At 41.8% G+C, this 139168-nt stretch overlaps 5 protein-coding genes and 1 long non-coding RNA gene across 9 annotated transcripts; 1 reads left to right on the top strand and 5 right to left on the bottom strand.

Moving 5' to 3' along the window:
- Window positions 1-934: 934 nt before the first annotated feature.
- On the bottom strand, window positions 935-3347 carry LOC308310836. Its single transcript, XR_013963545.1, has 3 exons — window positions 3259-3347; window positions 2049-2138; window positions 935-1066 (listed from the first exon to the last, which is right to left on the bottom strand). It is a non-coding gene; the product is annotated as an uncharacterized lncRNA (long non-coding RNA).
- Window positions 3348-23017: 19670 nt separating this feature from the next.
- LOC308310829 (aldo-keto reductase family 1 member B1-like) lies at window positions 23018-33126 on the top strand (the record flags this gene model as incomplete). Its single annotated transcript, XM_080757274.1, has 10 exons — window positions 23018-23083; window positions 26603-26770; window positions 28849-28965; window positions 29629-29706; window positions 29926-30048; window positions 30174-30280; window positions 30615-30696; window positions 32418-32501; window positions 32716-32798; window positions 33084-33126. The coding sequence occupies 10 exons, from the start codon at window positions 23018-23020 to the stop codon at window positions 33124-33126; spliced, it is 951 nt and encodes a 316-aa protein (XP_080613400.1).
- Window positions 33127-35723: 2597 nt separating this feature from the next.
- LOC308310801 (aldo-keto reductase family 1 member B1-like) lies at window positions 35724-45953 on the bottom strand. Its single transcript, XM_080757235.1, has 8 exons — window positions 45837-45953; window positions 45309-45386; window positions 43588-43710; window positions 40931-41037; window positions 40741-40822; window positions 38181-38264; window positions 36173-36255; window positions 35724-35923 (listed from the first exon to the last, which is right to left on the bottom strand). The coding sequence occupies exons 1-8, from the start codon at window positions 45846-45848 to the stop codon at window positions 35881-35883; spliced, it is 612 nt and encodes a 203-aa protein (XP_080613361.1). The 5' UTR covers window positions 45849-45953; the 3' UTR covers window positions 35724-35880.
- Window positions 45954-46175: 222 nt separating this feature from the next.
- Window positions 46176-50710, bottom strand: LOC308310802 (scavenger receptor cysteine-rich domain-containing group B protein-like). Its single transcript, XM_080757236.1, has 5 exons — window positions 50490-50710; window positions 50014-50046; window positions 49604-49903; window positions 47875-48186; window positions 46176-46258 (listed from the first exon to the last, which is right to left on the bottom strand). The coding sequence occupies exons 3-5, from the start codon at window positions 49845-49847 to the stop codon at window positions 46245-46247; spliced, it is 570 nt and encodes a 189-aa protein (XP_080613362.1). The 5' UTR covers window positions 49848-49903; window positions 50014-50046; window positions 50490-50710; the 3' UTR covers window positions 46176-46244.
- LOC308310583 (cell adhesion molecule CEACAM6-like) lies at window positions 50010-54337 on the bottom strand (the record flags this gene model as incomplete). The annotated part of the gene is made up of 5 exons (XM_080756969.1): window positions 54315-54337; window positions 52377-52628; window positions 51747-52004; window positions 50608-50769; window positions 50010-50089 (listed from the first exon to the last, which is right to left on the bottom strand). The coding sequence occupies exons 1-5, from the start codon at window positions 54331-54333 to the stop codon at window positions 50010-50012; spliced, it is 771 nt and encodes a 256-aa protein (XP_080613095.1). The 5' UTR covers window positions 54334-54337.
- A 5821-nt stretch (window positions 54338-60158) lies between these two features.
- On the bottom strand, window positions 60159-88798 carry LOC308311254 (antigen WC1.1-like). 4 transcript variants are annotated; one of them, XR_013963613.1, is made up of 25 exons: window positions 88215-88798; window positions 87671-87994; window positions 87078-87383; window positions 86585-86887; window positions 84664-84915; window positions 83832-84089; window positions 81347-81682; window positions 80859-80891; window positions 80446-80748; window positions 78695-79006; window positions 76665-76982; window positions 74853-75182; window positions 74337-74369; window positions 73921-74223; window positions 72496-72807; window positions 71792-72109; window positions 70153-70176; window positions 69862-69971; window positions 69646-69768; window positions 68067-68254; window positions 67216-67415; window positions 66900-67109; window positions 65232-65384; window positions 62379-62476; window positions 60159-60189 (listed from the first exon to the last, which is right to left on the bottom strand). XR_013963613.1 is itself a non-coding variant. In XM_080757900.1 (24 exons), exons 1-23 carry the CDS (start codon window positions 88399-88401, stop codon window positions 65248-65250), a joined length of 5220 nt encoding a protein of 1739 aa, XP_080614026.1. In that variant the 5' UTR covers window positions 88402-88798; the 3' UTR covers window positions 62373-62476; window positions 65232-65247. The 4 variants fall into 4 exon arrangements, 3 of the variants coding, with proteins under 3 accessions (XP_080614026.1, XP_080614027.1, XP_080614025.1); XM_080757900.1 differs by lacking the exon at window positions 60159-60189 and having other exon boundaries at window positions 62373-62476; XM_080757901.1 differs by lacking the exons at window positions 60159-60189; window positions 62379-62476 and having other exon boundaries at window positions 63634-65384; window positions 88215-88307; window positions 88548-88798.
- Window positions 88799-139168: the final 50370 nt, after the last annotated feature.

Here is a 139168-nt window from a genome sequence, read left to right on the forward strand (position 1 = left end):
TCATGAAATTAAAATCGATTTAAGAGTATGCAGGTTCCCTTCTCTTTTCCTATGCCACTTTTTGAACCCAGCACCTCCACGAAGTGATGTGCGTATTTTACTATAATTTCTACTCTAGGGACCCCCTAGAGTTCTAGGGGGTCCCTAGCTAAATTAAAGATAGTTATGAACCAAATGGTCTGTAACTCTGAGAGTACAAATGGAACCAAATGGACCCGTTAGTGTACAGGATGTGATGAGGTCAGATCAAGATATGGAATGTCAGAACAGGTCAGCTCCATATATGGAGATCTAAGGGTTGCAGCGGGGCAGTGTATTTAATTTACAGGGTTTGATAAGGGCCCAGGTAGGACCAGGCCTTATTCTTCGGGCCTGTTGAGAACTCTAGTTTTCCCCAGCTGGCAGGCATAACATAACTTTGGGGCAGGCCCATCTAGAGTATGAATGGACAGGGAGACATCGAAAAGGATATATGTCAGAACAGGTTCTGACATCTATCTATATACTAATATTGATGACATCAGGGATCTCCATATATGGGCTTAATTGGGCGACTTGAGTTAGGTGACGTGTCAAAGTGACGGGGATTGTGAGCGAGGTGACACAAAAGCACGGTTTCATAGTTATCTGTGATAATTAACAGTGATTATACAATATAAGTTGGGGTCCCAGAGATAGAGAAATACCATTAAATGGGGGTCCGTAGCCTAATGCATGTCCAACTGGGGGTCCTTGAAATGAAAATGCTAGAGCCGTGAAAATCCTCTCTTATCGGGACCCTGGCGTATCTTTTCAAATGGGGGTCACGGGCATAATAAATGTCGATTTGAGGGTCATGGACATGAACAAGTTTGAGAACCACTGCACTACAAGTTCAAATATGGAGGCCCGACGGCAACGATATTCACGTTTGCAGCGTTACTGACCTAGAAATGTAAAGGTCTTGCCCGAATTGGTGACGCCATATGTGAAGAGGAGGGAGTTGCGTCCAACAATATGTATCCCTGACCAGGTGCTGCACTGTGCCCTGGAGCAGCTGCTCCTGGCTGCACTCTGGTCCAAACACCTGAATACAGTGACAAACAGTGGTGGGAAAAGTACTCGTACTTGTTAAGCAAAAGTCAATACTGCTATATAGGAATACTCTATTACAAGTAAAAGTCTGCAATTCAACATGTACTTATGAGTAAAAGTAGATATTGTGCAGAATGTCCCATTTAAAGATTTCAAATTAATTTTGTTTTGAAAATGGCAAAACAAGCTGCTAATGCACCGCGATTGAGCTTGTAGATGGGCTATTTCCAAACGGCAGAAATCTATCTGAAGTAGTTAAATGTATGTTTTTGTAATAACAACTCAAATCTACAAACGTAAAAAGCTAAAGTATTTGGATCCAAGATGCAGTGCGAAGTAAAAGTATTGGAAATACTCAAGTAAAGTATAAATACATCAAAATTGTACTTAAAGTAGTTAAGTAAATGTACTTAGTTACTTTACACCACTGCACACAACATTAAACACCCGCTTCTGACTGCAGGAGGTAGGATGCAGTTACCCTACCAGCTAGCCTGGGATCAATACTGTTTTCGGTGTTACCGTTCTCAATCTCATCCAGTCTGGAGCGGAAATAACTTCACGTCATCAGGTGGCCGGAACCAGCACCTCCACCAAAATGATTCCGCTAGTTTTAAAATGTGTTTAGTTGGCATAATCATTTTAGTTCCTCTTGGTATTATAATTGTTTGTCATGTCCGGCTTTTATTCTAATCCAACTGACCCAAGAGCATTTATAGCTTGGGGAGTTCAGCACTATAGTAAACACTGACTGGGCCTCGACCAATGAGAATAGAAACACCGTGGTTACCGTTTGGCTTGGCGGTTTCTCTCATTGAGCCAACCAGTCCCAACGTTTTACTGTATGTGAAATGAACAAAACACACCAGAGCCGACACTGGCCACGAACATGGGAAACCTTGTCTTGTCTTGAGTTGGCTAAATCGCTTTTGTTGCATGCGTGTGCTTGTGTGTGTGTGTGTGTATGCGCTTACCTTTGTGAAGGTGAAGCTCTTTTCCACCCGGTTGGTTGGAGGCGGAGCATGGACCGTCACAGTGACAGCGTCCTCCACCGTCGTACCCTGCTGCAGAGGAAACCCAACATCAGCCTGTGTGCGCGCGTGTGTGTGTGTTTGTGCGTGCGTGTAGCACTTTGCGGTTTGCACGCAGGTGTGTGTTATATTAGAGTCATCTAGAACATACATGGGCAACTGGCGGGCGGCCCAGGGGGGCCCAACTTCACTTAATACGGCCCACAGGTTAATATCTGAATACCGATATATTAATGATTTCAACTGTTATAATTGCAAACATGGAAACATAACGCACTTTAATTACTGCAGTGTATTATAGCTTAATGACTATTAAAATTGTATTGTCTTTTTTATGTCCAATATATTTGCATTTAAGTTCATAAAGTTAACATAAGTATAACTAAATGCATTTGAAAGTAAATATTTTTTTTACTTTTCATGATTCCAATTCAAAAATAGCAAAAAACAAAAATCAGGATTTCAATTCAAATAGCGGATCTACAAGCTCAAAACGCGTTGCAGTGCAACACGAGCTTGTAGATCTGCTATTTTTGATACTACGTACAGCGCAATGTGACCCTCTGGACTGGAGTGAGTATGGAACTATAGTGGAACCTCTCCATCTTCAAAGTTGCCCACCCCTGATCTAGAATGTCTTTGATAGGGCTTGGAGATCGATTGAGAATTAATGCTGAAGCTTCATAGTGCGGTGCGTAAAGTTAAAGTACGCAGCATGTTAAAAGTGCAATCTGTCATTATTAGCTCCAAATGGGATTCGAACTCACCCAGGTCTACAATAAACTACAATCAAAATGCTGCTATAATATGCCTGTTTGTCACACTGCCTCACTAGTGTGTGCCGTTTTGTTGAGTGAATCTTTTAGCCTGAGAGTAACGGATGAGAGCTGAGCGCTAGATTTTGAAATGTAAAAATATCTTTGCAAGTTTCTTTTATGAAGTGTGACTGTGTGTGTGTGTGTGTGTGTGTGTGTGTGTGTGTGTGTGTGTGTTGGAATGACCCTTATTCGGTGTACAATATGGATATGTGCGTGTGTGTGTGTGTGTGTGTGTGTGTGTGTGTGTGTGTGTGTGTGTGTGTGTGTTGGAATGACCCTTATTCGGTGTACAATATGGATATGTGCATGTGTGTGTGTGTGTTCAACTGTTTTACCTGCACTCCTTTGACTGTCTCCGAGGAGGTGAAGGGTCTAATTTGCAGGTGCACCTGGAGGTTGTGCTTCTCCACCTCCCCGGAACTCTGCTGAGAAAAACATTGATACCATCCATTGTAACAGAGGGGAGGAGACAACATCAGACTTTTCATCGCCATTCTGACTCAGAGGTGATGAAATCAAAGCAAATCAAATGATTGCAAGTGTCAATGAACACAGCACACCTCTATCTCCTGAAATTCCCTCCATAAATTTATCTTCACCTGCAGGCCGAGGTCTGTCGGTCTCTTCGTTGTCCTGTATGAAAAAACAAATAATGAACCACGAACCACAATAAACTTGAGGGCCTCCACATAAAAAGCATTCACTGTGAAGAATATATTTAACCAAAATATCCTCATATGCCATGCCATGATTTCTTTCATATTTACTTGCCACAAACATAGCCTAAAATCCTCTAAAAACGTTTGGACACAAAAAACCACAACCACCAATATTTACAAGCAATGTTACAGAACAACAAGGCCAACTTGTAATAGAGCGCCGCAGTCCCTCCCCCTTTCAGAAAAACGAGTGGCCCAGGAAATGGAAACTCAATGCATTCTCCCATCGGCACTTCTTATTTAATTTATTTAAAGACGGTTACGCCGCGGACAAAGCCAACTCGGATCGTGACAAATCATGACAATGAACACAATGTTTTGGGCCGATCAAATCATTAGAAAGAAGAAAAGAAAGTCAGGAGACAACACTATTTGTTTTGTTTTTCGTCTTATAAATTATCTTTTATTATAGATAGTGCAGGCAATCTATGGAATGGTCGGTCCTCCGTTCTATGGTCTGCTTGAATGACTGCATGAAGCCATGATACTGCAGAGGGTCACCATCAAACAGCTGGATGTCTCTTTTGGGCAGTGAAGCAATGCATTGCTGATGCACCAACATTGAAGTTATCTAATTTTGTTTGTTCATAATAGACATCATGTTGTTCTGTTCACTGCTGGTGTTCTTAGAAAGAGCCCATGGGAGAGGTTGTATATCTCTATGCAAAGACAATGGAGGCTCTGTAGCCTCTAGGTTTGCTCTGTCTCTGTGTGAGCACTGAGGGCCTCTGGGAAGGTATGGCTCCATCAGGTTGTTTTTCCTTTGGCCGTGCACCTACAACCACAGTGGGTTGTCCTCTTCCATCCTTGTGTGGTATGAATGGCTTTGCATTAATGTTGAGGCTCTTTTCAAAATAGGAGTTCATTCCATCCGATCTCCTAGAAGCTACACTCAGCACCGATTTTCTAGAAGTGGCTCTTCGCACCCCTGACCCAGAGGTTCTTAAGACGTTCAATTTAGCCACTGATGCGGCCATGTCTGAAACAAACTGTAGTTGTTCCTTTTGTTTTAATATATTTTTTATCCCACGATTTTGTAACCCATTTTTCACCCATGTGCCAATCATCTACTGTGATCCTGGGCTCTACACACCCTCCGCCAACCTGGGGAGAGCAACGGACTTAACTCATGCTCCCTTCATGCCTGAGTGTCCAAGTTGCTCCTTTACACCTGACAGGGGGGAGTTTCCCTGGTTGGACGTAGCGCGTGGAAGGAACACGTTATTCCAACCAGTTCCTTTCCCCTCCATCAGGCGCCCCAGCTGGCCAGGGGGAGGCAGTTTAGAGACCAGGATTACTGCATGTTTTTGTGAGGGTATCTACCCTAGGCGACACGGGGAGAACATGCAAACTCCACACAGAAAGGCCTTTTCGCCAACCCCGCCTTCGGGTATGGGCACTGATGACGCGGAGGAGGAAACCCACAGTGCCCCGAGCGGGAATCGAACCCAGGACCTTCTAGCTGTGAGGCGACAGCACTACCAACTGTGCCACCGTGCCCCCGTTCCTTTTGTTTTCTGATGATCGTCAAGAGCATGCTTTTGTTGAAGCAACTTTTTCCGAGCCATTAAAGCAGGTTCCGACACGTTCAGAAGCAGTTGAGGACACTCTTGACCTTATGGATTTTGAACCATGAGTTTTGCTGCTTATATTGGATATGCTGTCACATGGTCTGATATCCTCCTGAGCATCATCAACTTGATGTGACTGAGTCACATTTCCCACACCTCCATTTTCCTCCTCAGCAGCTTCATGCTGCAGGGGGCTTTCATGAGCCTCTAGCTGAGGTCCTCCGATTTGTGAGGATTCTAACCAGGCATTAACATCCTCAATAAGACCATCTGTATGTTTTTTTAATCTTTGAGAACCATTCATTTTGCTTTCTTTGTTCATCGGATGGGACAATTGAGGCATTAAAGAGACATGAAGTTAATTTGAAGTGTGATACAGTTGCATCAAAACATCAAGTTGTCTTTTAACCACTGAAACGTTTTTGTCATCTCTCATGAGCTCTTTGATAGAGGTTGCCAGAGACTTTATTTTGTCTACTTCCCTTTTGCGTTCCTTTTGAATTAATTCAATTTTATTTGCAAGAGCCTTTTCCGTGAGATTTATTTTTTCCTTTTTTCCTTATCCTGTTTCCCAACGTTTGAATCAACTTTCATTCCACTCATTTTTAATGCACAATTAAATGACACGGTCACAATGAGGAATGAGATCCAATGCAAGCCAACCAGCCACATAGAACAGCCACAGCGATCGGCGATCGCAAACAGCAGCGCACGTTAATTGTTTGACAGTTGACACACAATAGCGTTAGCCCGGCGGGCAGCACACACATCCACAGCGTATTCAACACAATGACAGTTTCCACTCGGCGGTGGATCCAGCTCAAACTGTTCCAAACAATCCAATATGAGTCAACAGAAGAACGAAACGGGTCGGGTTGTGTTACGTTACCGCCTGTCAGTTGTGAATGCGCTCGGGTCCTTGGTGTGTGATCATTCCATTGCTTTGCGTGTTGTGGAGTTGTGCATTTTGCTCGTTTGCTCCGCGTCCAAAGTGTGACTTGTCAGGTCCTTCTGTGGCTCCAATCCTTGTGTTTTGTGTCACTCTTTGTTGACAATGTAAGGCGTCTATAGCGTGTGACGCCGAGAGGCTAAAGCGGGGAAATGTTTTGGTTGTTGGACTCCCTGCTTCGGTCGTTGTCATATGAACATCACTGCTCCAGGCCAGGGTACTGCTTTAGTTGTGTTTATTAAAGTTATAAAGTTTACCACAGTGAATGACAGCATTGTAAAAAGCGATTTGCGGTCAACAAAGTTGGACCTTCCCCGTTCACCCCTCTCTCCTTCCATTCATGAAAATGCCGCTTTGCGAACAGCTGACTTTCTATGAGTGACGTAGGCTAGTAGCACACAACACCACGTGACCCATATAGCTGTCACCAACATCTAGTAGCCTATGCAATATGCATAGAATGATAGGCCTACTACATAGTATGCATACTAGATACACCGCAATGTACGTGTTGTGAGCTTTTATATTATGCTATTTTCAGAGTGCAACACCCGAGTGCAATCAAACATAAAATGACTTGTCTTTTAGTTCTGCTGGATCTCTTTATTTCCACTAGTCCCTCCCTAAGATTTTAGTCTAGTTTTTATTTGTTGATGAAATTGTCAATATATTTACCCCTTGTACTGTATATTGTCGCCATGGAGTGGAAATGTAAAAGAGGTTCCTGTTTTATAGTTATTAAAAAGTATACGAGGAACACATTTCAGCGTAATTTCATATAATAAATAAAATAGTATACAAGCTCAAAACAAGACTTTGTTAGCTTGTTAGATCTGCCATTTTGATAACTTTCTTTACAGTGACAAAATACATTTACTCAAGTACTGTAGGCCTACTTAAAATAGACTATTTACAAGCTCACAATGTGTTTCAATGTCACACATTGTGAGATGGTGGATCTCCTATTTTCAAAAGACTTTTGTACACTTGAAAACATGTGAAATTCTAAATGACGAGAGAGTACTTTCTACTTTTGGTACTTTAACTACATTTTTATACCAATACATTTGTACTTTTACTCAAGTACATTTTTAATTACTGACCTTTACTTGTAACAGTTTTCTACATTGCAATTGATACTTTTACTTATGAACTTTACTCAATGAACAGTCTACAATTAAGTTATCTGAGATTACCTTATTTTTGGGTGAGAGAGACTTGACCTGTTCATTGTATTTTTGAGGGCCCTCCAATGCATGGCTTTTGTTATTTGTGTGTACATGACCTACATGCTTTTTCACACCACAGGCCTGAGATATTTACATAGCATGCACCACACAACCTCAAATGTTCACTAAATTAACATCTGTATTTTCCACAAATGAACAGGGATGCTTGGGTTCAAATGACTGGTCCACAGACCCACAGACCCCACACTCCACAGCAATACAATTGCATTTTTGTTTGTACCATATATGCCAGCAGATGGCGCTGACAGCATGTGGTTCAGCAGTTCCCAGCCTTTTCCATTCTAGCCATATGCAGTTTTGTCTGCGACTGAGTAGAAATGTAACATAACTTTGATTGATTGATTGAAATATGTATTAACAGTTTGCAGAATTACAGTACATTTCAAGCACAAACTCACAAACTGGGTGGAGCTCATACATTTGGTGGAATATGCCTGCAGGTGCTAGACCACATTGTGGCCAAGAAGAATCTCATCTTCTCCACTGACTCCTAGTGCAAGATACAGCAACGACCAATGTAGGTAGCCAATCCCAGAGCCGTATACTCTGACTACAGTCACGCCCCAGCTTCTAATTAGCTGTAACGTTTCCACCTGTGACATTACCCACAATGAAAAGCAATAACGCATCGACAATAAAATAAAACAGAAAAACATGAACAACAACTTTCCAAGTTCAGGACCAACGTTCCTTTCTATGTAGAAACCGGTGTTTGCTCGTTGTCGAAACTATGCAAATAAATATTTATATTTTTTGGTAAGGGTTGCACCGTGACAACCAGGGTGAGCACTACAGACACCTATAAATACCCGGGAGGGCCTACTCTCTAATGGATGGGTAAATGATGATGTCTTTGCTCACACAGTCACCTTGCCAGCTGTCCATTGTGTGTTCCTGTTGACCTTGTACGACACTGATAACCCTGTGTCTAACAGGTGTAAGGTGCTCTGCTAGGACCCTGATGGAGCACACGGCTGGTTGTGAAAGTGACTGAGAAATACTAAGCTGATCCCCATCCGCAACATTTTATTTGAACCCGCAATTCAGCCACAATTTTCAAATCGGCCCCATGGTGGCGCTATAAGCCATTTCTCTACTGTAACTGCAGCTTAAAGGAATATTATTGCACTGTTTTATTGATATTATAGTTTTATTTTAAGTGATTGTTATTTTTGTTGGTTTATTTGTCATATATAGCCTATACATGTATTCAGAAAGAACTGTCACATATATATTTTTTCTTAATTATTCAGCAAAGTGCCTTTCAGATGGTGATGGGTTTGATTATATTTTTTATTATATTTGTTATCATCAATGTTTCAAAACTGTTGTTTTCAGGCTGCGGACTCCTCAAAATAATCATATTTGAAATGGTAACCGACCCCCCAACTCTATTTATTTATTAAAAAATAAATAAATCATATTTGAACTGGGGACCTCCCAAAATTGTTATATTTTAACTGTGACCGGTTTAGTAGAGATTGTAGATTCCCTATTTCTTCTACTTTTGTGTCACAACACCATGTACCATGATACCGTATATGACAAAAGTTAAAATATAAAATGTCAAAAAAGTTGAAATATGGATGGTTGCCCCACAGCAACGATCACCATCACTTTATCTACAGGCTAAAAATACATTGATGTGTTTTCTTGGTATGAAAATAGCCTTGTTAAATATTAAATGGTTCTCACAATTCATATCTGGTTTATCTGTGTTTATGATATATGTATACCAGTATGCCAAAACCTCTGCTGCCCCACAGCAGAATATCCCAACATGTTTACAGCATTTCTGTGATCTGTACATCCTCAAGTTCAGTTAATGTTTCCAATAAACAGAAAATCACCCTATATGCAGGGCTGGACTGGGACAGAAATTCGGCTCTGTCATTTTGGCACGAATTTGGCCAAGACGGCCCACCACAACCCGTGCGCAGATAGCAGAAACTCCGCTCCGTCGAGGCACACAACCAAACAAGCCCTATAATACCACCACTTTTACAGAACAACATAAATGATACAAACCAACAGACAACTACACAACCCTTTGTTGCTCTCACAAGAATGCTGGCAAAACGATTCAAGATAGACGAGGGTTTATTTGTCACTTTTTTTTTATCATATAACTTGAGCAGCCCTCTATGGTCGCGGCCCACCGGTATGACCGGTACGTCCTGTGGCCAGTCCACCCCTGCCTATATGGCTGATACATAGTATTCATATATACTAGTCTAGGTGCATACATCTAGTATGCAATATGTATAGGCCTACTACATAGTATGCATACTAGATACACCGCAATGTGTTGTGAGCTTTTAGATATGCTATTTTCAGAGTGCAGCACCCGAGTGCAATCAAACATAAAATGACTTGTCTTTTAGTTCTGCTGGATCTCTTTATTTTCTCTAGTCCCTCCCTAACATTTTAGTTTTTATTTGTTGATGGAATTGTCAATATATTTACCCCTTGTATATTGTCGCCTTGGAGTGGAAATGTAAAAGAGGTCCCTGTTTTATAGTTATTAAAATGTATACGAGGAACAAATGTCAGTGTAAGCTGACAATAAAGTTGTATCGTATATAATAAATAAAATGGTATACACGCTCAAAACAAGACTTTGTTAGCTTGTTATATATCTGCCATTTTCATAAATTTCTTTACAGTGACAAAATACATTTACTCAAGTACTGTACTTCAAATAGACTATTTACAAGCTCACAATGTGTTGCAATGTCACACATTGTGAGATGGTGGATCTCCTATTTTCGAAAGATTTTTGTACACTTGAAAACATGTGAAAATCTAGATGATGAGAGAGTACTTTCTACTTTTGGTACTTTAACTAAATTTTTATACCAATACATTTGTACTTTTACTCAAGTACATTTTGAATTTCTGATACTTGTAACAGTTTTCTACATTGCAATTGATACTTTTACTTACGTCAATGAACAGTCTACATTGAAGTTATCTGAGATTACCTTATTTTTGGGTGAGAGAGACGTGACCTGTTCATTGTATTTTTGAGGGCCCTCCAATGCATGGCTTTTGTTACTTGTGTGTACATGACCTACATGCTTTTTCACACCACACCACAGGCCTAGAGATATTTACATATCAAATCAGTAATTCACCACACAACCTCAAATGTTCACTAAATTAACATCTGTATTTTCCACAAATGAACAGGGATGCTTGGGTTCAAATGACTGGTCCACAGACTCCACACTCCGCGCTGACAGCATGTGGTTCAGCAGTTCACAGCCTTTTCTATTCTAGCCATATGCAGTTTTGTCTGAGACTGAGTAGAAATGTAACATGACTTTGATTGATTGATTGAAATATGTATTAACAGTTTGCACAATTACAGTACATTTCAAGCACAAACTCACAAACTGGGCGGAGCTCATACATTTGGTGGAATATGCCTGCAGATGCTAGACGACATTGTGGCCAAGAAGAATCTCATCTTCTCCACTGACTCCTACCACTACTACTACAATTACTACCTTCCATCAAGGCGCAGGAGAGGCTGAGGCGTGGATGTTCTGATACATTCATAGTGCAAGGTACAGCAACCAAGAACCCCCAGGACTTGTAAGTTATTTCTGGGCAATGAGGATAACAAGCGACAGCTCTGCCAGATGATGCTCAAGGTCTGGGGGAGTAAGGAGGCAGTATCCCGGCTGGCAAAATGTGAAACAGCTGCTCTCATCGTGGAGGGAAAAAGCTTATCAACTTGTGTCATTAGATGGAGAAGTAAGTTGATTGATCTAGATAGGTCTATGTAGATAACTTTTGTTCTTGTGTTAGCATATCTGCCAAGAATATACAGTACGTTTTAATTGGGGTGTTTTGTGCCATTTAGGTTGACTGAAACACAATGCCCTCCGGTCAGATCTGGAGGAGACGGGTTGTGATCTACCTGCATCATGCTTTCAAGCTGGGCTTCAAGTCAGCAGTGGTGAGGACCCCACCCAGATAGACATATTCTGTATTCTCCTGCATCAAGCTGACAACATCAACCTTGCCATCTACCATGACACTGGCACAGGCAGGCACTGCCAGCTGGTAAATGTCTCAGAGCTGGCAACCTCTCTTGGGCAGTCAACTGGGCGATGAGTGGAAGTTGAAGCCAGAAATGCAGGAGCAGCTATGTGTGATGTACAATCAAGCACGTGAGACATCGGTAAACCTGGTGTAATCCCACTATCATCATTAACAGGTCAAAAAGAACAATATCAATCTTTATTGGTACAAATAAGGAATTTCATAAAACTCAGTTTTATTACAAATTAATTTAAATCTGTGGATGAGCAGTAATGACATAAAACATTAACAACAATAATAGATGAACTCACACATTTTAACACAGCACCCTCCAAATGGCATCCAAGCCAACACTGCAACTCAACCTGAAAAAAAAATTAAGACCCTGGCCTGCATGTATTATTAACGTTTTAATGAACTCAGTCAGAAGGAAACACAGGAGTTAGTCTAGTGTAGAGACAGCCATTGATCATTAATTTGAACTAAAGTCAAATATTATCAAAACATTCTGCGGTTACCTCGCATCACCAGGCTTGCAATTCTACGGCACCCACCCCTGGACTTGCGTCATGGCACCTGCACTCCACAGTCCACAATCCTGTGTGGATTTAATTCATTTTCAAAAATGCTATATGAGTAGGCCTAATGCCACGTCACCATGTACAAGGTCTCCTGACCAGCATGGTTTCTATGATATTCTTGAGGGGTGCTTAGCTGAGAATGGAGGCGTAGAGAAAATCCTTATTGGTGAATCATTACCCAACCCACAAGGGTACGTGTGATTCTACTCAAACTATCATTGATCTCATTCTGACCTCGGATGAATCAAAAATCTATGTATGCCGATTGTATGATGATTTATTTATGATATTCTGTACCCGCAAAAAAACAAAAACGACAGGCCAGCTGTCACGAAACTGTCACATCTAGGGACCTCAAAACCTACTCGTGAGCCCTTTAACCATGAACTGGAGAATCTTGGTCCGATGAGCTCAGGAGCTCAGTAATCGAAGAAACATGGCAAGAAATTCCTTGCAGGTGATTCTTTTGTGTTGGAGTTTGGAATTGCTCACTTTAAAGCAACGTTAAAGCAACGTTCTGCTGCCTCTGCATTCAACACAGGTGGTACACAGGGCCGTTGAGTAATATCCAACGAGCACATCCAAACTCCAACACTCCACACAAATAATCACCTGCAAGGAATCTGTTTGTTTGACAGAACTAACAGATAACCAGTGGTGGAAAATGTACTCAAATGTTTGACGTAAGTAAAAGAATCAATGCTGCAATAGAGAACTATAGAACTGAAGTAAAAAAGTACTGGCTTCAAAATGTATTTAAACTACCACAAGTAAAAGTAATCATTATGCAGAATTTCTCATTTCACAAGTTTTCAAAAAATCTTTTGAATATAGCAGGTCACAATGCGTTGTGATGCGACTAAACATGTATAGCGCTGAAGTGGTTACTCAGTATGCTTTGTAATAATAATATAAGTAACTACTAACTTGTACATAAAATACATTTGTACTTCAGTATAAATGTACTATAAGTTGCTTTCCACCACTGCTCATAACATGGTGGATTTTTATGAAACAAACACTTTGCAGATAGAAAGAGGATAATTCAAGCTTTTCGTACCGCTGCAATGTTGGTGTGTTTGACGTTGTTTAACTTCATTGCCATTAACTTAATGCATAAGGTCAATTTACCGCAATGAAGAGAGTGTCTGTACATTGATCCATTTAACTGCGAAAAGAAAGACATTAGTTTTATATTATTTATTTTATATTATCCTAGGGCCCTATAGGCCAATGATATGCCACCCACATTTTAACATGGATTAGCCTATACATTGATGGTCTTCATTGTTTCTCATCTGGCTTTTTTTTATTATTTGCACTGGAATTAGATAAATAGTAAAATTGGATAGTTTGTCCATAACGTAATACAAATTAACAGAGTGCACAGAATTGTGTGTGTGTGTGTGTGTGTGTGTGTGTGTGACTGTGTGTGTGTGTGTGTGTGTGTGTGTGTGTGTGTGTGTGTGTGTGTGTGTGTGTGTGTGTGTGTGCATGCGTAATATATAGGCCTATGTGGATATATAGGTTTTTCAGCAATATTATTATTAATAGACGTCAACTGCCAAATGTTCAATCTTGCTCTAATCATGTATACTACCGGTAATTACTTAAACTAGACCGGTGCCCAGCTGTAGAGCACCGAGTCGGTAACGATGGAAGTTGGAGATCCATATGCCTCACCTGGCTATATGCAATACCCGTTGTACCCGTGTCCAGTGTCCCTTTTATGCCCATATATGGAGATTTCTGTACCTGTCTTTCAGTTATTTAATTTTTATCTTAATTATTCAGCAAAGTGCCTTTCAGATGGTGATGGGTTTCATTATATTTTTTATTATATTTGTTATCATCAATGTTTCAAAACTGTTGTTTTCAGGCTGCGAACTCCTCAAAATAATCATATTTGAAATGGTAACCGACCCCCCAACTCTATTTATTTATTAAAAAATAAATAAATCATATTTGGTGGAATATGCCTGCAGGTGCTAGACCACATTGTGGCCAAGAAGAATCTCATCTTCTCCACTGACTCCTAGTGCAAGGTACAGGCACAGCAACGACCAATGTAGGTAGCCAATCCCAGAGCCGTATACTCTGACTACAGTCACGCCCCTGCTTCTAATTAGCTGTAACGTTTCCACCTGTGACATTACCCACAATGAAAAGCAATAACGCATCGACAATAAAATAAAACAAAAAAACATGAACAACAACTTTCCAAGTTCAGGACCAACGTTCCTTTCTATGTAGAAACCGGTGTTTGCTCGTTGTCGAAACTATGCAAAAAAATATTTTTATTATAAGGGTTGCACCGTGACAACCAGGGTGAGCACTACAGACACCTATAAATACCCGGGTGGGCCTACTCACTAATGGATGGTTAAATGATGATTGGTTTCTTGACCAGTCACCTAGCCAGCTCAATGCATGGGTGTGTTCCTGTTGACCTTGCACGACACTGATAACCCTGTGTCTAACAGGTGTAAGGTGCTCTGCTAGGACCCTGATGGAGCACACAGGCTGGTTGTGAAAGTGACTGAGAAAAACTAAGCTGATCCCCATCCACAACATTTTATTTGAACCCGCAATTCAGCCACAATTTTCAAATCGGCCCCATGGTGGCGCTATAAGCCATTTCTCTACTGTAACTGTGTCACTGCAGCATAAAGGAATTTTATTGCACTGTTTTATTGATATTATAGTTTTATTTTAAGTGATTGTTACTTTTGTTGGTTTATTTGTCATATATATATACATGTATTCAGAAAGAACTGTCACATATATATTTTTTCTTAATTATTCAGCAAAGTGCCTTTCAGATGGTGATGGGTTTGATTATATTTTTTATTATATTTGTTATCAATGTTTCAAAACTGTTGTTTTCAGGCTGCGGACTCCTCAAAATAATCATATTTGAAATGGTAACCGACCCCCCAACTCTATTTATTTATTAAAAAATAAATAAATCATATTTGAACTGGGGACCTCCCAAAATTGTTATATTTTAACTGTGACCGGTTTAGTAGAGATTGTAGATTCCCTATTTCTTCTACTTTTGTGTCACAACACCATGATACCGTATATGACAAAAGTTAAAATATAAAATGTCAAAAAAGTTTAAATATGGATGGTTGCCCCACAGCAACGATCAGTAGCGCTGGAAGGGGGGTGCGGAGGGTGCGCCAGCACCCCTTGCTGGTGGGGAGGAGAATTTTTGGGATTTTTGGGATCTTTTTAATTTTTTGTAAAAAAAAATATATTATATATTATATATTATATATAAGTATATACACACATATATATAGTAAAACAATAATGTATTTAACTTTTGGGAATAAAATTGTTGTTGAAAGAAGTGTTTTTGTTTCACCTGTGACCTGGCTGTAGCCTGGTGACCCGGTCGTCATTAGTTAGAACGGAAGTTTATTGTTGAGAGAGAGGGAGAATGCCGGTCTCGTCTGTGCTGTGCTGTCAAACAGTGGAACTTGAGGAAAGGATCAATAGGCCTACATTTGATTTGATACATTTTATTATTTTTGGTATATGAATATTTCAGCCTGTGGCACAATTTATTTTATTTTATTGAAATAAATCCCTGTTCCTTCACCAACGTCTGGTTGTGTAACTTGTAAGTGTAATGCACGGCCTGCCGGGCCTGGTTAATAATAATGCTTGTCTGCAGCGCATAGTTTTGCGGCACCAAAATACTGTTTTTGCGCGCGGACCCGACCCGCGCAGGCCCGATTTTTCGCGTGGCCGCGCTTCGCGCGGCCGCGGTGTCGTTGCCAGACAGTACTCTATGGACAGCTCCCCTGAGCTCTGATGACTTCCAGCGCGCCTGGCAACGATCACCATCACTTTATCTACAGGCTAAAAATACATTGGTGTGTTTTCTTGGTATGAAAATAGCCTTGTTAAATATTAAATGGTTCTCACAATTCATATCTGGTTTATCTGTGTTTATGATATATGTATACCAGTATGCCAAACCCTCTGCTGCCCCACAGCAGAATATCCCAACAAATGTTTACAGCATTTCTGTGATCTGTACATCCTCAAGTTCAGTTAATGTTTCCAATAAACTGATAATCAGTCACCCTATATGCAGGGCTGGACCGGGACAGAAATTCGGCTCGGTCATTTTCGCACGAATTTGGCCCAGACGGCCCACCACAACCCGTGCGCAGATAGCAGAAACTCCGCTCCGTCGAGGCACACAACCAAACAAGCCCTATAATACCACCACTTTTACAGAACAACATAAATGATACAAACCAACAGACAACTACACAACCCTTTGTTGCTCTCACAAGAATGCTGGCAAAACGATTCAAGAATAAGATAGACGAGGGTTTATTTGTCACTTTTTTTTATCATATAACTTGAGCAGCCCCCTATGGTCGCGGCCCACCGGTATGACCGGTACGTCCTGTGGCCAGTCCACCCCTGCCTATATGGTTGATACATAGTATTCATAGATACTAGTCTAGGTGCATACATCTAGTATGCAATATGTATAGAGTATGCATACTAGATATACCGCAATGTGTTGTGAGCTTTTAGATATGCTATTTTCAGAGTGCAACACCCGAGTGCAATCAAACATAAAATGACTTGTCTTTTAGTTCTGCTGGATCTCTTTATTTTCTCTAGTCCCTCCCTAACATTTTAGTTTTTATTTGTTGATGAAATTGTCAATATATTTACCCCTTGTATATTGTCGCCGTGGAGTGGAAATGTAAAAGAGGTTCCTGTTTTATAGTTATTAAAATGTATACGAGGAACAAATGTCAGTGTAAGCTGACAATAATGTTGTATCGTATATAATAAATAAAATGGTATACACGCTCAAAACAAGACTTTGTTAGCTTGTTAGATCTGCCATTTTCATAACTTTCTTTGCAGTGACAAAATACATTTACTCAAGTACTGTACTTCAAATAGACTATTTACAAGCTCACAATGTGTTGCATTGTCACACATTGTGAGATGGTGGATCTCCTATTTTCGAAAGATTTTTGTACACTTGAAAACATGTGAAATTCTAGATGATGAGAGAGTACTTTCTACTTTTGGTACTTTAACTACATTTTTATACCAATACATTTGTACTTTTACTCAAGTACATTTTGAATTACTGACCTTTACTTGTAACAGTTTTCTACATTGCAATTGATACTTTTACTTACGTCAATCTGAGATTACCTTATTTTTGGGTGAGAGAGACTTGACCTGTTCATTGTATTTTTGAGGGCCCTCCAATGCATGGCTTTTGTTATTTGTGTGTACATGACCTACATGCTTTTTCACACCACAGGCCTGAGATATTTACATAGCATGCACCACACAACCTCAAATGTTCACTAAATTAACATCTGTATTTTCCACAAATGAACAGGGATGCTTGGGTTCAAATGACTGGTCCACAGACTCCACACTCCACACACCATATATGCCAGCAGATGGCGCTGACAGCATGTGGTTCAGCAGTTCACAGCCTTTTCCATTCTAGCCATATGCAGTTTTGTCTGCGACTGAGTAGAAATGTAACATGACTTTGATTGATTGAAATATTTAGTTTGCAGAATTACAGTACATTTCAAGCACAAACTCACAAACTGGGCGGAGCTCATACATTTGGTGGAATATGCCTGCAGGTGCTAGACCACATTGTGGCCAAGAAGAATCTCATCTTCTCCACTGACTCCTAGTGCAAGGTACAGCAACAACCAATGTAGGTAGCCAATCCCAGAGCCGTATACTCCGACTACAGTCACGCCCCTGCTTCTAATTAGCTATAAGGTTTCCACCTGTGACATTACCCACAATGAAAAGCAATAACGCATCGACAATAAAATAAAACAAAAACACATGAACAACAACTTTCCAAGTTCAGGACCAACGTTCCTTTCTATGTAGAAACCGGTGTTTGCTCGTTGTCGAAACTATGCAAAAAAAATAATATTTTTTTGTAAGGGTTGCACCGTGAAAACCAGGGTGAGCACTACAGACACCTATAAATACCCGGGTAGGCCTACTCACTAATGGATGGGTGAAATGATGATTCTGTGCGCGGTGTGGTTGTGAAAGTGACCGAGAAATACTAAGCTGATCCCCATCCACAACATTTTATTTGAACCCGCAATTCAGCCACAATTTTCAAATCGGCCCCATGGTGGCGCTATAAGCCATTTCTCTACTGTAACTGTGTCACTGCAGCATAAAGGAATATTATTGCACCGTTTTATTGATATAGTTTTATTTTAAGTGATTGTTATTTTTGTTGGTTTATTTGTCATATATATATACATGTATTCAGAAACTGTCACATATATATTTTTTCTTAATTATTCAGCAAAGTGCCTTTCAGATGGTGATGGGTTTGATTATATTTTTTATTATATACTTTTACTTACGTCAATGAACAGTCTACATTGAAGTTATCTGAGATTACCTTATTTTTGGGTGAGAGAGACGTGACCTGTTCATTGTATTTTTGAGGGCCCTCCAATGCATGGCTTTTGTTACTTGTGTGTACATGACCTACACCTACATGCTTTTTCACACCACACCACAGGCCTAGAGATATTTACATATCAAATCAGTAATGCACCACACAACCTCAAATGTTCACTAAATTAACATCTGTATTTTCCACAAATGAACAGGGATGCTTGGGTTCAAATGACTGGTCCACAGACTCCACACTCCCCGCTGACAGCATGTGGTTCAGCAGTTCACAGCCTTTTCCATTCTAGCCATATGCAGTTTTGTCTGAGACAGAGTAGAAATGTAACATGACTTTGATTGAAATATGTATTAACAGTTTGCAGAATTACAGTACATTTCAAGCACAAACTCACAAACTGGGCGGAGCTCATACATTTGGTGGAATATGCCTGCAGATGCTAGACCACATTGTGGCCAAGAAGAATCTCACCTTCTCCACTGACTCCTACCACTACTACTACAATTACTACCTTCCATCAAGGCGCAGGAGAGGCTGAGGCGTGGATGTTCTGATACGATTGTAACCAAGTGTACCAAAGGATTTACTTTTGTATGACTACGCCACCTTGAGATAGTTCTCTAAGGACTATAAGACCAGTAAACTGGGTTCCCCACAAAATGCAAGTTTGTTTAAGGACTTGAGACGGTGTTCTACAAACAGGACATTTATTAACCATTTAAGGAGATGAATACAAAACATTTACTATCACATCAGAATATAAGCGAACAATCTTTTAAAACCAGGTATAGCAAAGTCAATAAAAAGGTCCAACACTATTGATAAAAAGGGGCAACGACGTCACATTTGGAGCCAGTGGGGCCAATAGGTAAAATAGTTAAAACAGCTAAGGGGGAGCTAAGCAGCTAGAAAAACACAATAACCGATGGCAGACTAAGGAACTAATAAATTAACTAACCACACGCACAGCACAGCACAACACACAGCATGCAGGAAAAACAAGGACGACACCGTGAAAAGAGGTGCAGTCAACCAAACCTTAGTCGTGGGCTAAACGTGAGATCCTACTGGTAGCAACCCATACGGCCAGTCAGCTAATTCACCAATTTGGCTCTCCTCGGCATCCAGATATAACACTCGCCACCATGTGGGGGGGGAAACAACAAGTCAACAAATGGACCAGCTCAAAGAAAACAGAAAACAGAAATGGCTCAAATAAACTTAAAACTAAACCAAAACAAACTAAAACAAAACAGCAGTGGCTATATCTAAAGGAGTGGGAACAACATACATTTAGTACACAATATAAATAGACAAAATAAATAATTGTAACAAATTATTTGATTGTATACCTTTAAATGTGCCCTCACCTTCTCTCCTGCCACATGAAAGAGGTCAGCACAGCTAGGGCACATGAATCATCAACCTGAATGATGACAGATATGTTTGGATTCATAATGAACATATACAGTACCTGAATGGTAACAGCTACATTTAGATACAGAATGAAACATGATTAAAACAGTCTTGAGACATGTTACTCACCCTGTCACTAGTACAGATAAAACCCCATGCAGAACCAGGTCTCGAGACCCTCGGCAGCATTCACCAAACATCTGATGTTGGCTAGATGACAGGGCCTTTAAATAGTCACTTGATTGTCAATGAGGAAGTAGACTGTCCCTATGGTGGCTCCTGAGGCTCAACTCCACCTGGCCACACATTCATAGTGCAAGGTACAGCAACCAGGAACCCCCAGGACTTGTAAGTTATTTCTGGGCAATGAGGATAACAAGCGACAGCTCTGCCAGATGATGCTCAAGGTCTGGGTGAGTAAGGAGGCAGTATCCCGGCTGGCAAAATGTGAAACAGCTGCTCTCATCGTGGAGGGAAAAAGCTTATCAACTTGTGTCATTAGATGGAGAAGTAAGTTGATTGATCTAGATAGGTCTATGTAGATAACTTTTGTTCTTGTGTTAGCATATCTGCCAAGAATATACGTTTTAATTGGGGTGTTTTGTGCCATTTAGGTTGACTGAAACACAATGCCCTCCGGTCAGATCAGGAGACGGGTTGTGATCTACCTGAATCATGCTTTCAAGCTGGGCTTCAAGTCAGCAGTGGTGAGGACCCCACCCAGATAGACATAGTCTGTATTCTCCTGCATCAAGCTGACAACATCAACCTTGCCATCTACCATGACACTGGCAGCTGGCAACCTCTCCTGGGCAGTCAACTGGGCGATGAGTGGAAGTTGAAGCCAGAAATGCAGGAGCAGCTATGTGTGATGTACAATCAAGCACGTGAGACATCAGTACAGTAAACCTGGTGTAATCCCACTATCATCATTAACAGGTCAAATATAACAATATAAATCTTTATTTGTACAAATAAGGAATTTCATAAAACTTTTATTACAAATTCATTGTATGCAGTAATGACATAAAACATTAACAACAATAATAGATGAACTCAAACATTTTAACACAGCACCCTCCAAATGGCATCCAAGCCAACACTGCAACTCAACCTGAAAGAAATGTAAGACCCTGGCCTGCATGTATTATTAACGTTTTAAATACATAGCAGATGTACAAGCTCACAACGCGTCTCATCCACGCCCAGCTGTGAGCTTGTGGATCTGCAATTTTAGGCGTGCGACACCGTTTTGCTGCAGAATATAAATAAGGCTTCTATCCCAGAGAGCAGCAGGGGAAAGCTGGACAGTGGAAAGTTGTGGAACGGTTGTAAACGACTTTAAACGCAAGCAGTACACCCAGCTATGGCGGCGTTGTTGTTGTTGTACACGTGTGTGCAGACTGCAGAAGCTTTCTTTAATTACAAATTGATTGATTGGAGAATCAGCGAGAACAGCTGTGGAGTGTGGATCATTACGCAGCGCTACAGTGAAAAGTCAACTGATCGACGGACAAATTCGGACAGCTATTTTATAAAGCGGTGGTGCTTCTCGTTTAATGCGTGGGGCTCACTTCTGTTAGTCGCGGGTGCTCTTTGTCTTTATAGTCTGTTGTCTCACAATCTCAACGTGTCTACTCTTCACCGTCGTAGGCCTACGGTAGGCTACCTTCTGTTCACTGACTTGTGTGTGCGCTGCGAGGGACCTTTTTTTTCTTTCCTTTTCTGATGGTACGTTCAATGCGCCTATATTATTATTTTAATCGGTGTCATGCAATAAAATAAAAGTAACGAGCCTATTTTGAAAATTACTCAGTAGAAAGTACTATTACTTGTGTTAAAATGTAACGGATAAAAGTAAAAAGTAGTCAGAAAAATAAGTAGTCAGTAAAGTACAGATACTCGAAAAAAGTACTTACAGTAACGAAGTACTTGTACTTCGTTACTTCCCATTTCTGATAATAATAATAATAATAAATGTAATAATAATAATAATAATAATACTAGTACTACTATACTACTACTAATAATAATAATAATAATAATAATAATAATGATAATACATTTTATTTATAACACACTTTACATTTGAAACAAATCTCAGAGTGCTACAAAGCATATATTCAAAAGGAGAATAAAAATGAAAACATGCATGTTCTCCACGTGTCCCCTAGGGTATACCCTCACAAAAAACATGCAGTAATCCTGGTATCTAAACTACCTCCCCCTGGCCAGCCGGGGCGCCTGATGGAGGGGAAAGGAACTGGCCGGGTAAGCTCCCCCCTGCCAGATGAAAAGAAGCAGCTTGGACTCCTCATGCATAAAAGGAAGCAGGAGGTCACTCCGCTGCCCCCCCCAGGTTGGCAGAGGAAGTGTAGCGCCCAGGATTACATTCGATAATTGACACTGGGTGAAAAAATGGGTTGCAAAATCGTGGGATAAAAATTATATTAAAAAAATAAATGAAACGTGGAACCATTTGACGTGTAGTTGTTCACATTGTCCGACTATTAGGCCTACTAAGGGCCGATTCATACTCCTATTTTACCGCTGTTTCGGCGCTGTAGTGCCGAAATGATTTCGGCTCGTCAGAAATTTTCAGTAGCACCGAAGAGCCGACTTTAGGACGGTACCCGCCCCCCCGAACCTCAAATGACGTCAAATTGTAGGCTCTACAGAGCCGAACCGACTTTTATTCGGCTCTAAAATAGGAGTATGAATCGGCCCTAACTCTAGCCCACATATACTTATACTGTACTTAAGTACAGTTTTGAGGTATTTGTACTTTACTTGAGTACAAAATGTGAGTTTTCTAAAAAGTGCTGAGTCATGTTCCTACAGGGAGGCTCTAGGGCAGGAGCCTGAAATCGCACATAGACCCGTCCCACTCTTCTGTTTACCAATAGAATGACTACATAATGTGGGTTGCAATCCACCCCCCTCTCTCTCTCTCTCTCTCTCTCTCTGCTGTTCAGGCGCCTTTAAATCCCAGCTTTTACACACAGACTCGCAGAGGTGTCCATGAGAGGCTGGTAGATTATACTGGTAGGCCTAGTTCTACAGCAGCAAATCAAACCGACATCATGATACCGTCTGTCACACTCAACACCGGAGCAAAGATGCCTGTGGTGGGCCTAGGAACGTGGAGGGTAAGGCAAGGCAAGACATTCAGTCATTTTACGTGTATTCATTCAGACTTTGTCTGTTCAAGCTTGGAGCCTCAGGTTTCAATGGTGCCTGTTGGTTTATTGTACATACTATACTGTATGTCAATAGGTTACTGCAGACATACGCTGCTTCATATTTAAAGTATGGTCTTTAACACTAAGCCGTGGTCATATACACAGCCATGCACTTGTAGAAATTCATAAAAGCCAAAGGGGACTTTTGTTTTCTAGCTGTAATATGGGCATTTAGTTTTAATTGACCAGAAAAAACTAAAAAACATTAGAATGCAGATTGCACACAGTAGTCAAAAGGATGACCCCAAAAAGTCAGTGAACTTATTTCCATTGTGTAAATACCGAAGATGTAAATCTGTGACCTAGAAGAGAGGATCCGGGTGCCCCCCCTCCCAAATTTCCACGGCAGTTGAATGTGGAAATACTGTTTAGATTGACCTTTTGAGAAAAAATCTGAGAGCCATAGCATACTCTCTCCAACTTATTGTCTGATATGCAATCTAAAGTGGGAGGCGGTCTTTTTTCCGACACCCTTTTAGCCGGCAGGACAATGGTCCGACAATTTCGGACTATTGTCTGAAATACCGTCTTTTTACTCCAACAGTTCGACACGACATTAGACAGACAGAAGTTCCGGCAATAGTCCGACAAACCGTAGGTTAGACAGGTAGCCCTTAGGTTAGACACCCCTTAGGTTAGACGGGACAATAGTCCGACACGGGAGGGGAGGGGAGGAGTGGGTGCGTGCGAGCGTGCGTGCGTGCGTGCGTATACAGTGTGTGTGCGTGTGTGCGTGCGTGCGCATACAGTGTGGGTGCGTGCGTGTGTGTATGCGTGCGTGCGTACGTGCGTGCGTATACAGTGTGTGTGTGTGTGTGTGTGTGTGCGTGCGTGCATGCGTATACAGTGTGTGTGTGTGTGTGTGTGCGTGCGTGCGTATACAGTGTGTGTGTGTGTGTGTGTGTGTGTGTGTGTGTGCGCGTGCGTGCATGCTTCATCATATTTATTATTATTATTATTATTAATATTTATACTTCATTGTATTTAATATTATTATTATTATTATTATTATTATTATTTATACTTCATCATATGTATTATTAATATTATTATTATTATTAATAATAATTCATCGTATTTATTATTATTATTTATATTTATACTTAATTGTATTTATTATTATTATTATTATTATTTATATTATTATTTATATTTATATTTATACTTTATCATATTTATTATTATTATTATTTATATTTATACTTCATCATATTTATTATTATTATTATTTAGGTACATTAGTACAGTAGGACCCAGTAGGACCCAGTAGGAGTATAAATAATAATAATAATAATAATAATAATAATAAATACGATGAAGTATAAATATAAATATAAATAATAATAATAATAATAATAATAAATACGATGAAGTATAAATATAAATAATAATAATAATATAAATAATAATAATAATAAATACGATGAAGTATAAATATAAATAATAATATAAATAATAATAATAAATATGATGAATTATAAATATAAATAATAATAATAATAATAATAATAAATATGATGAAGTATAAATATAAATAATAATAATAATAATAATAAATACGATGAAGTATAAATATAAATAATAATAATAATAATAATAATAAATATGATGAAGTATAAATATAAATAATAATAATAATAATAATAAATACGATGAAGTATAAATATAAATAATAATAATAATAATAATAATAATAAATACGATAAAGTATGCACACACACACACACACATTGTATACGCACGCACGCACACAAACACACACACTGTATACGCACGCACGCACGCACACACACACACACACACACACACACACACACACACACACACACACGCTGTATACGCACGCACGTACGCACGCACGCATACACGCACGCACGCACGCACCCCACTCCTCCCCTCCCCTCCCGTGTCGGACTATTGTCCCGTCTAACCTAAGGGCCGATTCATACTCCTATTTTAGAGCCGAATAAAAGTCGGTTCGGCGCTGTAGAGCCTACAATGTGACGTCATTTGAGGTTCGGGGGGGCGGGTACCGTCCTAAAGTCGGCTCTTCGGTGCTACTGAAAATTTCTGACGAGCCGAAATCATTTCGGCACTACAGCGCCGAAATGGGAGTATGTATCGGCCCTAAGGGGTGTCTAACCTAAGGGCTACCTGTCTAACCTACGGTTTGTCGGACTATTGCCGGAACTTCTGTCTGTCTAATGACGTGTCGAACTGTTGGAGTAAAAAGACGGTATTTCAGACAATAGTCCGAAACTGTCGGACCATTGTCCTGTCGGCTAAAAGGGTGTCGGAAAAAAGACATACCCATCTAAAGTGAGTGACGTCTCCCTTGACTGCAACACCATCTACCACTCTGAAACAAGGGGACCTATTTAATTTCCCTTCCCCCCCCCCCCCCCCCCCAAGATGTAGCGATTGTCAGTGCAGTGGCGGTACATCAATCAAACTGATTTTTTCCTTCTGAATTTACTATAACTGTTGTAGCGACTACTTCTTCCCATCAATTCAAATTAGAAGTAGTGCTATGAGGCTGAGCTGTCGGCAGGAACTGTATGACGCGTTTCTTTCAATCAAATCCAGAAAGGTTCTTATTGTAGTTAAGGTGATTTATTGACAAATAAACAAGGTCCAAAAATGTACTGAAAATGTTGATAAATGAAAACGTACTCTGTTGGTATAAACGATCAAAGGATAAACGATTAAACGATTAAACGGTCAACAGAAAATATTGAGCCTAGAGCTCACCCCCATTCTCTCACTGAATGCCACTGCCCAGACACACAGCTGACATAAGTAAAATGATTAGCAGACACACAGCAGGAGCTCATCAATCAGGTGAGGGCTGTGGCACATCGAAAACCCAAGCGTGGGAAAAAAATAAACAAATAGAATAAACAACAAACAAAATGTATATTTTGGCTCCTACAATAACATTTGCACACATTCAGAACAAAAAATATAATTTCAAACTGATAACTGCCAAACACTGGATATGATGATTGATAGTGGCCACCACTGCCTCACAAAATAAAACAAGATTACACAAATCAAAGAACCGCAGACTTAGAGACGACAAATACGCTACTGCTACTCAGTCAAATCCTCACAGTTAAACAGTGTTTTACCCTGTACGATCTAGTTGTGCCTTTTGAATAAAATTTCATTTAGCCTAGTTTTAGTCACATTTTAGTCATCCGAAAAGTTGTAGTTTTAGTCTAATTTTAGTCGACTAAATAATATAAGATTTTATTTGACTAAATCTGATTTTGGTGGGCCTTGAGTCATAATGGCTTATTTTACATTTGGTTGAACACACACACACACACACACACACACACACACACAGTTTTAATCGACTAAATTAACACTGGTACGATCTACGCACAAGCTGATAGAAATCTTGTATTCTGATGATTCCAGGCAGTGCCGGGAAATGTCCAAAAGGCCGTCACGGAGGCCATCTCTGCTGGCTATAGGCACATAGATTGTGCATACGTCTATGAGAATGAAGGGGAAGTGGGTGCTGGAATCCACGCCGTGATGGACCAAGGCCTGGTCAAACGAGAGGAGCTGTTCATTGTAAGTAAGGTGAGTTGTGCAGAACGCAGTAATCGCAGTATGTACATGTTCATGTGGGAGTGCACCAAAGATGTGCACGGATGAATCCGACACGTTTCTTCAAGTAGGTCTTGGAATAGTTTGTTTGGTATATCCATATTTTTGAGTGGTGCAACCACTCCCTTATGGAGCTATGTGTGTGGCTGGATTGCTGGCTGGCTGGGTATGAGCACGAAAATAGCATGGTTGTTTTTCACCACCTGTGTGCAACCTAACACGCGCACAAACACACACACACTAACTGTATATATGATGATTTCGGGTGGGCCAGTACAGTACAGTAGCGCAGACGTAGAATACGCACATCGACAGGCTGGGTGCTGGGCTAAAAGAAACTTCATGTAGATAGGATGGAGCCCGCACACCACAGGTAAAGGTAAGACGTTCTTTATTTAAATGCTGACAACGTTTCGATCTGTGTTGATCTTCCAGTACAGTACAGTGACAATACAATACAGTGTACTAGACCAGTGTTTCCCAACCTGTGTGTCGCGGAGCTTTGGTGCTCCGCTTGATGTGTAAAAGTGCTCCGCGTAATTTACATGGTAATTAACTCACCGGAATCGGTCCGGCCCCCTGGGCACGTTCCTGGGGGTCTGGATGTTCCGGGGACTCCCCAGTGACCCCCCACATGGTAACTCTGTCATTTCTCTACCGTTTCGGATGTGGGGTGGCTTGCCGGAACCGGGCCGGCATCCTGGCCATGGTCCTGTGGGTCTTGAACTTCCGGGGACCCCCACACGGAGTTGTACCACTCACTTCACACGGGTGTGATTTTTTATTCCAACTCGTAGCGACTGGCGAGACTAAACACAAACAGGGTGGGACCAAAACAAAGGGTAACAGGTACGGTCGCCCCGTAGGATGGATGGGATCAACATATATGGATGTCAGAACAGGTCAGCTCCGTTTGGAGGTCAGATGTAGAGTTGCCGGCCAGTATTGGTGACATCAGGAATCTCCATATAAGGGCTTAAAATTGCTGGCCAATATTGATGACATCAAGGATCTCCATCCCTGATGATGTCATGTGATGTCACATGCCCGACCAACACACTGACATGACAGGAAATGCACGATTCCATAGTTAACTGTGACCTTCGGTGGAACAAACGAGATAATATAGAATTGAATGACAATGACAAAATCGTATACCAATATAGTGTTAGGGCTATCCGCTAATACTTTGCCATAGAAAGGCACAGTAACTTATCATAATTAGCAACGTTTCCACATGCATTAAATTCTGTTCATTCAAATATGCAAAGTGAAGCTTCAAAATGGGTTATACATAAAGTCATGGTGCCAGAAGGGTTCTCACCCAGGCCCGCCAGGTTTGTGTCAAAGTGTCCCTGAGAAAGAGGGTATGCACGTGGCATCATCATACCCGGAAGTTATGCGGGAACACCTACCGAGTGGAAAAGAGTTACTTTCTGGCCTTGACAGCCCTTACAACCAAACAAACTATCTGATTGCATTAAACATTGAACTCACTATGACACCATCAGCTGGGTGAAACGGAAACAATAAAGGTCTACCTCATTAATAGTTAACTATTAATAATAGTTGACTATTAATAACTATTGCACTGTATTATTGTTACACTGCCAGGTTTGATCTCATTTCACTACTACTAGTACTGTATTACATACTGTGAGTCTGTGATTATACCAACAATCCAGAGAATTTGAGGCTTACTCTAATTCGGACTAAATCCAGGCTAAAACATTTAGCCTGGCAGTTTTATTTCTCCACTGCCTTTAATTACAAAGCATGCGTTTTATACTACCTTATTATGAGGACATACCTAAACCATATTTATTCTTTCTAAGTTCCATGATTTTTATATTTCACTAAGGGAGAATTGCTTTGCAGCTGATCTGATTGCATAGAGCCATAAGCCATATTGTTTATAAAGAGTCAGGAGACAAGATGTCAAATTATCTCCCGTGGAGTGACAAGCTTTGACTGCGAGGAAAGCATGCAACATGTCCTCCCTCCATATGCAACTTTGAAACTATTATAAACTTATATGTTTTCTCTTATAGTTATGGTGCACCTTCCACATTCCTTCCCTGGTGAGGGGTGTGTGTGAGAAGACTATGAAGGCTCTCCAACTGGACTACCTGGACCTCTATTTGGTCCATTTTCCTATGGGCTTCCAGGTACAGACAGTAGGAATCAAAAAATGAAAAGGGTCAGGTATTTCTTTTCAACAGTGACACCATGTGGCGATGCAAGGTATCCCAGAACATCTGCTCTTATATCAAAATGCTAACACAGATGCAAGGTCTAGCAGAAATCTGTGGGTTTTTATGACATTGAGAAGTGGATGTCTGTGGATCAGATAAAGCTACACAAAATGGCAACATCATCATCACCACCACCACTACTACTACTACGACGAGCACTTATCCAAGCAAAGTTACAACAAAAACTGAAAAAAACTATTCCATGCTACTGGCACAACATAATACACATACATATTCAATTAGTTATGTCCAAAGGAAAGATGATTGTTCAGTTGTTGTGCCGGTGAGGTGAGAAACACTAGAGGGGCTTATTTGAGAACCTCACCACTTACACTACATACAATTAGAACATATTAATCTGTACTTTCATCAGTGCCCTCGTTTTCAAAATGATGGCATGTGGTGTGGTGGCCTAGGAGTGAGTCCTGTGAGTCATTTTAATGTCCCTGGCATATTATATCTTAGGCCAATCGGGAAAAATGCAATTTAGTTTTTATTAGATTTTATTTTCTCAACATCCTGGGTTAATCTCTTGCTCTGACCTCCTGTTTGTGTTTATTATTTCTACATGTGCAGCCAGGAGACTCCCTATTTCCTTTTGATGAGGACGGCAAGGTCATTCCTGATGGCAGCAACTTATTGGACACCTGGGAGGTAAACAGTAAAGACTATAAAGGCAACTAAGGAGTGAGCGAATGAGTGAGTTTGGGAGGAAGTGTGGGGAAGCAACGGTATTAGTGAGGGAGCAAGTGAATGAGTGCACTGCCTTCACGCATGTGGAAGCATCACTGCACGATGGGAATGAGAAAGATACCACTCCACTACATTTTAACTGAAGATGAAAATAATAATTCCAGCATTCCATTTGTCCAGGCAATGGAGCAGCTGGTGGATGCTGGCTTGGTCAGAGCCATCGGTATCTCCAACTTCAACAAGGCACAGACTGAAGCCATTCTAAACAAGCCAGACCTCAAGTACAAGCCGGCCACGAACCAGGTGAGCATCAAGTCATCAACACCCTTTATAACAGGCCAAAATAGAAGTCATTTTGACTCATTCGGTCAAGGATGAAAGATCATGCCACGTGACGTTGATAAAATTGAGTGTGTGTGTCCCTCTAGATTGAGTGCCACCCGTATCTGACACAGGACAAGTTGATCAACTACTGCCACTCACAGGATATCTCAGTCACAGCCTACAGCCCCCTGGGGTCCCCTAACAGACCTTGGTGAGAGATGGCGAATAACCCATTCAGGCCTGACCTCAGAATTAAAAAATTATATATTCTAAATCCTCCAGTTCTCTGAAATAAATATTTTCACGATTTTTCAAAAAGAGCAGACCTACAAGCTCATACCGAGTGGCGCGCTATCAGCTTGTAGATCTGCCATTTTTCAATAGCTAAATTATAACATGTTTAAAACACCAAAAGGGGTTCCCGCCCAAAATGGGATAAAGCTAAAGTTGTGTTAGGTCAAATTGTTATGCATTATACAATAGTACAGCCTGATCTGCTAAGCTATGCTGTGTCATGTATTGTACATCTATGACATTTCCAAAAGGGCTCAACGCGATGAACCTACTCTGCTTGAGGAACCCAAGATCAAGGCCATCGCTGAGAAGTACAACAAAACCCCAGCACAGGTAGTAGAGCAAACCGTTGCTAAGTTTTAACATAATCGTCATAATTTCGACCCCTTTAGCTGTTTTGGGTGCGTTTGTACAATTATACAGTCTTCTCTCCAAAGCTTGACATGAATTCAGCCACAACAAAAACTAATTTACCAAAACATATCTCAATTTTTTCAGTCCTCTAACTCAAGGAAATCCCTACAAATAACAAAATCTCTTTATGGCATCATATTTAGAGCAGTAAAACAGAAAGTGGATCTCATTTTCATATAACAAGCAGTATCTCTTCCTCTGGAGTGGCATTAAACCTGCCAGTCTCCAGTGCTAATGGCAATGTTCCAGACCGTATTTGAGCACAGAGGGATCGTTGTCTTTTGTTTAAGTTATACTTCACATAAGATTCTGCAGTGTAGCTGCCCTTTATGTGACAATGCACAATTGTATATTTGTACAAAATTATTGCGAACGCAGTGATTGCGAACGCAGTGAGCACTTACTATGAGACCTAGCAGATCATGTCTGTCTGTGTGTCTGTCTGTCTGTCCCGCTATACGTCCAAATATGGAGTGTACGTCCAAATATGGAGTGTGTTGCATCAATCACAAACAAATCACTCAGCTCCATATATGGGCACAAAAGGGGCCAGGTCCACATATAAAGTAACAGCGGGACAGACACACAGACAGACAGACATGATCTGCAGGGTCTCAGCTGCGTTCGCTTCCCGCGTTTGCGCGTCTTACTGGTGTCCTCTGCTTTTAAAGACGGTTTTAGCGGTGTGATATGTCTTGTTGCACATTGACCCACATTGACCAGTGATTCAACGTATGGAAATCAATGGCCCAAACCACACCAAAGGGTCAAGACAGTTTTAGCATTAACTCCTTGCAACCGTTTGGACCCAAGGAGTTGCATGGTGACCCTTTGGTGTGGTTAGGTCTTAACTCATCCTAACTACTGGGAGCAGTGGGGAAGTGCAGGGATGGATCTCACATATTACAGATGCATTCTGATGTCTCCAGTAGGTACATTAAAGTGTCTGTCCTTACAATAGAACGAAACGTTTCAGGTAATAAATTAGCAAAAGTCACCCTTTAACCAATGAATTCTTATTTATTTTCTTCTAGCTAGTATTACAGTAAGCGTACAGTACACTAATGGTAACCGGATAGGTGGGCTCTAGTCAAAGTAGTCAATCTACAAGCTCACAACACTTTGCATTGTGATGCATTCTTAGCTTGTAGACCTGCAGTGTAGAAAAACCTTGAGATAAAAAATGAAAACATAATAATAATGTTGTCCTATAATGACATGCCCAAAATAGGGATGCGGGATGTGGTTTAAAAATGTATCATGCTCAATATGAACTACATAGCTAGCTGGAATCTCAAGGTCCCAGGCACCTACCCATCTGAGAATGTGTTACTTTACTCTAGCAAATTTAAACTTTACTGTATTTAATCTTTATTTAACCAGGCAGGGCAAGATTAGGAACAAATTCTCAGTAGTTGCTCAATACCATGAGGCTGTGTAGCTTAATAACGTCCCTAACTAAGCGCACATACAGTATAGGATCTTTACAGAAACATAATCAAAGGACGTTTTCATCAAACAAGCCAAAGCTGGCCTTTCACGCCGTTTGCATATATGAATGGTCCCGTTATGTTTGTCCAGGCACCAAGCAGTCTGCGTTCAAGCCAATTTTAAAAGATTAGATTATTTTGTTTCTCTAGGTTCTTATCAGGTTCCATATCGAGAGGAACGTGATCGCCATTCCCAAATCTGTGACGCCACATCGAATCAAGGAGAACTTCCAGGTAATTGACTGTGCAATCACATTGTGGAACAAAAACCCCTGATGGAGGATGGGAGGGGGGGGGGGGGGGGGGTACAGTAAGCCATTGCATGATTTAATGTACAATAGCAAGAGATTCCTTAGCTCCTTATTGCAGATCTGCCGACTCTGTTGTCCTTCTGTGACTGTCTGTCTGTCTGTCTGTCTGTCTGTCTGTCTGTCTGTCTCTCGCTCAGGTGTTTGACTTCAAGTTGAGTGAAGAAGACATGGAGACCATTCAGAGTTTTAACAGGAACTGGAGAGGTTTCCCCATGAACTGGTGAGTGGACATACTCATGTACTGTACAATAAATAATATTATGTAATATTGTTTATTGGTGACAATGTATAATTTACAAAATGCCTTATGGATGTGGATGTATCCCATTGGGCACCAATCTACTAGGGAACGATGCAAATTGGGAATCCATGCCCCGCCCGGTTATGCAATACATATCTGCATATCTATCGGATCGGTCTCCATATATGCCTATACACTACTTTACATGTGAAGGTGTGTTGCAGTAGAGACCTCTAATCTAAGTTCCTCTTCTGTTCTCTACAGGGGCTCAAACCACAAAGATTTTCCACTGAATGCAGAATACTAATTAATCAGGGGCTTGAGCTTGACTGCATTTAGGACCGAAGACTGAAGTTCTGTCCGTTTGCGGGAAAATAGTCATGAAACCTAGCGTTCCTATTCTGGGGCAAGAGTTTAAAAAAAAAAGGGCAGATCTATAAGCTTGCATTGAGACGCATGGTGAGTTGTAGATCAGATACTTTTGGTGAAGAGATTTGGTGTAGAGGGGGCGAGGGGAAGAGCGAACCAAGTATATAGCCATAGGAGACCCGGGTCAAGTACATTTATAGGGTTAGAAGTGATTAATGGACTGTACCAGTTCCTAGCACAACCTTCAAAATGGGTTGTGTACAATGTACACATACAGTATGTGTATATGCAGTGTATTCTTAAATGCCACGATTCATGTTGATAGTGTTTAAAACCCCCCCTTTTTTAACTATGTGGCTGATATTGATGTTTAGAGTCAGTCGTTTGTATGAATATCTAGTTTGTTTTATATTGTGATGTTTTATGTGGCCCCCAGGAAGACTAGCTACCACGACAGTGGACGCTAATGGGGATCCAAATCCAAATAAAGAATGAAAGAATAAAGTAGACAATTGAATGTAATAACACGGGCTTGACCCTTTAAAGCTGTCACAAACTTTTACTCATTAAATAATGTTTCTCAAGCAAGTGCGCGACTAATTTGCTTGCATTATTGTTTCGTAACTAACAAAATAAAAAAACGGATTTGTTGACATTCAACATCTAGCTTCACTAGGGGGCTCTCTCGCTTTCCTGCACAATATACAAGAACCTTGTCCGACATTATTCCCCAAATTTAGTTTGGTGGTCCATTACTTTCAATGACTATTAAATATTTCTAATGCCAGATCATGCCCAACTAGTCATTATGTATTTATTTTCCTCAGCCATTTTAACCCCAATTTAATCGTCCATAATTCCTCTCCACACACATTTGTGTGATATCGCTTATGTTGAATCCTACCGACTCACCTGCCAGTGAGGAGCCCCCATCGGAATGACGCAGAGCCTCATCCCAGCCCTACCGACAAGTGCCGCCCCAACTCTACGTTGGGAGAAAAATGGTTAGGTGCCTTCACAAAGAAAACTCAAATATTTTTAAGCAAAGAAAACTTTATTCTGACATGAAATGCAACTGAACCTCCAATGCAACTGTTCCTCAACAAGACTACTATACAATGCATGACTTTGGTGAGGCCAGACATAAATCAGAATAAACACGGATAAGTGCTTCGTCATCCTAAGGCATATAGTGTTCAAATATTATGAACTAAACAAACACCACAAATATTTGTAACCTGACATAAGGAGTGTCTGTTCAAACAGTGCATTGATAAATGCATATAGTATTGTGCAATATCACAAAGTCTTGTTTTGACCTAAATGCAACTTTACTTGTTAGTTGGGCTGAGAGAACCCATTGTGTTTGTTTTCCCAGTTGACCGTAAACTTTGTCATTACTCTTTGTGAAATCCTATACAAAATAATATGTGTTCGTGTATAAGTTCAGTTGAAGAATTTTTTTTAATTGTACAAAAGGTAAATTATATATTGCCAATGGTTTCCCATACAACCCACTGCTTATTAGGCTACATTTCACAACGGCCACTCCAAGATTAATTTGGAAAGCATGTCAGTTCATTTTTGTGTTTGTAAAATATCCGGATCAGTGGATCTGTGTAGTCATGCGAAACGGAGCTTTTCAGAAACGATGATGTAACGGCTAAATAGCGCATATCATGTTTACTATAATTAGGTGAGAAATGCAGCTTGTGCTATTATTTTCTGGGGATTTCTAATTTCATTATGGGCTAGGACAGAGCGTTATATTCCAAAAATATAAAGTAGTAACTGAAGGGCGTGTGTGTGTGTGTGTGTGTGGCACTGGCAACAGTAACTGGGGTGTGTGCACGTGTGTGTGTGTGTGTGTGTGTGTGTGTGTGTGTGTATGTATGCATGTACAGTATGTATGCTATTTGGTTAAAATGGGTAGGGTTTAAAAAAGGCAAAAGCATGCTCTATTGCACTGGCCAAAAAGTGGGTCCTTAAAAACTGCTTCAACTTCTGAGATGGATGTATGTATGTATTTAAAAGGGGGGCTTTTTTGTAAAATCCCAGCCTACAATACCTTCATATATTTAAAAATAATTCCAAAGTAAGGTTAACAGTGAAGGGCAACATGCCTATTCACTGGGGACTATGCAAGGCAGACCACCCCCCTGAGTCCAAGTTAGACTAGACCGTATGTATGTCAGTATGTATGACAGTATGTATGTATGCATGCATGCGTGCGTGTGTAACAGTAACTGGGGTGTGTGTGTGTGTTTTATAGGCAACAAAGTATTATGCACACCTGTATGCTCTGAGGCAGGGCTCAATGTATTCAGAAGGATGCACATAAAGTTACGTAGACAGCACTAGAATTGCATTTTATGTAGTCATAGTACTTTATAGTACACATGTATAATATATAGTATGTATAGTTTACATAGATACTCCACAGTTACGTTCTTAGTTTATACATGATTCATGATAACTACGTTTTATATTATGTGATGTATGCCATGCACAAAGACACCATCTGCACTTGCAATACGAACCTATGAATAAAGTTCGTATTGCAAGTGCAGTCGGCGTGTGGGTCTTAGTGCACTTTATGTGCATCCTGCTGAATACATGTGTGTTTTATAACGAAGCAATGCTGGCAAAAATAGAGCATCAACTGTGAAGCTGTGGAAAAACTCTTTCCATCTCAGAATTCAGCGTTGAAAGGAAAGTCCTTGTGTTTCGTGCTCCTGTATGGTGAAGAAACAAAGAAGAAATAGAAATTGTCATATCTTGACAAGCCATATCACCACTGTGGGGCAGAAAACCTTTATCTACATATATCAAATTTCACGCTTTGTTGCACCCCATCGCCATAAACTAATTAATCGGCCAATTATGAAAATAATCGTTAGTTGCAGCCCTAAACACTGCAATCTGTTCTGTGCTTTTGACTCCACTAATGCTAATTAAAACCTGAATTATAATACTGAACTCACCATTGCATTGGACACACTCTCCAGTTCCTGTTGAATCCTAATACGGTCTTCATTTCCTCCTCAGACAGCTCAAAATCAAACACCTGTGGTGATCATACATACATAGGATTTTAGCGGCACAAGGTGAAAAGTCAGAATGATGATTAAAAAAAAGGGCTAAATCTTGTTATCAATGTGTAAAAAATAAATATATATATAAAAAAGCTGATCTACAAGCTGCGATCAGACAGAGCTTGTAGATTGTCTGGCTTTAAAATGAAAAGGTAAAACATTTAAAATAAAATAATAAAATCGAGGCACACCTGTAAGTGCAGATACTGTGATGACAGGGGAAATAAATCCCTGGGGAGAGTTCACCCAGAGTTGTGGGTGACCAATCAGAGCCCACTATATTCAAAGTGACTTATTTGCTGTCGCGTATATATCTATTCTACTTCCGAGCATAGACATGGTATTGGTAACGCCCCGCCTGCCTCCGATTGGCCTACCGACACTGCCGGCCTTTACCAGACTTTCCTCCGAGGTGGATAGCTATATGCTGGATAGTCTGCTGCGAGGTTACTCCGTGGTGGGAAATAAATACGTACGATATAATACAAGAGAATGACAGCTTGGCACGCGCGACAGTAACTTTTAATATTGGTAAAACTAATATTGTTTATGCCGTTTATTTGATATGTGTAGTGTAAACTTGAAACATTGTAAAAAAGGTCTCTTTTCCCTTGATCTTTATTCAGTATAACAGTTTAGTTTACTATAATTAGATTAATACACGATAATCAACACTAACACTTTAATTTAGAACACACCCAAATCAAATCATACAACGTACGTGATCAATCATTCAATCAAAGCAAACGGCATAAACAATTAGTTTGCCTCTTCTACAAAAATAAAAGTTACAAGTTACTGTCGCGCGTGCCAAGCTGTCATTCTCTTGTACTATTATTTCCCACTACAGAGTAATCTCTGGTCTCTGAGGACAGTCTGGTGAGACCATTGGGGCAAGACGGGCAGTCTCATCAGAGGCAGGCGGGGCGTTACCATGTCTATGCTCGGACGTAGAATAGATATACGCTTTGCTGTGACGTTGGAATCTGTTTGTAACCGCCCATTGGAAATAAATCTTCCACAACGAAGTTCCAGGCTAATATCTACTAAGGCCGTCTACAAACGATCAAAGTTTCGGACAATTGCTTGTTAAGTTGGCACTCGAACCTCAATGAATGGGTTGCACTTATTTCCGTTTTTGTTATAAAAAAAAGAAATTACAGCGAAAATATGTAAGAATGTCCAGCCTGCCCTGCAAGGTTCTATAATATGTAATCTCTCGGACATGCACTTTCTCTGATGCGTGACTAAGGCTGCAAAAGCAGCACACAACTACAGTGCTCTTTCACGCAGATCGCCTACATGCAAGCAGACCGTCCCATACACTTAGTAGCTAGATAAACGTGCTTGAGGCTTAACTGTAGGCATGGGATATATATTATAATAAACAGTTCTTCATAAACTGTTTATTTTTGCGTAGGGAAGCGCTGGTTGTCATGCGTGCATCATGCTGAAAATATCCGATCTGCAAGCTCACAACGTGTCGCATCTACGAGTAGACGCGCCGTGCGCTTGCAGATCAGCTATTTTCAAGACGAGACTTCTAAAGTCTTTTTTTCCCCCTCACCGATAGCAGCTTGGTTAAAAGCACGTTCTATCGGTGCTCAAACGTTTTGGTTTTTTATTAAAAATGTATTAAAAACGATGGACGTACGCTCGAAAATTCCTGCCGAAGCTCGATTCCTAAAAACAGGGCTAGGGGACAGGCTTAAATGCTACGCATTAGTCTGGCCATGCCAGGTTAGATACTGATGTCACCAACAAAGCCAAGTATGGGCCGAAATATCAGCCAAACAGATACATCGCTCAGGCTCTAGTCAGAAGTCTGAACCACTCACCTATACAACATTCTCTCACTGGAAAACTATTTGAATGAGCCTAGACTTAGCCCAGATACCTGGAAGTTCTCCTGTATGCGCTGTGGTGTGATGGACTTGGGAATCACGATCACGTTCCTCTGAATCTGGAAGCGGATCAGGACCTGAAACAGGGAGAGAGAAGTAGGGAGTTAGGGAGAGTCAACCACATGTAGGAAGTGAGTCCCCCTGTGTATCTCACAACAGCCATGTGGGTTCATGCAGTCAGCATGGACTGAAGCAAGAATAAATCTCACAACTAAAAAGTTTCGCCTGGCCGATGCCAAATCAATGCAATCTTGCATGCAGCACACAACCGTGTGTTCTAACTCACACTGATGCATGCAAACACAGAACATGTCCCATATGCTAGGAAAACTAGTTGCAGTTTGATTAACTCCCGCTCCCTCAGGTCAAGCACTGCCAACCAACTGGAACCCCACAAGTCCAACAAACGAACTTGGGGAGACAGGGCCTTCGCAGTGGCCGCCCCTTCTCTGTGGAACTCACTCCCAACACACATCAGAGCTGCCCCCACCTTCGAAATGTTGTAAAAAGCACATTCAAAACCCACTTTTTCAGACTGGCTTTCCCTACATAACCCCCCCCCACACACACACACACACACACACACACACACACACACACACACACACACACACACACACACACACACACACACACACACACACACACACACACACACACACACACACTGTTCTTGTTTGTCCACTTTTTTGATTTCTAGTTTTTAACCTTTTAATACAATTGTATTTATTTCTGTTCTGTAAAGCGACTTTGGGTACCTTGAAAAGCGCTATATAATTTGTATACATTATTAAACATGATGTGCTAACGAAAAAAGCTCATAGCCTATTAATAGACCCACGTTTACCCAGCAGGAAAAAAATGCATATAAGAATGCATAGCATGGCGTAAAGAATAATGCCAATATACGTACGCAGGGCTCGACGCTTAGCATTTTTCCAAGTAGCACGTGTGCGCCTAAGTTGAAAAATCTAGTAGCACACAAATTATTTTAGGAGCACGATGAAAAATGATGTATTTTTAAGGGGCGCTAGCCCCTCCTATATACAGCCGTTGTCCCCACACATCTCAAAATGAGCCATTGACGATCAACAGAGAAATTTCGTCAAAATTCTGCTAAATATGACATAAATTAAACGCCATTGACATTGAAGGGAAAATGTATGTCATATGTAAACGAGCAAATCAGCTAATCAATCACAGGCAACAGGCATTCTGATTGGCCAGTATGAGATGATATCTGATGTATGATGACAAGAGCGCCCCTCACTTAACATGGGTGTGATTTTTCTTTAATGAAGTGATATGAGGTAGGGGTGGAAATAATATGTCAAAATATTATATCACTATCTTTTCAGCAATTATCACAAAATAGTGATATTCATCATATCATTGTTATGTTTGTTTTCATATAATATATATAATCAATTTGTTTTAGGCTAATACTTTGTAGATAGATCGATAGTAGCTCTGTTCCATTCCATACCTCTAATACGTGCAACACATTAGAGCTATGGACCAGAGCTAGATAGATAATATGTTGCTCATGGATGGATAGACAGGCTATCCGTTTTTATCCTGCTGTTCTATCATGTTAGTGTGACATACTAGATTCAGTGAATTAGTATTGTAACATTCTCCTTGGATTTGACTGACTGATATTCATACGGTAATCCAGCCAGTTCGGTCATTCGCATTATCATTTACGCTGGGCACACGCTTTTGTAAGCAAACGCTAAACAAGGGTTGTTTTTGATAAACATCAATCCGTCCACTCCATGTGTGTGCGCGCGCGTGCGTGCACGGCTGCACGCTGTTTCACCCGCGTTTGGTTAAAAGTAAGATACGTTTGAACTTTGAACATTACAAACAAACTTTGCAAGCAATTCCTTCTGAATCTGTGCTATCATGCTAATGCTATCCCGTTGAGTTCGCTCTGACTTCTTTTCTGTCTGCCGCTGACAGGGAAGAGCACGGAGCAGCAACACAGGGAGGGGAGGGGCGGTGGGAGCAAAGGGGACAGATCTTCAAATGAACGTTGTTAGCTTGTAGCTCTTCTCTTTTTGGCGAACGACACCGCCGTTCAGAAATATAAATTTAGGTATAGAACCACGACTATAGAATGTGCACTTGCTGTAGACAGAGACTTGTCTTTATCACGATTGAATGGTCAAATCCTGTAGTCGCACCTGTGCTACAAATAGAATTTTACAACTCGCACAGTGATATTTTTAGTCGCAAATACGAGTACCTAGTCGCACTGTCGAGCCCTGTACGTACGTGATCAAGCAGCATAAGTAAGGAGCCTAATTCAAGTTTCATGATCTACCTTGCTTTTTTTTTTGGTGTGAACTGTGAAGAATGATCTTGCAAACAAAATAAACATCCATGCCATTATATTATGTAGGCATGGTACAATGAGTGCCTTATTTGAGCCCCATTAACTGTTTATTAAATAAAGGCGACCTTAGTCAACTAATCTACATTGTTGCACCAAGCGAGGCCAGTGTCTAACATCACATTGTGTCTGACGTCACAAAGGGTCAGCAATACCTGGGCGGACGTCTTCTTGTGCTTTTCTGCAATGGCCTTAATGTTGGGATCCTCCAGGAGTGAAGGGTCATCCGGTTTGGCCCTGTAATTGAAACATCAATTAACTGACTGCATTCATACCTTTTCATAAGATTTGACCGCGACATCCTTTGAGAGTATACATGTGTGAAAATAGAACGTTAAGTCTCACCAGGGTCTGTCGGGGGATCCCAGGGGGCTGTAGGCTGTCACGGAGATGCCCTGCGAGTGGCAGTAGTTGATCAACTTTTCCTGATTCATGTATGGGTGGCACTCAATCTGGGGACACACAAAAGACACATACATTAAGGTCACATTCTCACCTAATACTTCGGTACTCGATGCGAATGGGTGGAGAAGTTGCGATTCTTGCATATTTTTATAATTTGCTGCGGTTTGCCTTCACACTGGCTGTGTACTTCGAGTAATAGTTAGGACTTTTGACGTAAAGTGAGGGTAACGGATGCAGTGTGTCGTCGGGGACTGTGTGTGTGTGTGTGTGTGTGTGTGTGCGCGCTAGCCACTGTTCTTTTGGGCACATGAAGGATAGCCTGGCTAATAAGCCAGACCGAATCAGCCGATGGCAAAAAAGAAATTGCCTGCCGGTGGATTACGGTCTGGAGAGGCTCAATTGTACACCCATTTCCTACACCAGAGAACTGGTGTGGCTAATCGGGCTTTGGTACAGTGAAACAAGATCCATACACAGCATCTCCAGACTCAAATACCACACGACAGTGTGATTTGAGTCTGGCTTATTAGGCAGGCTACATGAACGAGGCACTGCAGAGACGGGAGCGCAAAATGATCCAAAATGTGAAGAACAATATGAAGAAAGTCTCCACTCGGATCCCCACACACAGTGACAGCCCTCCATGTTTACGCACGACAGACAGATAGAATATTCTGTACACTGCAGTGTTTTTATGCGTTTCCTTAAGCAATAGATCAATGTGCTCGTCCTCATATTTCGATGAGCGCTTCGGTCTCCTTATTTGACCACGTCACATGGTAACCTAACGGGACATCTTTGTACTGTGTAAAATGAGTATCCCTTCTCCGCCTCCAACTGTGCAGCTCCTTATCCGCCACATAGTTTGCTTAATTTCCATTATTTGCTACAGATTGCATTCCCACCTGCACCGAATCGAAATCAAGTGCGATTGGAAGCGAAGCGAAACCCGTTTTTTGAGTAGAATGCGGTTTTTAGAACATCAGTACGAAGCGCACTTTCGGATGATGTGCAGCAGGATTCGTTCACCTAAGGTCACCTAAGTTATTTTGGGTTTAACTTCTCATGTGTTGTATTATGCAGTACAAATGGCATTCTAGTGCAATCCAGGGGTTACCAAACCATTTCAGCTTGACTAAATTATTTGATGTCTCCCTTGTAACCAAACTTACCAAGGAAAAAATAACAATAATGTCGCTACAGTATATATGTACTGTATGTATGTAAAACTAAAATAAATTATCTATTATTTTCTACAACTATCCCTAACTCTGTGTAGCACAGACTCAGAGACACAAAGCACAGGCAGCCTCCTACTGAAAGGGCTTGAGGAGGATGTTGTAATGCAATAAGAAAGCTGTAGCCAGACATAGAAGACATTTATGGTGAAGGGTGGACTGGATCTGGAAACGGGGTATAAGGTCAATGGCAGCAGCTAATTGATGTATAGCCCTGAGGGAGGCACTGCTCTGACTAGCTCCAAACCAACAGCCATCGATCTGCCAGCCCGGTCATTTTCGATTAAACTGGAAGCGGGCGGAAGGGGGTCTAAATACCATTGTGTGAATCTGCACTTATTGGTAAAAGAGTGTGGCCATTTTCTTGTTGGATTTTGGAAATTTATAAAATAAATGCAAGAACGCTATGTTGGATGTTGTTTTGACAGATGCTAGGTTTGAAATGTACCTTTGTAGCAATCAATTGTTTATGTTGATTCTCTTACACGCCCACTCCACAGTGTGATCTCATCTCCCTCTAGTCCGCAGGAGATGAGGAGAAGAGAAACAGTCTCACGGAAGGAGGAAATGTCGGCTCACTATTTTGCTTATTCCTATAAATCTCTGTATATAAAATATAGCTCACTCAGCAAATCTCTTAGTTACATCAACATTGTTCTTCGACAATAGTTGTTTTGTGTCTAAGTATTACGATTAGACAGGTTCGCATGGGCTATTTCGCCTGCCACGCAGTGACGTGCCTAAGCTTCCCAGCCATTAGCTATGATTGCATTCCCAGAGCCAACTAATAGAACAGTTACGACATTGAGGGGGCAAAAAAAACAGCGGAGCGCCGATAAAACGTGGCAGCAGACTCTCTGATTTAATGGTTAACAGACAGTAACACATTTGAGTCTCAGTGACTACTCGCGGACAGTGGACTCCCACCTTAGAGTATATATATGGCTAGTCGAGCAGGTCTGATTGGCTGCCTCGTCTCCAGCCATGTTGCCTCAGAATTCTTTAGGGTCACTAATTTGAGCATAACAGAGGAGCGCAGCTAAAAAGTGGCATAACGTCAGCAGCAGACCCACAGATAATAATAATGCAGCTGGTAATTAATTGATTTAATCAATTTGGGCTTGTTTTTTGTTCAGCACCTGTAGATTTTTTGTGCCTACTTCGCTTTGGATTCGATTTCTGAATAATCTCGTTGTCATCTAGCTCACCTGTTGCAAACTCGCTGCAGCTGTAATAGACGCACCTTTAACCCATGACCCTGATTAATCTACTGCAGGCTACATCTTCTGAACCCTTTATTTAATGTGAGCCTGTGTTTTAAGCAAACCAAATTCCCCACTCAAACATGGTGTACAGTACCTGGTTGTTGGCAGGCTTGTACTTGAGGCCTGGCTTATTGAGGACGGCCTCAATCTGCTCCTTGTTGAAGTTGGAGACACCAATAGCCTTGACCAAACCAGCATCCACCAGCTCCTCCATGCCCTGAAAAAAAAACATCAAACCTCAAGCCTCGACATCATATCCTCACGTGATACTGAATTGGCAAACTATAATTATTTATATATTTTTTTAAAGTTTTGCATTGACTAGACACAGCCATGTCATGCATATATAAAATGAGTATACAGAATATATTCAATCGTTTCATTACATTTGATTCATATGAACATATTTGTAAAATGAAAAAGAAAAAAAAAGGTTTAAAAAGCATGAGATACAGTATTTGGGGCAACACTAGAAATAAAAAGCATGAGACACAGTATTTGGGGCAACAGTAGAAATAGAATGCCATCTAGTGGCCAAATGCCAAATGCCAATTAACAAAAGGAAGAGTAAGCACCAATTTAACCTGATGTTTGAACAAGATAAGACATTCAGACAGGCTACAGTGAATTAGCTCAACTCAAGGGAACCGCTACTGTGAAAAGAATCAGTCTGCCCACCACTACCTTCAACGCCTGTAACTCTGGCAAATAGACCAATTACTGTGTGAACTGTTGATAGCTAGTATGTACTGTTTTCTGCTCTGCGTTTTGGTTAATTTGCACCAGATAAAACTCCAGCGTATCCTCAGACATTGATTCAACTACACCATATGGAGATTCCGTTTATGGTAGCCAATTGTCATCCGTACGGTATTTGACATGTTTGCCGGGTGCCTTCTGCAGTTCACCACACAGAGCAGACGGACTGGTCAGCACTCATATTATCCCTGAAAAAACAGCCTTTATTATTTTTTTCACCCAGGATAAATAAAGACGGGTTATGTGCCAAAGCCATTATGCCGTCATGTGGGTGTATTATTGCTTTTATAACAGTGGTATATTAAATGTTGACCTTGAATGCATTCCAATGACGAGTTGCAATTTGGCTGTGTTATCAACAAGAATTCTCACTCTATCCCCTACGTATTCTACGTATTAGTCCACAAGGTTGTGATCACGTAGATCATGGGTTTTCAACAGGTGGTCCGTGAAGGTGATGGTGTTGCATGTGGTCCCTGACCATGCATTTAGTAATGTAGGAAAGTGAACATTCGTATTTGAATTTATTGTATTGGGTTAGGGTTAGAGAAAGTTGAGAAACAATGCAGTAAATGATCTGGTGACAAATTATGACGCATCGATGTTGTCAGTTACTGGGAAGTCGGATGTCAAGAACTTCCACAGAAAAGTGAGTTAGAATCTCAAGGGAAACCATACCGGATTGCCTGGTTGAGTCACCATTACAAGGAACTGTGCCCATCCCATAATCAATCGCAAGTGTCTGCTTACTCATAGAATAAGTTAGAATGAACAGCAACATGAGTTTAATATGGAAGGTTAATTTCTTTCCCCTACACCACGACCATATCCCCCCTCCCAACACAACAATGGTCCCCAGGTTAATTATCAGTCAGGGTGGTGGTCCCCAGGTTGATTCTCAGTCAGGGTGGTGGTCCCTGGTTCATACTCAGTTGAAAACCCCTGACGTAGATCACCATTTTCAGCAAAGAGATTTGGTGTAGAGACAAAAGGTATAGGGTGTAAGTGGTTCCTCTCTAATGTCAAAGATGCCTTATGTCATTCTTTCCCACTCACCTCCCATGTGTCTACGAAGGAGGTATTGTCACTAATGGTTTCTCCTTCACTGTCGAGAGGGAAGAGTTCACTGCCAGCCTGAAGAACAAAAGAGAAGGAACAGTCTTGGATACACGTACAGTAATATACTAGGCATGGGAGGGGTAAAGGCTCATACATAGTCTGGCTTTTCGGTGGTGGGGTGACCACCGAACTACAACATGACGTCACGAGCCGCGGTGAAGAGCAAACCACCGCCACCGCTCCAGCCCTTCTCTCTGTTTTTACTCACCACCGCTCAACGTTATTACAGCTCCGGTGGTCAGCTCACCACCGGAGCGGTGGTCACCTCACCACCGAAAATCCAGACTATGAATAGGCCTTCGTCAGGAACTCATGGTTGGATTAAAGCTAAATAAATTGTTAAGACTGAAAAGGCCAAGTCCTAAAATGCGATGTGTGAAAAGGGAGAATGACAAGAATTTCTAAAGGTAAACACAGATTATTTTCCTCAGACGAGGACAGGATAAACAGCTGAACATACTGTACCTTAAAACCCATGGGCCAGTGTATCAGGTAGAGGTCCAGGTAGTCCAGTTTGAGGTCACTAAGGGTCTTCTCACACGCTCCCCTCACTAGAGACTTTTCATGGAAGGTGCACCACAGCTGAGAGAAAACAGGAAAGTCAAAAGGTGTCATCAACCTAACAACCAAGTGCATCCGAGTAGGAGAAACCTAAAGCACAATCACTTCAATTAAAAATGGAAATTAAGTGAACAGGGCAAATTCCATGCCATGGTTAAAGGAGAATTCCATGCTAGAAGGCTTTCTTACCTTTATTTGTAGTTGTTATGTCCCCACCAAAGAGGTCCCCACCAAAGAGGTCCAGGTGTTATTTTGTGCAAAAGTGCATCCCCCAGCGCTTCGCCTGAGGAGTCTGGCCGTTGAACACAGAGGTCATAGCGTCTCGCCTGTGACATGAGTTGGGTTGAAATGCAAACTTTAGTAGATTTCTTCTATTTGTCCTGACTGTGCATGGCAATTGAGACAACTGACACATCGCTCACCCAATACTGCATAATTATACCCTGGTAACATAATTCAATATTAGTTACAACAGTATACTCACCAAAAAATAGACGGATACAAGACCAGGGTGTTGATTTTCCAAAAATGTGAAGATTTATTATACAGTTGTAGTTGCACACAAAAATGATATAATCCAAAAAATAAAGAAAAATATAAAGTCGTTTAGCAAAACTGGAGATATTCGGCAAATTACTACTAAGTTTCTAAAACTGGGCTATCTACTTTCTTTGAAAAGCTTAGAGCATCCTCTGTGATCTGGTACCTCTCCTATCCCCTCCGGACTGAAGACTGGAACCCTGAACCCTCTGCCCTGAGGGGTTTTATACTGTATGTTCCTGAGGAGGAGGTAACCTTTGTTTGTTTTTTTGCTTTTTTTACCATGCTTTGATATTTTTGGAAGATGGCTGGCGCCAAATAACTCACTATGGCTTAGTGAGGGAAAAACAGACACACATTCTTATGCCAACTCCTATTTATTTATGGGCCTTTACTTATCAACTAAAGAGATCTAAGGACCTTCTACCATGTCCTTTACAAACACACCTCCTACAAACATTACATTTTAGCATTAAAACTAAATCAAAACACAATACTGTCTCTAAGAATCCAGGGAGGCTAAAATAACATCATCCCTACTTTATATTAAAACTTGTATTTTTACTTAACCTGTTTAGGCTTACACCTCATGTTGTCATATGATCACATGAGCAACCTGGAATCAAACTTCTACATCCCTTTTTCAATTCAATTTGTAAACTATTAAAAACAAAACAGTTAATAATCATTATATCAGTTTCAGAGGTGAAAACAAAAACAACACACAATAAAATGAACTCATAGTGTCTGTCTAGTGGCTATAGCGCCCAGCCGCTCCTCAAAAACAATGTTATATTGCTTAATCTTTTGTAGTCGCTATTCATTGATTCACTGGAATACCTTTGGAAAAAAAAATCTCACTGTTATATTGCATATTGATATGCGATTAAAATGTGATTAATTGAGATCAATTAATTATAAGGCCTCTAATTAGATTATAATTTTTAATCGAGTCCCAGTCATATTATTTACTTTTTATTTTATTTAGTTACTTAGAGTTGAGCTTAACAATAATGTGTTTTTCTTTACAATTCAAAACATTAGCTTAAATTAATGATCATACAGCACTCTGTGCTGAAAATAGGAGGTTTTAAAAAATATCCATTGAATCGTATCAAAAATCGTATCGAATCGTGCCCTTAACATCGAAAGTTGAATTGAATCGTGGATTAGGCGAATCGGGACAGCCTAATGATTTGCTCAATGCTCAGACACTTGACACTATGACGTAAAATTCTCCATTCATTGTGGAGTTTGTTTAAGACTAAATGTGTGGACGGTAACCAAAAGCTGGATGTAGGAGGGGCTAGTGCCCCTCAAAAACAAACATGGTGGTTGTCATGGTGATGTCACTTCCATGAGTTGGACAGTGTGAAGAGTTTCATTCAGGTCATCACCTCACCTGTGACAGTGAGATGGAGGAAGTCGCTCTTAGAGGAGACGTTACGATCGAAAACATTGACGTGATAAACACAGCTGTAGGTCCCTTGGTGGGTGTGGTCTGCTGCAGCAAACAGGAAGTTGGCAGAGTGATTGACGGCTGGCTGGGTGTGGTTGGGTCCAGTGAGCTGGAAGGAGCCTCCGGGGTGCTGTGGCTGGACGGAGCAGCTGATGGTGAAGCTGGAACCCTCCATCACCTGCTGCTGCCCCTGCTGCTGGCCCTCGGAAACCCCCTTCGTGGAAGGGGAGAGGCTGATGACTGGCTTAAACAGATCTGTAACGAGACAGGTGGTTGGCTGAAACAGCGGATCTGTAACAACTAAGACAGGTGGTTGGCTGAAACAGCTGATCTGTAACAAGACAGGTGATTGGCTGAAACGGCAGATCTGTAACAAGACAGGTGTTTGGCTGAAACAGCTGATCTGTAACAAGACAGGTGATTTAAGAACCAATAACTTGCAAGAAGGTTATATTTGTCTAAGGGTGCATGGAGGCACACTGTCGTGGCAAGAGGCGTCTAGAGCAGGCGTCTCTTCCTGGTTTTCAAACAGCTGGTCTCAAAGGGCACCTATACGGACGTATAAGTGTTTCTCTCTCTCAATTCAATGCAATTTAAACTAGAACTGCACTCTAGTCGAGTGCCTACTTGCTTGTTGCACACTAGCAGGCCATATGGCCTATAGTGCGCAAGCAGAGCGCGCAAGTACTGTCGACCGCTACAAACTGTCAAATCTCCGCTTCTCTGTGAAGGAACGTTTGAAATGTTGAATTATTAGGTTTAGCTATTTGCTACCTACCTACTTTATGCATGTAAAAAAAATAGTATTATGAAGTATGGTACAAGTTTCTACCAAAAAAAAAAAAAACATCGATATCTGATGAAAAAAAAAGGTATATAAACTGAAATTAAATATGTTATCACGTATACAGTATAATTATTTAATTATTTATTGCTTTAAATTGACTTAATATTGGACTATAGTGATATTAATACTAAATGCCTCTGTGTATATGTATTTTTTAAGTTGATTAGCGGTATACTGTGGTTACTTTGCGCCACTTTTGATGCGTATGCACCGTCCCAGCATATGACGTCAGGGTATAACTGGTATAACTAGCTCTCAATGACGTAATAAAGATATGGATTAAAGTACCCAATGCCAGAGTGTAATTGGTTTTCGATGGTGACGTAATGACGATATTATGTTTTAGTGTCGGGAGGATTAAAGGTATTGCTCCTATGTATACAGTAATCTGGCACCACTGCCGTATCAGGCACAAGTAGTCATTACGTCATTTGCTGGGACGGTGCATATGCATCGAACATAGTTCTGGGCGAAACTAGTACTTGCGCGCTCTGCTTGCGCAAGTAATGAAGGTGAAGTAAAACTGAAATGCACTAAATCGCGGCGAGTTGGTAAACTGGCGAGTTCTCCGGATACCTTTCAGAGCCTGTGTGCCCCCAGTCACAGTGTTTGGATCAGGCTTATAGTCCTCCCCTTCAACCGTAACACCATGGGTGACCCTACCGGCATCACTCTCAGGTTCATTGGAACACACAAGCCTTTCCACAACTACAAGGTGACAATCCATGGAAAGATACAGGACGGATTTACAGACATACGGACAAAATGACAGTATAGACAGTATATATCGGTGTCAGTGTTGTGTTGAAGTTATTGTTTTGTTACCTGAACAGATCACCTCCAGTCTGTCCCCAGAGCTACCAGCCTGCCTTGTTACACACTTCTCCAGTGCAGATTCAGATCCAACGCAAGAAGTAATCCACCATACAGGTTGACGTCCAGAACTGGACCTCCACGTTGTGTGAAGAGCAGAGCCACAGCCCAGCTGTTTACACACCACAGATGACGACGTCAGGTTCCAGCTAGATGTCAAATCAGCCGCTGGTCTCCAATCGCCCTGGTGTTTCATTTCCACTTGACCAGCACAGTTACTGCTTCCTCCCACCAACCTGACATCGCCAGGCTCTGTACAGAGACAATAGCATACGTAATAAAACATGTAATATTACTTTGATGAGAAGAAATTGTTGTTTTAGCTTACAATGATGTGTAGTTGTTTGTTCATGTTTGACTACCTGCTGTGTGGAGTGTTGGTTGAACCTGGAGAGCTGAAGGGAACAATGATCAGATTAATGAGGTTGAGTGCAACAGCTAGTACGTGGAAGCATGTTTGAGACCAAAGGAGGAATGTTTTTATGTTGTACCACAAACCACTTCCAGTATAAATACCAACATGGGAAATGTTCAAATAAGTTTAGAAATAGTGAAAATAGCAGATTTTAAAAATTGATTAAAAGCCTGTGGAAATATTTTTGTCGGTTTCCTAAGCCAATAATTTAATGACCAGCGGTGGTTCCCTATGGAGACACAAATGAGACTCTTTGTGTCTCTATGGGATGAGTAACAAAGTCCATTTTGTGGGTCAACTATCCCTATTTTTGACAATGTAGTCCTTTCAAGAGAATGTAAAACAGAACAGTAATTAGGCAATAGTGTAACTTGCAGTGTAAACATGATGCACAGTTCATTCATTATTGAAGCAGAGACTTACCATCTTGAACATGAAGATGCACTTCTATGTATGAATCAGCCAGCCAGAAACTCTCTCTGATGTTCTAATGATTTTCCTGCGTTTCTCAAACTGATTCTATCGCTTACTACAGTTTCACCAGACTCTGCCTTGATAGTGTCTTCTTTACCACATGGACTTCTACAGAGGTACTTTGGAGAGTCCATAGTGTTGGTCCAGACATCCCAGTTTGCGCACCGGAAATACACTTTTCCCCCAACATGGCCTGTTATGCTGATAGGCTTCTCCGCAGTACTCAAGACTGCAACGCAAGAGATAAGCAACAAAACAGTATGACACACAACTTATTGACAACATGATGTGAGGAGTGTATTTTTGCAGAAGGTTTCTAGATGCTCTACTGCAGTTACACCAGTGGTTCCCAAATATTTTAGTACATGACCCAAAAGAGAAATGTCTCCCAGCGGGACCCAAACTGGTGTAAGATAGTGAAAAGCATAGCATCTACGAGCTTGTAGATCTGCTATTTTCACCGTCACGTTCGCTTAAAAGTTACATTTGTGAATTGACTTTAAAAACGTTCCGGGGTGTTCACATAAGCCAGAGTAGATGATAATATGACCTGTGGGAACTGGTCTCAGCTGCACTCCGCCCGCTTCCCACTGGCTCTCTCGGGTCCCATGCTTACCTGGCGGCGTGTTGCCTAGCGACATGCCACAGACCAAAATATATTTTTGATAGTGAAATATCCCATTAAGAAGTAGTGAAAAAGCTGATCTCCAAGCTCGCAACACGGCGCTTGTAGATCTGCAAACGTCTCTCTTTTGGGCCAAGACTTGAACAGTTTGTAAACCAGTGGTTCCCAAAGTGGGGTCCGGGGACCCCTAGGGGTCCTTGAGGGAGTTCCAGGAGGGTCCCCAGCTAAATGATAGTTAGGATGGGTCTGTAACTCAGAGAGTGTACAAATGGACCCTAACGGGTCTATTTGGTTCCATTTGTACACTCTCAGAGTTCAATTAAGTTTGATTTTACAATATGTATTAGGGTCCCTGAGATAGAAATGCCATTAACTAAGGGGCCATAGCCTAAATCAGGTCAAACCGGGGGCCTTAGAACCGTAAAAACTTCTCTTATGGGGGTCCTTGGCATAATTATTTTCTAATGGGGGGTCCGCCAATCATTTTGGGGGTCCTTGACATGAAACAGTTTTGGAACCACTGTGTAAACTATATGAATTAATAATACAATTAAAAACTCACAATGAAACAAAAAACTCACAGTGTGCATCAACAGTGACTCCCGGTGAACTGGCTGTGGCGATGTTGTTCTTTGCCTGACAGTAGTACGTCCCACTGTCACTGGGCTGGACGTTAGAGATGGTAAAATACTGATTCTCTGCCACTATAGTTTTGTCTTTATAAATGACGTAACTCTGCGTTGGTGACCCACTGCTGCGGCAGTGGAAAGTGACCGAGCCTCCATTGGAAACACGAGCTGCTGGTGGATGTACGTCCAAAACGACATCCTTGGGACCATCTGTTGGAGAAACACGCACTTTCAGTGGTGGAAAGAGTACTCAATTGTTTTACTTAAGTAAAAGTACCAATACTGCAATTTAGAACTACTACGGACACACAGACACACAAAGCTGCGCATAGGAGGGGCTCAAAAACGGAGAAAACAAATAACCTAACAAGTTAAAGGAGAATTTTGGGCTAGAAGGCTTTCTTACCTTTATTTGTAGTTGTTAGGTCCCCATACATTATACAAATATATTATTGGCTATTTCCACTATCATAAGCTCTCATCTCAAACAACACCTGCAGGACCACTTTGGTGGGGACGTAACGACTACAAATAAAGGTAGGAAAGCCTTCTAGCCCAAAATTCTCCTTTAAGTTCACTTACACTGAACCTGTAGCTGGTGTGCTGATGATCTGCGTGATCCATGTCTGTTGGTCCCCTGACAGTAGTACCAGCCAGAGTCTGCCGGGGACACATTGTCCTTCACCATCTGAGGACCAGTGGAGATAGGTCCGCCGTCTTTGTACCAGGTGTAGGTGTCTACCGTTGAGTTGGCGACGTCCCTGCTGCAGGTCAGAGTCACTTTGCTGCCCTCGACAACTTCTCCCGGTGGATTGGCTGATAGCGAGGGGTGGCCTGTGGAGGCGTAAAGACGTATACGTCGTACACTAACGTGACTGACGTGCAGGATTTATAATTGGAGGTGAGAGTGTATTGCTCGCTAGGAATGAACAATGACAATTAATGCTTTGAATAATGTGCCGTTAAACATTGCACCAGATTTGGTCAAAATAATAAAATACTGGACACTATAGGCCTACTCATGAATAACATACATTCTCTCAAACTATGACACTGTGGACAATACGTGAACTGCACGCACGCACACAACATGGTGGGCACCTCAGAAGTGTTTTGTTGTCTTATTTCCTGACTCACGGAATTGTGTAATTATTCCGTCTGGAAACAGGCTATTATTAACATTAAGCTATGTTACAGTTTGAGTACTCTGGTGCAGATACCAGATGTATTTTAAATGCCCACATGACCCCCAAAGTAGCCCTTTATACTTGGTGCCATGCTATATGAGATTGTTGTAGATCTGCTATTGTCCAGCAATCTTTAACATTAGTGGAAATCTTTGAATGCTTTGTTTTAAAGGCGCAGTGAAATGAAAAATAAGTTTTTCACACTTTTAGACCATATCCGTGGTCATCATATGGGCATACCTAACAATGGATGCCAAAACAATGGGAAAATTCTCATTTCTGTGTGTTTTTATATCAAAGGTCCATAAAAACGATTGTATTATTTATTTATTAAAACGAAAACGTGCTGCGTGATGACGTGTAGAGGTACACATCGATAAAAGCCAATAAAAATGAAGCTCACATGTTTAATTCCCCATGTCTGCGCATCCATGCAACACAGCTGCTTCTGATTACAGATTTCTCAGTTTTTATTTCCATTCAAGATAACATTCAGACAGTGTATTACTCGGTTTCAACTTAATCATCACGCTAAAATATGTTTCTGAAAACATTATAGGGTAGAAATAAGCCACATAACAGTAAACTGGTTGTGCTGGGCGACCGTCTGATTTATAAACAAACAACACCACGCTGTTGCGCATAGCATTAGCCACCGTCCCTAGCTACCGTCCCATCGCCTGAAGGGATGCGACACTCTGATTGGTTCAGAAACTTCAGACCGGTGTTTCATGTGGAAACACCATTTTCATGTTGTACACCATTTCCGTTTCACTGCGCCTTTAACACACATTTTCCACACAAATATTTGCTTCTGCTGGTCCCTGGTGGTACAACATATGTTCCCTGGTAAAACATATGTTCATATGGGAGTCCCTTGTACAAGATATTTTCAGATGGGGGTACCTGGTACAAGATATTTTCAGATGTATTTATGTATCAATTTGTGGGTCCTTGACATGAACATGTTTGAGAACCACAGGTATTAGACTTAGGATAGGTATAGGTATGTAAGGTTTCAGTTGGGTTTAAACTAGGTAGGGTATACTCGTTTACGTATTAAACTTTAATTGGAAGGTACGCAGGTTTTTAGTTTTAAACTAGAACACTTTTATGGTCACTGTGTTTTCGTCATGTTGTTATTGTGGTGTTTTTTGTGTGTTGGGGAAACGGATGGAAATGAGCTTCTAGCTAAATCCTGCGTGTTTACATGAGACCATGTTCAGGTGATTGAATTCACATTCATGTATCGAATGTTCATTCATGTGCATTGAGACAGACAGACAGACAGACAGACAGACAGACAGACAGACAGACAGACAGTGTGCGTTACCTGAACAGATCAGCGCCATACTGTAGGAGGAAGTACGAGTCCACATTGGTCCACACTCCTTCAGTAAAGATTCAGATCCAACGCAGTTAGATTTAATAAACCATGTCGGTCGATCCGTAGGACCACGTCTATTTGTTTTTGTAGAAACAGCAGAGCCACAGTCTAGTTGTCTGCACACGACAGATGATGCCTCGTGGTTCCAGGAAGACCAAGGATTCACTGGTCTCCATTCTCTCTGGTGTTTCATCTCCAGTCTACCAGTACATTGGCTGGCTCCCCCCACCAACCTGACATCACCAGGCTCTGTACACAGACAATAGAATAAGCATTAACACATTGAATACGCCAACGTGCATCAAAATAAAGGCCGCTATAGTGCCAGAGTAGTCTGATCGCTTTTACTCTGAAAGCCATGAACCGGAAATACTTTCTTAAAAAAATTGACTTGACAAAGTGAGCTCATAATCCCCGATCATCTTAATATATTTATATAAACTCCAAAAAGCGTTCATATTTTGCGGGAGAGACGGATGAGGAGCAGAAACGCAGCGCCAGCATATCGATCCATTCATCACCACGGAGAGCGCCCTGGATGAGGAGATACGAGTCATTCTTTCCGCCGCGCTAACATGGGAGTCAATGACAAGCTAATATTTGCACAGAGCGTTAGCATACGGCAAGCGAAAAGCGAAATGCCAAAAAAAAAATAGGAATAATTCTGAATATTATTATCTCGCCCCGCGTCGTTTGGACGTCGCTAGGACGTCCACAGACGTCTAAGGTATTACTCGTTTCTGATCCTTATGACGTTTCCAGACGTGTTTTGTACAGAATGTGTTAAGAACTGTAGTGTTCCTTACAGTATAGAACCCTTGGGAATACAGTGAACTAAATATAGGATTTAACTTAAGTGCTTAAAAAGGTCAAATCACTTTGACTGTAAACTGATAATCAAACCTATAGTGTAGGTTGTCTTTTACCTGAGCAGGTGAGTTCAACAGTCTTGTCAGGTGAGCAGGTGGTGTTTCTGGTTGAGTCTGAGGTTATACAGTCCAGGAGAGCAGACTCGTTGCCTTCACACTGGAACTCTTTGGTCCACATTGGAGCCTTCACTTCACCATAGAACGCCTCCGGGAGGACTGAAGCCCCACAGCCAAGCTCCCTACAGACTACTTCTGCATCCTGTTGGTCAAAATTACCTTGACACACCGAGACCCACGACTGATCAGACTTTACCTCCACTCTGCCTGAACACAAACCACTCCCATTCACCAACCTCAATGACTCTGGGGAGGGAGGAAGGGGGAGGGAGAGAGAGAGAGAGAGAGAGAGAGAGAGAGAGAGAGAGAGAGAGAGAGAGAGAGAGAGAGAGAGAGAGAGAGAGAACATGTAAGGACTTTTAGACCTCTTAATACAAAATAATCTATTGCTTCATCAAAAGTAATCAACAAACTGGTCAAACATTGGCCAAAAACACAAGACAGAAAAGAAAAGAAAAGAATAGAATCACCACACACTCACGCGAGACAGACAGACAGACAATATAGATTAGGATTAGTGTCATCATTGTTGAGTCATCGATTGTTACCTGAACAGATCAGCCCCAGTCTGAGGGGGGTAGGAGAACTCCAGTAAGGCCGTATTGGTCCACACTCCCTCAGTGAAGATTCAGATCCGAAACAGAGAGACGTGTCCCACCATACGGATTCACCTGCAGACCCACGTCTCTCTTCTGTGTAAACGGCAGAGCCACAGCCCAGTTGTCTACACACGACAGAAGACGACGCGTGGGTCCAGTCAGAGAAAGGAACCACTGGTCTCCATTCTCTCTGTGTCGTGTTGTTGACATGTCTCACCTCCACTAAACCAGTACAGCGGCTGGCGCCTCCCACCAACCTGACATCATCAGACTCTGTACACAGACAATAGCATGAACAGTTATGAAGTAATATCACTTTGATTAGAAGAGAACGATAACGATCTACAATATTCGTTTTTGAGCGGTGCTATACACTCCAAAGTGTGGAGTTGTCTATGTCTAACCCATATGGAGTCAGTTCAGTCTCAAAAGATTCACAGTAAATAACACAGATTTGTAACTCACAAGTTCAGATTTGCAACTCACGTGAGTGAATTTGTGTTTCACATTTGTGTTTTGTATCCACAAGTTCAGATTTGTGTTTTGTATCTGTGTTTTGTATCTGTGTTTCGCATATGTGTTTTGTATTTGTGTTTAGTATTTGTGTTTTGTATTTGTGTTTTGTATCTGTAATTCGCATCTGTGTTTTGTATCCGTGTTTCGCATCTGTGTTTTGTATTTGCGTTTTGTATCTGTAATTTGCATCTTTGTTTTGTATCCGTGTTTCGCAGCTGTGTTTGAAACACAAATACAAAACACAGATGTGAAACACGGATACAAAACACAGATGCAGATTACAGATACAAAACGCAAATACAAAACACAAATACAAAACACAGATGCGAAACACGGATACAAAACACAAATCTGAACTTGTGGATACAAAAGACAAATGTGAACCTGTGAGTTCACTCACGTGAGTTGCAAATCTGAACTTGTGAGTTACAAATCTGTGAGACCTTTGAGACTACTTTTGAGACTCTTCTGACGTTGGGCGTTAACGAACATCATCATTGGCTGAGGGAATCTGTCAATCATTCTGATTGACAGATTCCTCGGCCAATCAGATCGGTCCGCCTTCAGCCAATCCTATGGCTCCTTACATTGTGAGGGGGGGGGCTCCTTTTGCACTGCATCGATGCTTGGAAGAGCTTCAGTTAAAATTAATATTAATATTAAAATGAGGAGCATCTTCAATATTAAATATATAAAATATCAAATATTATAATATTATAATATTATAATATTATAATATTCAATATTAAATATATATATATATATAGTCTATATAACATTTTAATATATTATTATTATAATTCACAATAGTGATATTCAAACTATTCAAATCATTAAGGTTATAGGGTTAATTTAATATATCATCCACTTGTGTTATCAATCTCTTAAAGGTGCTGTAAGAGAATCTTTCGCTTAATAACCCCAGGCTACATATTCTGGGGGAACATTAGCATTAATTAACATAAAATAGCCGATCTACAAGCTCACAATGCAATAATGCATTGCGATGTGAGCTTGTAGATCGGCTATTTTTTGGCAAAGAAATCAGTAAAATAATAGTCTTGTAAAGAAGTGGTTCCCAATATGGGGTCCGGGGACCCTCATGGGGTCCGGGGACCCTCATGTGAAGTCTCTTATCATCTTACAACATCGAGGAGGGAATTCGGTATAGCTATGATTAGGTGATGTAATGATGTAAAACAAACATTAAAATGAAAATCTCTTCATTGTTAATTACATTTAATGTTTGTGTTAGGGACAAGCTGGTAAAATGTCCCTTCATGGCGTTTTTGAGGGGTGCTAGCCCCTCCTATGGTTTAATGTTTGGTTTTAGTTCAATGTTTGTTTTAAAAACCCCATTGACAATGAAAGCAAAATTTACGTCATCTTGTCCCTAACAAACATTACATGCCATTAAAGAGAATTTAATGTTTGTTTTGACAGTTTGTTTTACATCACCATTACATCACCTATAATCAACATGAGTTAGACTTTATATTATTAGCGCCCCTCACTTCACACGGGTGTGATTTTTAAAACAAACATTGAACTAAAAACAAACATTAAACCTGTAAAATAAAATTGTTGCTAAAAAGCAACACTGTTGTGTCTGACCCTCTAAGACCCAGTGTTGCTTTTTAGCAACAATTTTATTTATATATATATATATATATATATATATATATATATATATATAAAAGGAGGGGCTAGCACCCCTCAAAAACACCATTGACAATGAAGGGAAATTTTACCAGCTTGTCCCTAACACAAACATTAAATGCAATTAACAAAGAGATTTTAATGTTTGTTTTACATCATCATTACATCACCTAATCATATAGCTATACCGAATTCCCTCCTCGATGTTGTAAGATAATAAGAGTGCCCCTCACTTCACATGGGTGTGATTGTTTTTTGTATTACATTAACCACATGCAATATCATGTACAGGGTACCCCAGAACTAAACTACCTTATTCCCTGTACCAACAGAAGGCTTTAACAAAACTGAAAGGTTATACTTAAACTTGACACTTATTAGCCCGCGGACCCCCATTTGAAAAGATATGCCAGGGTCGGGACCCCCATAAGAGAAGATTATAGCAGTGATTCTCAACCCGTTTAATTTCAAGGACCCCCCAGTTTGACATGCATTATGCATTTCTATCTCTGGGACCCTCAATTTATTTTGTAAAATCTATGTTGATTTTACTCTGAGAGTGTGCAAATGGAACCAAATGGAAACAAACGGGTCCATTTGGTTCCATTTGTACACTCTAAGTGTTACAGACCTGCAAGGGTCCATTTGGTTCCAAAATATCATTTAGCTGGGGACCCCCTGAAACTGCAATGACCCATGGGGGTCCCCGGACCCCATATTGGGAACCACTTCTTTACAAGACTATTATTTTACTGATTTCTTTGCCTCAAAATAGCCAATCTACAAGCTCACATCGCAATGCATTATTGTATTGTGAGCTTGTAGATCAGCTATTTTATGTTAATTAATGCTAATGTTCCCCCAGAATAATATGTAGCCTGGGGTTATTAAGCGAAAGATTCTCTTACAGCACCTTTAAGAGATTGATAACACAAGTGGATGATATATTAAATTAACCCTATAACCTTAATGATTTGAATAGTTTGAATATCACTATTGTGAATTATAATAATAATCTATTAAAATGTTATATAGACTATATATATATATATATATATATATTTAATATTGAATATTATAATATTTGATATTTTATATATTTAATATTGAAGATGCTCCTCATTTTAATATTAATATTAATTTTAACTGAAGCTCTTCCAAGCATCGATGCAGTGCAAAAGGAGCCCCCCCCCTCACAATGTATAGGATTGGAGGAATCCTAATCCTATCCTGTGGAGGAATCTGTCAATCAGAATGATTGACAGATTCCCTCAGCCAATGATGACGTTCGTTAACGCCCAACGTCAGAAGAGTCTCAAAAATAGTCTCAAAGGTCTCACAGATTTGTAACTCACAAGTTCAGATTTGCAACTCACGTGAGTGAACTCACAGGTTCACATTTGTCTTTTGTATCCACAAGTTCAGATTTGTGTTTTGTATCCGTGTTTCGCATCTGTGTTTTGTATTTGTGTTTTGTATTTGCGTTTTGTATCTGTAATCTGCATCTGTGTTTTGTATCCGTGTTTCACATCTGTGTTTTGTATTTGTGTTTCAAACACAGATGCGAAACACGGATACAAAACACAGATGCAAATTACAGATACAAAACGCAAATACAAAACACAGATGCGAAACACGGATACAAAACACAAATGCGAATTACAGATACAAAACACAAATACAAAACACAAATACAAAACACAAATACAAAACACAGATGCGAAACACAGATACAAAACACAGATACAAAACACAAATCTGAACTTGTGGATACAAAACACAAATGTGAAACACAAATTCACTCACGTGAGTTGCAAATCTGAACTTGTGAGTTACAAATCTGTGTTATTTACTGTGAATCTTTTGAGACTGAACTGACTCCATAAACCCACCCTGTGACGTCATGTGGCATCCCCCCCCCCCACCCCTCAACTCATCAAAGACACATCAGTGTGATTTTTTGTTTACCAGTTGTGTGGAGAGCACAGAGAGGTGCAGAGAAAAGCAGCAGGTAGGTCCCAACCAGCCACAGAGCCATCTTCATCCTGTCTGCTGCGTCAGCTGCACAATGCACACACGTACACAAGCACACGCACGCACATCATGTATCATATTAACAGGGACCCTTGGTGGTGAACAAATGCTGAAGTGGCATTTGTTTCCAAACAATAATGTTCCAAGATTTCTAATAGCCACATTCGCCAGTTTGACACAGGTTTTGAGATGACACGTAATGCACAGGTGGGGCACACTGTATTTGTAGGCTATATCCAAGGGCAGAAACTGGACCACAGTACTCACAGACACAGACTCCGAGGCAGCGATTATGTTGGCAGTGGAGTTTAGTGAAAGAAATTGCAGTACAGGAAATGCACACAAAAACGAAATAAAAAGTAGTCATTTTCTTGCACAAACACTGTACAGAAATGTCTTTTGTAATGTTGTCTGATGATAATTGCGGTCAAAACTGTCGAGTTCCACGAGTCAAACTATACGTCTCCAAATCCCTCTTTTCCTCATCTTGCATAACAAAATAATTCCCCTCCTCAGCTGCGCATCATAAAGCATTAATTCAAACTTCAGGGGGCGCTCTTTACTAACTGCGAAACAGTTATATAAGCATTGAAAGCTGCTCACCAACATTATACTTAAATGCAATAATAAGACAATAATGAAAACAAGAAAAATATGAATTGCACATTTTAACCACTTTGGCTCTTACAAATGCTATTGCGTCTGGTAGTCTGTTCTGTACTGTTACACTAAAACTCAGCTTCCCATCATGCACCTATGCAGTGTGAAGCTCGAAAGCGCCACTGTTGGTAAACCACATACATACAGGGACATCGATATACGGACATTGGAGTGGCTGCACCACTCAAAAACACAAGTAGAAGTAACTCTGCGTGTGCGCGCGCGCGTGTGTGTGTGTGTGTGTGTGTGCGTGCGTGCACAACAGAGTGCAAAGTACCTAGCCTATAACAAACACAACAGCAAGATTAGTGAGGTTGAGGTACATGCTAGATGCTGTGTTAGGATATCAAATGGAACAATAAAGACTATACTAATCATTGTATGTATTCTGCACAGAGTGACCTCGGTACATAGAAACAGATATATGGAATATTCTGACCATTTCAAATCAATTGATTTTGATTGTATTGCTTTGTGGAAAGCATGTTTTTCTCATGTCGATAAAGCCAATTGAATTGTGCCATAATGTGACATGTCACATGTCAAACTAGGGGTTATTTATTTAAATGATGCTTTAAAAGTAGCATGTGACATGTCAAACTAGGGGTTATTCATGATTCTGAATCCATTGCAAGCATTCATTTTGCACGAAAAACAATCCTTGAGCTAAATTCGGCCATATAGCCACTTGCCCAACATGACCTCATCCTCATCACATTTGTGAAGATGGCATGTGGCCGTTTTTAATATGCCATTTTGAATGTTATTTGGATGACCCTATAAGGATCATAAAAAAACCTTGAACAATTACTATTGCGGTTTCTTTTGAAGTGTTTAGCTTAGATTGACTGGCCTACAAATCAAACAGGCGTCTATGCCAGAATGAGGCAGAATAACAAATCACTCTATAGTCTATAATGATAATAATAATTATTTATTATTATTATTATTAAACAGAGTAACACATATAGCTACTATGTGTAATTATGTACATCATTGTGTCTTTGATTGGTCTCTCTCCCTTCCCTTTCTCTTAACTAAAGCGATAGAACTTTACTCCTGTAAACCTGTGATGTGTAATTTTAAATGGAAAATATCTCACCTTTAAGACAAGAGCAGTATCCCTTCTTGTCGCCTTATACTGCTCTCTCTCTGCGTGCGTGTGTGTGTCTCCCTCTCTCTCTCAATGTGTCCTGCAATGGCAATGCATGCCTATATATCTATACTAGTCTCTCAAGACAGACTGTTGACTCACTGTTCTTATAAGAACTATTGGCCTCTCTGCCTATGATATCTAAACATGTTGTATTTGGACTTTTGGATATAAGGTAAACAATGAACCTAACTGTCTAAACAACATTGCACAACGGCAGGTTACAACACTTTTTTTTGTTGTTTTTCTTCTTTGTAATTATTTGTTTGGTCCAAAATATTGTGTGTGTTGTCATGATTTGTCACGACAAGAGTTGGCTTCGTACGACACGTACTAACCCCTGCTCTATAGCCCATGGGTGCTGGACAAATGGCAATACAAGGAGAAAATAACAGTCCTGTACCTCTTCTCACAACATTGACGACACATCAGGTTCTTCATAAACTGACATTTATTCGGGCATTCTTCTCATCCCTCAGTTGTTCCACCATGCCGTGAGAACTGTATGTTCACACAAAATAATAAACGATAATCAACAAATTACATAACAGTACATAATATTGATCAAACAAATTAAAATACAAAAGTACAATTACATGTAGAAATGCATGATGCACACAACAAAGAGAGATATAGGCCTATACCTCGTTGGCCGCTTGTTGTGTAAAAGAGGTTCTTCATTCCTCTTGAGTTGCATACAAGTATGTAACCAGTAACCACCCTTTAGAATGTCTTTGACCGTCTGTCCTTGGCATTCAGACGTGTTTAAATAACTTTGGCAGTGCGATGTAACACTAGCTGCAAGTGTACAGAGCCTCCTTAGTTACACCAGAATCCGAGTGAGTGAGACAAAAATGTTTGCACCACCTGTGTGCAATGCCGATACAATCATGCATCAATCAATCAATCAATCATGGTGTAGCTAGCTACTGACAGATAGGGAACTTTGTTCTGCCTCAGAAAGTTATCACGTCATGTTTTTACATTTTTAACCTCATATAAAATCAATAATGAACCACTTGTGTATTGTGTATCATGAGTCATTCATGACATTATTATGAATTATGCTTTATGAACTTTTGACCATGAATTTTTGTATTTGAGCAATTTTAGTATTTTATAGTAAGCATTTTAATGACAGCACTTAGGCCTGGGCTATACGTACTCAATCTTTAATAAAACGGATATTTTCGTACTCCGTTGTCGTATGGGCAGGGGCCCATATGACAAAGATATCTGTGTCCACACATACAACCCAAAACGATCATTTTTGACTCCAACAAGCATGCCATGCCAGTAGGTGGCGATAAGAAATATGTAACGCAATAGAAAAATGTTCTGAGCATGCGCGGTGAGCTGGTTTTCTTGGAGAAATCCCCCACGTAACCCGGTAGTACGTGCAGACAGGGCTCCGTCTAGTGAGCAACTTTATAACTCACGTTCTAATATAAACACATACCCAGTTTTCCCAGCTGCCTTGCTAGCCTACTGGACTACTACGCACACTTGTAATATATGCTTTGCTTTTCTGGTTCGCGCCCCACTGCCGCCACTGTTTTTAATAGTTTTTGGATTAAGGTTGCATTAAAAAGACTGGATTAAGGTTGGTGAAGGATGTGTTGCTCCCCTGCTTGCATACATAACCGCAAGCAGGGGAGCAACGCATCCTTCACCAACCTTAATCCAAAAACTATTAAAAAGTCTGCGGTTGTAAAAACAACGGAGGCAGCGGGGCGCGAACCAGCGAAGCGAAGAAAAGCAAACATTTCAAGTCTGCGTAGTAGTCCACTAGGCTAGCGAGGCAGCTGGCAGAATCGGGTTTGAGTTACATGTATTAGATGGTGAGGACGGTGGGTGGCGCTAGCTGCCATCGTGTTTGTTGTCGTTTCTATTGTAACCTCGCGTTCACCCCGGAAGTTGTTCGTTTTTCAACCCATGAACTGATGCGCATGCTCAGTGTTAAAAGCAACAAAACGAATATGCGCGACTAGGGAGGTGACGTCATCCTTCCTCAAAAACTCCGTTTTGCATGACTACACAGCTCCACCATCCGGATCTTTTCGAAAATCTCCACTTATTTATCCGTTGCCAAAAACCTCCGTTTGAGTGGCCGAAAACGCCGTTTGCGTCTGGCTGAAAGGCCCAAACGCACATAGAAATGTGCGTTTCAAAAAACACCCAGAGTCGTGTAGCTGTACTCTTACAGTCTGCAACACTGGTTTCTACTCTTCTTCAGGAATACTACAGCTTCCACTGTGATAGGCTAATGAGTGGTGACTAGAACCACCTGAGCTCTGTGATAGGCTAATGAGCGGTGACTAGAACCACCTGAGCTCTGTGATAGGCTAATGAGCGGTGACTAGAACCACCTGAGCTCTGTGATAGGCTAATGAGCGGTGACTAGAACCACCTGAGCTCTGTGATAGGCTAATGAGCGGTGACTAGAACCACCTGAGCTCATACCAATCAACATGTAACCATTTCTCCAACATAAGGCAATAGTATACACGCATAACAAGTTTGCATAATGAATCCCAAATAACAAGATATAGCCCTACAAAATAGATAAAATTAATACGCACAACACTAGTCTAAGAGATCAGGGATCCAGTACAGGACACAAATAGGTAGCAGTTAATCCCATTTCATTATAAGTTTTCATGGTAAGTTACTTATTACTTTTTTTTTCTTTTACATTTTGTTACATTTTGTTTTTGGTTTTAAAGGAGATATCGTTGGGAAGTCCCAAACAAACCTACTGGCAGGGAAGCCGAACAGGGCCAGAGTATATACTGTATATCTCTCAACCAATTGTGTCCCAAACTGTGGACAAAATGGCTACAAGAGAGAAGATATTGAATTAAGAGGACTAGTAGATTTTCACACTGGGGTCCTTAAACATCACAGTCCTTAAACATCAGATCACCTACAGAGACCATAGAAGGAATGAGAAATGTGATGTGAGTCACTCAACATTACAGTGTAGGGCCCATTGAAATACGGTATGGGTTCAAAACAACATGTAAAGGGAGACATTACCCAAAATTGTACTCTGGTATACACTACTGGACAAGGCTCTCGCCATAGTAGTAGTACTAGGCTATACAGTATATCATTGGGCACCCTCTTGAATTCTTATAGGTGACCTCAAGCTACAAGAATCACTTTACATTTACTGACGAAACCACGTTCACCCCCACAGCTCCCGGACTATAAAGTCAGACAGCGTAACACAAGTGAGGCTGAGGTGAATCACCTGGCTGGCAGTGCAGTTAGTAGGTCATGCACTGCTTGTTGTCAGCTGTCAAATAGGAGTCTGTGCGACAGGAACACTTGTAGCCCCCTCCAGGTGAGAGCAGACACAGGTGACTGCAGCCTCCATTGTTGGTCTGACATGGATGACCAGACACTGCATGGGTAAAGAAAACATGCACACATGGAAGGAATAATGAGAACACACACCAAATATGTTACAACAGTGCTTTTTAAACCTGTTGTAACCCAAGACATCAAGACTCAACATCATAAGGCACACCAGTCTTTCTTTCCTTATTATTATTATTATTATTATTAATAGAATTTCGGCTCATCCCAGTTACGTTGCAGCGTAATATGGGAAGAAGGAAATTGCGGGAGTTGACAGACACTTCATGTTGCAGCTTTGTTTGTAAACCCAGTATTGTGTAGAAACGGATGGGTTATTAATTATTATTATCTGTTGTTGCGCGCACATTCACACTCACACACACACACACACACACACACACACACACAGGTTACTTTGAATATGTGGTGGGACTGGGAAATAAATGAGATGAGAGGTGGTGTGTGTGTGGCTGGCTGGCCATCGTAGACACACACACTCGTAGAGAGAGAGCGAGAGATGCGCCCTGTGTGGGTCTCGCGTTTGTATCACGGCATCCTGCACGTGCATGTCAAAATTAATTGGAATAAAAAAACACATGTATCGGGTCTGGATCACATCTTGGTGAACTCTTGCAGTGTGTGATCCCTGGTCAGCGATCAATCGTTTAGTGTGAAAGCCACAAAAATATAATGCCAGCCGATAATAAAAAAAGAGACTCCTGCAGTGTGAAATGCACAACGATCTGATGACTCGCCGACAACTTTAAAACTCCTATAGTGTGTAGGGGCCATTACACGACGTGGTGTTTGTCGATGGTGAGGTGGAGAGCTTGCCTGTCCGGCACAGCAGCCAGAGGGGGAGGGGGCTGACTTAGGATGAGCTGGTGTGGAGCAGAGGCAGCGAGGTTGGACATTGAGGGGTCGGAAATCATCCCGGTCGCGTGGTTCATGTAACGCGCGTGTCACTGTGAAGGCCGCAGACTACAATGCGCCATTGGACTGGCCCCATGAAGTGAACGGAGTTGGCGTAACTGGGCAAAGTGATGACGATTTTGACGTAGGCTGGTGGTCTTGCGCAAGAATGTGTTTCCATATAAATGGGTATTGTACTGTAAATATGACAGTTGCATGGATGCAAAGTAGTGGTTGATGTCTGGACAGGCATGCTGTTGGTGTTGTGCATGGTGAGATGTGTACAAACGGTGTGGTTTGGTAGGAGAAGGCGGACAAAGGATGGGGTTTTGCGCTGTCTATTAGTGTGGCAGAATTATTATTATTATTAATTATGTATTTATATATTATTATTATTTTGGTGGGTGGGGTTGAAAAACAAATAGCGCTGAAATAGCATATAGCCGATCTACAACTTCACCACAGTATACGTTACATTGTGACATGTTAGACCAAGACCTGCTATTTCGCGGTGGGGAATTGCGGCCTAAAAATGGAAGCAAGCGGCGTCCACACTTTTCATAACATATCAAATAATACAATTACATTACATTAAATACAGCACGTAGAGTAATAATGAGAGTGTTACAGCAGGCGGTATACAGACCCTCAGGTTGTCTGTTGGGGTGGTAGATGCGGATGTCGTATGTTAAGGACGGGTGGTGGATGTCGATGAGTCTGGTCCTGTCGATGCCATGAGTCTTGTTGGCTCTGTCGATGGAGCTGGCCTCCAACTGCGTCGATGGCGCCCTCTGTGTCCAGTAGATGTGATCCTCAAACACAGTAATAGCCATGATGTTGTGCTGACCCTCGACAACTATACAGACGCACATACAGAACCAAAAGATTCACAGTGCAGTAAAATGCAGTAACGGGATGTATTAAAATCTGTGTGTGCGTGCATGCGTGGGTGCAAGACAGACCTGTGTGTCTGTCGGTTCCATCCAGGTTGGCACACTCAATGCGTGTCCTCCCATTGGTCCAGTAGATGCGATCATTGACGTAGTCTAACGTCAGGGAGCCTGGCCAGGAGAGCTTATCCTGCACGATGACCGTCGTGTCGGTGCCGTCCATCCCCATCCTCCCTATGTTGTTGTTATTTATGTCTGACCAGTACAAGTATCTGTCAGGGAGACACTGTGTCAGGGGTCACTATTCACAACTAATGCACATACTAATGTACAATAATGACTATAGTGGACATACAATATTGAAGAGTTCATACCAACTAAAATGAATGAATGAATGAATGAAATCCCCATCACTCTATCACTGTAGAAAAAAATCACACCCGTGTGAACTGAGTGGTGCAACTCCCCTCCCCCCCTCCCTTGTCCTCTCTCTCTCTGTCATTAGCAGGCAACAGTGCAGCACGTGCAGCACTATCTCTCTCTCTCTCTCTCTCTCTCTCTCTCTCTCTGTTTCTGGCACAACAGCACCCCTACTGGTATTAATAGTCATACTGGTGCTCATTAACATCACATACTGGCGGACACATACACTGTAGGTGAAACAACACATAGGTAGGTGAACACGGACATTGCTGTTCCTTGGAGTGGTTGCACCACTCAAAAACAGGGATCTGGGCAGGGAAACAAACCTGGTTCTGCCCCTCTTCGCACCCATTGGTTGCCGTTGTGTGGTTTGACAAAAATCCTTTCTCTCCATCCACTACCATTGAAATAACAGTGTTTATTCAGTTTCCCTGTGTCCGTGGTGTTTCACAGGATGCTTGATGAATTCAGTGTGAGGTTCATGATGATCTTGTTCTTACCCGTGGCGTACATCCACAGCTATGGCGTATGGGTTGGAGTTGATCAGGGCATGAGTGTTGACCAGGACTCTTGGGTACGACCCGTTTAGTTTGGCCACGCGTATGACACCCAAGCCACACAGGTAGAGGTTACCTCCCACCCAGTCAACAGCCAGACCCGAGATGCCACGCACGTGGTCGAAAATGACCTGTCAATGAACCATACATGCACTCATGAATATATATCTTCATTATTACATAATCGTCGGGGAGGAAACCGACTAAATCATTTTTTTGCATACATCATGAGTGCTATTGAACACCCTTTACGTCTGTGTGTTGGTTAAAAAAAAAAAATTAACCAATGGAAAGTAGTAAAAAGCGCTTCGGACAAAACCTCTTAACTCCATTGGACCCTCAAACTGTCTGCTAAAGCAACTCATTTAATATCCATTTGCTTCCCGTAGGACCTATAAAAACCAGCTAAAAGCCAACCAGGACCTATAAAAACCAGCAGTATCTCTTATCACTGTTATGGCGACGACATTAGCTTTACTGCTCATTCAAGCCTTTCCATGAATGTCTATCGGCCATCAAATGCAGAATCGGCAATTAAATGCAGAGAAAAGTTGCCCCAGACAAGGTTGCTGCAGATGTTGCCGACCACAAACATTTTATCCGACCCCAGAAACCTTGGAATTGTTTTAGATCAGGCTATATGATCGGGGTGCGCACGCTTTTCCGAAGCGGGGGGACATGCGATGCGATGCGAAAAAGCGTTGGTCCGACATGCTCTGCTCCCGTGCTTGCGGTTAGGGTTAGGTTAGGATTGAGGTTTCGGATCAATAGTATGTCGGAACTAAAGCCTGCACCCATATGATCCTGGATAAGCATGTTAACTCTGTGTGCAGTGCCTGTTTTTAATCACCTTCGCAATATCGCCAAACTTAGATCAGTTGTTGCATAGCCGGAGGTAGAAATTACCATCCATGCATTTCACGTCTGTATTACCGTCTGTAATTACCTTTTCACCTCTAAAACTCTAAATCATCATTAGACCGCCTGCAACTGGTCCATGAATGCTGCATCATCAGCGCAATAATGAGCGCATCTGCACTAAATTGAGCGTGGTGCCATGTGCAGGCACACAGAATCATAGCAGATCTATACTAGCTCACAACGCGTCGCAGCACGACATCACGTTGTGAGCATGTACAGCGGCCAGTTTGGGTGTGCTGTACAGGTACAACAATCTAAACTACACTGAGCACTGCATGACTATTCATTCGTCTCGAGCGGAGAGCTTCAGAGCCACTGCTGCACAGTGCGCACACAAACCAAACGAGTGAAGTGAACCGGTCCGAGACAGGTAGCTATGGCAAGTCACATAATGTGTAGGCTATACGTTTTATACAGTTAATTCCAAATAATTATTACGACTCACACAGGAACGAGGGGCCGTCAGCTCTCTCTCTCTCTCAGTCAGTCGAGTGTAATTTCACAATTTTCGTTGATTAATGGGTTATGAAAACAAAAGGTCACTATACAGCACCACTACAGGCTAGTGCGTTAGGCCCAATGTTGTCATTGTCACACTGACCTGGATGTCACTGCCGGTGATGTGCATGGCAAGGATCGACCCGTCATGCTGCTTCGACAGACCTATCCAGTAGATCATCTGCTGCTGATAGTCAAAGTCCAGAGCCCAAGCAGCCTCGAAGTCCTATCACACCACAGCAGTTGTGTTAGTCTCAGACTGGAATACATTCCAGCATGTCAAAAAGCAGTGTAGAATACGGTATAGGATTAGGCCTACATAGAATCTGTTGTGATGTCCAGTGGTTATCAACACTGTGGAGCTGGAGCCGTCCAGGCTGCTCATCATCAGGTTGCCCTGGTTGGCTAAGATGAGGAAGGGCTCCACCTCTGGATAAGGTGAGACATTACATTTGAGTTGGTTTACTTTTAAAAATACACAAAGCCAAAAGCAAGACTATCTCATTCCAAATAACTCTGTGCAGGCAGGCAGGCAGGCAGGCAGGCAGACAGACAGACAGACAGACAGACATACAGACAGACAGACAGACAGACAGACAGACCGACCGACCTGTGGTGTCGTGTGCCTGGAGACCTGTGGAGAGACATGACAAACTACATGAGCTTCAGTGTAACAACAGCTGGTTGGTTGTATTTGTGGTTTATCTGTTGAAATACAGGGGAAGCATGTCCTTCGATCGTTTCTCCTCTTCTTCACTGCTATTTATTTGCCCCAGGATGGGAATGAGTAACTGCTGAGTAATTTCCATCAGAGCTCAACATGAAATGAAAATAGCTGGCGAGCAATAGCTTGTTGTAAATTAACAGGTTGGCTCGCATTTTGTGATTTGGTCACACAGACCTTCAGTGCACAAACCTAGGAACATTAAGACTCTGGCACCCAGACTCTGGAATGACCTACCTCTGGCTTTAAGGCTAGCTAACTCAGTGTCAACTTTCAAGTCACATCTGAAAACATATTTGTACACTAAAGCCTTTTTCTTAAATGTATCTTGTTGCTCATTTTCTCATGTCCATGTATGTATAATATGCTTTTGGTTATATTATTGTCTTATTCTGTCAATGTTATGCATTTCATTTGATTGCTGTTGGTTATCCCTTGACACTTTGTAAACATTGTTTTCGAAAAGCGCTTTATAAATAAAGTTTATTATTATTATATTATTATTGAGAAGGAACATGCACGGGCGCATGGCACGGTCTCCGCCGGAACAGCAGAGGTGCTAGATAGAAAGCTCATAACGTGTGATTATTATATTATATATTATTATATATTCTTTTTACTATTTCACTTCAGGGTCAGCAACTCTCATGCACCTCTAGCACCTCTGCTGGAACACTCTTATCGTCACAGTTCGTGAGTTTCTTTTCTAGTACTAACCCTATCTCTAACTCTAACCTAAACATAACCGCAAGCAACTATTAGTATTATCGTATCCCTCACCAACCTTAATCCAAAAACTATTATCGTATCCCTCAGCAACCACAATCCAAAAACTATTATATTGTCCAGCGGGGGAAAAAAGTCAGCAGTTGTTGAAAAAGGGGGATTTGAACACGTGAAGCATGGATTGCAAGTCAGCATAGTAGTCCACTAGGCTAGCGAGGCATCTGGCAGAAAGGGGTTTTGTGTTTGTATTAGAAGGATGGCGGCGCTTTCCGTGGCTACTAATAGTAGGGCAGGGCTCGGCGGGGTAAAACGAGCGCTGCTTTCCTGAGCTATATTTTAGGAATAAAAAACTTGCCCACAGGAGACCGCCTCACGCCCCCATGCATGTTCCTTCTTAATGTTCCTATAGGCACAAACCAGGAAGGGCAACTCCCTCAAAGAGAATAGTGCCCATCCTGGCAGTCCAGAAGGCTGTGTCTTTGGACGTCAACGTTTCCCCAAAATCCAACGCAGTACATTTTATGAGATACTTTCTGTCGAGAAATTACTTTTCAAAGTGTAAGAGTTTGGAAGCGCTTGTTTTCCAGAGCGCAACGTCCTGCTGCTTCCTGCATTATGTGCCATTTAGAAACAGGTGCTACGCAGGACCGCTGAGTGATTTCCAACGAGCACATCCAAACTCCAATGTCTTGCTGCTCGATGTCTTGCCACTCAGTCTAGATGAGGGGGGCAAGTGACGCATGTGCATACTCTATATGAGACGGTAACATTGTTGAAGTCTTTTTTTTTTTTTTTTTACCTGAACAGATCACCTCCAGTCTGTCCCCAGAGCTACCAGCCTGCATCGTTACACACTCCTCCAGTGCAGATTCAGATCCAGCGCAGGAAGATGTAATCCACCATACAGGTTGACGTGTAGAACCACCAGGACCCCATTTTGTGTAAACAGCAGAGCCACAGCCTAGCTGTTGACACACCACAGATGATGACTTCTGGTTCCAGCCAGACCTAAGCAGAAGCGCCAGCGGAACCGCCACTGGTCTCCAGTCTCCCTGGTATTTCACTTCAAGTTTACCAGTACAGTCACTGGTTCCTTCCACCAACCTGACAACAGACTCTGTACAGAGACAACAGAATAAACATTTTAAAGGAATATTATTTGAACACACATACTAATGTACGACAAGCAATGGCTTGCTGTGAACAATCACAAAATCACACCCGTGTGAAGTGAGGGGCGCTCTTATCATCGTACATCATTATGACGTAAAATAGACACTATGCCTATTTGCTCAATGCTCAGACACTTGACACTATGAAGTAAAATTCTCCATTCATTGTCAATGGGAATTTAATATGTGTTTAAGACGAAATTTGTGGACGGTAACCAAAAGCTGGATGTAGGAAGGGCTAGTGCCCCTCAAAAACAAACATGGTGGTTGTCATGGTGATGTCACTTCCATGAGTTGGACAGTGTGAAGAGTTTCATTCAGGTCACCTCACCTGTGACAGTGAGATGGAGGAAGTCGCTCTCAGAGGAGACGTTACGATCGAAAACATTGACGTGATAAACACAGCTGTAGGTCCCTTGGTGGGTGTGGTCTGCTGCAGCAAACAGGAAGTTGGCAGAGTGATTGACGGCTGGCTGGGTGTGGTTGGCTCCAGTGAGCTGGAAGGAGCCTCCGGGGTGCTGTGGCTTGACGGAGCAGCTGATGGTGAAGCTAGAACCCTCCATCACCTGCTGCTGCCCCTGCTGCTGGCCCTCGGAAACCCTCTTCATGGAGGGGGAGAGGCTGATGACTGGCTTAAACAGATCTGTAACGAGACAGGTGGTTGGCTGAAACAGCGGATCTGTAACAAGACAGGTGATTGGCTGAAACAGCGGATCTGTAACAAGACAGGTGATTGGCTGAAACAGCGGATCTGTAACAAGACAGGTGATTGGCTGAAACGGCAGATCGGTGACAAAACAGGTGATTGGCTGAAACAGCGGATCTGTAACAAGACAGAGGTGATTCACGAATCAAGAAGGTTATATTTGTTCAAGGGTGCATGGAGGCACACTGTCGTGGCAAGAGGCGTCTAGAGCAGGCGTCTCTTCCTGGTTTTCAAACAGCTGGTTAGTGTTAGGTGTAAAGTGCATTTAACTCTATACGTAGGCTACAACTATTTTTTGTAGTTTTACTTCTACGCCACTACATCTCAGAAATATTATACGTTTACTCCACTACAATGTTACTAGTTACTTTGTAGATTTTTGTTTGTATTATTACAAAACATACAGTAACCACTTCAGCCCTAATATAATTTACATTTCAGCAGCCATTTGAAATTTGCCGATCTACATGTGTCACATTGGTTACAGGGGGCGGCCAGCAGGGGGCTGCCAGTGTCACCATGTTTCAGAGCTTGTGTGCTCCCAGGCCCCGTATTTGGATCATGCTTAGGCCTCACTCACACTGTTGCAACATGCATGCAACATTTGTCTCGTGTCTTGTCCATGTTTAATAACCGCCCCAATGCATTTCCAATGGAAGTCACGTGGTTTGACAAAACATTTGTTCGATGACTGTGTTGTGCTCCCCTCCCCCACATCAAACAAAAATGTTCTGTCAAACCATGTGACTTCCATTGGACATGCATTGGGGGGCGGCCATTAAACACGGACAAGGCACAAGACAAATGTTGTATGCATGTTGCAACAGTGAGAGTGAGGCCTTAGTCTTGGACCTCCGCTCCAACCTTAACACCATGGGTGACCCTACCGGCATCACTCTCAGGTTCATTGGAACATACAAGCCTTTCCACAACTACAAGGTGACAATCCATGGAAAGATACAGGACGGACAGACAGACAGACAAAATTACAGTATAGACAGTATATAGCCTATCAGTCTCAGTGTGTTGTGTTGTTATTGTTTTTTTTACCTGAACAGATCACCTCCAGTCTGTCCCCAGAACTACCAGCCTGCATCGTTACACACTTCTCCAGTGCAGATTCAGATCCAACGCAGGAAGATGTAATCCACCATACAGGTTGACGTCCAGAACTGGACCTCCACGTTGTGTGAAGAGCAGAGCCACAGCCCAGCTGTTTACACACCACAGATGACGACGTCAGGTTCCAGCTAGATGTCAAATCAGCCGCTGGTCTCCAATCGCCCTGGTGTTTCATTTCCACTTGACCAGCACAGTTACTGCTTCCTCCCACCAACCTGACATCGCCAGGCTCTGTACAGAGACAATAGCATACGTAATAAAACATGTAATATTACTTTGATGAGAAGAAATTGTTGTTGTTTTAGCTTACAATGATGTGTAGTTGTTTGTTCATGTTTGACTACCTGCTGTGTGGAGTGTTGGTTGAACCTGGAGAGCTGAAGGGAACAATGATCAGATTAATGAGGTTGAGTGCAACAGCTAGTACGTGGAAGCATGTTTGAGACCAAAGGAGGAATGATCAAGGCATGTTTTTATGTTGTACCACAAACCACTTCCAGTATAAATACCAACATGGGAAATGTTCAAATAAGTTTAGAAATAGTGAAAATAGCAGACTTTCTTATTATTGATTAATCAGCCCATGGGAACTTGAATTCATGGACATTTATTTATATTTTTGTCGGTTTCCTAAGCCAATAATTTGATGACCAGCGGTGGTTCCCTATGGAGACACAAAGGAGACTCTTTGTGTCCCCTATGGGAAGTCAATTTTGTGGGTCAATCCCTATTTTTGACACATCAACAATGTAGTCCTTTCAAGAGAATGGAATACAGAACAGTAATTAAGCAATATTTTAACTTGCAGTGTAAACATGATGCACAGTTCATTCGTACAGTATATTAAAGCAGAGACTTACCATCTTGAACATCAAGATGCACTTCTATGTATGAATCCATCATCAATGCTCTCTCCAGTCCACACAAGTAGGTTCCAGAGTCTGACCTCCTGAGTTCGGTGATGGATGCCAATAAGTATATTCCTGCGTTGGTCAAACTGATTCTATCGCTTACTACAGTTTCACGAAACTCTGCCTTGATAATGTCTTCATAGTTGCCACATGGACTTCTACAGAGGTACTTTGGAGAGTACATAGTGTCGGTCAAGACTTTCCATTTTGAGCACCGGAAAGACACTTTTCCCCCAACATGGCCTGTTATGCTGATAGGCTTCTCCGCAGTACTCAACACTGCAACGCAAGAGATAAGCAACGAAACAGCTCATCAGTATGACACACAACTTATTGACAACATGATGTGAGGAGTGTATTTTTGCAGAAGGTTTCTAGATGCTCTACTGCAGTTACACCAGTGGTTCCCAAACCTTTTAGCACGTGACCCAAAAGAGAAATGTCATGTCTCCCCGCGGGACCCAAACTGGTGTAAAATAGTGAATAGCAGATCTACGAGCTTGTAGATCTGCTATTTTCACCATCACGTTCGCTTAAAAGTTACATTTGTGAATTTACTTTAAGACTGTCCGGGGTGTTCACATAAACCAGAGTAGATGATAATATGACCAAAATATCCCAAAAGAAAAATATACAAAAACATTAACATTTAGTTAATTTACTTGTCCTTGTCTTTCAGTCTGTTATATACACAATTTTTTTTATGTTGTGAAATGTATATACTTTTTAATATACAAATCAACATTGTACCATTCTCTTTTTTTATATTCTTTTTATTATTTCAGTTCAGGGTCAGCAACTTTCATGCACCTCTAGCATCTCTGCTGGAACACTCCCTCTTGCATGTTCCTTCTTAATGTTCCTAGGCACAAACCTAGGAAAATGAAAGAGGAAGGTGCACGGAGGTGTGGCCCGGTCTCCTGCGGGAGGTTTGCACATGCTCAGTGTAAACAGGAACTGCGATGGAGTGTTCCAGCAGAGGTGCTAGAGGTGCATGAGAGTTGCTGACCCTGAACTGAAACAATAAAAAGGATATAAAAATTAAGAGAATAGTATAATGTTGATTTTGTTTTTATTTTAAAAGTATATCAATTTCATAACTGTGTGGAAAAAAAACGTTGTGTATAACAGACTGAAAGACAAAGGACAAGTCAATTTACTAAATGTGAATGTTTTTGTATATTTTTCTTTTGTGGAATTTCCATGTTATTTTGATGCTCGCTTTGATTTAGTATGTGTTAAACTTTTTTTTTTGTGACATGACAAAGGAACATGGATATACTGTTCATTCAAGTGCTGTGGATGATATAAAACATTTGAAAATATAAGGGTGAATGCTGTTTAATTCTCAACTGTTCTGGATCTCACATCACAAGGTTTGAGCTTTCTAGCGTTCTAGCACCTCTGCTGGAACACTCCATCATCGCAGTTCCTGTTTACACTTAGCATGTGCAAACCTCAGTCTAGATGAGTGGAATTTCCGGACTAAAGCACCCCTGAATATAAACCGCACCAGCTACATTTAGGGAAAAAAACAAATGTGTACATATACAAGCCGCACTGGACTATAAGCCATAGATATATATTTAGAAGGTCCCCTAGTGGCTGTTAGCTGTAAAAATCCATAGATTAGCCGCACCGTTGTATAGGCCGCAGGGTTCAAAGCATGGGAAAAAAGTAACGGCTTATAGTCCGGAATGTACGGTACTCTATATGAGAGGGTATGGATTACTGTCATTGTGGAAGTCATTATTTTGTTACCTGAACAGATCAACTCCAGTCTGTCCCCAGAGCTACCAGCCTGCATCGTTACGCACTCCTCCAGTGCAGATTCAGATCCAGCGCAGGAAGATGTAATCCACCATACAGGTTGACGTGTAGAACCACCATGGGGACCCCATTTTGTGTGAACAGCAGAGCCACAGCCTAGCTGTTGACACACCACAGATGATGACTTCTGGTTCCAGCCAGAGCTAACCAGAGGCGCCAGCGGAACCGCCAGTCTCCAGTTTCCCTGGTATTTCACTTCAAGTTTACCAGTACAGTGACTGGTTCCTTCCACCAACCTGACAACAGACTCTGTACAGAGACAACAGAATACACTTTTTAAAGGGATATTATTTGAACACACGACAAGCAATGGGTTGCTGTGAACAAACACAAAATAACACCCTTGTGAAGTGAGGGGCGCTCCCATCATCGTACATCATCATGACGTAAAAGGCTGTCACGATTCTCGATTCATATACAAATCAAATCAAAATTGACGTTCGATACAGTGTATCGAAATCACCAGCCGCCTCGCGATATTTCATTGCATGCGCACGGCCGTCCGTTTATTCACCCCGGAGCGTTTCCCACAGGACCAGTTTCGGCCTGTCGGACTTATAATGCCGGTGCACAACCCAGCCAGTACTAGCTCATTGCCTGATTGCGGTGGCATCATCAGAGAACACACACAGAACACACAGAGCACAACACACCCAAATTCACCCAAAGGAAGAAGCCGTTTATATCGCTGTTTATATAGTATGGCTGTGTACAATAGCGGAGTGAAAGGTTCCATATCTGAGACTGCCTGGCGTCTGGACTGGCGCTGGTCTCCACGCTACGGCTGCTTCGACATGTATCACATTGCGACGAGGACCGCAGCGCAAAGCTGTGTTCAGTGCAAGACATGAGGCAGCCGAGCGTGGAGGCTAATGACAGTCCAGCCCATGGAACCTCTGCGTGAAGCTGCTACATTAGAGCGCCGGAGTGAGCTCCTTTAGTGGGGCTATAATGTTAGTCCTAAGTACCGACTCCAAGTATAGGAGTAGCCCTGAAACAGGACTGAACAAGTCATGGCTAGTATAGGAGTTACTAGCTAGCGCCCCTCAAAAACAACTAGAGGCATAAACAAAATCTAGTGGGTATAGCGCCCAGCCGCTCCTCAAAAACAATGTTATATTGCTTAATCTTTTGTAGTCCCTATTCATTGATTCACTGGAATACTATGCTTTGCTATGCTTTTTAAAGGAACACTTGCTACAGCTGACCACTTGACCATAATGTTATTCTCATTACGTTGCATTTAAAATTTATAGAATAAATTGTAATTATGTATTTTCATGTATTTAACTGTTGAATGTATTTGTAATTACCGTATGTATTTTTTTGTATGTATTTCATATTGACCCCAGGAAGATTAGCTGTCGCCACGGCGTCAGCTAATGGGGATCCAGTCAATAAACAAATAAACACATTTGGGAGAAAAAAATCTCACAGTTATATTGCATATTGATATGCGATTAAAATGTGATTAATTGAGATTAATTAATTATAAGGCCTCTAATTAGATTATCATTTTTAATCGAGTCCCAGTCATATTATTTACTTTTTATTTTATTTAGTTACTTAGAGTTGAGCTTAACAATAATGTGTTTTTCTTTACAATTCAAAACATTGACTTAAATTAATGATCATACAGCACTCTGTGCTGAAAATAGGAGGTTTTAAAAAATATCCATTGAATCGTATCAAAAATCGTATCGAATCGTGCCCTTAACATCGAAAGTTGAATTGAATCGTGGATTAGGCGAATCGGGACAGCCTAATGATTTGCTCAATGCTCAGACACTTGACACTATGACGTAAAATTCTCCATTCATTGTCAAGTTTGTTTAAGACTAAATGTGTGGACGGTAACCAAAAGCTGGATGTAGGAGGGGCTAGTGCCCCTCAAAAACAAACATGGTGATGTCACTTCCATGAGTTGGACAGTGTGAAGAGTTTCATTCAGGTCACCTCACCTGTGACAGTGAGATGGAGGAAGTCGCTCTCAGAGAAGACGTTACGATCGAAAACATTGACGTGATAAATACAGCTGTAGGTCCCTTGGTGGGTGTGGTCTGCTGCAGAAAACAGGAAGTTGGCAGAGTGATTGACGGCTGGCTGGGTGTGGTTGGGTCCAGTGAGCTGGAAGGAGCCTCCGGGGTGCTGTGGCTGGACGGAGCAGCTGATGGTGAAGCTGGAACCCTCCATCACCTGCTGCTGCCCCTGCTGCTGGCCCTCGGAAACCCCCTTCGTGGAAGGGGAGAGGCTGATGACTGGCTTAAACAGATCTGTAACGAGACAGGTGGTTGGCTGAAACAGCGGATCTGTAACAACTAAGACAGGTGGTTGGCTGAAACAGCTGATCTGTAACAAGACAGGTGATTGGCTGAAACGGCAGATCTGTAACAAGACAGGTGTTTGGCTGAAACAGCTGATCTGTAACAAGACAGGTGATTTAAGAACCAAGAACTTGCAAGAAGGTTATATTTGTCTAAGGGTGCATGGAGGCACACTGTCGTGGCAAGAGGCGTCTAGAGCAGGCGTCTCTTCCTGGTTTTCAAACAGCTGGTTACCGCTCTCAAAGGGCACCTATACGGACATATAAGTGTTTCTCTCTCTCAATTCAATGCAATTTAAACTAGAACTGCACTCTAGTCGAGTGCCTACTTGCTTGTTGCACACTAGTAGGCCATATGGCCTATAGTGCGCAAGCAGAGCGCGCAAGTACTGTCGACCGCTACAAACTGTCAAATCTCCGCTTCTCTGTGAAGGAACGTTTGAAATGTTGAATTATTAGGTTTAGCTATTTGCTACCTACCTACTTTATGCATGTAAAAAAGTAGTAGGCCTATTATGAAGTATGGTACAAGTTTCTACCAAAGAAAAATAAATCATCGATATCCGATGAAAAAAAGAAGGTATATATAAACTGAAATAAAATATGTTATCACGTATACAGTATGATTATTTAATTATTTATTGCTTTAAATTGACTTAATATTGGACTATAGTGATATTAATACTAAATGCCTCTGTGTATATGTATATGTAATTTGTAAGTTGATTAGCGGTATACTGTGGTTACATTGCGCCACTTTTGATGCGTATGCACCGTCCCAGCATATGACGTCAGGGTATAAATGGTATAACTAGCTCTCAATGATGACGTAATAAAGATATGGATTAAAGTACCCAATGCCAGAGTGTAATTGGTTTTCGATGGTGACGTAATGACGATATTATGTTTTAGTGTCGGGAGGATTAAAGGTATTGCTCCTATGTATACAGTAATCTGGCACCACTGCCGTATCAGGCACAAGTAGTCATTACGTCATTTGCTGGGACGGTGCATATGCATTGAACATAGTTCTGGGCGAAACTAGTACTTGCGCGCTCTGCTTGCGCAAGTAATGAAGGTGAAGTAAAACTGAAATGCACTAAATCGCGGCGAGTTGGTAAACTGGCGAGTTCTCCGGATACCTTTCAGAGCCTGTGTGCCCCCAGTCACAGTGTTTGGATCAGGCTTATAGTCTTGGACCTCCCCTTCAACCGTAACACCATGGGTGACCCTACCGGCATCACTCTCAGGTTCATTGGAACACACAAGCCTTTCCACAACTACAAGGTGACAATCCATGGAAAGATACAGGACGGACATACGGACAAAATGACAGTATAGACAGTATATATCGGTGTCAGTGTTGTGTTGAAGTTATTGTTTTGTTACCTGAACAGATCACCTCCAGTCTGTCCCCAGAGCTACCAGCCTGCCTTGTTACACACTTCTCCAGTGCAGATTCAGATCCAACGCAGGAAGATGTAATCCACCATACAGGTTGACGTCCAGAACTGGACCTCCACGTTGTGTGAAGAGCAGAGCCACAGCCCAGCTGTTTACACACCACAGATGACGACGTCAGGTTCCAGCTAGATGTCAAATCAGCCGCTGGTCTCCAATCGCCCTGGTGTTTCATTTCCACTTGACCAGCACAGTTACTGCTTCCTCCCACCAACCTGACATCGCCAGGCTCTGTACAGAGACAATAGCATACGTAATAAAAAATGTAATATTACTTTGATGAGAAGAAATTGTTGTTTTAGCTTACAATGATGTGTAGTTGTTTGTTCATGTTTGACTACCTGCTGTGTGGAGTGTTGGTTGAACCTGGAGAGCTGAAGGGAACAATGATCAGATTAATGAGGTTGAGTGCAACAGCTAGTACGTGGAAGCATGTTTGAGACCAAAGGAGGAATGATCAAGGCATGTTTTTATGTTGTACAACAAACCACTTCCAGCATAAATACCAACATGGGAAATGTTCAAATAAGTTTAGAAATAGTGAAAATAGCAGATTTTAAAAATTGATTAAAAGCCTGTGGAAATATTTTTGTCGGTTTCCTAAGCCAATCATTTAATGACCAGCGGTGGTTCCCTATGGAGACACAAAGGAGACTCTTTGTGTCTCTATGGGATGAGTAACAAAGTCCATTTTGTGGGTCAACTATACCTATTTTTGACAATGTAGTCCTTTCAAGAGAATGTGAAACAGAACAGTAATTAGGCAATAGTGTAACTTGCAGTGTAAACATGATGCACAGTTCACTCATATATTGAAGCAGAGACTTACCATCTTGAACATGAAGATGCACTTCTATGTATGAATCAGCCAGCCAGATACTCTCTCTCTCCAGTCCACATATGTAGGTTCCAGAGTCTGACCTCCTGAGTTCAGTGATGGATACCAATAATAATGATTTTCCTGCGTTTCTCAAACTGATTCTATCGCTTACTACAGTTTCACCAGACTCTGCCTTGATAGTGTCTTCTTTACCACATGGACTTCTACAGAGGTACTTTGGAGAGTCCATAGTGTTGGTCCAGACATCCCAGTTTGCGCACCGGAAATACACTTTGCCCCCAACATGGCCTGTTATGCTGATAGGCTTCTCCGCAGTACTCAAGACTGCAACGCAAGAGATAAGCAACAAAACAGTATGACACACAACTTATTGACAACATGATGTGAGGAGTGTTTTTTTGCAGAAGGTTTCTAGATGCTCTACTGCAGTTACACCAGTGGTTCCCAAACATTTTAGTACATGACCCAAAAGAGAAATGTCTCCCAGCGGGACCCAAACTGGTGTAAGATAGTGAATAGCATAGCATCTACGAGCTTGTAGATGTTCTATTTTCACTTCTATTTTTAAACTTTCGCTTAAAAGTTACATTTGTGAATTGACTTTAAAAACGTTCCGGGGTGTTCACATAAGCCAGAGTAGATGATAATATGACCAAAATATATTTTTGATAGTGAAATATCCCATTAAGAAGTAGTGAAAAAGCTGATCTCCAAGCTCGCAACACGGCGCTTGTAGATCTGCAAACGTCTCTCTTTTGGGCCACGACCTGAACAGTTTGTAAACCAGTGGTTCCCAAAGTGGGGTCCGGGGACCCCTAGGGGTCCTTGAGGGAGTTCCAGGAGGGTCCCCAGCTAAATGATAGTTAGGATGGGTCTGTAACTCAGAGTGTACAAATGGAACCAAATGGACCCTAACGGGTCTATTTGGTTCCATTTGTACACTCTCAGAGTTCAATTACCGTAAATCCTCCAGTAAACGCCTCCTTTCTATTAATTACCGGGCCCCTATTAATCACCGGTGATGGCTTTGAATTAAGTAAATAAATTCCGGCCTCCTTTTATGAGCCGGGGTTTTTAGTGTTTTTTTTTTTTTCAAGTGCCGTATATCTGTTACTTTCGCTGCTCTGGCTGGCTGTGCCTGCCTGTCACGTCAGCGTCCACTGTCCAGATGCCGTGGCCGCGGTGCTCGGCTCGCACACAATACAACAACAAAGTTAATAACTTCGGGAGAGAGCCCCCACAGATCTGCCCTTCATGCAACGAACGTTGGTTCTATAAACGGCAGATCGATGAGCGCATGGGGGGTTTTGCAGCCTGGCGCAGCCCCATGCGCCTTTTGGATCTCTCATTTTATGGAACGAAGTACCACCGGTATGCTGTTAGCTTGTTGCTTACGGGACCCCGTTAGCAACAAGTCTCTCTCTCTCAGACGTTCTCTACGTCTCTCTCTAGAGAGACGCTCTCTCTAACACGTCTTTCTTTCTCTCTCCCTCTCTCTCTCAGACGTTCTCTCTAACACGTCTCTCTCTCTCTCTGTAGATAGAGACGCTCTCTCTAACACGTGTGTCTCTCTCTCTCTCTCCCTCCCTCCCTCCCGTTGAATGAAGCACTGCAGTGTTGCACTGTTCTGATTTGATATTACCGGTATATGAAATAGCCTATCATACATTTTATTTTTATGTTATTATTTGCATCTGAACTTGTCAGTAGCTTAACTGTAGGCCTTTACCACAGTACTGTGGTAGTCTATCTCAGTTGAAGTTATATACCGGTATATTTGTGAATGTGACCAGATTTGACTGAGGGACTGCCATTGTATTTTTATTTGTTTCATGTCATATGAAAGCAGGGAATCATATAGCTTCAAATGACATAGCAGGGAATCATATAGCTTCAAATGACATTGGTTATTCAAGTTAAATTGATGTGTTGATGTTATTATGGTATTTACCATAGGCAGTTAAAATGACCATTGAGCACCTGCAACTGCACTGTTCAATATTTCATGAGGACTTGGTTTCAATAGGCTACATGAGCCCAATACATTTTACTGTGTTCTAACTGACCCAAAATGTGATTTGTTCATTATGATCAGTTTGAAAATTAGAAATAAAATTCCTCCTTCTTATAGCTGCCTCCTTCCAATAAAACCCTGGTATCGGAATCGGTTGAGACAAATAATAGCCCGGGTTCCTAAAAGAGGATTTACGGTAAGTTTGATTTTACAATATGTATTAGGGTCCCTGAGATAGAAATGCCATTAACTAATTAAGGGGCCATAGCCTAAATCAGGTCAAACCGGGGGCTTTAGAACCGTAAAAACTTCTCTTATGGTCCTTGGCATAATTATTTTCTAATGGGGGGTCCGCCAATCATTTTGGGGGTCCTTGACATGAAAAAGTTTTGGAACCACTGTGTAAACAATATGAATTAATAATACAATTAAAAACTCACAATGAAACTAAAAACTCACAGTGTGCATCAACAGTGACTCCCGGTGAACTGGCTGTGGCGATGTTGTTCTTTGCCTGACAGTAGTACGTCCCACTGTCACTGGGCTGGACGTTAGAGATGGTAAAATACTGATTCTCTGCCACTATAGTTTTGTCTTTATAAATGACGTAACTCTGCGTTGGTGACCCACTGCTGCGGCAGCGGAAAGTGACCGAGCCTCCATTGGAAACACGAGCTGCTGGTGGATGTACGTCCAAAAGGACATCCTTGGGACCATCTGTTGGAGAAACACGCACTTTCAGTGGTGGAAAGAGTACTCAATTGTTTTACTTAAGTAAAAGTACCAATACTGCAATTTAGAACTACTACGGACACACAGACACACAAAGCTGCGCATAGGAGGCGCTCAAAAACGGAGAAAACAAATAACGTAACAAGTTAAAGGAGAATTTTGGGCTAGAAGGCTTTCTTACCTTTATTTGTAGTTGTTAGGTACATTATACAAATACATTATTGGCTATTTCCACTATCATAAGCTCTCATTGGGGCGTTGGGTTTTAGTGCTAATTCGCTCATTTCCATCGAAATAAGTAGTAAAGTGTGCCGCTTGGGATACTATGTACATTATGAAGAGAGGATATATACAAAAACAAATATTTTTGAGCGATGGAAATGAGCGAATTGGCACTAAAACCCAACGCCCAATTGAGGGCTTATGGTATAGGGGAAATAGCCAATAATGTGTTTTTGCACAAAATAACACCTGCAGGACCACTTTGGTGGAGATGTAACGACTACAAATAAAGGTAGGAAAGCCTTCTAGCCCAAAATTCTCCTTTAAGTTCACTTACACTGAACCTGTAGCTGGTGTGCTGATGATCTGCGTGATCCATGTCTGTTGGTCCCCTGACAGTAGTACCAGCCAGAGTCTGCCGGGGACACATTGTCCTTCACCAGCTGAGGACCAGTGGAGATAGGTCCGCCGTCTTTGTACCAGGTGTAGGTGTCTACCGGTGAGTTGGCGACGTCCCTGCTGCAGGTCAGAGTCACTTTGCTGCCCTCGACAACTTCTCCCGGTGGATTGGCTGATAGCGAGGGGTGGCCTGTGGAGGCGTAAAGACGTATACGTCGTACTCTAACGTGACTGACGTGCAGGATTTATAATTGGATGTGAGAGTGTATTGCTCGCTAGGAATGAACAATGACAATTAATGCTTTGAATAATGTGCCGTTAAACATTGCACCAGATTTGGTCAAAGTAATAAAATACTGGACACTAGGCCTACTCATGAATAACATAAATTCTCTCAAACTATGATACTGTGGACAATACGTGAACTGCACGCACGCACACAACATGGTGGGCACTAGGGAAATGTGGGCACCTCAGAAGTGTTTTGTTGTCTTATTTCCTGACTCACTCATGTGTAATTATTCCGTCTGGAAACAGGCTATTATTCATGAACAACATCAGGCTATGTTACAGGCATGTTTGAGTACTCTGGTGCAGATACCAGATGTATTTTAAATGCCCACATGACCCCCAAAGTAGCCCTTTATACTTGGTGCCATGCTATATGAGATTGTTGTAGATCTGCTATTGTCCAGCAATCTTTAACATTAGGGAAAATCTTTGAATGCTTTGTTTTAACACTCATTTTCAACAGAAATATTTGCTTCTGCTGGTCCCTAGTGGTACAACATAATAATGTTCCCTGGTAAAACATATGTTCATATGGGAGTCCCTGGTACAAGATATTTTCAGATGGGGGTACCTGGTACAAGATATTTTCAGATGTATTTATGTATCAATTTGTGGGTCCTTGACATGAACATGTTTGAGAACCACTGGTATTAAACTTAGGATAGGTATAGGTATGTAAATGTAACAGTATTATATAATTACACAAAATATGATACAAATAAGTGCTTCTACCTGACTTAATTCTCCATGGTTCATGTGTATAGGAATACATAGTGCATTAAAGGTCACAGCTCCTTTAAGTCTCCTCCTTTTGCCCCCTGTATAATTGTCCTGCGACACCTCCACCTCTTCCTTCTGTACTTCCGTCTTGGAACGAGGTGGGTGTCTTTGTTGAATGCTCTGTATAACATGATAAGCATTGTACTTGCAAATTGATTTATACAGTGTTTGTTTAACCCTGTTTAGAGAGAGGAGTTGTTGTTGCACTAAGAACTAACGTGGAGACGTGTTTGTCATTATTCATTGTCAGGTATGTTACGTTCTATTATTTGTTGTTGTTGTTTGTTACTGTCGCGCTAGCTAAGCAGGCTTCTGTACTTCCGTCTTGGAACGAGAGAGAGGAGTTGTTGTTGCACTAAGAACTAACGTGGAGACGTGTTTGTCATTATTCATTGTCAGAATAAAGCTGGTTTCCAAAGAGTTCTGGGTCCGTCTGTCCATGATTCAACACAACGCAGAGAGAGACAGATTACACCGGTTACATAAGGTTTCAGTTGGGTTTAAACTAGGTAGGGTATACTCGTTTAGGTATTAAACTTTAATTGGAAGGTACGCAGGTTTTTAGTTTTAAACTAGAACACTTTTATGGTCTCTGTGTTTTCGTCATGTTGTTATTGTGGTGTTTTTTGTGTGTTGGGGAAACGGATGGAAATGAGCTTCTAGCTAAATCCTGCGTGTTTACATGAGACCATGTTCAGGTGATTGAATTCACATTCATGTATCGAATGTTCATTCATTCAATGTGCATTGAGACAGACAGAGACAGACAGACAGACAGTGTGCGTTACCTGAACAGATCAGCGCCATACTGTAGGAGGAAGTAACAGTCCACATTGGTCCACACTCCTTCAGTAAAGATTCAGATCCAACGCAGTTAGATTTAATAAACCATGTCGGTCGATCCGTAGGACCACGTCTATTCGTTTTTGTAGAAACAGCAGAGCCACAGTCTAGTTGTCTGCACGCGACAGATGATGCCTCGTGGTTCCAGGTAGAAAAAGGATTCACTGGTCTCCATTCTCTCTGGTGTTTCATCTCCAGTCTACCAGTACATTGGCTGGCTCCCCCCACCAACCTGACATCACCAGGCTCTGTACACAGACAATAGAGTAAGCATTAAGAACTGTAGTGTTCCTTACAGTATAGAACCCTTGGGAATACAGTGAACTAAATATAGGATTTAACTTAACTGCTTAAATCCTTAATTTAAGTTGCTTAAAAAGGTCAAATCACTTTGACTGTAAACTGATAATCAAACCTATAGTGTAGGTTGTCTTTTACCTGAGCAGGTGAGTCCAACAGTCTTGTCAGGTGAGCAGGTGATGTTTCTGGTTGAGTCTGAGGTTCTACAGTCCTGGAGAGCAGACTCGTTGCCTTCACACTGGAACTCTTTGGTCCACATTGGAGCCTTCACTTCACCATAGAACGCCTCCGGGAGGACTGAAGCCCCACAGCCAAGCTCCCTACAGACTACTTCTGCATCCTGTTGGTCAAAATTACCGTCACACACCGAGACCCACGACTGATCAGACTTTACCTCCACTCTGCCTGAACACAAACCACGCCCATTCACCAACCTCAATGACTCTGGGGAGGGAGGAAGGGAGAGAGAGAGAGAGAGAGAGAGAGAGAGAGAGAACATGTACGGACTTTTAGACCTCTTAATACAAAATAATCTATTGCTTCATCAAAAGTAATCAACAAACTGGTCAAAAACACAAGACAGAAAAGCAAAGAAAAGATAGAATCACCACACACTCACGCGGGAGTGACAGACAGACAGACAGACAGACAGACAGACAGACAGACAGACAGACAGACAGACACTATAGATTAGAATTAGTGTTATCATTGTTGAAGTCATCGATTGTTACCTGAACAGATCAGCCCCAGTCTGAGGGAGGTAGGAGAACTCCAGTAAGGCCGTATTGGTCCACACTCCCTCAGTGAAGATTCAGATCCGACACAGAGAGACGTGATCCACCATGCAGATTCACCTGCAGACCCACGTCTCTCTTCTGTGTAAACGGCAGAGCCACAGCCCAGTTGTCTACACACGACAGAAGACGACGCGTGGGTCCAGTCAGAGAAAGGAACCACTGGTCTCCATTCTCTCTGTGTCGTGTTGTTGACATGTCTCACCTCCACTAAACCAGTACAGCGGCTGGCGCCTCCCACCAACCTGACATCATCAGACTCTGTACACAGACAATAGCATGAACAGTTATGAAGTAATATCACTTCGATGAGAAGAGAACGATAATAACCATCTACAATATTAGTTTTTGAGCGGTGCTATCCGCTCCAAAGTGTGGAGTTGTCTATGTCTAACCCACCCTGTAACGTCATGTGGCATCCCCCCCCACCCCCAAACTCAAAGACACCGCTCACTTCACATCAGTGTGATTTTTTGTTTACCAGTTGTGTGGAGAGCACAGAGAGGTGCAGAGAAAAGCAGCAGGGAGGTCCCAACCAGCCACAGAGCCATCTTCATCCTGTCTGCTGCGGCAGCTGCACAGTGCACGCACACACACACACACACACACACTCTGAAGTGAGTGGTGCAACAGGGACCCTTGGTGGTGAACAAATGCTGAAGTGGCATTTGTTTCCAAACAATAATGTTCCAAGATTTCTAATAGCCACATTCGCCAGTTTGACACAGGTTTTGAGATGACACGTAATGCACAGGTGGGGCACACTGTATTAGTATATCCAAGGGCAGAAAGTGGACCACAGTAGGCTACTCACAGACACAGACTCCGAGGCAGCGATTATGTTGGCAGTGGAGTTTAGTGAAAGAAATTGCAGTAGCCTACAGGAAATGCACACAAAAACGAAATAAAAAGTAGTCCTTTGCTTGCACAAACACAGAAATGTCTTTTGTAATGTTGTCTGACGATACAGGTTCCAAATTACAAGAGAAAAACACCCGATAATTGCGGTCAAAACTGTCGAGTTCCACGAGTCAAACTAGCATCTCCAAATCCCTCTTTTCCTCATCTTGCATAACAAACTAAATTCCCCTCCTCAGCTGCGCATCATAAAGCATTAAATCAAACTTTAGGGGGCGCTCTTTACTAACTGCGAAACAGTTATATAAGCATTGAAAACAATAATGAAAACAATAATCATAACAAGATGAAAACAAGAAAAATATGAATTGCACATTTTAACCACTTTGGCTCTTACAAATGCTATTGCGTCTGGTAGTCTGTTCTGTACTGTTACACTAAAACTCAGCTTCCCATCATGCACCTATGCACAGTGTGAAGCTCGAAAACGCCACTGTTGGTAAACCTAAACATACTATACATAAAGGGACATCGATACGGACATTGGAGTGGCTGCACCACTCAAAAACACAAGTAAGAAGTAACTCTGCGTGTGTGTGTGTGTGTGTGTGTGTGTGTGTGTTTGTGCGTGCGTGCGTGCACAACAGAGTGCAAAGTAGCCAAGATTAGTGAGGTTGAGGTACATAGGGTTTCGTCCAAATCGCTGTCCTTTCTGACGGTGGGCGGTTCTCAGCAGGCCAGCTCTGATCTCAGCAGCCAACCCCCCCCCCCTCCCCCAAATGCACAATTCCTATAATTTTTGTAAGATCGATTTCTCTATATAGTTACAACTTTACAACTTTTTACACAAGTCTTTATTCCCTTTCAATTGTATACCATTATTTTTTATTTTTATTGCAGTTTCAACTTTTACCGTGGCGAATGATGTATGCCAATAAATAACGACTATTGGGAAGAGAGAGAGAGGCTGTGTGTACGTGTGTGTGTGTGTGTGTGTGTGTGTGTGGTGTGGGTGTGTGTGTGTGTGTGTGTGTGTGTGTGTGTGTGTGTGCTTGTGTGTGCATGCATGCGTGTGTGCGAGCGTGCGTGCGTGCAGGCTACTGTCTGTAACTACTTACTGCACATGTAAACAGAGCTGCTATCTATCTTTAAACACATCTTAAATCTGAGTTTTTGTATACTATAGCCTATATTTAAATAGTCTTGGAAAAAAAAAGCTAAATCGCTAGTTGGCTGCTTCAAGCTCTGCACGTTTGGCTTTCCTGAGTCGGTCCAAGTCAGTCGCATCCCACTCAAAGACGCAGTGGCTGAGCCGGGCCATGAAGCTCCTGTAGAGAGGATGGGACTCTGTGAAGCATGCAGTGGAAACTGGAAATCCTCCGCATGAAGTGCCATACATCCAACCGGATCTTCATGCCTGGCCAGTTCTTAAAGAGCTTGAAGAGGTGAGAGTTGCCACAGCAGTCACGGTCCACATAGGATCTCTGGGGGTGGCATCCCAGCATCCTTATACCGCCCCACAAGACCCTCTGCCATCATCATCAAACCCCAGCCTTCTTTTGCTGTGAGCACAGACATGATGACATGCCCGTTGTTATTGCCAACGTCAGTGGCCCAAGATGCTGTACCTGTAGCCCGGCCTGCCAGCTTTTTCACAATCTTCTTTGTGGAGTCCATTTTGAGGACCCGGCCGAAGAGTGAGGTGATGGAGGCCTGTGTGTGTGCGTGTGCGTGTGTGTGTGTGTGTGTGTGTGTGTGTGTGTGTGTGTGTGCAAAGTGCAAACTAGAGGGTACACATTTTTGGAACAATTGGTCCATTCTCAGTGTCTCTAGCAGTGTTGCCATATGTCTGCTTATTATACACGACCTTAGGCTTCATTTAATTTAGCACATTACAGTATGATAGCCTACATGCTACAGTAGGCTATCATACAATATATGGCACAGTACCGTACAGCGCAGTACGGTACAGTATGCTATACAGTACACTATGGTGCAGTACGGTAGAGTATGGTATGGTACAGTGTGGTATTGGATGGAGCCCACACACCACAGGTATAAGAAAGATGTTCTTTATTGAAATACTGACGTTTCGATCCATTTGATCTTCATCAGGTCATGTGAACATACACAAAAGTGAAAAGTTTGCCCCCATTAACCAATCAAAACACCACATTTTGGTGCCCCTCCCGTCACTGTGTGACACCGTTGACACGTCAACCCTGAGTGAGTATAGGGGGACCCAGACATATTGATGTGAATATAGTCTGTTCTAGTGCACTAATTAAAAACAGTACAGTATGGAACACTACAGTATGGCACAGTACAGTATCGTACAGTAAAATATGGTACAGTACAGTATGGTACGGTACGGTACAGCAGGGGTTCTCAACATTTTTGGCTGGGGACCCCCGGAAATGCTTTGGCCATGTCTCGCGACCCTGCCTCGGCCCTTCCCCACCACCAAACTGACTGCAAAAATAACCTTAATAATAGAGAAAATATATCATACATGGGGTGAAGTACACCACTCAGGACCAGTACAGAGATTTCTACTTTCTGCACGGTGCCAACATATGAGACTGCATTTTGGATATTGTGAAGTGTATGATCTGATGATACTTCAGTGATTACTTGCTTAATCAGGAATGCACATTTGAAAACACTGCATTGTATCCCTTTAAGCTTTCTGATTTTAAGTAACTGAGGGAATTAAGAGGTATTCTGTTAAGCTTTATTCTAAGATTTCGTTTTCACACCAGACAGTGCTTGTGTTTTGTCAACTCCAAGTCAACTTGGCATTATTATAGGCCTATGATTTTGTTTATAACAATATGCAGCTAAAATATAGGCCGCCCCTTCTACTGTATTTGCAATATCGTTGATGGTGTGACTTCTACCTGTAAACTGCGTTTCAATTCTAGCCTTAATGTGAGTGCTTGTAGGTGGTTTTGTCCATTTCAATTACACTTCATTAGAAGTGCTAATGTTCTCATACACAAACCTCCACTCAAATGCAATACAGCATGTTTACAGGACACAGAAAAGTCAATGAGAATACACTGAAATGGAGAATATCAATACTGATGGTTTCTAAATATAAAGTCCTCAAGAATTACATTATACACATAAACTATTGTTTTATTGTAATGTAAATGGCTTTAAAAGCTATCATGGCAATATAAATTAAGCAGAGAGAGGGAGTGTTTAAATTGGGTGTAATATGTGATGTTCGCTTGTCTCCCCCTGGTGGACACGTGCTGCAAATTGACTTCTTTCTTTGCCACCAATACATTGTGAATTTCCCTGTGGGAGATTCCATATAATCTCAAAGAAAATGTGGCAATGCAGTGATTCACACATCAAGTAGTATAGCTGCAGTCTCTGGCTACTTACACCATCATCACACTGCTATTAATTAGTCATAAGTTCCACATATATAATACAGAGAACACTACATCACTAAGAAAATCTTGGAGTAAGTCATGTAAAACCATTTCATTCAGTTTAATAGAATTTGTGTGAATAGACCAACCGATTGGCCAGACATGTTGCTAATCTTCCTTTATTACTAGTGTTTATTTCAGGGAGAACATTGAACAAAGCTCAGGTCAGCTGCAGTGCAGTGTTTTATTTCCAGACATGTAGTATACTACTGCAGGAATAACATGGATTTGCATAAAACCATAATGTCAAAGATGTCATGATACTAGAATGTTTGACTTCGATAGTCAATATAACACCACGTTTTAAAAGGTGATTATAGAGCTTTTGTGTTACTTTAACACAAACTACTAGTCACAGGTCGCATAAAATGTGATGTTGAAATTTGTTCTGCGAGGCTCACCATGCCTGGCATGCAGGCAAGCCGCTGTGCCTGGACACACACAGCTAGCGGTGGTCATTATTAACCCATTTTTTTGGGGGGGGAACCCCTTTTGGTGTATTAAGCATTATGTTAGGCTTTAGCTGTTGAAAAATAGCAGATCTACAAGCTCATAGCAGGGCACCGAGTGCCACACTATGAACTTGTAGGTCTGCTATTTTTTGAAAAATCATGAAAATGTGGCGCAAATCTTTGAATATATATTCTTTCATAGCGACCGTTTTTAACTCAAATATTTGCTTCATGGGAGGGTCCATGGAACTACATATTTTCAGATGGGGGTCTGCGGCCAAATTCAGATAATTCTGGGGGTCCTTGACATGAAAAAGGTTGAGTACCACGGACATAAAAACATAGGTTTTTCAGAAAACTTTTAGGATTTAGTAGACATTTTTTAAGAATCGTCCTCAGGTCTAAATTGGTTTTAAGGTTATTTACTGTAGAGAAGGAAAATGCCACACAAAGATCTTTAGCCAATGTATTGAACACTAAGGTAAAAGAAAGGGGGACAAATAGTTCACTTAGTCCAAGGCACTCATCTTAAACATGTCAAATTCAAAAGAAAGAAGGGGGAAATTCTATAGGAAAAGAAAACCAATAATATAGATGTTTTCTGTCTTTGAAATACAAACTATATACACTGTCACCTTCTCTGATTTAGCACCAAATGAGACATGGGGGAAAAAATAATTTGTAGAATACCGGTAGTCACCAATGTGAGTGATCACTTGAATCCGTTTAGTGGATTCAAAGAGGTGCCATCATGCCTCTCGTCCAGGAAATTAACGTAACCCGTCCAACAAATTCAGAGTCAAGAGATGAACCCCACCCCCCCGCCCCCCAGAAGAAAAAAACAAAAACTGCCCAGTTATGATGAGGTAATGCAAGATGGAATCTCGCTCTTTCTGTCCAAGGAACCCGAGGTACACAAACAACACAGGAAGCAGCAAGAATATCAGATAATAGGAATATAACAGACAAGAATTGAGAATAAACATGCTATTCAAAAAAGGTCTGCAAACACAAGTGCTTCCAGTCCCAGACCAAACCTCTTACTTGCCCTCCAGTACGCACAAGGCAGAAAAGCAAGGAGAACGTTACATTTTCAAAATGTCATAATATAGCAGCACACTCAAGTGAATCACAATAAGGCAACGTAATCTTTGTGGAAGACTAGAAAAAGAAAAGCTTAATAGCAACAAGAGGAAGATGTCTATAATATAAACACTTTGGAATTATATCTTTCAAATTATTCACAAAAACAAACCTTTAAAAGCATCAACAATGTTAATGTTTAAAGCAGGCGAGTTTTTTTCTAATACAAAATGTTTTTGGCTTTTTGCACCACTAAACATGCGAGAAAAATCTGAAAATAATAATAAAGAACATTTCTGTCATAAATGTCAAACCGAGTATTCTCTCATGGTAAATTTGGTTATATATTGAAGAGAAGTTTTCAACCCCTGCCCATGACTAGATAATGGAATTGAGGCATTGCTTTTTTATTTTTTTATTCAGTTTGGAGAACATCTTACATAAACAAGCAAAACAAGAACGAGAAAGTAATATTTAGGACACAGAATGTAATTCTTTAAAAGAATCATCACAAAGGTTGGCTATGGATTAGGCAAACCAAAAATTCAAGTAAGGTTAAATGAATGAATGCAATAAAAAAATAAAGCTTAATTTATACTTCTTCACGCAACGCTTTCAACAAGCGTTTTTGACCGCCCCCTCCACACCCAAAAGAAAAAGTGTGATTTTTGTCTATAGCGCCATGGTCTTATGACAAAATATTAATTTGCCTTAAGTCTATACGTGACTTGGCTTTGTAGGTTTGCCCATGATAGCTTACAATACAATATCACCCCAATTGGGAATCCAGCACACAGAACAAAAAAGAAATAATAACTTAAGAGAAAACCAAAAACATAACATAACCCTAACACCCCACCTGAATCTCCTCAACTACCATCCCCTTTCTATTCTTAAGGAGTGTTTAAAGGTGCATTTAGATTGATCCGAGCACCTTCCCCCGCAAACAACCACTTTTCTTTCTCTTCTTATAATCAATGGTTAGATTGATACCGGAGAAAACGATGGGTAAAACTCCAGTGCACTAGTGATGCTAAACTTGGGGAGGGGTGGTAATGAATGAATTTGACTGTCCCCAACCTGTCGCGACAAAAATAAAAAGAAAGAAAATGTCTGACTTATCCACGAATTGCGGGGTCAACCCGCGCATTAATACCATGCACACAAACTGTGCACTAAACCCTCTCCCTCACAAGGTATCAGACAATGGCAGACACCCGGGAACGTGTTGTGGCGTGTGCTGCTCAAGTATCGTGCGGCATTTGAATAACTAAATAGATTAGGATTAACACTCAACATCCAGCACTGGACACATCACCCATTTTCTTCTTACACTTTCTGTACACTTTTCCTTCTCAAACCTCCTGCCATCTCTCACAAACATTTAACCACTACATCTCTGTGTGCTTTGCTGTACATCAACAGTGACAATAGAAGTATCCGAAAGATCCATAATCGCGGAATGTTCGCCCGGATGTTCATAATGACATGATGCCCACTACAGGGCTCCTGTAGTTTAAACCTGCTTTCCGTTCATTTCTCTACCGTCCAACCACGGCCAAACCTGCAACACTACTTAGCACAACGAAACAGTCTCCCCCAATCACTACAGTCAAACTACTGTATACACCCAATCTCTTTCTAGAACAAGGAACAACCGCTATTAAGAGTCTAGGGGCACCATCTTCGTCTTATCCCTAAACCTATCCTTTTTGTTTTTACCATTTGATCGGCAAAGAAGTGTATGGATAAAGGCTAAGGCACTGATGGAAATGGGGGTCAAATGCAACCGTCCAAATCAAAATAAGGTGAATATTGGCCTGTTGACTTTGACATGGCAGTACAATCAACACCTCAGTAAACAATGCTGATCTTGATATTAAGCACTGCCCCAACCTCTCCATTATCACTCTCTCTCAACTCTGTCTCCAGTGACTTCTGGCCAGCACAGATGAGCACAAATAGCAAGCAGTGGATCTCCAGGATCAACATATAAAGCATTTATTAAGTTTAACTAAGCACTCTCATTTTGCCTTACCTCAATGTCTCGGGGTCTTAAAAAAAAAATCCAGAAAAATTAAACATATGCATATCAGCTTGTTCCAATATGTTCTAATATAGTAGCTATATTATTATTAATATTGTAGCTTCTAATATATTATTGTACAAGGTGCCCTTTTTCACTTGAGCACCTGCCCCTCTAAATGTCTGTGCACGCCGCCGGTCGCAATTATGTGCGACAACAATCAAATCAGTCAACCGAAACGTGCAATCGTGACGGCCCAGGGCGAGACAATAACGAGAGGAACGTCGTCACAGTTGCTCCACAGCATGGGGTAGAGCGGCTCCACGAATTCGCACTGCGTGAAACACTGCAGCAGAGCCATGGCGCCGACGTCATAGAAACAGACCTCGCGTCGCAGATAGTCCACCAACACCCCGAACCTCTCGGGCCTCGTGCTCGGGAAGAGAGGGGTCGTGGTGGTGGCCACTGAAAATAGCCGATCTACAAGCTCACAACACGTCACGCTGCGACACGTTGTGAGCTTGTAGATCAGCTATTTTCAGCATGCAACCAAGTGTACAGGTCGTCGGCATAGTTTCAGGCTTCACACTTCTCCCGCACCAGGCCCGCACTCCATTCCCATTCCCGCCGAGCACGCTTTGCCCGAGCACGCTTTTCTCGACGCTTTTTCTGCCAAGCTGCCAAGCTGGCGCCAAGGTTGGCTTTGCTCGGGGGAACCGCCTCCATCTTGCAATGCAGCGTCTCCTCCAGCCCGGCGACAGCCGTCAGAACTATCCCCAGGCGCTTAGGCGCCGCCGGGGTCCTCCTCAGCTCCATGAACGTCTGGAGGAGCCGGTGGTACTCCTCATCAGCGCTGGAAGGGGGGTGCGGAGGGTGCTCCAGCACCCCCTGCTGGTGGAGAGGAGAAGTTTTTGACATGGCTATCAGAGCGTGCTGAATGCAGAATGCACAGCGAGTGAGTTGACAGATAGACACAACATGACAAGACAGCAAAAACCTTATTGTAGTTTTACTTTCACCTGCACCAGGTTTAAAGAAATCTAACCCAAACAACAACACAATAAGAGTCACATACTGTTATTATGATTAACTCTGTTAACTAGGTCTTAAAAAAGTCATTATTAGGCCAATTATACCCGAATAAGACCCGACATTTTTCGCACGGCCTCGCTACGCTCGGCCGTGATTTCCCTCCCACCCTTCAGCCCCCCCTGGTATAAATACCTTCCAGCGCCCCTGCTCCTTGGTGTCCAGCGACTGCTCCATCTCGTCGATTCTCTCCTTAGTATTAAGGGCATTTTATCATCAGGTATTTGACCAATCTGGGAACTGTTTCTAAATGTACTAAAAGATTGAAATTCAACTCCCGTAGGAAATTTCAGTTATTAGCATATGTGACCATACCGTTAACATCCTATATAAAGCAAAAAAGTCATCATTCTTAAAGTACCATGTGCCATATGAAACTAGGGGGTTTTCATGATTCTGAATCCATTCCAAGCATTAGTTTTGCACAAAAAAAACACTCCACACTGTGATGGAAAACATCCATCACAAATGTGAAGAGGTCAGCTCATTTGGTCAAGTGGATATTGCCGAATTTAGACCAATGAGTATTTTTGTGCAAAACGAATGCTTGGAATGGATTCAGAATCATGAAAACCCCCTAGTTTCACATGCTACTTAAAGGACCACTTCACCACTTTTCAACCTATCTTCATATAATAGGTCCTCACTAATAATCATGAAAAAAATGACGCAATTATTTTCTACTCGGTCTGTGTCTCATAGAAGGGCTGTGGGCAGTTCAGAAACCGTCTTCCAGTGACATCATCGATAGGGAATACAAGCTAATAGAAACTGCAGGCTTTCTAGTCCTGAAAAGTTGCAATGCGAAAATGGAAGCCATCGTTCTCACGATAATGAAAATCTAAACCTTTTTATAAAATAATCTTGTTTAAAAATAAATCTGCCTAATGATGATGTCACTGGAAGACGGTTTCTAAACTGCCCACAGCCCTCCTATGAGACACAGACTGAGTAGAAAAACATCGTGCCATTTTTTCATGATTATTAGTGAGGACCTATTATATGAAGATAGGTTGAAAAGTGGTGAAGTGGTCCATTAACAAGAATGATGAAATTTTGACTTTTGAAGGGAGTTGAATTTCAAACTTTTAGTACATGTTATTAGACACCTTTAGAAACACATCGGTGAAGACATTTCTTGGTAACGATTTAGTTGCCAGATTTGCATAGGTTTCTCTTACTACCTGGAGCACGGCGATGTCGGCCACCAGCCAGTGCGTGGATCGCTGGGCTTGCTCCTGGGCCGCTCGCCGCCTCTCTTCGATCTCCTCGACGAGCGCGTCGCGGTGGCTCCGGGCGGCCGCCGCCAGGGCGTCGAACACTCTGACGGCACTCTCCTTGTCCTTCGCAGCGTAGCCGTTGGTCTGGTGCACGAACCTTAGGAGCCGACGGACTCGGTTCTGACGCTCCGCGATCATCACCATCAGGGCACCGTGGCCCTGCATGCCGCCAGGATTTGGGGAGAAAGGGAGAAAGACGAGAAAGAATTGTTGTTGTTCAAGTTTAGTTTGGTGTCAAAGCGTCTGATTGATTGATTGAAGAATGTATTAACCCATTTTGGGGCGGGAACCTCTTTTGGTGTTTTAAGCATTATGTTGTACTTTAGCTATACCAAATAGCAGATCTACAAGCTCATAGCTTGTAGGTCTGCTATTTTTGAAAAATCATGAAAATGTTTGAATATAATCTTTCAGAGTGAACGTTTTTAACTCAAATCTTTGCTTCTGGGGGGTCCCTGGAACAACATATTTTCAGATGGGGGTCGGCAGCCAATTACATATATTTTTGGGGGTCCTTTACATGAAAATGTTTGAGAACCACTGACAAGCATTACACTTGTTTAAAATAGGGTCCACCATGTTCAATTCATCATAACATTTAGAGACGTACAAAATAAACACTTCTATATAGCCATAAACAGGAAATCATCATAGAGGTAAAAAAGGGGAAAAAAACATATGGGGAGGGGGAAAAGGGGTGGGATTCAGATTTTACGGGGGCCAGTTTCGAATTGCAACCGTCCTAGGTACCCTTTGAGAGCGGTTTTGAAGGAGTCAAGGGATGCGCATGTCTTAATGACTGTTGGTAGGGCGTTCCACATTTTGGTGGCATAGGAGCGATTCAGCTTGTGTAGTAGGTGGCCTTACTTAAAGCTGAAGACGTCCTAGGAGTTACCGAATGTAGTGTAATTTTTTTTCTCCAAAAAGTGGGTCTAAAAGTGGGCACCCTGGGTCGCCATTTTGAAAGAATGAAAGGGCTGTGTTAAAAACACATTACCTTGTGCTTCAGACACTCAAGACAGATAGAGTTGAGCGATATAATATCACAATAATTTGTCCAGCAGGACAACATTTGCATTCTGCCAGCTGGGTGAGTCTGGGATCTCTCAGACAGAACGATGCACTCCGGACCGGTAGAATTCTGGCCGGAGCGATACGCGGCTGTATGGGGCCGCTAGAGGCGGGATCAACGCGAGACTTACAGTATGACATTGAAGCTGTGCCACAGCGCAATGTAAACACAACCTAACAAGACTACAACTCAAAATTATTATGGAGATATCAGATTTTTGTCCCGCTGCTTCTGGGTTCATCGTTTCTGCCTGAGAGATCCCAGATCCAGGCAGGAGGAGGGAACTTGTGAACTCAGTACTGCCGCAATCTGGCGGAGTCAGGTTAATCACGATGCATGACATTATCACAATATGTTTTCATGCGGTTTTTATTGTTAAATTTCAAGTTACTTGACAGTACAGCCACCTGCAAACAAAAACTACAAGAAAAAGGAGTAAGAGACAATTTACAACAAAATACTCATTATTGTCTCCACCAGGCCAAATGCATGGGGAGAGAGTATGTTTTGCACTCAGTCTGTGAGTGCGTGCGTGTGTCCGTCCGTCCTTCCGTTATCAGCTAATCTCCGGCACCATTGGCCCGATCCATGCCAAACGTTACACACACACTCCCTGGATGCCAATGACAAACCTCTGCCCCAAATATTCCTCAACGGCCTGTTATAGCGCCATCATATCATATCATCACATCATATCATCATATAGGCCGATTTAGGCAAAACACATTTCTGTAAATAACTCAATTCGGTATACACTATCGGTATACACTATCTCCATAGTCATGTGATCAACACAGATCTGCACCATTTGCCATCTTCCATCCTGATTGGCTAAGATTGGCTTCCAAAACTCACAGAATTTGTCCGTTTCGAACAAAATGCCTCAAATCACAAACAGTGTGCAATTTCCGTGAAATGATACACGCATTTACACTAGACCGAGGATGACCTGCCACAGATTTTTCAAAATCAGTCGCCCACACCCCTACCTTGCGCTTCCGGTTGTTGCAACTTGCGGTCGCTGTGCGTTCAGGAGGACAGACGTCACGGGGAACCTCCTCCTCCTTCAACGGGCGGACCGCGTCTCCATGCACCCCTGCCTTGCGCTTCCGGTTGTTGCAACTTGCGGTCGCTGTGCGTTCAGGAGGACAGACGTCACAGGGAACCTCCTCCTCCTTCAACGGGCGGACCGCGTCTCCATGCACCCCTGCCTTGCGCTTCCGGTTGTTGCAACTTGCGGTCGCTGTGCGTTCAGGAGGACAGACGTCACAGGGAACCTCCTCCTCCTTCAACGGGCGGACCGCGTCTCCATGCACCCCTGCCTTGCGCTTCCGGTTGTTGCAACTTGCGGTCTCTGTGCGTTCAGGAGGACAGACTTCACGGGGAACCTCCTCCTCCTTCAACGGGCGGACCGCGTCTCCATGCACCCGTACCTTGCGCTTCCGGTTGTTGCAACTTGCGGTCGCTGTGCGTTCAGGAGGACAGACGTCACGGGGAACCTCCTCCTCCTTCAACGGGCGGACCGCGTCTCCATGCACCCCTGCTTTGCGCTTCCGGTCCTTGCGCTTCCGGTTGTTGCAACTTGCGGTCGCTGTGCGTTCAGGAGGACAGACGTCACGGGGAACCTCCTCCTCCTTCAACGGGCGGACCGCGTCTCCATGCACCCCTGCTTTGCGCTTCCGGTCCTTGCGCTTCCGGTTGTTGCAACTTGCGGTCGCTGTGCGTTCAGGAGGACAGACGTCACGGGGAACCTCCTCCTCCTTCAACGGGCGGACTGCGTCTCCATGCACCCCTGCCTTGCACTTCCGGTCCTTGCGCTTCCGGTTGTTGCAACTTGCGGTCGCTGTGCGTTCAGGAGGACAGACGTCACGGGGAACCTCCTCCTCCTTCAACGGGCGGACCGCGTCTCCATGCGAACCGTCACTGACCGAGGATGGTCTGCTCCGTCTGTCGGACGATCTCCTGCGCACGGCGGCCGTCCCAGAGAACATGGTGGCGGCGTTGTTGTTGGCGCAGAGATCATCCAGTGGTCTGTCTGGTGGATCGCAGAGGCTTCGACACACGGGGCATCTCACCTTCGAGGCGATGCACACCTCACAGAAACTGTGCCCACATGGAATTGTCACGGTTTTAATCGCGCTTTTAATCACGGTAAAGGCCAGACAGATGGAGCAGTGGAAGGAATAGGACGGGACGTCACTGACCGAGGCCATGATGGACCACAGCTCTGGGCAGGAGAGCAGAGGGCCACAGGTCTGGACAGGAGTGGGCAGGAGAGCAGAGGGCCACAGGTCTGGACAGGAGTGGGCAGGAGAGCAGAGGGCCACAGGTCTGGACAGGAGTGCAGAGGACCACAGGTCTGGGGAGTTCCGAGTAGACCTGAAAGGAGACGGACACTTTATATTTAATTATGCAATATCTGACTGTGACAAACACGAGAACATTTTACTATGTAGCCATGGGCAACTGAATGCGGCCCATGCGGCCCCCAACATCACTTAATGCGGCCCTGGGGCCCCATGTGGCCCCCACCATGACTTAATGTGGCAGTGGCCCACAGGAAAAGAAAAAACAGAAATGAAAATTTAATCAAACTTTTTCTTTTCAGGATTCAAATTCAAAACTAGCAAAACAATAGGCTACTGTAGTATTCCAATTCAAAACTAGCATTGACTGCCTCCCCCTGGCCAGCCGGGGCGCCTGATGGAGGGGAAAGGAACTGGTTGGAATAACGTGTTCCTTCCACGCGCTACGTCCAACCAGGGAAACTCCCCCGTCAGGTGTAAAGGAGCAACATGGACACTCAGGCATGAAGGAAGCATGAGTTCAAGTCTGTTGCTCTCCCCTTGTCCCCCATATATGGGGACTAGGTTGGTGGAGGGTGTGTAGAGCCCAGGATCACATTAGATGATCGACACAGGGGTGAAAAATGGGTTACAAAATCGTAAATTACTAGCATTGATGGTTCAACAGAGTGGGTCTAACTGTAGTTATGATGGTTCAACAGAGTGGGTCTAACTGTAAAAAACAGTGGCATAACCGACGGTGCAACCGGTGCGATGCACCGGGGCCCAGCGCCCCCAAGGGGCCCATGAAGGGGGAAGAAGAAGAGAAATCAAGAATTGATGCAAATCAAGAGATATTATATGACATGTATATATCTGTGTCTGTTTATGTGTGTGTGTGTGTGTGTGTGTGTGTGTGTGTGTGTGTATTTAATGTGTTGACATTAAATAAAACCACTGACAGAGAAACGTGGGTTTTTCAGAAAAATATAATTTTGCACACTTTTAGACCATGTCTGTGGTCATCATATGGGCATATATGTGCAGTGCAGTTATCGACAGAGGTAGTAGTTTGCAGCAGTAATTGTGTAGTTTTTGAAAGGACATGACATTAGTGAAGTGTCTTGTTTTTCTCCTAGAAGCCAATAAGGACAACCAAATGAGCCTATAACAGTCCATTTGGACAGTCTCATAGTTTGTTCTAGGGTCCTTTGGTTCCATTTTGTACTAGGCTACATTTACATAGTCACCTGGACAGATCCTGTTGTTGTTTACACACACACACACACACACACACACACACACACACACACACACACACACACACACACACACACACAAACAGATACAGATACTGTATATACATGTCATACAATAGCACAATTCTGGAGATATAAAACAGCAGCTGGTAATTAATTGATTTGCATAAATTCACGCACACGCAACTTGCAAGCCCAACTGGTGCGTTATTGTATCTTAAATATATAAAGAACCCCCCCCCATGCTAATTTGCCCAGTCAATCATTTGATCCACGCTACGCGACTGCTGTGTGTTGTTAGTTGTAGGCTACTGTTGTAGCCTAAATTATTAAAGTCTTCATTCATTTAATATACAACAAAATATATTAGTGAACGAAAACCTGAACCTGTGAACCATATGAATTAAATAATTAAATAGGTGCGCACACACGCTGCTGTTTTAGGTGCATCTCCTCCCTCCTGTCCTGTCTGTCTCTAAACCGTGACCATGCACGTTTATGACGATCTATTTAGATTGCCTCGCGAGTGGCTGGGCAGTGTCAATTATATGAATGTGCTGCCTAAACCTGCAGCCTCATGTACATGGCACTGGCACTGGTGGGCTGGCTGGGTTAGCCTTTCTCCGATGCGGTCCCCTCGACTCCCCTGCACTTGCGCTGGCTGGCACGCCGGCACGGCACAATTGGCATTCGAGCGACGCGTCGGGTTTATCCTTAATTAAAAGGACGAGACGTAACGCAAGAAAGACATGGCTGTAGATTGCAGTAGCCATACCCGTTGGTGTTGGTTGGTAGACTTGACTATAGCTGCATAGCCTCGGTCCCACTAGGCTTACTTATCTGCGAAAAGAGCTATAGCTGCAGCTATGCAAATGCCTCTCGATCCATGTCATGGAAGTTAACTATTGTAGTGGGGGGGGGGGGGGGGGGGGCTACCGGTATGCGCCCATGCAAAACACTGTTTAAATGGCTTATATGACTTGCAACATTGTTTTTTTTGCCCACTTGGAAATATCCTACCAATTTCATATGACATGCCTTTACAAAATATATTTTTTTCACATGTATTATTAGTTTTATAGATTTTAGGAGTGAAAATATATGTTTAGATGCCTGTGACAGCCTCTCAGCTGGTCAAACAATGCTGCTTCGCTGTTCTACGACAGAAAAACAGGAGGACAAAGCGTACGACAGCTCCCGAGTCCGACCAGACGTGACTTTTTGTCCTACTCAAGTTCAATTTCAAGCTTTGGCGGAAATGGTAAATGCCGAAAATGTCGGTAATTTCGGCGTGCACCCATATTTTGGCGTACGCACGGTTGATAAATGAGGACCTATGGGTCCATTTGGTTGTATTTGTACACGCTCAGGTCGCCCATTCTACAAACCATCAAATATCGCATGATTGGCATCGCTCCGCACGCAGGGTGTTGGTAGTTTTGACAGGCTTGGCAGGTCTAATGAAGTCCCGCGGTAGCCTGCGTGGGGGTCCGCGGGTAGAGGTTGTGGGCAATGTTCCCTCCATTTTTTTTTCGGTCTGAGCAAACTCAAACATCCTGAGCAGACATCAGCAACTACTGAGCAAACATTACGTCACCTTGACACCAACTATCCAAACGTTAGATGTGAAGTGAGCGACGGTGCGATCCTCACTTCACACAGGTGTGATTTTTTTTTCCCCAAATGGATTTTGGTATACGAGTGAATCAATGAATAGTTACATAAGGTTACGCAAGTTCCAACATCTTTTCTATCAAGGTGGGAATATTCAGTTAGTCTATATCAGTGGTTCTCAAACTTTTCAGGCTGTGACCCCCCAAAGTAATCATATTTGAACTGGGGACCTGCACACCCAGACAAGCAACATAATGGTTCCACAGATACATAGTGAAAATAGCCAATCTGCAAGCTCGTTGTGAACTTGTAGATCGGCTATTTTCACAATTGTTGCCTCTATCTTTATCATTTAGTAATCTGGACAATGATTGACCAGTTTTGGTTTTGCCGATTACTTTAGATGCAGTAATGGTATGTTTTCTTTTAGAGCCTTTGAGGTATTATAAAAGTGTGGGGAACCACAGGTTGAGAACGCCTGGTAGCCTATATGAATACTCAATATTGCTTTAAATGGGGGGCATGAGAAAACGGAAATATTTTATTGGGACACACACACACACACACACACACACACACACACACACACACACACACACACACACACACACACTAACACTGACTGCACCTGGTGTGGTGCCTGTGTAACCCAGCCAACATGGCAACCCGCGAATGGCAACCCATGTCAACTGTCAATCAAGGCAGTATAAAAGTGACATCAGGTCTTACACTCCCACCTATGCAAGATGGCCGAAATGTTTCACAGAAGCAGCAGGTTCACTGTGACAAATCTTTGGATACTCTTCGGTGAGTCATATAGGCTTGGTGTCATTAACTTTAACTTGGATCAACTGGTTAACTGTTTGTTTATTTTGAAAGCATTCGAGTTATGTTTGAACTTTTTGTTTAATAATTAATATTGGTGTATTCTATTATAATATATATATGTCATGTTATGTTATATATTTATATATATTATAAAACACCTTGAATTTTGATTTATTATATTATAATATATATATATATATATATATATATATATATATATATATATATATATATATATATCACTCATTCTTGAGATGAGGGACAAAAGTGGAAAAAACATGTCCCACACATAAGAGCCTTATTTTATGTAAAAAATAAATTAATTCATAAAAATAAAAGCACTTGCAAAGTTAAGTGTAATACGGTTGTGTATTATTATGCCCTTAATTTCATTATAATTGTTTTCATATTCCATCTGAATTAGTTAAAAGCAGGCCCTGTACCCAAAAAGGCCTGTATTTAGCCTGTCCCCAGCAAGTGGCCACAATTTCAAACTGCCAAAAAAGTGTCTAATACTGTCACAATCACATAAATATACATACTAAATTAAAGTAGATTGTCAACAACATAGCAAATAATATACACAGTTAATTTTAATTTATATTTTCTATTACATATCTCATATCAAGTGTTCGTCCCACGTCTCCGTCAGGTTTTTTTAAAAGTCTTAAATTAATCAGAAAATATTGTCGACAGATTTAGCCTGAAGACTCCTTTTCCAAGTCCCATTTATATTTGTTGCAACAGTGGAGTACCTGGTCTGACAAGCATTCAATTGTTTGATATTTTAAACAAACAATGTTGATAACAATGTGGTCACAGCTTTTACATGTCAACTCCGTCTGCACATTTTTATGATCTTTGTTAAGAATTCCAAAATAATGTTTATTATTTTAGTTTAGGGGTTAGGTTTAGCTAACAAAATTAAGCAAAAACAAAATGGCTACATTGTACTAAAGAGGGTTAAGATGAAAACAAATGCCATTTTGTCAACTCCGTCAGACGTCAACTCCGTCAGATTTTGTGTCTGACGGAGTTGACGTGTATCTGACGGAGTTGACAAAAGTGTTCCTAAAACAATAAAATTATTGTTTTTGAATAATGGGCAGTATTCTAATTTGGCACACAGTTAGAGCATGCCTTAAGGAACATTTTTGGCTATGGGGCCATCACAGATTTGTCTCGTGGTGACCATGGCAGCCATATTACAAAAGAGCCGCCACCTGATGTTATTTTACAATAACTCAAGTTCTACACCACCTAGGATCTTGATTCTGGTGACTAAGACCTCATTTTCAAGGATGAGGGATACAGTGGTACAATTTAGACTTTCCCTGTGACCATGGCAGCCATTTTTCAAAATGGCCGCCACCTGCTGTTATTTTACAATAACTCAAGTTCTACACCACCTAGGATCTTGATTCTGGTGACTAATCATACATTTTCAAGGATGTGGGGTACATTGGTAATATTTAGATTTGTCCTGTGACCATAGCAGCCATTTTTTTTCCAAAATGGCCGCCACCTGCTGTTATTTTACAATAACTCAAGTTTTAGACCACCTAGGATCTTGATTTTGGCGACTAATCATACATTTTAAAAGATGAGAAATACAGTGGTACTATTTAGATTTGTCCTGTGACCATGGCAGCCATTGTTTTTCAAAATGACCACCAACCTGCTGTTATTTTACCAATAACTCAAGTTTTAGACCACCAAGGATCTTGATTCTGGCGACTAATCATTACATTTTCAAGGATGAACTTTCTCTGGTAGAGGTAAGGGCTTATTTCAGGTGCAGGTTGAGTTTCTACTGACAGGACATTAAAAGGAGGTGGGCTTTCTGGCCTTTGACTTGCCCCTTTCAGGTACAGATGCACATGAGTTTGACTTCACTGGCCACTGCAGGGAACTGTGGGGGAGAAACTTTGGTCTCTTGACACCCCGATTAGGTTCAGGGTTTTTTTTGGTGGAGACTTGCCTTTCATGACATCTTTGCTGCAGCAGTTGATCTCCTTACTGCCAGTGGTGGCACACTCTGGGTCTCTGGGGCATTGTATCTTGGTGGCCTCCTGCCAGTGTTTCTCCATCCTTCTCCTGAGCTCTGTGTTCTGGGGCTCTGTTATAGTCAACTTACAATGTCTTGGCTGGAGATTGCTTTCCTGCAGGGTCCAGCCCAGTCTTGTGCAGATGGCTGCTGGCCCACCTGGAGGCCCCAACCTCACTTGTTCGGTTGGTGTGATTAGGTGGGGTGGTCTTCCCCAATCAGGATGAGGGGTTTGACCCTTTCAAACGGCAGTCTGGCCAAGTGTCTGTATTTAGTTGTGAGTTTAGATACAGGATACGATTGCTCACCCAGCCCCAGGTGACATGAGGTGAAGGCTCCTTTGATTTGGTAACATTGCTTTGGTTGACATGCTGGGGACACAGAGAAAGACACTGATGCCTTCAGTGTCTGCACATCCTGCCTGATGGTCCTGAAGCCAAATCTTCTGTCTTCAGTCTTTCGCTCACTGTTCACTGCTCACTGTTCACCTCACCGAATTTAGCCCAAGGAGTTTGACCCCTAGTTTGGCCATAGACCCCCTAGTTTGGCCATAGCCACTTGCCCAAATGTGCCGACATGTGCTGACCTCATCACATCTGTGATGATGGCTATGGCCGTTTTTAGCCAACGTAGTGTTTTTTGTGCAAAACTAATGCTTGGAATGGATCCAGAATCATGAAAAGCCCCTAAAATGTATGATTAGTCACCAGAATCAAGATCCTAGGTGGTGTAGAACTTGAGTTATTGGGAAATAACAGAAAGTTGGCGGCCATTTTGAAAAATGTCTACCATGGTCACAGGACAAATCTAAATAGTACCAATGTATCCCACATCCTTGAAAATGTATGATTAGTCACCAGAATCAAGATCCTAGGTGGTGTAGAACTTGAGTTATTGGGAAATAACAGAAAGTTGGCGGCCATTTTGAAAAATGGCTGCCATGTTCACAGGGCAAATCTAAATAGTACCACTGTATTCCTCATCCTTGAAAATGTGGGATTAGTCACCAGAATCAAGATCCTAGGTGGTCTAGAACCTAAATCAGTTAAACTTGTCAACTCCGTCAGATGTTCGTCAACTCCGTCAGACGTTCGTCCCGTGATGTTTTTGTTAATTTCCAAAGAAATAGAAAATTCGCTGTCAAATCTTTTGTGCTTATGTATTGAAACACCAACTGAAATGATACGTAATGATGATTTTTCTTTTTTTTTTACATGGTTTTCATGTTATAATATTGAAAATAAAGGTTGAAATGACGGTTTTGAGAAATTGGATATTTCATAATAGTGTGATATTGGAACAAAATAATATTAAAAGATTTGTATTACTTAACTTGATTACTGAAAGCCATTATAAGATAACTGAGGACTTTATATTATTGTTGAAATGATAAAATTAAATTAAAAGGGATTTTAGTGTGTCTGACGGAGTTGACATGAATCAGGTATTAAGTGCATAAATTTCCCATTTTAGAAAGAAATGTTATGCGAAAAACCTGTTCCTTCTCAAGATTGGTAGTTGAGACCTGAGAAAAAAAAAAAAATCCAGTTTGAAAAAAGTTTTGTCCCTTATCTCAAGAATGGGTGATATATATATATATATATATATATATATATATCATGTTATATAATTATATATATTATAAAAAACTTTGAATTTTATTTTCTAAACATGCATGTAAAGATATAGACTTATTAGATAAATGATTAAAAATTTGATACTGATCACATCGAACTCGTTACAAATTTTATAGTTATTTAAAGTTGTACAACAATGACTTTTCTGAACAAAAGACTGATGTAGACACCTGGCCTTGCAGGTCAGGTTTTTTGTGTCCTTAAAAGGAAACCCATTTGGATGGTTCTGGTACCTGGACCTGGCGAGCCGACCCGGACCTCGACGCCCCCCTCCCTCCACAAATGTGGTAACTCAATTCTCCCCCCCCCCCCCCCCCCCCCTGGAGAAAGACTGAATTTCCCCTAGCTAGGAACTAAACCTGGACCCCCATTTTTTGGTTTATTTTCTATAAATGTTCAAAGTTGTTTTTGATAATAATAATAATATTTCAGTTACCTTTTCACTCCAGTTTCTGCCTCCCTTATTTCATTGGTTTTCATACACACATTGAGCTCCTTTTCTGAACCTGGTTTACACGCAGTCAATCTCTTACCCATTGTGCCACTTCTACACCTGCTCCTGCTGCAGGAGGAGGAGAGGAGACGGGGAGGAGACCTATCTGTTGCCTCCCCTGTGTAATCTAAATAAAGTGTAAAGTAAATACAAAAACCAAACCAGGCAAGCAAAGCAACTGCATGTGAATGAATCCACGTTAGACTGGAAATATGCAGGCTTGGCAACAGCAGAGCAGAAAATGATCTCAGGTCGCAAGTTTTACAAGCTAATTGGCCAGACTGCTTTCCAAGCAGCTGGTAAAAAGAGTCAGGACGAGACTGTGGTGTAATGTCATTGGTCTGGTGAACACATTAATGATAATGTCATACTCAAGTGCCCGGAGGTGCCTACTTGTAACACACGTTGTTTGATGCCCTGCAACTATCGTTCAGTAAATTATACTTACCCAAGCTTTTGTAGATATTCCTTGCCTGATTTGCCTCTAAACAAGAAGACGACAGACGGCGGTGAAAGCCTGGTTTCAGGGGCTATCGGTCGCAGGAAGAGTAACACCAAGGATTAGACAGTGATGTCACTGACTGGCTGGTTTATAAACAGCTTCAAGTCCATAATACTTCCGTGTTGCATAACAGTGACATCACTGTCACCTCCTGGTTATCTTTGCCACCTTGCTTCAGTGTGTGTTCATGGCACGCTGCCTGTGATCAGCACAACAAACTCTGTTCCGTCGCGCTAATGAAACACTAGATGGGATTATTATGTCATGTCTGCAGTCAGCACTATCAGAAAATGTAACCCAGGTAAAGTAATCTGTCACTCTGCAAGTTTAACTAAAGTTTGTTCAAAGTCATTTCTGATAGCCAGGCTGCAGCCCTGCAGTCCTACAGATACAGATTGATTGACCCCCACTGGTAAAAACTAGCTTCATTTGGGACCCTTTTTGCAAATAAGTCAAATCATTCAATGAATCATCTTAGGCCTGACTCACGCGTGCACAACCGATTGATGCATCATGCATGCTTGTTGTATGAGACTTTATTGAGCTAATCTTCTATGATTGATTAAGTGTTTTTACCATCACTCTGGGATTCCTTGTGAATGAAAAGTGAAATACAAATAAAATGCATTATTGAGGGAAAAAAGAAAAACAACTGTGTACAAGGAGGAATAACATGTATGCTTTTGTTTCAAATGAGAACAATAAACATTGACTGAACTCACCTATGCTATGGTAGTGGATGATGATAGGTCTTATTATTTCTGTAGGCCGTTACTTACAATTCCTACTTATGACAACTTTCAACAGTAGCCAGTAGACTGGCGTCATATGAGCTATGGGTTACTTGCATAGAGTTGGGTTAGTTGTCAAGGCAACAAGCTCTTAGCCAATCGGAGGCAAGGCGGACAACCCAACTTAGCCAATCACGGCAGCTTCCTTCTCTGGAACTATGGGATTGTATGTTGTGGATCTTATGTTTAACCTAACGGTCGGGAAACAGAAAATCTACAAGCCCGCAGCGCGTCACTTTCCTCGAGGCGCTGTGGGCTTGTAGATCGTCTATTTCCAGACCTACGCGTGCGGACTAGGCCGTGGCCACTGGCCAGGGTGCATCAATGCATCAACACAGGGATCAGAACAGAAAGTTCAATTGCACCCAAAACCCACCAAGAAAGAACATGTTGACTAATCTTTAATCTATACGAAAGTAATTACACATGTTTGTAGTTTAGCTGAACGATCCTGAGTCTAGACTAGACTAGTGTGATCATGTTTCACATTGATCCACCTCCACAATGAAAAAACATTGATTAAATATTAAAGATCATACATTTAGCTATGTAAATTGTAAGCGCCCTACTGCAACCAGTAGGCCAGTATAACCTTCTTGTTTATGCACAAATGTAGCCTTTGATACCGTATTATATTTTGTCATATCATATGAGAGTCAATATGTATCCCAAATACAGGTTTATGCTCTACCATATTGTCTATATTGTTTAGACTAATTAAAATAACCTAGAGGGAGGACACACTGCTGAGCAACGCGGTGATTGCGAACCAGGGGGGCAGTCAGAGAGATATTTTGTGAAGCCACTAAGGAAATGAAAGTTCATATAATGGCCTGTTGTGGCGCTGTCACTGGACCCAGAAAAACCCATAGCCCCATAGAAGTCTGATGTATTTTGGCCCAACTTCACCTAGACTGTATTACCTTAATAAACATGGTCATGAATACTTTTTGCTTCCAGTCACTAGTTTAATGTCATAATATTCTTTTTGGAAAATTATGGTCCCATTTATAAAAACAATGACCATAAAGCCACGCATGTTCTGAGGGGCGTGGCTACCGTTACAGTCTATGAACGGGATCCCCCACCCACTCGAGTCAAAATAAAAACCAACGAAGAAGAAGGGGGAAGTCCCGCCTCGTTGTCTGGGCCAGCCAATGGGCCAGCTGGCCTGAGCTGGGCCAAAACGGATCTAGAAAGATGGCGACTTCCATTGCAAGGACTGACGGGCTTCATTTTACGTTCACGTTAGACCCGCGGAACGCTTTGTCCATATTTTTTACAGTCTTATGTTGCGAACGCAGTGAGCACTTATTATGAGACCTAGCAGATCATATCTGTCTGTCTGTCTGTCTGTGTGTGTGTGTCTGTCCCGCTATCCAAATATGGAGTGTGTTGCATCAGCAATCACTCAGCTCCATATATGGGCACAAAAGGGGCCAGGTCCACATTTATCCAAATATGGAGTGTGTTGCATCAGCAATCACTCAGCTCCATATATGAGCACAAAAGGGGCCAGGTCCACTCAGCTCCATATATGGGCACAAAAGGGGCCAGGTCCACATATACAGTAACAGACAGACAGACAGACAGACAGACAGACAGACATGATCTGCAGGGTCTCAGCTGCGTTCGCTTCCCGCGTTTGCGCGTCTTACTGGTAGCCTACTAGAAAACCAGAATTGTGACAGGATGGAGGATTGCAATCCTGTGAGCGAGGTGGCTGACTGGTGGCTGGTGACTGGCTGTGCCCACGGGAGCACAAATTGTGCCGAAATAACAGAGGGAATCCTAAACTTGCAGTGAATTAAAGACACATGTAAAGTAATGGGACAAGTACTGTTGATTTGTATTGTTATTGGGGTTTAATCATCTGTTTTCATTGCTAACAGTCAATGGCTTATATTATATATGGCTTATATAAATATACTAATTTAAGTGTTGGATGTGCTTTTTTTTCTTTGGGTTCATCTTTTTGAACAACCAAGATTGTTTAAAACATTCTAATCCCCGCTGTTGTTGAAATAAAATAGATTTATAGTTTGGATTAGGCTATTTTTTCTTCCTATTGGCACATTGTGCAATAGGAAGGCACCACATAGAATAGGCACTAGGCCCTACTCTTATTGCGAATGGAGTGAGCACTTACTATGAGACCTAGCAGATCATGTCTGTGTGTCTGTGTGTGCGTGCGTGTGTGTCCCCTTTGTGCCCATAATGGAGCTACGTCCAAATATGGAGTGTGTTGCATCAAAAATCACTCAGCTCCATATATGGGCACAAAGGGCACAGACACACGAACGCATGAGTCATGGTGACATGAGTGTGATGGCTGCTCCCTGTTTTCACTAATTAAGTACTACACAGTTCTCACTAATTCGTAATTTATTCTAATTGTTATTGTTATTTACGATCTGCGTTCGCTTCCCGCGTTCGCGCGTCTTACTCGTTATAAGAGTGGTGCTGGAGACTCTACAGTGGTGTCCGTTGGGCACTGGCCTACTTGGAATGATGCAAGTTGGAAATGCATGACCCACCCAGATATTATGTCTGTGTCCCTTTTATGCCCATATGGAGTTCTTTGTCAGGCATGCCCAAATATGGAGTCTATGCAGACGTCAGAATGATGTCAGAACAGGCCAGCTCCATATATGGAGCCCTGGGCAGGGGCCCTGTCAGAGAGTCGGTTCTACTTCTAACCAACCGTAGGCCCGACCGACTTGCCACCGGGCACTGCACTCCCTGTGGGGGTGTGGAACGCGTGTGTCTTGGTTAATTTACACAGATACTTGGTTAATTTATAGTTAGATTATTATTAGTTTTATGTTTTACTTTTTTTTTTTTACTGTTCTTCTCTTTTGTTCACTTTTATCAGTATTACAGTATGTATGGACTGTCATACTCTGTGGCAGGCAGCTGCTGTGAACACAACAGTGGTTTAGTTTGGAGGTTTGTAAGTTTGGAGGTTTGTAAATATATCCGCTGTGTTTGGGCTCCCTCTAGTGGTGGTGTCTTGACATGAGACAGCGACACCCTGCGAGTGTTTCATACTATTATAATTTGTATGAACAACAAACAACAAAGGCGCAATATTAAAAGGACAATGGGATGATTTACATAAAAAACAATGAACAACCGACAGACAGACAGAGAACCAAACAAAACAACAATACACAATTGACTGTAGGCCTACACAATTCTTAGATTTGACTTTTCCACAAAATGAAGAGGAAATACCTCCTGCTGTCATCACATGCATTACATATGCACCACATGCACCATATTCTTCAGGCATCCACTTATATTATAGCACCTTTGAGTCATTGTGAGCTTGTAGATCTGCTATTTTCAAATGGCTGGTAAATGTATAGGGCTGAAGTGAAGTGTTTAGTGTAAGTGTGAGGCATCTATACAGTAGATCATGGTCAGCACTTAGGCCCCTTTTCCACTGGTTGGTTCCCAATGGGAATGCAAATGAGGCATTATGTAGGAAACTATGAAAAATAATAGAAAATATGAAAAAGCTACTACTGTGGAAGGGTTATCATGTATGAATGTACTTGTATTGATCCTATAAACAATTTAATATAGGTCTAGTTTTTCCCACCAATTGTGGAGCTCTGGCTCATGGACTAAGAACAAAAAAGAACTGAACCACCCGGTGGAAAGGGGGTCTTAATGCGACCCGCAGGTAATATCAGAATACTGATATATTATTGATTTCAGCTAATTACTAGTATTACAATTGCCTCTTTTTTTTAAGTCCAATGTATTTGTATTTAGTTCATAAAAGTTAACATAACTATAACTAAATGCAGAGCATTGGAATACAAAGGGACTATTAAAATAGCCTATGATGATTATTTGTTTTAATTTCCCCCCAATTATGCCGGTTTAAATGAGCATTTTGCTAATTAATATGATTAATATAATATATTGGTTGACGTGTTTTTCGCGTTAATACACAAAACTGCAAGTATACGGACGCACGCACACGCGCGCACCCGACCCTTCATCATTTAGATTAGAAAGTCAACGTTTGTACCGTGAACGCGCAGCGACGTCACATCATCATCAGGAAGGGCGACAACTCAGACAGGTGAGCCGTTAGCGAGATTACTTTCCCTATGATTCTTCGGGGAAGGAGCGCTTGTTTTACCACACCGGCTAGTAGTAGTAGGGCGGGGCGAAGCCCCGCCCTACTACTAGTAGTCAAGGAAAGCGCCACCCGCGCGGGCGCAACTTCACCTTCTAATATAAACACAAACCCCATTCTGCCAGCTGCCTCGCTAGCCTAGTGGACTACTACGCCGACTTGTAATATATGCTTCGCTGGTTCGCGCCCCACTGCCGCCAATGTTTTACAACCGCAGACTTTTTAATAGTTTTTGGATTAGGGTTAGGGTTAGAGTTTATTATTAGGGTTAGGGTTAGAGTTAGGTTAGGGTTAGGGTTAGGTTAGGGTTAGGGTTAGAGTTAGGTTAGGGTTAGGGTTAGGTTAGGGTTAGGGTTAGGTTAAGGTTAGGGTTAGGGTTAGGTTAAGGTTAGGGTTAGGGTTAGGTTAGGGTTAGAGTTAGGTTAGGGTTAGAGTTAGGTTAGGGTTAGGGTTAGAGTTAGGTTAGGGTTAGGGTTAGGGTTAGAGTTAGAGTTAGAGTACTAGTAGGCATAAACACTTGTGTGCGGTCCAAAACACAGCCCAGCGCTTCCTACTCCACTGACAACCAATCACAGTGCTCGAATCCCCGAAGAATCATAGGGAAAGTAATCTCGCGAGCCGTTACTACACCACGGTTAACTTGAAAACACAGATTACCGGTAGGCTACATTGTACAATGTACATCATTCTAAACTGGTTAGTTCCCAGTTACGTTTCATAACGTTGTGCTGCTGATATATCAGGACACATTTAGCAGGCTTTAATGCAGAATCCCGGTGAAGGTTGACTTTAAAGTTTGTCGGTCAATTTAACGTTTCATATCTGCATTCTGTTTGGAAGAGCTATGTGTGCTGTCTGCTGTGTTTACGTTTTGGACGTGTCTAGCTTTCCCCCAGCTGAACAAACGGGCGTTGATCTTTGGTAATTATGGAGTGATCTCTATCATCATCTCTTTATAAGCTTAATTTGCATGGCTTGTTCTTTGTGTGGCCATTATTCCACGATTAGTTAATAGAATCTTTAATGTGGCGATGTCCTCTGTAATGTTGGCTGACAGTTGTGCTATATCGTGCTACACTTTTATCGGGTCCCGAAAACGTATGCCTAAAAATTAGTGCTAAAGTTGTGTCTCAGATGCTTAAAAATAAATCTGTTTAATTGTTATATAGCCTATAAGTAGGGGAAACTAGGCGAATGTGTTCCTACATGGTCATGGAGTTATGGACCTATGCTCTTGTAGTGGATCTGGCCCAGGCATTATGCAGTCTCATAGCGCAAATAATGGAGCGCAGAGCAAGAGCATACAGTACTTAAAACTAGAGAAGTTGGATTCTCATGTCATGTCTGCTGACAGACTGCCTCAGCACCTCAATTGCGTCATTATTCTGTGTGCCTCATATTCCTCCAAAGATGTGAGAATTGTGACAAATGTGCCTAAAGCACACTGATGAGTGATGATTATTGTTTTCACTTGATCCATATCTCACTATGGCGTATAGTACGCCCTGGCACTTATGCATATTTCATACACAAACCAAAGACAATGTGTTGGTAGCATGGGCTCATTTATTGGCTGGTTTGGCATGTTCATGCCATGGCTGTATCCAACCTCTAACTTACTTGGTTGCAATTCCCTCCATTGCCCAATTTGAAACCGAAAAGTCAGATTTTTTTTATTATGGCACCAAAAAGCTGCTTCTCATCATGATGTTCCCTTGACTTCCCCGTCAAGAAGGGGCTAATTTGGGATAGGCTCACCGCAATCCATCCTGAGCTTCTCCATGGGCCGGAGGCCCTGAAAGAAGACCCAACTAATGGACTAGTAAATAGTAATAGTGGAAGAGATGCTTTTCGTGGTTTTACAAATAGATTTCCACATGCTAACGCGGTATAATAACGAGTGCTCGGATTTCACAGTGGTTGTCAATGTTGCCCTCCCTCATGTTTTTCGTTCTTTGATCCATGCATTTTGTTTTCTACTGTAGGTAAAGCCAGCCATGAGAGTTCGTCCACCAAAGGCCGACGTCCTGTCGCCGACCTCTACCTTTGATCCCTACTACTACTGCAAGTCTAATAAGGAAAATGTGAGCCGACGAACACCTAGGGATACGTTAACTCGGTCTGAGGTGAACGTGACCACGCCATTGGGGCTTCACTCTCATAACGGTAGGATCAATTTGAACACCGCCAACACAAAAGTGAATGCCGGTGCCTTTATGCGTCCAAGAGTGTCGAATTATGTGGCCATATCACCACCACACCAACCCAAGCGGATCAAGATGGAACAGCCAGAACACAAAGTTACGAGTTTGGCGCATCCAACACCCATCAAGAGAGAACATGCTCACAAATCTACGTCAAGGTACATCTGTGTTTTTTTTTATGATGATTCCCAGGTTTTACTAACTCCTAGCAGACACTGATGCAGTGATGCATACGGTTATAATTAAATGGTGGTCAGTCTAAATGGCTTTGATTTTGATCTCTATTTAATTATAACCGTATGCATCACTGCATCAGTGTCTGCTAGGAGTATAGTGACCACAAAACTATGCGCAAACATTTAGGTTGTTTTGAGAGCACATGTCCACAGCATGCTGTAGAGATATCTCTACAATGTAGCATGTCGGAATAATGCATCATGAAGATCTCCAAATTTAATCATATGCTCATTAAACAATTCCGCTTTGTTTGTTAATTTAGCTGTGGGCCGATGGCCAGTTTGAACAACGCTGGGACAAAAGAGAATACTGGTGTCTTACGTCCAAGAGTGTTGAATCATGCGGCCGTACCACCACACCAACACACATGTCTGATCAACAGAGAGCAGCTAGCGTACTACCCACCACCCGCCAAGAGAGAACATGCTGTGAAATCTATATCGAGGTAATGTACATCTGTGATTTTTGATCATTTTTCTGATGACTCCCAGGTTGTAGTTCTAATTGTGTCAATCTAAATGGCTTAGATTTTGATCACTAAGTATTTATAACCGTATACATCACAGCGTCTAGGAGTAGTAACCTACAGAACTGTGTGCAAAGTAAATGTTTAGGTTGTTTTGAGAGCACATCCACAGCATGCTACAGAGTCTCTACAATGAACGTAGCATGTCTGTTGGAATAACTGCATCATGACGGTCCTGGTGAACAAAAAAGCTCATTAAACAATTGTTTTTTTTTTACTTTAGCGGTGGGCCGCTGGCCAGTTTGAACACTTACACAAAAGTGAATGCAGGTGCTTTGCATAATGTGTCCAATCTGGCCATAACGACACAGCAACACAAACGGATCAACTCGGAGCAGCCGGAACACGACTATGCGAGGTCGGCGCACACAGAACCCACCGAGAGAGAACATGCTGACAAATCTACATCAAGGTAATGCACTTCTGTGTTTTTTTTTTCCTGATGATTCCCAGGTTGTAGTTATATAACTTATAAGTTGTATCAATCTAAATGGTTTAACCCATTTAGACCTGAGTTAAAAACATTCACTTTGAAAGAATATATATTCAAAGATTTGCGCCACATTTTTACGATAAAAAATTTTTTGCAGACCTACAATCTCGTAGCGTGAAGATCTGCTATTTTTCATTAGCTAAATTATAACATAATGTTTAAAACACCAAAAGGGGTTCCCGCCCAAAATGGGTTAAGGCCTCTAAGGCAGTGTTTCCCAACCTTTTTTGTCCCAGGGAACACTTTTCATAGCCTAAAAATCTTGGGGAACACCTGGGGGGGGGGGGGGGTATATATATATAAATATATATATATATATATATATTTTATATATTATAAAACAAGGCTCCAGACTTCCCAAAACAACTTGGTCAGGCTACTACTTGGCCTCACTGCCCGAACCCACCTCACCCCTGCCCATTTTAGGGTTGATGACAGAGTACAGCATCTTGCAATGGGTCATCTTGCACCTTTCTAAATACTTCCTTATTGTCAACAAAGTTCACACCCACGCCAGAGGGAGTTCAACAAACCATGTGCAACCCAGATTCGGCATAAACAAGGGACTAAATTAATTTCACTCCTATGCCACCAAAATGTGGAACGCTCTACCGCTCTCAAAGGGCACCAACGGACTGCTGCAATTCGAAACTGGCCCCCGTAAAATCAGAATCCTCTCCCTCTTACTGAATAAGTTTCTTTTCCCTTTTTTACCTCCTTACATGACGCACATGTATATGTGTACGTCTCTAAATGTTCTGATGAATTGAAAATGGTGGACCCTGTTGTGAACAAGTGTAATGCTTTATCAGTGTGTTGTCCACAGTAAGTCTTTGTATTGAGTTGTGCTTTCATGTTGAAATGTACCCATTCTGCAAACTGTTAATAAATTCATCAATCAATCAATGTCATGTTGTAGTTGTCGGTGGTCACCTTATCACCTAACTTGAGTATGAATAGGCCTTTTAGAAGCCTTGGATTTTGATCACTATTCATAACCGCATGTGCATCAGTGTCTCTAGGAGTAGTGACCACAAAACTACGTGCAAACATTTAGGTTGTTTTGAGAGCACATCCAAAGCATGCTACAGATGTCTCTACAATGACTGTATGTAGGCTAATAACTGCATCATGCCAGTCCCGGTGAAACATAAGCTCATTAAACAATTCCTGACTTTTTTGTTTTTCTTTAGCGGTGGGCCGGTGGCCAAACGGATCAAGACAGAGCAGCCAGAACACAAAGTTGCGAGTTCTGTACAACCAAAACCCACCAAGAGAGGACATGCTGACAGATCCACATCAAGGTAGTGCACTTCCCTGAGTATCCTCTAGAGGGAGCAGTGGGACCATGGTTCACATTGATCTACCTCCACAATAGTCAATAAACCAATGAGAACATGTAAAAACATTTGATGATAGGCTGTTATTATTTTGCCCACATATCATATGAGCAAATGCAATCATATTTATTCATGCAAATACATATTTTGGTAATTTTGCTGGCTTTTCAGCTTTTATTGACAGATGTTTAGAGAGTGGACATGCAGTAAATGGTCCGGCCTGTCGGTAATCGAACCAAAGAGTGCGTTAGGCACTCCAGCTCTGGTCCATAGCACCGATGACTTCCGGGGCTCGCATAAATGCAGACCAGCCTCTCGTCTAAATAAAATCACACCCTTATGTGCACCCTCCATGAAACCAGTGTTGTTTTCGTCGACTAAAACTAAGACGAAAAATGTTCTTCGACTACCTTTTTTCACTGACAAAAACGAATGGAAACTAAATGAAAACTAAGCTACGATGACTAAAACTAAGACTAAATATACTGACAATTTCGTAGACAAATAAAAACTAGACTAAAATGTTAAGAAGGGACTAGTGGACAATATATCCAGTATAAGTCATTTTACACTTTGGTTGCATGCTGAAAATAGCCGATCTACAAGCTCACAACGCGTCGCGTTGTGAGCTTGTAGATCGTCTATTTTCAGCAAGTGTAAAAACACTCATTACGACGGCATCAAAGCCCGCCAAAATACATTTTAGTCGACTAAATCAACTGTAGATTTTGTCTACTAAAATCTTATGACGTTTAGTCGACTAAAACTAGACTAACACTAAGACATTCCAGGTGACTAAAATATGACAAAAACTAAATGAAGTTTCAGTCCAAAGACTATGACTAAACTAAAATAGAAATTTGCTGCCAAAAACAACACTGCCCTAAACACCGCGTTTGTGGTGTTCCATCCCTCCAATAGAGTTGTAGAGACTTGCACAGTGAAGTCTATTATGCCAAAACGCATTGAAGCTATTCTGGTGGTTTGTGGTGAGGTGACCCGACACAGTACTTATGCTGCTGGTTTTTGAGTGGTGCAACCACTCCAAGGAACAGCAATGTCACTATGGGACTATGTTACTATGTTTAAAGTACCAGTAGGGGCAACAGTGGCGCTGTTGTGCCAGAAAGAGAGATAGTGCTGAACTGTTGCCTGAGAGAGAGAGGTTCACACAGCTGTGATTTTTTTCCTTTTTAATTTGTTGTCTGTCTAAACTGAGAACTTAATGTAATTAAACCAACCTCACCAAGTCCACATCCCCATTTGTGAAAGCATATATTATTTGGTGAATAAAATAATGCCGATGATGACGCTATTTTTCATACTGTCAACCTGGATTGGAAATTAGAATCAACTTTATTGTCACATCACGGTCTCTCAAGTAACAGTGGATGAAATTTTTTTTTTTGTGCATAGTTCCCCACCGTGTCGTTATTCTAAGGAGACAAAAAAGGGTTGCATGATATTTATTTTACTCTTGCAGACCAACGGTTGAAAATGAGTCCTACTGGCTGCAGAAGAAGCTTGCCTACATTGACATGGTCAAAAGACACATGACTGAGCATCCTGCTGATGCACAGAGTGAGTATATTATAATGCACATCTTCCCATCTTATCCAGCAACTTGTAGCCTTCATAATATGCATGTGTATTATTTAACCCATTCTGAGCGGGAACCCCTTTTGGTGTTTGAAAGCTATTGAAAAATAGCTACGCTATGCTGAAAGGTCGTGAAAATGTGGCGCAAATCTTTGAATATATATTCTTTCAGAGCGAACGTTTTTAAGTCAAATCTTTGCTTCTGTGGGGTCGCTGGAACAACATATTTTCAGATGGGGGGAGGGGGGGTCGGTGGCCAATTACATATATTTTTTGGGGGTCCTTGACATGAAATATTGAGCACCATTGATACAGAAACATAGGTATTTCAGAAAACTGATTTAGAAGACTTTTGTAGAACCGTCCTCAGGTCTAAATGGGTTGTTTTTGTTCTCATTCCCGGCTAGTCTCGACAGTCACACACGCAAAGACAGAGTTGCTGAACCTGATGACCCATGTGGCCGGACAGCCACGTTCTGACAGCACACGATGGCAGCATCCATCTGACCTCACATGGAGGTATTTCATCCGCTCATCGATTCTCTCTCTGTGTGTGAAAACATAAATTCGCCAATTAAAATCATTCTGATGATGATGGTATGGATTGGCAGTAGCTTTAGGTAGTAAGGGTTGCGTCGTCATTATTTTTACTGTTCCAGACCAATAGGTGAAAGACTTTATTATTAGTATTGATGGGGAATTTATTTAGTTTGAGTAGGATATGACTCGCAACACTGAAAATGCCCAACTCAAAAAAGACACTATGATGGTTGTCGGAGCAGGTCCACAGACAGTGTCTTCACACACCTCCTCCACCTGCTGCTACACGCATGCTTGCAGCCTTCCTTTATATCAATGAGAAGAGAATTAGAAACATCACATGGTAGGAGAAGGAGGCTCTTCTGTTCATTTATTAGGACTGATATTTCCTCATCTTAGACCATCCATGCCTGCTGTTTGGATCGTGGTGCTGTAAACCTACGTGGGGGGGGGGGAGTTGAATGAAAGGTGTAGAAGTTTGGTAGTCCGTATCGTTCGGCCATAATCGTTAGTTAGTGGGAGGGGCCTGTTTTTACAAAACAATATCACAAATCACAAACGGAATGTCCAATCCATCACAAATTTGAATTGCATGTCGTGGGTGGTTTAATCAACGCAGAGCCAAAAGCAATTCCATTTTCATTCATAGGGGGCACCGCAAATGCAAATAATGTAACCGTTTGTTGCAGAATTTGATTTTTGGGGGGATAACTCCAAATTACTTACACATGATCACAGGGGTGATGTGACAATGTAATTGGCTAGCAACAATAGTGGGAGGGGCCTATATAAGCGATTGCGGCAACCAGACTTTGCAATTTTTCCAAGATTTTGACTTTTCTAGTTGTATCAATCAAATGGCTTAGATTTTGATCAGCATTTATAACCACAAAACCACAGTATGTGCAAACATTTAGGTTGATTTGAGAGCAGTTTATTCATCCACATCATGCTACAGATGTCTCTACAATGAATGTAGCATCATGTTTGGACTTTGGAGATCTTTACCAGAACTGTCTTGATGCATTTATTCCAACAGATTGAAACATAAACTCACTGAACAATTCCTCCGTTTTATTTTTACTTGGTGAGCCTGTGGCCAGCAACCCACCAATGTAAACAATTTAATTTCAATACAACTTTATGTCGTGAACTTAGTTAGTTCAATTTAAAATAAATGAATAAGAGACTATTGGACTCCGAGAAGATTGTTCAGGGCTAAGCTCAGAGAGAGTCCGGTTTTCTGGAGGTGTGGTGAGGACCCCGGTACACTTATTCATGTGTTGTGGGAGTGCCCGAGGGCACAGACTAGTCTATGGTGTGCTAGTCATGAGAATATAATGCAAATCACAAACCAGGATATTCCTTATACACCTGCTCTGTTTATTCTGGGTGATCCTCCATCGCCATTAAAACACCTCCCCGCGCCTCTAGCTGACTGGATTCATACAGCATTAATGGTGGGCAGGAAGATCGTTAAAGAATGGAAGTCTCAGGATTTGCCTCCAGCACATGTCTGGTTCACTCAGCTTGGTATTGAGGGGCTTTGGAGAAGTTATCCCATTTTGGGGCGGGAACCCCTTTTGGTGTTAGCTTCATGCTATGCTTTAGCTATTGAAAAATAGCAGATCTACAAGCTCCTACTAGCTTGTAGGTCTGCTATTGAAAAATCGAAGAACGACTGACATAGAAACATAGCTTTTTCAAAAAAGTGTCATTTTCAAACAGACATTTTTTTAATCTGATCTCAGGTAAAAATGGGTTAACCAGTTAGATAAATATGATTTGTAGTGGCACGTGTTCCTCAGTCATGTTGCAGGCCCTTGATGTGATCCATGGTCAGGCAATGTCCTTTTGATTGTTCGTTGGCTTGATATACATACGATACGGTTGATGATGCTGGTCGTGTGAACTAACTTTGTTTATCTTGTCTATATTATGTTTCTGTGCACATACATAATGTCCATGCATACTTGTATTCTGTTGTTGTTGCTTGTGTTCGTTTTTTCTGTTTATTTGTAAAAAAAAACCAAATAAAGTGCTGATCATAAAGAAATCACACCTGTGTGAAGTGAGGGGCACTCTTATGATTAGGTGATGTATTTGATGTAAAACAAACGGTCTTAAAACAAACATTAAATTATCTGTATTGTTAATGGGATTTAATGTTTGTGTTGGTGACAAAACGGACATTAATTTCTCTTTATTGTCAATGGCGTTTTTGAAGGGCGCTAGACCCTCCAATACACAGGTTTGCATTGACAATAAAGGGAAAATTTACATAATGTAACGTTTACGTCATATTATTTATTTATTGTTAATGGCGTTTAATGTTTGTTTTACATCACCTAATCAACATGAGTTAGACTATTAGCACCCCTCACTTCACACGGGTGTGATTTTTTTTATAACAAACATTGAACTAAACATTGAACAATTTTTTTTAAAATATTTAAGCTATTGAAAAATAGCAGATTTACAATCTGGCGCAAATTTTTGAATATATATTCTTTCAGAGCGAAAGTTTTTAACTCAAATCTTTGCTTCTGTGGGGGTCCCTGGAACAATATATTTTCAGATGGGTGTCCATGGCCAAATACAGATAATTCTGGGGGTTCTTGACATGAAAGATTGAGCACCACTTTCATCTTTCATCAGCAGACGAAATGAAAGCCTGGGTATCGAGGCTAGAGCACCACTGATATAGAAACATATTTCAGAAACTATCATGATTTAGAAGACATTCTTTTTTAATTTCGACATCAGGCCTAAATGGGTTAAACCTCAAATATAACTTTATTAATTTGTGAAGGCAAGTTGCCGTAGACTGTGCCTTGCCATCTCCTTTTATCCTCTTATTAGGCCCTACAGAATACCTCCTTTCCTTGTATGATGAACAGTGAAAATGGCAGTTCACTTCTAATTGGCTCACAACACATCCCAATGATGCTTGTAGATCTGCTATTTGTAGCAGGTTGTATTATTATTTTAATTTCCATGGAGCCTTCCTGGGGGTTGATAACAGTTACTTTACTATAATAGTTTTACTGTTTAATATACACAGCAAGAGTGCTCATGTGGCCTATAGTTGCTTCTTTAAGGCTTGTTTTCATAGACCTCGTTGCTTGTTTCCCCCGCAACAGTGGCTCTGAGCTGACTGCAGTGAAAGCAACTGTGTCTGAAAAGCAACGTGGCTCGTCTGCGTTCTCTAGTGTAACTCCGGAAATGGATGTTCACAAGCTGCAAAGCGGTGCTAGCAAGTATTGTAGCTATCTCCGACTGGGTGCAGTTCATTTTTACGTCATTACATGCCAAATGATCTCGCGCCTATGGTGGCTCTCGGGGTCAATAAGGTGCGGTCTGGCACTATCGACTGCTGCTATCTTAAGCACAAATCAAAAGAGTCAACACATTCATGTTCAACATGGTTAAAAAAAACACATGTAATTTTAGATTTTAGCTATATAATATAGTCTGTACGGTGAAAACTTCATGTCCAAAAATAGCTTTTACTTTTGTGAGGTTGTATGTATGATGAAGTAGGGTCTTATTTTCCTCAGGTCTTAATGCATGGGTTATGGCAGTGGTTTTCAACCCTTTTCATGTCAAGTTCCATTATTTATTTGACATTTCAGCCACGGACCACTACTTGATGAGATTTAAGTCTCTCAGACCCAAAATGTATTTTGTTGTCAAACACGTTGATCAAAATGACAATTCTTCTACATTCTCTAATTTGTGTAAATTAAGTGATGCAGATGTTTAACAATACTTTTACTCTTCAGAGAGTAAAATATCTATGAGGGTCCATTTGGTTACAATTTAAGCAATATTACACGAGAGGGGGTGGCCCCTTTAGTGTAATATTGCAATTATTCAACAATTACCCTTAAAACTAAGATAATCGCAAATAATCATACTTTTTTAATGACAGATGTAACCACTACGACCACAAATGTACCAAGAAACTATCTAGCTTAGCCACAGAGTCTCCTGCGTTCTGGGATAACAGAGCAGCTGAATTATTTTGATTAGGCGTTGCATCATGCTGGTTTGAAGCACGGCTAGAAAGCTGTTTCAACCAATCGGATTGCTTCCTCGAAAAAATCCTGTTTTATAATTCTCAATCATATCCTGGAACCACTGATGGTCAGGACCACTGATGGTCCCCGGACCACTGATTAGGGACTACGGTACTGAAATACGTCAGTAATGTCAAACTATTACTATCCAGTGATGCGTAGTAAAATGGACCAAATGCCAGGCCAGTATTATTATGGTCCGTTATGATGCAATGGTCGTCATGCCAAACTGTGAAAATCACACTAAGATCAAGATCGGGCGACGCTTCTACACAGTCCCACACGGTTTCCATAGGACTCCAGTTCATCTGTAGTACACAGATGAACTGGATAAATAGTTTGCACTGATTTTGTGGATTTTGTTTTTATTTGTTTTAATATACTTGTGGATTAAATGCATGTGTGTGCATTTTGCACTATTTTCGTTTGAGTTGTGTGGCTTAAAAGCATGTTTGCACTTTTTGTGTGTATTTTGTGTATTTTAATGTATGTGTCGCTTTAATGCTGTGTATTTTGTTCTTGTTTGTTTGATGTGTGGCGTTAATGCATGTTTTTATTTTCTTCTATTAAGTTGAATGTAATGTATGTGGCTCTTTGTCATTTGGATGAATGCCTTCTAATGCATTTACACATTAGTATGGTCTGAGGTTTTACCACAAAGCACTTGAGGCTATGATGTATCCATCAATGGCTGTCACTGATGCATTGGTTAATTAGTTTCATGTCTTGATATAAATGCCCATACTGTAAGTACAAGTTTCCTTACTGCATACTATTAATCTGAGTTGTAGTCTCAAGGCCGTGTCCTCTGATCTCAGCCATGGACCAAATTTGTCTTGGTCGTATCTTGAATTACTACTGATTTTGTTTTTGGAAACGGGTGGATAAAATACTCATATATATATATAGCAAAAGAAAAAGCAAATCCCTGGGTAATACATTACACCAGACGATGTTCTTTATGTTGGTATGGCCTTCTGCCATAACAAGGTCTCATTATGAGAGGAATATGTTTAGATAATTCAAATTAATTAATGTTTCAAGTAGGGCCGGGACTAATTGCGATTAATTTAGATTTATTAACTACAGAAAAATTAATCGCGATTAACTACAGATAAATTAATCGCACCTTTTTTTTCACCGCGGAACGTTTCTCACTGGGCGCCTTTCTATAGTACTGAAAACTGGAAATAATAAAAAGTCACCCCATTTTGTGTTGCCTAGAACTGGAGGTCTGACAAAAAACAGTAACAATATGAAGTAAGTACAGCTTTGTGATGTCACTGAGATGTACTTGTTACTGTTACTAATTTTTTTTCAGACCTCCAGTTCTAGGCAACACAGAATGGGGTGACTTTTTATTATTTATTATTAACAGGTATATTAATGACAGTAAAATGTTGAAAATGAGTGGTATCCTGTAGTCAGTATTAATTGATTCACTGGGATACCAAAAAACATAACAAAAAGGTTTCTCGCTGTTCTCAGGTTGAATATTGATATGCGATTAACCCTTTGACTGGACACTCTTAATAAGATCTTATTGTGCATTGGGCCAGATTTCGCGACTTTTTGAATGACAATAGAAATATGTGCGATATGACCACAATGTCAGGAAATGTCTCATTTTCAAGCTGCATGTCTGTACTTTACAATTAGAATTATGATTCTAGCATGTTCCATCATTTACTTATAAGCATTTTAGTACACCTTGGTTTCACTGTTCACTGAAACCAAGGTGTATTAAAATGCTTATTAGTAAACAATGGAATATGCTAGAATCATAATTGTTTTTTAGGTCAAGACCTACTTACTTTGTTGCTCGTTCAACTCCTACTGAAAATGGATTAGAGCTGGCATGTTATGGACATATTTGTAAATGCATGCATAAATGTTATGAAATTGAATTAATTTAAAGGACTGACCTGCAGTGCCAACTAAGCATTTTTATTCAAGTACTGTATTGCTACTATTTTGAGGGACATGACACTGATTAGGGATGGACGGGAAAGATACGTGATAATATGAAGTATGATCAATACAACAATCTCTGATAAAATTCCTTATTTGTCTAATTTAATGGGTTATTTCACAACAGTTAAAAATGGTTGGCTATGCAGCACCACACTGTAAGTCCAGGGGGACAGGGCCTGGGCCACACAAGACATTCTTTTCATTTCCCAAAGACCTTGTGAGGAGAAAGCAATGGGCAAAAGCCCTTAAAAGAGCTGGGTCAGATGGGTTCACACCTTGGAAACCCACAAAGTGGGCAAGGATCTGTGAGGTAGGACACTGTAAAAACACATACAATGCTATTTCAGTGTCAATTGAAAAGTTAATAATTCTTCTTTTCTTTTCAAAACTAGGATCACTTTTCAAAAGCCCAGTTGCATCCCTCTGGGCATCTTCTGCCTAATGCAGTCCCTGATCAAATGATCAAGCTCTGCATGACTGTGACCCCCTGTGTGACCGAGACCCCAGTGTGACAGAGACCCCCAGTATGTCGGAGAGCTCTGGTGTGCCTGAGACCCTCGGTGTGCCTGAGAGCTCCGATGTGCCTGAGAGCCCTGTGACCCTTGGCGTGTCTGAGAGCCCTGTGACCCTCTGTGTGTCTGAGAGCGCTGGTGTATCTGAGACCCCCAGTGTGACAGAGAACCCCTGCATGACTAACAGCATTGGCATGGATCACAGTTACAGCAGGCAATCAACTGGTAAAAAATAATAACATAGGTTGATCTCATCAAGAACAGAACCCGTTTAATTAAGTGTAATCATGAACTTAATCAGAACATATTAAGGATCACTTTTCAATCACCCAGTTTTAAAAGTTTGTTTTCTCCCTACTTCAGTCAGTGATCAAATGAGCAATCCCCGTATTATTGAGGGCATCTGCATGACTGGGAGCACTTGCAGAACACTGCTGGATCACACTTACACCAATACATCAACAGGTAAAGCGACATGGGATACAGTCATGCAGAACATAACATTTGTAATTAAGTGTATATAACATGAACATCAAACATGAACAAAAATATCATGTTTATTAAAAGGACCTTGGGCCTTATTTTCGCCGGTGCCTTACCTCTTATGCCTAAACTGCTTTGTCTTTAATATTTTGAAACACATTTTAAAATACTCCACATATTGTCTGTCCTGATGAAGGTCCAATAGACCGAAACGTTGACCAATAAAGAGCCCTAAGGGTTAGAGCCCTAACCCATTTTTGGCAAGTTTCTGTCAGTGTGCGGGACCCTTCTTTATTTCTGGGTAACCTTTTTAAAAATACTCCAAATAGCCAGATCTACATCGACACACTGAGCTTGTAGATCAGCTATTTGAACTATTTAAAATATTGTTTTAAATATATTTATTTTTAAAAGGCAAAGAAGTGTAGGGACAAGGGGTAAGACAGTGGCAGTCACATTACACATTACTGAGAAATGTGGGAAAAGGTAACCCATTTCCCTACTTTTGAAATTGAAACTAGAGTATGAAGATGTTGCCACACACATGCAATACCATGGTCTTTGAAACATAGATGCACCAGACACCTTCCATCACAGCCATGCTGAGGTTGTCACTGCCACTGTCCACTTTCTTGATTGCAGAACAAGACGAAGAACCTGCAGAGGAAATAGACAGAGACCCACGCAGACGGATCGCTGAACTCAAAGTTGAGCTAGAGATGAAGGTATTATTATATATGCTTTATTTATGCTCCGGACCCCAAGCAGGACACTCAGCTAAGAGCATCGGGAGGCGCCAGAAGGCCTGGGACGGACGGTGGGCTCGCCTGTCGGCGGACCATCAGCTTGATCCCGAGATCCAACTAGGAGCTTTTTAACTGCAATGTTTCAAAACCTTCATTAATGCAAAAAGGCTTCTCTTTTCATTTTCCATTTTTCACTATTCCTCTTTCAGAATAAGATGCTTAGCCTGCTCTTCAATCCTGACCAACTTCAGAGCCTGGAAAGCAGGTGAGATAATAACCACATCACTACTTACAGTGCTTTAAAGCAAGGTAGTAACAGAAGCAATTCTACCCAACTAATTTCTGGGTCAAAGGCAGTGAAGAAGTGCATGTCAACAAGGCTGACGACCAGAGGGAAAGAATGAACATCAGTGGTCTGAACATAGGGGATGATTGGGAGATGGGATTAACGTATGCACCAAACGTTAATTCCATACAACCATACCAATACAGTAAACAAACTGATTTACAACACACGACCAAGCCACTGCTGAATTATTGGTAGGGTGTGATATAAGGGTGACAGTCACTGCCAGTGCTTGCATGTTCAATTCAATTCAATTCAATTTTATTATAGTGTCAAATCACAACAAGTTGTCTCAAGACACTTTACAACCAACAAAGATCCACCCAGAGCAAGCAACAGGTGGGCTCCGTGGAGGGGTCTGGTCCACGGTCACACTCGGCAGTCAGTTGGGGGTTAATGTTAGAGGTCCAGGTCCAGGTCGAGCTCTGTGAGGCCGGGTCCAGGTCACACTTCTGGTGGGCTCCATGAAGAGGCCTGATCCACGGTCACACTCGGCAGTCAGTTGGGGGTTAATGTTAGAGGTCCACAGAACTGCGACGGGGAGGACGAAAAGAGACTCCGGGGAGAGATTCCCCGGATTCTGGATTAGTGGCAGGCCTTACTGGAGCCTATATAGTGTATATTACAAGTACTGCTGGGAGACAAACCCACACAACAATGTACGACCATGGTATCCAGCTAGACCCGGAGACAAGTCTGGCCATAGGCTTTGTCGTAGAGAAAGGTTTTCAACCTAGTCTTGAATGTGCAGAGCGTGTCAGCCCCACGGACCGAAGCCAGGAGAAGGTTCCACAGCTGCGGTGCCTGGGACCTAAACGCCCTGCCTCCTATTGTAACTTTTGATATTTTTGGAACAGTAAGCATGTTTGCATATTGCAAACGCACTGCTGTTCTATTTGGTTTGTAGGGATCAATGAGATCCTTGAGATATTGTGGTGCCTGACCATTGAGAGCTTTGTAAGTGAGAAGAAGAACTTTGAACTCTATTCTGTATTTGACCGGGAGCCAGTTTAGGGAGGCCAGTGAAGGAGTGATATGGTCTCTTCTTCTGGTACCTGTCAACACACGCGCCGCAGCATTTTGAACTAACTGTAGGCTTTTCAGAGACTTGCCTGGGCAGCCTGATAATAGCGAGTTGCAGTAGTCCAGCCTTGAGGTAACGAAGGCGTGGACAAGTTTTTCTGCATCATTTTTGGACAGGATGTGCCTGACCTTTGCAATATTTCGCAGGTGAAAAAAAGCATTCTTTGAGATTTGTTTGATATGAGATTTGAAAGACAAGTCTTGATCAAAGGTAACCCCCAGATTCCTCACAGTGGCCTTGGAGGCCAAGGTAATGCCATCTAGAGAAAAGTTCCCATCGACCAACTTGTCTCTCAGGGGCTTAGGGCCGATCACGATAACTTCAGTTTTGTTAGAGTTGAGGAGTAGGTAATTACGTGCCATCCAACTCTTTATGTCTTTAAGACATGCTTGAAGTTTGACTAATTGGTCCGTTTCGTTCGGTTTCATCGATAGATATAGTTGAGTGTCGTCTGCTTAACAATGACAATGTATGGAGTGTTCCCTGATGATGTTGCCCAGAGGGAGCATATATAAGGAGAAGAGTATTGGTCCAAGCACAGAGCCTTGTGGGACTCCGTATTTGACCTTTTCACGTGTAGAGGAGCCATTATTGACCTCTACAAACTGAAAACGATCAGACAGATAGGACTCGAACCATTTCAGTGCGGCACCCCTGATGCCAACCAGATGTTCCAGTCTCCGTAGCAGAATGTGGTGGTCAATAGTGTCGAATGCAGCACTAAGGTCCAGCAACACCAGTACGGAGAGGAGGTTATTATCTGCTGCAGTCAGGAGGTCATTTGTAACTCTCAGCAGGGCCGTCTCAGTGCTATGGTTAGCTCTGAAGCCCGACTGAAAGCCTTCTAATAAATTGTTGTTTTGTAGAAAGTCACATAACTGTTTGGCGACCGCTTTCTCGAGAATTTTGGAGAGAAACGGAAGGTTCAATATAGGTCTATAGCTAGCTAGAATGCCTGCATCAAGAGTAGGCTTTTTGAGTAGAGGTTTGATTACCGCTACCTTGAAAGATTGTGGCACATGTTCATGTCTCTGCATATTCCCTTCTCGCCGGTTATACTGTAGATTTCAACCAGCAGAGTCTGCAGACAGGGTCAGTAAATGGTCATCTGCAACTATAAGCAAATGCTTCAAAGTCAGAGTTGCCACATGCAGGGATCAGTGGCTATGAATTTTTGAGAAAAGGTATGAGCCCTAGACTTGTTATAACATATTTACATCTTCCTAACACGAAGAGACAACAAGGTACTAACTTTGATAAAATATCTTTACACATTCTAGAGATGAATTTGCCCATGCCATCCTACCGGACACTCAGCAGGCGCCTGGAGGCCATAGCATTCGCACCAGGAATCCAAATGGAAATCCTGGACTTAATGGTGCTGAAACTGCAGCATCTTCTTACCAGTGCCCGCCTTGCTGTCCTGAAGGTACCTTAAAATAAAAATGTATAGTTAATTTGTATACCGGTAGTTTCATCAGTACGATAAAATCAGAATGATTAACAACAAATACATACACAGTATAGTATTTTCCAAAAGACACACTTACAGAACAGACATACAGACTTATGACTGCACACCGTTGAACTTAGTCATGTTGCTTATTGAAAATAAATTGTTTCACTCCCATAGCCTATAAAGTATTTTGTTTCATCTGCACATTTCAATGGAATATATATTGTTTTTCTCCTTTTTTTAATAGATTGATGAAATGGTCATCAAAAAAGAAATGCAATACGACGCAGGGAGCAAAACTATTTTGGGTACAGTAACCTTGCCCCCCCCCCAAAATGGGATGTTGGCCACAAAGGTGCTGACCACCATTCTGGCCTCATTAACCAAAGATTTTAAGCAGGTTGTGGCGTACGATTACACTGGGCCTTCGGTGTCAGGGAAAGATCTCTGGGCCTATAAATCAATAAGTGTGGCATGTGGAGAGCGCGGCATACAAGTCGTTGCTGTGGTACGTTCAGGCTTTAGCCTTTAATTTACCACCACATCCTATATGAACAAACCAGTTATTGGCTTTGTAAAAGCTTCATTCTCAGCTTTGCTATTAAAATGATGTCAATGAATGTTCTTACCTTCTATATCACCTTCTAGTGTTCTGACATGGACTCATCCAACCAGGCGATGTGGCGGGAGGCTGGCCTTCATAACGGCCAATCGATGGACAGGACATACATTGCCCATCCATGTTTTGATGGAGCATATTTGTTCTTTTGTCCTGACACCCCCCACCTGCTCAAATGCATGAAAACGGCACTGTGTAACCACGACTTTGTCATACCAGATAACATAGTCAGGAACAACAGCTTGCCTGGTGATACAGTGAGTACATTTATTAATAGGATGCTACTCAGATCACCAAATAACAAAAAGCTAATAGATGGTTTTGACATTTATGAATGATCACCCCAAATGAGCTAAACTTACTGAAATGACAAAATCTTCTGCTTGAAATGTTTTCCAGGTGTCTATACTTGCCATTGAGAAGGTGATCTCTGTGCAGGCTGACATGGCAGAGAAACTGGTGCCTGGTCTGACACAAGGAGCCATATCAACACGAAACAGCTTCGATAAAATGAAAGTATGTTGCACTAACAACACACATTTACAGTTTGGTATATGTACAAAGGCCTTGCATCTTAAATTAAATTTAAGTGCAGACAGTATCTAAACTGAGGTCCAAAAGGCTTAGTAAATCTGGCTCTGAGTGTATAAAATACTGAAAGTACCTTCTCTTTCTATGACATACAATGACCAGGTAGATCTATATACAGACAGACAGGGTACTGTATGTGCAGTATTTTCTATACTTAACAGTTACAGTATGTTCTCTTCAGGTCCTACCTGCATGTAAGGTGTATTCGCACAGCACTGCAAGTGCCATCAGAATGCTGGTGCACTGTCAACAGCTCCCAACTGAGGCCTTAAGCACAGCCTGGTTCATTGACATGGTGAATGACTGGTTCGACCTGATGACATCGAGAGGCCCCTTTATGGTCAGCGCATGCACACTCACACGCTCACTCACTCACCTTACTTACCTTACTTACTGGCATTCCTCTGGCTTGAACTCCTGTGCACTCCATCTGTATTACACAGAAACAACATTATTATGACTAGCAAGAAACAATTAACAAAAGGTGTTTGATTGTGCATGTTACACTACAACACTAGGAAAAAATAGAGTCCGCAACACTGGATTCAACGTTTCTAAACATTTAATTCATTCATTCCTGAAGAAGATCCTAGTGATCGAAACGTTGAATCAAATAAGTGTCCAGTGTCGCGGACTATTTTTTCCTCTTGTACTGCCTTTTGTCCAGCACCCCTACCTGTTTCACTGAAGAACACCTGTTTAAGAATGCCACTGAACCCAGGCAGTGCTTGCTCCTTCTGTTTGACACTAATGACATATGTATGATTTACACAGCACTATATCCACCTAACGCCACTGCTGGGGCCACCTGGACATTGGAGAGGCTGCAGGAGTTCATGCGAACATTCACTGCCATAGTGTTTCGCTCAAAAACAAAAGGGAACACAACAGTGTAAGTGCCTCTGAGACAAACAATTAAAAGCAGAATTAATGGCAGCAGTTATGAGACTTACAATACTAAATGAATCCATTTTATTCACAGCCTGGAAGCCATCTCAGACTGGGGTGAGAATGGCAACCACCACCATGCTGGTGATGGCAGGTGCTGCACTGTTCCCAGAGGAACTGGAGCAGCACCTGCCATCAGTCCCCCCTTCCTTCCTTCCAGCAAACAGGGGCTGGATGGTGCAGCTGACAGGACAGGTATCAGCCCTCAAACATTTCCATACTGGGCGCATCTCCACGGATGCAAATGAAAATCTGCATTCGCAGTTGAGGGCAGATAATGTCATCCACCCCAGCGCCAAAACCTGCCGTGCCAGATTGAAGGCTATTGCCCTCACCCAGTATGAAGGCAAGGGCGCCTCATCCGACACCACAATGGTCAAATTCATTGACACCTTGGCCCACACAACCTGCCCTTGATACAAGGGCAGGTTCTGTATTACCTCTCAGGATGGGCAGTGTTCTCTGAACGCTGCAAGACTGCATGTGAAGCCTGTAGTGAGTACTGCCTCTCAAGCAGTGCCCTCAGTGAGCATGGCTACCACAGCCTCCACCCCGTGGAGTCAGAGGCAGTACTCACTACAGTGAAGAGCAAAGGGAAACTGGTCCACCCATCCTCAGATGTGCATCACCTGCATGAGAGGCTCCACCACCTCATGAACCAACACCAGGCACTCCTCACAACTGAGAAGCCTTTGGATGTGATCATGAGGTGGATGGACACCACTACCACCTGGCTCCCTCCTTGTCACAACATAACAAGGAAAATAATTAAGCGATTGGCTACTCTAAAATTACACATGCTGGTTAAGCAAAAAACAAGCCAGACTGGAGAAATATATCAATATGATAGCAAGTCGGCTCTAAGAGCGACTTCAGTAAAGTAATCATTGTTTTTTCTTTAGTTTTTTGCATTTTCTTTTATTTTCTTTTTTCCCCCAGTTGTTGTAATTATTTGCACAAGCAGAGCGCGCAAGTAATAGTTGTCGTCCATGTCGCCGTTCGATGTGTATGCGCCGTGCCAGCGTATGACGTAATAGTGAAATGTGTTACTGTACTATGTGGCCTGCCTGCTATTTCCTCTGCACGCCACCCACTCTGTACTTTCACCTGTCTATAGGAATACATGGGTGTCAAAGGAGGGATGTACACTGGGACAGGCAAAAGGAAAGAGGGAGAGAATAGGAGGCAGGATTACAACCACAACTACACACTTTGCAATGGTGGCTGCAAGCTTGTTGTCTGTTCTATACAACGTGTATCTAGTCCCTGACAAAACAACATGTACGGAGAGTTTTAAATTCACCCGCTTGTGTGGTTTTCAAGCATCACTTAAATTATCTTGTCTCGAGTAAACTTACATTGAAAGATAGCAACACGATTGCTTGTGACAAATAGCGTTTGCTTGCTATACTATCGGCAGTGACTGAATAGGCCCTGCAGACCAAATGTCCCAACTGTCAAATTAGTATAGATCTTTTCTTCTGAACAAAATAATATAGATGTTATTCAGCCAAATGTTCATATGAGGGAGGTGGAATTTCCGTTCCTATAAACTTCATTCGAATGTGAAGTACATTTTTATGAGAAGAATGAAGGATTATGTTTGCACTGCCCTTTTGCAAAGCACCACTGCTCTCAACCAACTGGTAGTTATGTAGTACTAGTTAAGTGTAGAGTGTCGTCAGGCCAGTTTCAAACTTGGAACTTGTGCCATTAGGACCTACACTGTAGGAAGCCACTTGACTGAACGCGCCAGGTGTGCCAATGTGTAGCATTAACCTGATATGAGCATGAACCTGACCTTTGGGCTCTGATGTATTTATGTACAAAATGGTTAATTTAATCAAATATTATATATTGAATTATTATTATTTTGGAGCAGACTATTTTTGTATGTGAGTTATAGACTCCTGGTTGACTGGAATGATGGATGACTATGCACTGTATAGTCAAAGGAGGATTAAGTATTGTTGGGTTTTTAATTTTTTAGAGAAAGGCCTTTTCTTTCTCTTGATTTTTCTTTCTGTTGCACGCTATTTTTACACGACTCAATGCATGTCAGTGCATATTTGAAGTTTACCGTCTTTGATTTGTCAATTGGTTGATTTAGGCTCAAGTCTCCACTTTACTTAAGTGCAGTATTAAACTCATCAGAGGAGGGCAGCGATTGGGCATCCACGTGAACAATAAAGACAGGAGTGTTTTACTTTACAAGAACATTGGAGTTAAAGGTCTTAACTGTACTGTATAGTTATACTAAAGTGATTTTACTTTGTTCTTTTTTTTATGAGCTCCGAATAGGTCTGTAATTTGGGAAGTCTGACGTCTTTGTCTGTTTCACTGAATTATAGTGGTCATAATGATCTCCCTGACGTATGATAAAATATCAAATGTCAGCCTGTTGGAGAAAACCAACCAAAACACCATCAGCCAGGATGTGAAGAAGAGAAAGTTGGGGTGGATTGGACATACCCTCCGAAAACCTACTGACATCACTAGACAAGCACTGGACTGGAACCCACAGGGCAAAATAAAAGTGGGGAGGCCAAAACAAACCTGGAGAAGATCAGTGGAGAGTGAGGCAAAGTCGACCGGATTATCGTGGGCCCAGCTGAAGAAAACTGCTCAAAACAGAGTCCGATGGCGGGGTGTGATTGCGGCCCTATATGCTCCACCTAGGAGCCTACAGTAATAAGTCAAGTAAGTCAACCCATTTAGACCAGAGGACGAGTCTACAACTGAAATCTGAAAATATGTTGTTCCAGGGATCCCCCAGAAGCAAAGATTTGAGTAAAAAAACCAAAAATAGCGAGTGCCGCACTACGAGCTTGTAGATCTGCTATTTTTGAGTGGTGCAACCACTCCAAGGAACAGCAATGTCCGTGTTCCCCCTGGAACTCCCTCAAGGACCCCTGGGGGTCCCCGGACCCCACTTTGGGAACCACTGGTTTAGGCTATACTTTAATATTTCCTGTGTTTTGTTTTGTTCATTATTGTTAAATTCAGTGTTGATGTGTAGGGGCTAGTTAGGAAAATAAGGAACTATAACTGCGTCCTGCATCATTTAATTCTCAAATAAGGGATGATTCTGTATTTTAATTTAAGGGACAGGTGGCAACCCTAGCCTTTATCCAAGGCGCTTTACATAGATTGTGCATCAATTCACCCATCCACACACACATTCACACACCGAAACCATGCAAGGCACCAACCAGCACATCAGGAGCAATTAGGGGTTCAGTGTCTTGCTCAAGGACACTTCGACACTAACTCTGGGGGAGCCCGGGTGGCAACCTTGCGTTTCCTATCCAGCCACTCTACCCCTGAGCCACCGCCGCCCCAATGCAGTACATGCACCTGACAGGCTAAATGCATTTGTTGCACAATTAAATCATCTTCTGAGGTGTACTGTGCATTGTTACATTAGGCACTATAGGCGGCCCCCGAAGGACATCACACTTTACCCGACAGCAATGTCTCCATACATTGCAGATGTGCAGAGACTTGTGTGGTGGTATAGCCTAGATATCTTTCTTTCTGAGGTCTAGCCTATTATTGGTGCTGGTTTAGTTTAGTTTAGTTTATGCATGTTTTTAGATAGCAATGTTTTTGTTTTACATGCTGTAGCAGAACATCTTAAAAAGTAGTTAAAGTATGAATGAAAGAATGAGCATTGAAATGCAGCTGACAGGCTAAATGCATTTGTCCGTTATCTTCAGAGGTGTGCATTGTTACATTAGGCAGTAGAGGGTCCACCCGAAGGCCAACACTCTTTATCCTACAGCAATGTCTTCTAGCATGGCGGATGCTGCGCATGGACCTGATAGCAACACGGTGTACACCTCTTTACAATGACATATGAGTAGGAAACCTCCCCTGTGTCATTTGTCAGCAAGCAGAGCAGCAAATGGAATACATGCCGACATGCCATATAAAGGTAGAGATGGAGAGAATGGCTCAGCAGTCAAAGTTGACAAGTTGACCTATACCAAAAAGTAACCACATGCACACACATTTGCAGTGGTGGAAAAAGTGCTCACATTCGTTACTTTAAAATGATCAATTCTGCAATATAGAAATACTCTGGTAAAAGTCCGGAATTCTAAATGTAGGCCTACTTAATGCTTAGAAAAAAGAAAAGAACAAGCGCTTTGTGGGTCCTTTGTGTAGAATAACTGCAGACGGGTGCTCTTTGGAGAGGGTTTCAAACAATACAGCACACGAGTTCTTTAAAAGTTCTATACCTTGAATTAATCAAAATCACTGTGGAAGGAAGGAGGTAAGAAGAGTTCTTTAAAAGTTCTATACCTTGAATGAGTCCAAATCAACGTGGAAGGAGGTAAGAAGGTGGCAAACTATAAAGAGGGTCCAAGGCAGCTCTGTGCAGTTGAAGTAGAAAAATCCTTTATTTCATGAAGATTAAAAACAAGGGTTAAAAAAATGACCAAGGCGTTTCGGCCTGCTTGGGCCTTCATCAGGGTCAACTGTACTTAATGCTTGTTCTTATATCTTTAGTCATTTCAAACAGTATTACTTGGAGAGACTGCTAAAACTGTCTTAAATACATGACGCATGTCATAATACTAATAATAATATTGATAAGAGAAGTGGGAGGAGTTTCTACAACAAACAGCTTTGAATTAAAATGATAATTATACAAGCACACATACCAGATGAACCATGATTATATTCAAACTTCAGTCAAATGTCTTAAACTGAAGCTACTGCACGTTTATT

The sequence above is a fragment of the Protomyctophum bolini genome (assembly GCF_963924005.1).
Source record: "Protomyctophum bolini genome assembly, chromosome: 23".
Lineage (NCBI taxonomy): Eukaryota > Metazoa > Chordata > Actinopteri > Myctophiformes > Myctophidae > Protomyctophum > Protomyctophum bolini.

Coding starts and splice junctions, on each gene's coding strand:
- LOC308310801 (XM_080757235.1), bottom strand. Junction 40,823..40,930: donor GGATCCCCCGACAGACCCTG/GTGAGACTTAAC, acceptor TTTCAATTACAG/GGCCAAACCGGATGACCCTT. Junction 35,924..36,172: donor AGAGTGTGTCCAATGCAATG/GTGAGTTCAGTA, acceptor TTCACCATACAG/GAGCACGAAACACAAGGACT.
- LOC308310802 (XM_080757236.1), bottom strand. CDS start 49,847: ATGAAACACCAGGGCGATTGGAGACCAGCGGCTGATTTGACATCTAGC. Junction 48,187..49,603: donor ACTGGAGGTGATCTGTTCAG/GTAACAAAACAA, acceptor GTCTCGTTACAG/ATCTGTTTAAGCCAGTCATC.
- LOC308311254 (XM_080757900.1), bottom strand. CDS start 88,401: ATGCCACTTCAGCATTTGTTCACCACCAAGGGTCCCTGTTGCACCACT. Junction 87,384..87,670: donor ACTGGGGCTGATCTGTTCAG/GTAACAATCGAT, acceptor CTCCCTCCCCAG/AGTCATTGAGGTTGGTGAAT. Junction 70,177..71,791: donor ACTGGAGGTGATCTGTTCAG/GTAAAAAAAAAA, acceptor GTCTCTCCACAG/GTCTCCAGGCACACGACACC.